Below are 121,896 nucleotides of genomic sequence, written 5' to 3'. Positions count from 1 at the left end.
GATATAAATATTAATATCTATATCCATGATTGAAATAACTGGACGGTAGTTATAAATATTCAGAATTAAAGCATATAATATAATAGGAAATTCAGTCAGGGCTGTTCGAAAGACAGCGACAATATTATTATCAACAAATTAATAATAGACAACTTTTAAATTAAGGTGGCCCCTTGGATGCAGATTTACTTAAGAATATAATTACGCATAGGTTTAAAATAAAAAAGTATATTTTAAGTATAATATCTTCCAAATAGACGACAATAAGGCTAGACACTGGCCACGAGATCGAACCGTATAAGTAGTGACTTGTTGGTGCGTGAAGCAATTTTTTAGATTGTCGCGGCATTTTAACAATAAGCAAACATTCATAGTGGTGATATTCGCAATGCATCGTGTATTGCTATCGTGTTATAGCCAGGGGTGTCATTTAGGGGGAGGCAGACTATGGCAAATGCCCCACTCTAAGAAATTTTAAAAAGTCGGCAATTCCTTGTACGACAAATCAATTCAAATGCTAAAATTGGTAAATAGTATATTTTTATTTACTATTTTGTACTCAGAAATTAAATAATATTCTTTTTTAAATACGGTTTATTAAAAGTTGAGAAACATTGGCTCCTCCCCGGTTTATGACAATCGTTACTAAGCGAATCTTATATTTTATATATAAGATATTTTATATATAAAATCTTTATTTTTGATATATTTCTATATATGTGATCTTTATAAAACAGTTTTCGTGAAAGCGATACTAATGTGTAATGTAATGTAATGTGTATCTCATATATTTGTATAATTGATTCCTTAAATATGTATTTAGGGAGGGCGACCGCCCCCTTCGCCCCTGCCTATAGGATAAGTAAATAAATTAATGACTTACTTTAATGTTATTATTTAATTAGGTAAATTGAAACTTTCATGTTCTTTGTTTATCATCATGACATCATTATTCATTACTAATCCTTGCGTGTTTTTTTCCGAAAAAATATTTTATTGATATTCTATCGTCCATAAATATTAAATATTTAAATATATAGGTTACCATAATTTTTTAAATATTATTAAGTCGGCAAATTTAATCAGGTATTCCACCCTTTCAAAAGTTGAAATGATGTTCCTGATTATAGCTCAATCTAATGTAAACGATCTAAGTGACGGACTAAGATTTCCTTGTTTGTCCATGAAAATAGCACCGTCCACTCTGGTGTGGCTCCGAAAGCGGGTGGGGGAAGATAGGTGCCCCTCTGGATTTTTAAAAATTTTAATTTTTTAGTACATTTTTGTCCTTGTGAACTGTAAACTCCCGATTATTTAATTAGATACTTACCTAAAAATTTTATTTTGCTTAAAAAACCATATTATGACATTAGTATGAGGTTTCATAATATATATGTATCATAATATAAGAACGAAGTCGGGCTCTGTAGCTCAGTACTAATCTGGGAAAACAACTATTATTAAGGCTGGAATTTGTAATATAAAATAATTTATTAAATAAAACCAAACATAATGTGTAAATACAAGACATTATTTATTAGCAAACTTGCATTCCAGGTTAGTATATTCTCTAAGCCCCCTCTGTAATTTAGCGATAGCTAAAAAAATGGCCCCCTCCCAACGGTAAGTCACTGAAGCCGCACTTGTGTCCACTGCATGTTACAATAGAACATTCTAACATCTAACATAAATCGACAAATTTGATAAAGATCAAAGTTGCTCAAAAAAAAAATAGAGCAAACCAAATCCAGTGTCAAAAATGATGGTTCCTATTTAAAAAATTTTTATTTTACTGCGCATGCACAAATAAAAAAAAAGTTAAAAATTAGAATTTATCAAAAACATATATATTTATAAGTCCTGTACCTTGTAAAAAAAACCCGAATTAAATTCAAGGTCTTGCGTTCGAAATATTTCCTGTTACCTTTAAAATTGAACACACAGTATAAATAAATTGTTATCACCAATACTGCTTAACAGTATTCAAACCGATGGGACGGTAAGTGGTAACACGTGTGCTATGGCAATCAAACAACAAAAAACTGTTTCCATTGGTCCATTCGTATTTTGAAAAATTATTATGTCGTTAGTATTTTAGAATGCCATTAGAATACTTTAACTTTTCACTTTAGTGCCGTCATTGTTTTTTGTTGCTTACCAGCTTTTACACTCTAAATGCATTATTAATTTATTTCATCGTCTGAAAAATCTACTTTGTTGTACGTTTTGCATTTTCTACTTGTTTTGAACTAATTGTGTCCTCCGTCGACTGTTTTTATTGTATTTCTAGTGACCATATTCAATTCTTTCGTTTGTGTAATGAAATACGCATAATATACAGAAAGTTGAAGCATAGAAAATGAGTTCTGTAAGTATTACTTTTTTATTCGTATTTTGTAGATATGTTGTATGAGCAAAATTAATTGATTACATAGGTATCTTCGAAAATTAATCAAATTATACAAGTTTTTTTTTTGTCTAAAAAACTAAAAAAACTAAACAGTTTTTATTAGATTATCACCATTAACAATACACTTTTATTACAAGGAATCTTCAAATTTTGCTAATGTCATTCTAGTTATGTCACCCTGTGGCATTCGGTACATTTACGTTTATTATTTGCAAAGGTTTTTTTAAACTAGATTACAATTGATGTATGTTATTATTTTGAAATTCTCAACATCTATTTTCCGATTAGAGATTTCCCCATTTCCTTTTTTATCCTGTGTTATAATCATCAAAATATTACAGTTATCTCAAATAATACAATTATAATATTACAATTATTTATTTTTAAATCTTCCAACATTCCCTACAATATTTTTCTCATTTTCCTTACTTACAATTCAACCTAGCATTATTATCATTATATTATCTTTTTCTCAAATAGACTTTATAACTATTATATTTTATGTGTAAATTAATTTTAATGTTTATTTCTCATTATTAATTGCAGCAGTTATCTGATTTGAATGTTCCATTTTTTCTTCTAGATTTTTACAGGATTTTAAGATCTATCACTGCAATTACACATTGTCTCCATATGTTTTATTTCTTTTTTCAAAAATAAAATACACTATTAATCTTATTATAGCTGATATAATCCATATTTTGTACTTCTGTATCTTGGATTTTTTATTGGTTGATTTACATATATTTCTAATTTTATTATAAATAATATTATTTGTTACAAGAGTAAAGTGTTATATTTAAGTTGTTTAATACAACTCATTATTTAATTATAATGTATGATTTCATAAAATATAAATATTTATTTATTATTGAATTTTCTTTTTCTATTTTTTTCACAAAAAGTAGATTAATATACACAATTTGTGCTGTGTTGCATAATAAGCAAAAAAAAAATTGTATACACAAGAATTAAAAAATTAAAAATACTTAAGGTGGAGACTTTCAGTCTTGTAACCCTCTAATTATGACCTATTTATGATAACAGTGTAATGTAAGTTTGTTGGTATGGAAGATAATTAACGGCTAAAAGCATTTAATTTTAATTTTAATTAATTAGTAATGGTAAGTAGGTATAATCCTTTTATAATCAAAATACATTTTATTTTGCAATACAATAGGTGTTAAGTGAACATAATATTAAGTACATTAACATATTAAAGGTTAATAAAAAAAAAAAAAAAAATGTTTTTATTTTATTTTAGAAAAAGAAAACCACTTTGGAAATACAATTAAAACATGAAGATGTATTTTGTATTGCATGCAGATGCATCTATATACAACCAGTAACAATGCCATGTAAGCACACACTTTGCTTGGAGTGTTTCAAGAATATGGTAAACATAACAGCCTATCAGTGTCCATTATGTCGTAAACGTATTAGTAATTGGCTTCGTAAGTATAAACATGATTGGAACTCAATGGTTAATGAAAGCTTATGGGAAGCTGTGCAACAACAGTATTCAATAGAAGTACAGAAAAAGTTAAATGGTGAAGAAGATGGACTTGATAAAAGTAATTAATAATATTATTATTTAAATGTATAGTGCGTATAAAGAATGTGAAAGCTCCTCTTACATTAATTATAAGTACAATGTACTTATTGTTCATAGTTCTTTCAAATATTTTATTTTTTTTATTCTAAATCATCAAAATTTGTTAGAAAATATTTGTAATTTAAAAGTATAAAAGTAAATGTTTTAAAACTATGTTTTATTTTTAAAACACTTAAATGCTGTAAAATTATTTCAGTTTTTATAGACTATACCAATATTTAATACTAGTAAAATTTCCCGGTAATATATGATTCACTTATTGACTTAAATTTTTGACATTTTTTTTATATTAATAATATTATATCATCTATTATTTAGAAATATAATGAAAGTTATTCAATACATAAATTAAGATACAATATGTATCTATTAATTTTTATACTATTTTGTTTTATTCCAATATATTTTTAGACTATAAAAAATTAAAATTAATTTAAAAAAAGAGTCTTTCATAGCAAATAATATTATTAAATTTTTTATTTTTAGTTATTTCTTGTCAAGGCTTCACCCGTGTTTTTAACCATGGAGAAGTAAAACAAGAATTCGACAGTTTTTTGTTGAAGTTTGATCAAGAACAACAGGAAGTAGAACTACAGAGTTTGAATGTTGCTACAGAATTACAAGTAACTTTAGCTAATAATTAAATTTTATTGACATATAGGTAAATACATACCTATTTTTATTACTGTAATAGAAAAAAGAAGAAGAAGCACAACAGACTCTAACAATGTTGAATAATGAATTAACGCAAAATGATGAAAGACTTGCAGTGTCTATTCAAAAAAAGGTGAGAATATAAACAGAAAGGTTGATTACATTTTTCCACTGTACAGAAAAATATTTAAGCATATATGTATTTTTTGGGGTTGCAAATTATTTTTATGATTAAAAAGCAAAGAAAAATGCATGGAAACAATTTTTGAAAAATCTTCGATAAATATCATGTATTATATTACTACTATATGTAATATTTGAAAGTCCCACGAGAAACTATGAAATAAGTATTAATTTTGTAGCTAAGGTAATTTTTTTCTGATATTTTGGTGGGTGAACCCCTACCCACAGCATTTGCGTCAGTTTCAATTTTTTCCATGCAGCCGAGATAATATAAAATAGCACTATATTTTTCTAAGTTTATTGATCAGAAACTGTTTTAATCTTCATGTTTGCAATAGATTTTTTAGTTTTTTTTAACATTTTAAGATAATAAAAAATTTCAAACTAATATTGTATATTAATAAATGTATCATTTATGGACTGATGTTGCTAAACCAATAAATAAAATAAAAATTTAAAAAATTGAATTCAGCCTAAAAACAACCATCTTAGTATAAAAATATTTTAATTTTTATAAATTGTATATTTCTTAGTTTGAGGAAGAATTTCAACAACAATATCATTTAAATTATGAATCAGATTTGCTCATGGCTCAACAATTACAAAATCAGGTAAAATTATTAGTTTAAAAAAATTATAATATATTTAAACATATGTCATTTGACTGTAATTTTTTCAGATATTGCCTAAAATTTCTTCTAAAGTAAGTGATTTTAAGTATTATTTTTATTTTTAATACTATTTAAATTTTACAATTAATTTTAGCAAATCCCATCAAAAAAAGGGCCTCTAGATAAAATGTTAAGTAAGTTTCTAAAATATGTAAATTATATAGTTTTAATGTAGTTATTTATGTTTAGTTAGAATGGGTGTCCAGGTACAATGCGATAACATAGAAAATAATAATTTGACTAATAATCTTCAATCTTCAACAACTTCATTTGCATCTCTTGATGATGTATCTTTAAGTACATCAACTTCATTATCGACTACAGATACATCTTCAGGTACTGTGCATTATTTTTTAATAGAAAATTTAATGTAATAGTAATATTTTATTTTTTTTCTAGGTATTTGTTCAGATTTATCTGTAACGTCTACTATTAGTTCATCTGAAATATTTAACAAAGAAAATTCAGATACTTGTACTTGTGGACGTTTACAAGATAATTTTAATAGTAGCATACCACCATGTAAATTCTGTACTGCTCAAATAATATTCTTAGATAATTTGACTAACCAAAAAAATGACTTTCTAATGGCCAAAGAATTAGAGAAAAAATTGAATTCTGAAAATTTTGATGAGTATAATTTAAGAAAAAGACCAAGCTCAACTCTATCTAGTGGATGCAAAAAAATCAGGAAATTGTCTAAAGGACAAAGGACATTACAGCAACTCTTACAAGAAAATGGTAGAAAGAAATGATTATATCCATATTTAACATATTTTTTCTACCATATATAAATTTTATCTATTTTTTTAATCTATAATTTTCTGATTGAATTTATGAAGAATATCTTAAAACATTAATTAATAATAATATATAGATATTAGTATTTTTGTTCTTCAAAAAAGATTCAACTTTAGTAAAAATTAAGATAGATCAAATTTTATTATTTATCAATATTTTTATATTGTTACACTAGTATTATATTAAGAATTAATTGTTTAATATTATTAAAACTTAGTTTTGGTTAAAATATAAAATTTCACTGTTTTATTTAACTTAAAATAAGTTTTATTTGTTTGTTTTTAAAATATTAGTACAGAAACAATCAAGATTCACTCAGTAATTATATTCACTCATTTAAATTAAAATATTAATACAAATATTAATAACAAAAATATAACTAAAGCCAAACTATTTTTATGACCATTTATGTATGGTTCGAAGTTTGTCCTAATCTATAAATATTTCAGAATCAGTATCCTGAAAGGAGTGAAGGAATAATAGATACATTACAAGATTATAGTATCAATTGAGTTTTTATACTATAAATGTACAAAATCTAAGTATTATAATTGATATTTTTTTTAACTCCATTACCAAATTTAAATAAAATATAACACATTTAATAAATTTAAATTTGAAAATGAAACACTTCACATTACACAATTATAATATTTAATAATAATAAAAACAATACTAAATTTGTATCTGATCAATTAAAAAAAAATATATATATATTTTTTTTTGTGATCAATAAATTTATACAATTGTGCATTTACAAAGTAAAAATACTTATCGCTCTTCCAGTATTAATGTTTCTTGTGGATAAAGATTTAGCTCTTTCATGGTTTGAGTAACTTCTAGTGTTGTTAACTAGAAAATACAATAATATGTACAAAAATATTAAACGTTGATAGATTATTATTTATACTTACATCTCTTCTTGGCCAACTAGAAATAACTTTGAATTCCTCTTGACTAAAACCATTGACATATAGATAGTCAAACAACACCTAGAATATTTAATACAATTAATATGTTTTCGTAAAAGCAATTGGGAAATAAAATTCCTTGAATTATAAAAATAGTTTTCTTAAGGATTTAGTCTGCTTATTTAGAAAATATGATTTGTTAAAAGTATATAAGTTTGAACCCATTAATTTTTGCAAATATCAGGTAGATTAGGCAAATTTTATTTTTCTCAAAACAATCAATTGCGGTCTGAAAAAAAGAATTTGGCTAGATTTGAACTGGGAATATACTTCTTCCCGAACGAATTTCGATTATATATATTTTGAGGTATTTTAATAAAAAAAATTAATTAACTGTAAACATATTTTATTTTATTTATTAAGCATTTTTAGATATAAAAAATGTATTACATTCAAAATTATATGAGCATATTACAATTGACCTTAAATAAAAGTCTAATTCCTCAAAAATGCAGCATAGAATATATTATGATTTATGGTCATTAAAAATAATTATTAATAATTTTTTAATTAACAATATATTACACTAAAATGTCTAGTTATATATGTTAGAATAGTGGGTATAAATAAGAAACAACAAAATGTCCTCTCTTCAAGGAGGTGATATTGGAAACTAATGAAATACTTAAATAAAAATAAATGGGTAACAAATAATATCAGTATTATTTATAATTAATATATTTATTATAAGATGAATACATATATCTGTAATAAAAAAGAAGATAATATTTAATTATTTGTTGTTTTCCAAATATCTCGGTAAGTTACAATATACTTTTATATGTATTTCATTCATATTTTATTTCACAAATATTTTCAATAGTATATATATCATATATTTATTGATGGTGGTTATTTATATTTTCCACTAATCTGAAGGTTATAATTTCAATTATGTTCATATATTTTTGTTGTAAAATTTATGTGTGTTCATTATAAGGAATGAGTCCAACTAATACATTTTTCACAATATATTGCTTAGAGCAGTGTTACCCAACCTATGGGTCGCAACTATCAACCAGCTCTATCAGGCAGTTCAGTACTATGATTAATAATAATACTATATTATCATATACATATATTTTTTTAACATTGGCGGGAATGGGTTGTATAATCAACAAGCAGTAAATTTGTGGGTTGCCATTACAAAAACGTTGAGAAACATTGGCTTAGAGTATACATTTTAGTACCTGTAGGCTGTCAGATGCCAAAAATCGTCTTTCTAAAAACTTCCCAAGTGGAAGTCTAAATCTGATTTTTGCAACTTGGTCTCCAGCTTCTGGTTCAGCAGGAAGCGATGCTACAATACGTTGTCGAGTTGCCTGTATGAATATTTCATATAAGTACAAGATTAAAATTATAAATATTTCTTTTTACTTCTTTTTCAGCTGCAACTTGTCTTTCATGACTTTCAATTTGAGATCGAATGGCTTTTTCTTCCATTTCTTGCACTTTTTTTGCTTCTTCTTTAGCTCTGAAAGATTATTTATTTTTATATTCATGAAACATGTGAGCGCAAACAAACATTAATGTTTACTAGAATAATCCTTAAAAGCATTTAAAAAAAAAAAAAATTTATATAATAAAAATGTACCGATCAATAGCTAATGATTGTTGATAAGCTTCATCTTGTTCTACTTTAATCATCTCTCTCATATTCCGTTCTCCTTCTTCTCTAATTTCTATTTGCTGTTGTATAGTGAACATTTCTTGAGCATTTATTAAGCTCGATAGTAATTCGCTGATATTGCAATCCCCTAAAACATAGAAACAAACTATTAAGTATATTATGTATTATGAATTTATAAACTATACAATTTAAAATGTAAAATAATACCATTTATAACTGATAAGATTTCTGTATTAGATCGATTTCGTGTAAATAATACTAGAGCAGGTAATCTATTTATGTCAATAGCTCTTAAAGTAACTTCAGCCATTTGACCCAATGATTGTGAAGCTGAATATAATATTCTAAAAATTAAAATTTAGACTGTCAAAATATTTAATAGTTTTAATTATCAAGATCATAATAATTCTAAATGGTTTATTTAAAACCAAATATATATTTTTGACATAATATCTTAACCTCCAATATTTTTTAGAAACTAACGTAAACTGAAATCTGATCTAATGAATTTGTTAGAAATACAATTAGAACAGTTTAAATAAAAAAATTACCTATGTTTTTACAAGATTTAAAAACATTTACCTATTCCTATTGGCTGGATGTGTCATATCCCAACCCCATACTAAGAAATTAGTATTAAGGTACTGCACAACTGATTCAAAACATAGTAATTGTGTACAAAATACGTTTGACAAAACACTGCGATCGTGGTGTAGGTAAACAGCTAAAAGACGTTTCTAAAATAAACAAAATATAGAATATATTAATTAGTTTTTAACTACCTTACACAGATATAAAATAATGATAAGGTCATATTTAGAAATATTAAGTATATTGGATGGATTAAAACATGAAGTAGTCATACAACATTTCTTACTTCTTTAGCTGGTTTAAAACAAGCAATTTTAATAGCTTGATCTAATGTTCCCAAAAAGAATTGAGGTCTCATATCACCATAACGATTTTGAAATTCATCAATAAATTGAATGCACCCAGCAAGTTCATCAATAGTATCTTCAGCAACTAAACAATTTTAAAACGGATTAGTAATAATATAATCCATAATATAAAATCCAATGATATAAAACATGTAGCAACATTAAATTTCACAAGAATTAAACCTGCATAACCTGTATAATCCTGAAACCCAAGTGTGGGAGAGAAGGTCAAATGAACAGATAAAGCAACTATATGGGAAAGGAAGTATAACACAATTTGTAAAAGGTACAAGATTGGAGTGGGCAGGCCATGTCTGGAGAGCCGACAACAGTATTGTCAAGACGGTACTTGTAAATAATATAAACAGAAAAAGACCGCGTGGTAGACCAAAGCAACGTTGGTTATATACAGACAAAGAGATATGAAGGAGCTGAGACCAGATTGGAATGAAGACATGAACCATGCATATAATAGAGAATAATGGAAGAATTTAGTATTGACAGCAAAGGGCCTAAATGGCCTGTAATGCTACTTTAAAAAAAAAGAATTAAACCTACGATTCACAATTTTAAACACCTAAATATGTTATTTATTATTTACAAAAAAATATTTGGTAAACAAAATGTGAAACTTATTTATTTTATAAGATATAAAATTAAATAAATCTCAATTAATATTGATGACTCACATGTAATTTAAGAAAAAATTGATTTTGTACCATTTAAGATGTAATCAGGGATTTTGAACTAAAAAATAGAATATTTTCATATCGAAAGTTGAAATCTATTATCACTTACTTAAGGGACGGATTCTAGTAGGTGTCTCAGTGTCCATGAACATAGCATCTTCATCATCATCTATACCACTTAATGATTCAGCTGCGTCTTCAAATGGATCCTCTTCTGAAGATGATGTTGAAGTGGATGATGATGAGGTAGATGATGAAGGCATAGGAGAATCACTTGTTTCCATATCAACAGACTGTTATGAAAATAAAAATTAATTTAATATTTGTTATTAAATATAACGGAAGAAATGATATGCAATTAATAATAATATATTAAGTTGCATAAATGTATCTAACAAGATAAATTAATGTTAAAGATTTAACAATTAAAAATAAAAATATCTAACCTAAATATAATTCACTAGGTTCATAAATAAATTTTATTATTGAGAAATATAAGCACAATTATAATTAAAAAGAAAAACGAAATAAATCACAATATGTAATATTTGGTAATATTAAATATTATAAATTTATTTACCATGAACTTATACAATAAGGTTTAACTATAATCAAAACAAACTAATTATCTAGAAATGTATTTGAAATTTAATTAGCAACATTAATTATTAGTTTAAACAATTTACATGATGGTAAAATATTAATTAGTGATATAATTTTTCACTCAATTGTGTGCTAAACTTAATTTATTTTCAAAAAGAATAAAGGAGATAGAAAAAGGTTATTATTAGATATTAATTTATTGTTAAAATATTTATACTTATAGTACAAATACTAGTTAAGAAAAAAAAATTAACTTGTACAAAACAATTTTGAATTTTAATTTATGCAAAATACAATGTACTCTTAACAAATAAGAATATCAATGCTTACATTCAATCTAGTGTTATATGTTTTCCTGGTATGTTTGAGTACTGAATTGGATGGTTTCAATTTAAAATCATGTACTGGATAATTAATATGAGATTCATCTAAAGTTGTAGAAGGAGTAACAAAATGTGGCCATCCTAACCATTGTTGATTATTAATAGGTATGGAAGTTAGTCCAGCTACAAATTCCTTCACTCGTGCAACAGTCTCATAAGATGGGAATGTCAATTTGTAAACTTTATATTGACTTGAATTTGTAGCTTCTAATGTGAGATTGAGAGTGAATACCCTAGGAGATCTAGGAAAAAAAAAAGAATATAAAACATACTATTATCATAATAATTTTTAATATTTATACCTTCCACGCCAATCATTATTTATAACTGTGTTATCAACAGTAAGAGTTAATTTAAATTTCTCTGGAAGAGTAAGTTTGCAAATTAATTCTTTGGCAGAAGGGAATTGATTATTGGGCCAACCACTGAGGATCTGTTGACAACATGGTATGCCACATTTAGCGTAGATCAATGTTTTTATATCATCTAAAACAATAAAAAATTAATAAGTTATCATCATATATAAAAGTTTTGTTTTAAAATTAATAAATCATCATATGAAAATTAAATTTGATTAAAGCATGTTGCATTTAATATTGTAATGAGAACATTTAAAGTCTTATGTAAAGTACTTAATATTAATTATCATTTGATAATAAAATAATATCTAAATATTAAGTTTATCTTTAAATTTAAAAAATAAATATGGGTTTATTAGTATGGGTTAAAGTAAATTTACAAATAGTAACAAAGTTATGACATGCAACAGTTATTTCAGTAAATTTTGAATTCTATACCATTAATAATAATGTTAAAAAAGCAGACTATTATCAAACTAAACCATAACTATTCTGTATTATAATTAATTCTATAAACAGAATTTATTATAACATAAATGCATTTAATTAGCTGATGTCAAGGATTTATAACAATAGGCTGTACCAAAGAAATATAATTCAATATAAAATTTGAAAAACAAATACCTATTGTTGTTCTAGAATCCGGATTGAATGATATTACAGTAATAACATGGCCATTCTGTTCAATCTCGATGGTCAACAAACGAGATTCCTGTGATGTAGATGGAGCCATGTCAACAAAATCATCTGCTATCATTACAGACCGATCCATTCTACGAACTTCAGATGGCAAGTGTTGTGTGTGCTGCGGTGTAACGTGTTGCACAGCAGCCTAAAAGAAAACAATTAACATAGAAGTTATAGTGAAACCGTTATTTGGTAAAACAATAACAAAGAAAAATGTACCAGTAAGTCCCAGTTATGGTTGGATAAATGCATCAACGCTTCGCCAGCGTTGTCAATACCAGTGATGGCCTGGATAACAAATGAGAAAAAAAAAAAAATTAATAAAACGATTATAGGAGGTGGTGGTGTTGGTGATAGTTGGTGCCAACCAAAGGGTGATCTGCGGAACAACTAATTCTGTGAGACGGACACGAAAAACGTTACCTGGAAGTCGGCCACCATTCCGTTTTTGTCCTTATTATCGTCCATAACGGCGATTTGGTATGCGCGAGACAAGGCGAGAAAAGCTCAAGAGATTCGATCAGCCCGACATGACGACAAACATACACGTAAATGTATGTAGGTAAAGTTAATATCTAATATAAATATATATATATATATATATATAACGTATGATATATATGTACTTGACGTGATGTGTTACGCACTTCGGGCGGTGGTGATGGGTTGCGAGATATTGATGAGGTATTCGCGTCCGCAACAAAACGACGATGACGACGACAGGACGGGACAATGGGAAAAAAGGGAATAAAAATAAAATAAAGAAACCCGACTACGGAATAGTGGTACCGTTCTCCTACGCGTGTACGGTGTACGTGGTCGAGTGGAGAACAAAAATAATCATTAGACACTGCTACGACGATTCATTGAACGCACGCACGCGCACACACTCAGAGTGGACGGACGGACGCACGCACACCCGCCGTTACACGGTCGGACGGGAAAGGAACAACGACGCGGAACAGCTGTTTCTAGGAGGGGCCGCCGCTGCGCGATCCGTATTACGGATTACTGTTACCGCCACGGCTGGCTCGTAGAACCGCGGCGGACCAAGCACAATGACAATAATTGTCGGCGGGAGGGAAGTGTACGTCGGATAGACGGTTTGCAGTATGTGTCCGTTGGGTAGGTGGGTACCGCGGTGTGTTGCGTCAAAAAGTTTCCACTTTTCCAGCGTCCGATCGTCGGCGATAAACGTTCGAGACCGCCACCACCACTCAGCTGCTGCGGACCGTGCTCGGTGATTATATTGTTTGGCAGTGCAGCCGTCGGACGGTAGCGAAGGCAAATACGATCTCAGCCGCCTATGCGTCAAACCTATTCTGTGGCAATACTACTTAGTTATCTTTATTCGCGGGCATATTTCTTTGTTATCAACAACACAAGAAAAGACGGTTACGGGAATCGAAGTTGTTATTCCACTTAACTTTTTGTTTTCCGACGATTTCATTCACCACACGTTTAACCACGGTTTTTCGCTGCTCATTGTTGTTTGGTAATTATTTTACATTTAATTATATTATTTTTTTTTTTACCATTAAATTATAAATCGGTGATGAAAACGGATAATTTTTCCCATAGAATTATAATCGATTATTTATAATATAGTCTTGTTCAAAAAGTTGGTCCATTTAAATATTCAAATATTGTTTAACAATGAAATATCTAGTTTTATTTAATCTATTTTAGAAAATATGTTTGTTTTTAATTTTAAATACCCTACGTATTACTTACTGCGCTTTAAAGCAAAACGTTTTAGTTAGAGAACCCAAGTTAGTACAGAATTCAATTTTTAATTTATAGTCTAGACTTCATATTGTCCTGATTTATAATTATTTTCGAAATATTTTGTGCTTCAATTAATAATTTGGTTTAATACTATTGTAGAAATGATTATTATTTATACTAATTATTCAACAAATAAAATAATTCTTTTGAGTAAATAAATACTTGAGTAAGAACAGTTCATATTTCTGTTAAATTATAAATACCTTAATAATAATTACTATATACTATAATACTAATTAATAATACTTAATTAATACAAAATAATTATATACATTATTCTAAGGCTTATATGGTTATGTTATTGTATAGTTTGAGAGTTATTATTCATTATCTCTAATAATAATATTCCTCGTGTTTTTCTAAAAATTTGAATCGCAACACATTAAAAATATGGTTTAAATGTCATTCTATTGTAAATTCTCTGAATAGATTAAATTTAGATAGTATTTTACATTATTGTCTGGTCAATGGTCAAATATCATCAGACTAAAATCCTATTGATAATAAGTTTAATTTAGTAATACATAATGAGTTGACAAATGTTGCTCGTTTTCCCAATCTCATATGAAAATTGTCTGATCTTATAATATGCAATATTCTTACAACTAGATATCAAATTTATAAATTTTAAATTGTTATTAACATTATGCAGTTACCAATTTTGTAAACAAATTTACTGTTCTTGAGATTTATTTAATTACTGGGCTGTCTTAATCACCTACTATTGTACATTTCTACATTACTTTTTATTCTTACCTGTTTTTGTTCTGATATTTTCGACAATTTCTTATTATTTTCAAATTGATAGAATAAAATAAGGTAATGATTGTCTGCTTAAAACTTTACTTTTCTTAACAACAAATAAAAATGATCTTGATCAAAAATATTTGTTGACCTTTTATGGTTTCTTGTTTCTAGCCAACAATTAGTGTTTTATTATAATTTATACTAATATTGTTTTTATTTTTTAATAAATGTTGAGTCAATTAAAATTGAAAAATACTGATATGAAATTATGAGTATTTGTATTTTGTCAGTGGTCATTAGTACATGGATGACCTAATTAAGAAGATTATTTTATAATTGATTGTGATTTATATGAAATTTTAATGTTCTATAAAATTGGGTAACCTTCTATCATTTTTCATTTTGTAGTTGGTTAATTTAAGATCTTATATCTTGACTTACTATTTAATTCATAATTATTTTAAATATAATATTTCCTCATAATTGTAGTCCTTTCTAGAGTATATTGAATCATAGATAATATTAAGTTTTAAGTATGTTTTTTAAAAACAATATGTATATAATTTATATCTATAGTTAATCCAAATAAAAATAGTTTATCAGCGCATATTATTTACACTTGTGCGTTTTTCATATTTTTGAAAATCTATGATATGAATAAAAATATATTTATACCGTTTTATTTATTTGCCTAGGGTAATAATAAATATGACGAAAACTGCTATGCGTGGTGCATTAATTGTTTTGGAAGGCTGCGATAGATCTGGGAAGACAACTCAAAGTTCAAAATTAGTCGAAGCTTTAAATAACTTGAAAATACCAGCAAAAAAAAATATCATTTCCTGATCGATCTACTCCTATTGGTTCAATTATCAATGATTATTTATCTAAAAAAATAGATTTGCCAGATAAATCTGTTCATTTATTATTTAGTGCTAATCGTTGGGAACTAGAGCCTGAAATTCGTAAACAAATAGAAGCTGGTGTAACTTTAATAGTTGATCGATACTCATATTCTGGTGTGGTATTTACTAGTGCAAAACAGTCCATAGACTTTGAATGGTGTTGTGGTCCAGAAAATGGCCTACCGAAACCAGATTTAGTAATGTTTTTAAAATTACCAATCAGTGACATTATTAAACGATCTGGTTTTGGTGATGAGCGATATGAAAATATTGAATTTCAAAATAAAGTTGATAAAAATTATGAAAAATTTAAAACTGATAACTTTATTGAAGTTGATGCAGCTCAAGATATTTCAGTCTTAACAAAAAATCTATTAGAACAAGTTGTAAAAACTATTGATAGTGTCAAAAACCAAAAATTAGATAAATTAGTTTTATAATAAAGTTAATGTTAGTTATAATAAATTATTAAGTTTATTTTTAAAACATTTATTACCAATTATTTATATAAATGTTTATTTTAAGTTATCCATTTTTTTATAGGTTAATTTACTAAAAATTAAAATATATTTATGTGTAAATTAAAAAGTTTAAAATTCAAACTATGTATATGGGTACATATTGGTTGATGTTTCTCAAATCCTATCTTAAATTATATATTGTTTAGTAAATAAATATATTATAAATTATGGATATCAATTTAAAGGCTAAGTATATGTAAATATTAAATAGATAATATATAAATATATTTAATAATTTTTCATAAATTTTATTATTTTATTTTTCAAGTTAATTTGCTGTATTTGTATAAAATAAATTTTAAGGAAGTAAAGATGTTAAAATTTAATTTATTGGTTTTATTAAAAAAACAGATTCCTAGTGATAAATTTATTTTAAAATCACTAGTCTTAATTTATTTTTTTTGTATATGCAATGTATATTATACGTATATATAAGGTTCTAAAGTAGTGGTTTTCAACCTATGTGCCGTGAAAATTTTTTTGATATTTGAAAATACCAATTGATGAAACTATGACAGCTAAATGTCAATTAATTGTGCATATAAGATAGGGTGACCATATGTCCCGTTTAAAACGGGATTCTATCTTTTTTTATCATTATGTCCCATTGTCCCGACAAACTTTGTACGGAACGATTTTTGTCCCGTTTTTAGAATAGGGTCCCGTTTTAATCACGTTACTTCTATAAAAATTATAAACTGAGAGCAAAAGAAAAAAAAATAAGTCATGTCATATAGTATATTTTTATGTACTACGAACTCATGTAAGAGACTTCTAAACAAATCGATATTAAATACGAATAGTTTACCAATGTACAGTACTATTTATAATCAGCGATATTCGGTATATTAGGTATATTAATCGAAAAATTGAACATTGTTGTGAGTCGTTAGTGTTATCACTTGTATTGTTTTTTTTAAATGCCTAAAAAGAAATATACGTTTACTGTACCTTTGCAGATTAACTTATGCAATAATAGAAATAATATTATCAATCACAAATATTATATGGACAGACGAAAAAAATAGTTTTCTCGTACTAATTGTCAAAGCAATAATAATTCTTAAAAATAATTTTAAAAAATATTCTTGTAATGATTTTTATGATTTTTTGTTAATACAACCAAAACTATTAAATGCAATCAGTTCATCAAAAAAATATAATGTCAAAGAATGTAATTAAGAAAATTACGAACAATGGACTCAAATAATTCTAAATAATCAACTCAATAAAAATAAAGAATATTTTAAGTAATTTTTTTTCAATCTCACAGCAAAAACAGAATGCAAATCAATTTTTAATTAAAATACCAAACTAATTAAAAATTATTTTTATTGCATATAATATTGAAGTTAAAAAAAATGTCTTTTTTTGAGAACATATTTGTCCCGTTTTTTTCTTTCATAAATATGGTCACCCTAATATAAGACGATACATATTTAGGTAAATTGTACGGTTCTAACCTAACTGGATATCTTAGTGCGTAGCCAAAGTATTTGTTGTTGCCAAGTGCATGAGTGTGCCACGAAAACGTGATATATAATGGTGTGCAGTGAATAAACAAAAGGTTGAGAACCATTATTCTAAAGAGTAACAAAAGAGCAGTTAAAATTAAATAAATGTTATTTCTGTTCATGAATTAATTTTATATTATTTATTAGTATGTCTTCATCAACTGCGACACCATTGATTAAATATACATAGATAGCCCATAGCTATACACAATATGGAAACACGTAAATTAGTACGGATTATGTGACATTAGATAGCATTGGTAAATACTAAATTGTACACAATACACAAACCGGTAGAAGAAAAATAAACTGCGATAAGAAGAATTCTAATATAAATTAAATTGAATATTGTTATTTACTGAATCCATTAATTAAATATACATATATATTTAATCAATGCTAAATCTGAATGGCTAATCATATAATGTTATTTTATTTTCGAATATTATGTTTTCTCATGTTACGTACTACTCTGATAATTGCTGAATAAAGTTAAGTATAAAATGTTAATTTTAAGTAAAATAATTATTATTTTTAAATAATAATTTTTCAGAAGCAACTCAAGCACACTAAGGAACATTATTGAAATTTTTATTTAAAAATTTTTTAATTATTATTTTAATTACGATTATTTAAAAATATTTTAAATATTTTTATTTTAAACAAAACAACTTAAAAACTTACATATTCATCTAAAATTATTGATAATAAATTTTAAAAAGGCTGTGGTTTTACACTTTTACAAATTAACCAACACATAGATACATTATTTTATAATCAAAAATTAAAACAAAAGTAAACACAGGTTGGAACAGATCTAAAATCATAATAATAAATCATAAATTTAAGACAATAACAATTTTAAATAAAAGTATAGTATAGATAATGTAAATATAATTATTACATTTTACGTAATTAAGAGCGACGTTTTACACGTATTGATCAGTATTACAAAATAAAACATTTTAAATGTTTGTTTTGTTAAAAATAAATAGTATATTTGAAAACTATTTATATACTGTGATAACGAGTTAATACCCAATTATAATACATATACAGCACATAATATTCATAAATAGTAATATCATCGTTTTAATAGACTGAATATGAATTAACCAATGGCAATATTAAAAATCAATATATCATGAATAACACCTTGTTCATATTTTTATACACTATATTTATAAATTGTACACTTATATTATCATACTTAATTCACTCATTGCGTTAAATTTACATATTTGCAATTTTGAATTATATCGTTAATACGACATATAACCTTTTTTTCGAAAATTGTCTAGTAATTATGTTATAGGTAACAACTAAAATGATCATATATTAATTAAAAAAAGGCTCAGCCATGTTTAATTTATTTCAATATGAATAAATTCTTAAGATATACTTAGTCAATAGTCGTATTGTTAAGATAAATAAAAGAAAAAAAATCTGTTGTACTTTACAGGATCGAAATCGGAACCTCTGGGTTCAAAGCCGTATAATATGACTACTGAATAACAAAAATAGCGCATTCTGATGTCTAGCTCCCATACTACTAGATTTCTGGCTCCCCCGGTCGGTTATTGGGAGCTTCCATACATTATCATTGTATGGGCTATCTATGTATATTTAATCCATGGTGACACTATATTATTATGTTCTGTAAATCCTTACACAGATAACATTTGTTACAATTCTATGATGGCGTTAATACGGTTTGAAATTATAACCACAGAATAAATGAAATCTGAATGGTCACTGATAAGATTTTACACAGGGAACATAAGGGAGTTCAAAAATTATTCGGCCATTGCTTTGGAGTCCCACCAGTGTAACCACCTAACACATAGACTGTTCATTTAGTTAATTACAACTGCTGGTGTATTGTAGCATTTACATAAAATTAATGAAATTTAATTTTATATTTCAATTCATTAAATACATGCCAGTTTGCCACTAGTAACATTGTAAAACGAAATAATTTTAATTTATTCTGTAATAGAACTATGCCAATAATAAAATTACGAAATTGTTAAAAGTATCGCAGCATAAAATGTATACTACTTTTTAATTAAATTTAATACTCTTTGGATTTTTCTTATGTAACACTTCAGTATAACTATTTAGAAATTAACAATGTTTAATACATAATATTCATTGAGTCAATATAATGAACTATGAAGCACGTGCACTTCAATGTTTTCAAAACAATTACAGAATAAATTATATCACTCTTAGTGTGATAAGAAATTAGTACTCCAAAAAAATTGTAACTGAATTTTATTTACATTTAGAAGTGACCATTCTGATTTCATTTATTCTATGTTATGACCCATTAATATAAAGTAAATATTTAAAAATGATTAAAAAATGTAAACAGGTTTATCAAATGTACATATAAACACGGTAGATATTGATTTGCATTAATTTTTCCATGTTATCAATCAGGCGCGGATCCAGAAAATTTTGACAGGGGGTGCTCAAAAAAAAAAAGATTGTTACACCTTTCTATTTATTTAAATTAATATTTTCTATTTGATTTATTGGTGCTAACTTTTTTTCATACATCAGTATTTATTAAATATAAACTTAAAAATAACAATAATTTCTTACATATATTGTAACTGTAATTTTCTTGGGTGTTTTTTATTGAATTCTTCAATAACTTCCTCTGGAGTAATTTTAATATCCCTATGAATATTAAGAAGCATAAGTCCATTTAATCTATCCTCTCCTATTGTTGATCTTAAATATGTTTTTGTTTGTCGAAGTGAGGAAAATATTCTTTCTGCGGTGCAAGTGGTAACTGGTATAACGCAAATAATTTTTAGCAATTCCTTTATATTAGGATAAAATTCAGATGCATAAGTCAAAGCTTCTATAGCAGTTTTAGGTTTATCTAATTGGGATTTCCAAAATTGTTTCCACAAAGTAACTTCACCTCTAACCTCTTTTATCGAGCCAATTAGATCATCGATATAAAATTTGGCCGATTTAATAATTTTTTCGATATCTGTATCTTCAAGTAGGAAAAATGGTATTAAATATTGTAAATACATAATCGTTTCGTGTCCGTAACCTAAAAATCTATTTTTGATATCTGATATTAAATTATTTAAATTCCGATAACGGAATAACCGATATTATTTATTATTATTATTTTTATTTTGAAAAATAAGAAATAACATAATTTATAATATAAATTTATTTTGTTGGTGGCCAAGGCGACAGGGGGTGCCCGAGCACCCATAGCCCCCCCCCTGAATCCGCGCCTGTTATCAATGATAATAGTGTATCAATTATACACCGTGTATTTATATGTATTTGCATATTTATTCTTGTTGGTCGTATGGTATGCTAATTTAGCACAATATTTGTTTAATACAACGATTTTAACAATTACATTTTTTTTAGAGGATATTTTTGCATATTTAGATATTTATCCATTTATTTTTATTTTTAGGGCTTATTTCCGTTTTGAATTGCTCAGTTTATCTTTTAGTGCATAATTCGAAGTCTTATTGTGTTATTTTTTTTTAAATATTTTTTAAATATTTACTGGGTATTGTACTATAAGAGGTAAATTTGTTTATGAAAAATGTAGAAAAGTATTATTAAAAAATGAAGATTACGACAAACTAAAATATTAAAAATTTTAAATGGCGAAAGTGAATCAATTCAAACTGACGAAGATTTGTCTTCAAATTGAATGACATATTTTTTAAATATGCACCTATTAATTTTGTAAACGTAGAAATATAATTTTCAAGGTATAAAAGTTTATTGATTGACAAACGCCAATCATTTGTTTTTGAAAACAAAACTAAAATTATTGTCATACATTGCATTAATGTGCATTTAGAAAAATGTGAAAATATAATTCAGGATATATTTTTGACAAATTGATTTTTTTTTCTTATATATGAAAACTATCTACAAAATCATTTTCATTCGTAAATCCCTTTAAAAATAAAAAGAATAAATATTTACAGTAAGGTTACATAATTTTAAATGTAACTTTATTTTTATTTTATTTTAATTAAATATTTTTATTCATTTTTTTGCTACATTTTGAGTGCATATATATTTTTTTAAATGCAATTTCAACACACTAGTGTATATACTTGTGCTTGTTAATGCTTTTTTAGCGCATATTTGGTTGGTTTTTAATGCATTTAGTTATAGTTATCAATTTTATAGCTATAGTTATCAAAATATGAACGAACTTTAAGAACTTTAATGTTATAAAAAAATTAAAAAATATGACTTAATGCCTTAAAAAAATGCTTTAATATCATCAAAAAAATGCCTTAAAAACTTTAAAAGTTTTAAAAACAATATTTTGAACAAATTTGAGTATGTATAATACAATAATATTGTTATTATAACTTAAAACTTATAAAAAATATATCATTATTAAAAATTTCATTTTAATTATTATTTAGTTTTGTATTAATTATTTGTCGTTATCACGTATCGAACTGATATCGAGGTCGTTTCACGATACCAACGGGAATTTTTAAATGTTGAGAATTACGTTTAGGTAGGTACAATCAGTTAATCTTCGTAAAAATAACTAATTTACAAAACAAAACGAAAAATCTTAAACATTTCATATTTTATGCAACAAATAATACATTTATAATCATACATACAGTAATCCCTCGTTATCCGCGGATTTTTAATCCGCGGTTTCGATTATCCACGGTTGGGTCGGCGATAACATTTTATTTATACATACGATGAAATTTTATCTTTATTATACCCATACTATTATAACAGATAAGCTACATAATGTACATACCTTAATATGTACGGTTAATTTGTTATATCTTAAAATTGTTCAGTTGTTGGTTGATATTAGTGCGTGACACGTGTACGGTTGTATGTAAATATTACTACATTTAATTTAATTTATATTTGTAATTAATTCAGTACCATACATACTTCATTTTAAATGGCTTCTCAACCTAAAATTTCAATGAAAAGGAGAAGAAAAGTTTTGACACTTGTGCAAAAAACTGAAATTTTGGATAAAATAAAAAGTGGTGATACCGTAGCGTCACTTGCTAGGAAGTACGAAATGAACGAGTCTAGTGTTCGAGAAATAAGAAAAAATGAAGTGGCAATACGACGCAGTGTTATGGAAAGTGCCCCTATTTCCAGTAAAACGTGTTTTATCACGCGTGATGTTATGGTAGAGAAGACCGAAAAAGCCTTAAATATTTGGATTGAAGACCAGACCCAAAAAAAAGTTCCTCTCAGTTCTATAATTATACGAGAAAAGGCTAAACAACTTCATCAACATTTTACAAGTTCATCAAAGGGGGATAGCGAAAATTCGTCGTTCCTCGCAAGCAAAGGCTGGTTTGAAAAATTCAAAAATCGGTGTAACCTTCACAACGTCAAACTAGTTGGCGAGTCTGCCTCGGCAGACCATTTAGCAGCTAAAAATTTTCCTATAGAGTTAAAAAATGTCATTGAACAGGGTGGTTACACCCCCGAACAGGTATTCAATGCAGACGAAACAGGTCTTTTTTGGAAAAGAATGCCATCAAGAACTTTTTTATCAAAAAATGAAAAAACAGCACCGGGATTCAAGGCAGCTAAAGACAGACTCACCTTATTGCTTTGTGCTAATGCTTGTGGTTTCATGATAAAGTCAATGGTCGTTTATAAATCACTTAAACCACGAGCCTTCAAATCTAAAGACATGAATCACTTGCCAGTGTTTTGGAGAGCAAATAATAAAGCTTGGGTCACTGCACAAATTTTTAGTGATTGGTTTACAAACTGTTTTATTCCTCAAGTGGAGATGTACCTAAAATTAAAAAATCTCCCTTTTAAAGCTTTATTGCTAATTGACAATGCCCCTGGCCATCCCCCCTCATTAAAATTTCAACATTCTGACATTGAAGTCATGTTTATGCCTCCAAACACTACCTCACTTTTTCAACCATTAGACCAAGGGGTGATTGCAGCGTTTAAGGCCTATTACGTACGAAGAACTTTTCAACGTCTATTAAAAAAACTTAGAAGAAGATCCAGAACTTACAGTTACACAAGGATGGAAAAATTATGACATCGCTAAATGTCTCGTCAATATCAAAGAATCACTGGATGAAGTTCAGCCCTCGACTATAAATGCTTGTTGGCGAAAATTATGGCCAGAAGTTGTGTTGAAAAGCGATAAAATTGACAATCTGAACACCACGGTGAATCAAATCGTAGAAATTGCTCGGAACGTAAAAGGTTTTGATGAGGTAAATAGAGACGACATAGAAGAAATGATGTTTAACTATGATCAGGAACTTACATTGGAGGATCTAGAAGAAATTACCGAAACCCCGAACGAACCAAAACAATCGGAGGATGATGAAGAGGAAGAAGAACCTGTGAAGCCGGATTTCTCCTCTAAATCAATCAAAGAGATTTTTTCATTAGCAAACCAACTAACTGAACAAGTTCTTATGACGGATCCACTCACTGAAAGAGCATTAAAGTTCAAAAGAGGAATCCAAGAATTGCTGGTGCCTTACGAAGAAGTTCGCAAAGACATAGAAAACAAAAGGAAACAAACATCAATTACAAATTTTTTTCATCCTTCCTAATATATTATGTATGTATGTATAAATAATTAATAAATTATATTAAAAAAATAAATACATAATATGTAATTGTAAAACATATTAACCTTTTTGTGTAATAAAAATAAAAATAAATAAAAATGTCTAATAAAAATTAAAAATTGTATGTAAATAAAACCTAACTTCCCGTTTTACATTGCTTTATGGTCTCGTTATCCGCGGTTTCGATATCCGCGCAACTTTCCTGGAACCTAACCTCCGCGGATAACGAGGGATTACTGTATAGGTATGTCATATATACATGGGTGTAGCGAGGGTGGGGCAGAGGGGGGCTTTTGCCCACCCCTGCGCCTCAAAATGAATTATATTTGTTTATACCAAACGAGTAAGTTTTACATTAAAATCAAAAATTAAATAAGATATAATTCTAAAAATAGTTTAGTGGGACCGAGTGATATCTACACGTGTAATCGTTTTGTCGTTTTATCCAATGGTCTATCTGTAGATTCTTTGAATTACGAGTTTAATGTTAATCATTTTATGTTTTGCCCCTCCCTGATTCAAATTTTAGCTACGCCCATGCATATATATACATATATAAATTACAAAAACATATAGTGCTCGAATAATGTCAAAAAAGAATTCAGTCCTGTTCGGAAAGGATAGCAGTTCTGAGAATCAACACAACCCACTAAACACCTTGACGGAATAAACGACCAAACACCAGGTAATATGATAAAGGTATTATTAAGTAATCTTAATGCCATGTGTGGGAAAGAATTATTCTGTGGTAATATTATATTAGCACAGAAAGCATTTAATTGTAGGTAGATAAATAGTGATAATTATGAGATTTGAGTTCAAATTTAATTTCAGTACAATAAGAAAGTTTGTATCGTTTTGAAATATAAATACATTCATTGCCGGATTAAACATTTGTGGGCTCCTTGGCAATTAAAATGTTGGGCCCTACAAAATAATTTTTTACATTCATTTTTAACATTAATATCCAATAATTAAAACAAATAACTTTAATAATAACGAACTATTATTTAAAAACAAAATCGTGTTTATTGAATTTTTTTATTTGCAAGAAAAATCAATAAATAATTGTATTATTATTACTGGCTATAACACCCACAACTTAATATATATATTATATTTCATAATGACTGGCCCGTAAATTCGTAAATAAAATACATGTATTATTAAATAAAAAAATATAGTTTTCCGTTTTTACAGGGCCCCTTAAATGAGTGAAGCCCTAAGGCAGGCGCCTACTCCACCTAATGGGTAATCGGGCACTGAATACAATTATTTATTTTTTTAATGTGTATCAAATTTATGTATGAAGGTGGGTATAAGTATTGGTTATAAATACTAATATTTGTAAAATCAGGTAGTCCAATTGGGACGTTATCGCTATCGAGAAATAAAAATTATCAGCAGGAGCCTACCCAGGAATTTTTTATGGGGGGGGGGGGGTCCAAAATTTTTATTTTATGCTCTCTTATTATAATTATAGTTTAACTCAATACCAATAAATTACTGTTAATATACTATAGTATGGTTTATACATTATAGATATATTATATAATCTATAAGCTTAGTTTATTGAAGATAGTGGGAAATTAAAATACACTAAATACTATTATTATACTATTTACTATTAAAGCGTTGAGTATGTAAAAATTTCAATGGGGGAGGTTCGGACCCGTAACCCCCTCTCCCTTGGCAGTCAGATCGATTGGCTTTACACACATTGTGTCGATCGTTGTACCAGCGCATAAATTATATGAAAACTAATCAAGTTGTGTATAATTAGTTTAGTAAGGTGTTAACGCGGAAATACTAGTGCTCGCCATTACACGTGTAAATAAAATACACGTGTATTTGTAAATACCCGTTCACCCGCATTATCCGTGTAGTTAAATACCCGTCATTATCCGTGTATCTAAATACCCGACATTACCCGTGTATTTTATTCTCCATGTTTATGTATTGTAATAATTGAGATTTCTCTTTTATTAAATATTAAATTTCTGGATAACATGAATAATATGAACAAAATTAATTTCCAACAATAAATTATAAAGGCGCGTTCAGACGGAGCAGCTTTTGCCGGTATTTACAGATAAGATATCGATGATAATCGAGATTATTTACGAGTTTATCACTAAACAATATTCACAGTTGCTGAAAAACCCATGGCGCCAGAAACCGCGGATGCAACTCGGATGTGTCGTTTATAAAACCACGGACGCAACTCGGACAAAATATCATTTAGGGACACATTTCGTATGCGGTGGAGCGATGGCATATATAGAAAACATTTTTTATAAATTATGATAGAATAAGTCAAAATATTAATTAATTATAAGTAGGTATAAGTATTAAAGTTAAAATTATTTTTGTAAGAGTGAAATAGCTACTTAGGTTTAAAAAAAATTGCCAATTTCTGTGAAAATCAAACAAGATTCATACCAATATTTGAATAATTATATAATATACCTTTAATTACCCTGAATTAATAACTAAACGGGTGTCTGATATTTACTTATCGGATAATTAAATACAACCTTGTATAGGGTATACGTATACTCGTGTATGATTACGACCCCTAGTAAATACGCATATGGCTATACTCGGCCTATCAAGTTGCAAGCCACGATGGATCGCATTATTTATTTTAACCGATATCGATTGTTATTGTTGTTATTTTCGTCGTGTCCATTCAGAGCGTTCACGAGCATAACTTACATTGAAAAGTAACGTTAATAATTAAAACGATGATGATAATAATAATAATGATAATAATAACAAAAATAATAATGACTTTTTGGGGGGGGGGAGGATGTATGAGGACAGCTGTCTCTACTATAGACATAGTGTTGTTTGCAACTGTACTGCACCTCCTGAATACAGTGTTATTGAACATAATTACATGTTATTCAGGGCTTACACGGCAGTACAGTACGACGCATTCGACGTTCACCACCGTGCTGAACCGTATTCGTTATCACATTGTGTAACGGCCGAAGGAGGCGGGGCAGAAAGAAAATACATGATAGTTCTGAATTGGTATCACATTCACAACAATCCCGATCCCCGTGTTGCGGTCGTTGAGGCGGACGACCGCTAGTGCCTGTGCAGTGCTAGTGATAATTGATGTTCGCGGATCGTCGATAATAACTAATAACGTTGCACGCGTTAATTATTTTCTCGAAATCTTCCAAGTGTACCGGGCTTTTCGACCGCTGACCCTTCGGGTCTTGTGCTCTAGGTCACGTCTGTTCGGCACACGTCCCTATCGCGACTATTCGCGCCACAATGCCGGACAGCAACCCTGTGAACGATCAACGGATCTCCTTGTTCTTGAGAAAACTCTGGGCGATGGTCAACAGCCCCGAGACTGACAACGTAATCGCATGGGGAGAGGTGAGTGTTGTCCGCTTGTACTCAAACGGAACGCATAACTCGTGGTAGACTATCCGATCAACCGACTATTGCCGATACTACTGTGGTCTATACAACTTTTGTTGTATTATTTAACACTTTTTTTTTCGTTTCACAGGATGGTGACAGTTTCATCATTAATGATCCAGTAGAATTCTGTGATGTTCTGCCAATGTATTTTAAGCACAAAAACTTCATGAGCTTTGTGCGGCAGTTACACTTATGTGAGAGCACTATAATTTTAATAAATTATTATCATTAGTCGTTACCAATGCTTTTTAATTAAATTAACCTGTTATGCAATTATTCTGCTAATATCATTGGTTCAATTATTTATATATATATACATATATATTTGGGCTGAATAAATTCAAAACAAAATCATTCAGTTTTAATGTAATAAAATGTTTTAATCTACATCAAACTTTCAAGTTATTAAGTTTTCAGAAATTATTTATTTTACTTTTATTATATATTGCTCTATACAGCAATGTTTTAATTCATATAATTAAATTTTATGTGTATAATAAACAATGGTATTGGGGTTAGGGGTCTTGGGGCTTCAAACCATCATCCCCCATTGCCAAAACCATAGTTAGTAAATAAATAGGTAGTTATAAAAATAATCATTACCTAAACTTATCAACCTCCTCCTTCCATAAATAATCTTTACCTTTCACCCTTGATAATAAACACTTACCTATCAAACCAATATAGGATTTTATAAATAGTGAAATGTGTGGTTTATAATTTATTATATAAAATATTGTAATAAATTTAATGTAGTCTATATTTTTTAGTTGATTATTTCATGATTATAAGGCCACAGAAGTTGTTACATTTGAAACTTTTTTTTTTATTGTTCGGATTTATTGCTAAGTAGGTTATACACTTCTTCCATACAAGTACGAATTAAAATCTAAAAAAATTTAGTCTAACAAATTGCAGTTTTTGGCATTATTTCAATTTGACAGTAAATTTGTTATATCTCCTCATTTATAATACATTATTAGATACTTTTAAATATTCACATGATTTAATTTTTTTTTTACGTAAGAAATAAAATATTAATAACGATAATAACAGGCCATTTTAGATATTGATAGATATTGAAATAATATAATAACATTAAATAATAATTGTTGGTTATTTTGGGCTTTGTCGATTGTGATGGAAATATTATTTGATTATATAATGCTTGAATTGTGAAATTTGCTGTCTCAAATCGGAAGTCTTTTGAATTTGAGAAATTTAAGAAATCAATTATCGTGCAATACAATGACTTGTAGAAAACTGAACTAAAATCACTATTCCAGTATTAATATAATTAATAATAATTAATATAATAATATTAATAAAATTTTTGAATACTTTGTAAAATAACTCAAATGTGTAATATGATAGTCTAAATATAAAATACTAATGCATTTTTTTTTTTTTTAATTATTTTGGTATTTTTTCTGCTATATTACAATCAATTTTAATGTTTTTTAGTGCAATAACTTTTGAGCCATAATAAATATAAGACAAATGAGATTAATTTTATTTTATAATTTTTATGTAGTATTTTAACATTTTCTGTCTTAGAAATATTTGTTTTTGGTAAATTTCAAAATTTCCTTTTTAAAATAATATAAATTTGCAATCAAAATGGTAATTAAACAAAGATTTCAAAGCAATATTTCTATTTTATAACGCAATGACTTATTTATAATAAAAAAAATTTAATCCTTGTTATGTTTTAAATATAATTCAAAGCTTGTGGTTATGTACCTAATTTTTATTTTTTATTTTAGATGGTTTTAGTAAAAGAATATCTGATGCTGATCATACATCTAATCACGGAACATCTTGTGAATATGCCCATCCATATTTCATGAAGGAACACCCATATTTATTATTATCGATCAAACAAAAGAGAGGAGAAAAAGTGGTATGTTTATTTGGTAAAAATTAGAAATTTTGTTAACTATTTTGTTTAATTAATTTTCATTTGTTCTATATTGTTATTGAAATTTCTTTATTTTGTTTAACACATTTTTTTTAACATACATCATTTAAATCTGCTTCCATCTGTCATAGATTTCTGCTAGTATCCATGATTCTGTATTTGGTTTAAAAATCATCATACTATTTTTTAACCCTGATAATGTGTAAATGTCAAAACAAAACAAATGAAAAATACAGTAAAATTAAAATTAAAAGTGGTTAATGAGAGTTAATTTTAGAGTTCTCAAGAATAATTTTAAAAGAAAAATTTTTCTTGAAAAATTGACTTTAATTATTCAATTAAAAAAAAAAAAAAGAAGTTACATATTTAAAGTTATACATGTCATTGAAAAATATAATATATTTTTATACTAAAGGCTAATTTAATAAAATAAATATATTTTCTTAATTAAATTTAACCATTCTTAAAAAAATCACAGAACTTTTATTATATTTATTTATTTATTATTTATATTTTTTTTAACAGCAACAACACATAAAAACTGATATTGATTCTATTGAAACAATAAGTAAACTGTTACAAGAAGTAAATTCGGTGAAAGATAAAAATAAAATGCTTGATTCTAAATTTGTGGCTATGAAACATGAAAATGAGTGTTTATGGCGTGAATTGGCAGTTATTCGACAGAAGCATATGAAACAACAGAGAATACTGAACCAGGTATGAATAAGTCTTATAATTATTATTAATTGCATATGAAACTTTAATTTTCAACAATAAAATAATAAAAATTAAATTAAAATTAAAAATGACTAAATGGTTATAACTCATAAACTAATATATGAATAAATAAACAAAAAGTTATTGTATAAAAATAAGTAAATATAAATTATTATATTTGTAAAGTACGACCAATTTCAAATTAAAAATGTAGCATTAGGTATATACAAAATCAATAAAATTTCAATGAATTTTAAATTTGAATCTAGTCATAATTTATAAATATAATACTCCAGTCTAAGCTTTTATTTATTTATTTCTATGTAATAAATTATTTGTTTATTTATTTATATTTAAATTTTCAGTTAAACTTAAACACTGAGTTCTTAGCCTCGGTAGTATGACACTATAAAGTACATATTTTTAACATTTAAAGTTTTTTTTTAGTTAATATAAGGTTATTGTGTACATATAAACTTTTAAAATGAAGTATATTGTACACATTGATTTTCTTGAGTGTTTCACTTAAATTTAAATTTTGATTTTAATTTGCTGTAGAAATTTACAAAATTTTATTATAAAGATAATTTTATTGTAACTATGTTAATACATATTATCAAATGTTCATTAAAATGAATAAAATGTAATGACATACAAATGCTTTAGTTTCTATATTTTATTTCTACAATTTTTTCTTGTTTAATAACTAATATTTTTTTTTTAATTGCAGTTAATCCAATTTCTAGTTACTTTAAGACAACCTGGTTCCAATAATACTCTGTGCAGGGAAGTAAAAAATAATGTCAGATATGTTCTTCCTATTATGCATCATAAGCCATCAGAAAAAACAAATTCAAGTGAATCATTTACTGTAAGCCAGTGTGATATTTTGCTATTCAAATTTTAATTTTATAAATTATATTCAATTCACTATTTATATAATGTTATATTTTAAATTAGAATCCAAAATATAAACCATCTACTTCATTTGGACCTGTGATTCATGAACTAGATGCTGCTGATATTCTGGATTCAAATGATATTGATCAAAATCATGGATCAATTTTAAAGTATAGTTTTTTATAGTCTGTCTGTTAATTAATAATTAACATAAACATTATAATGGAATATCAGATTAATTATTATTTTATTTCTTTTAGAGAGGATATTGAATCAGAAGGTGTTGTTCTTAGTCCTAGCAGTGTTTCTCAAATGTTAAAAAGTCCAGATGATTCAACAGTTGAAGAGGTTTTTGCACCAAATGAAATCATAATGAATTCACCATTTGAAGAATTGATAAGAGAAGTTTCAATATCTCCAACTGAAGAATTATTAAAACCTAATTTAACAACTGATTCTTCAAAAGATCAAAAATTGAAAATAACTAAACAGACTAATTATGCACCTAAAAAGAGAACAAGGAAAGATAATTATCCAAAGAAAAAACAAAAGTTTACACTGGTTGATAATGGTGATAATTTAAAACCTATTAATTCTCCTCTTTCATATATTAAAATTGAGCCACAAGAAAAAGATCTGCCTGTTATTTCTATTCCAGACATGGATATAATTGAGCCTGAAGTGTTAGTATATAATTTTTAATACATTTAATATAAACAATTTTGTAATATGATCTAATGTATGATTATTTAGTGTATTGTAACTTCATTTTTTTATTTTTCAATTAAATTATAAATTTAATTATTTTATCACAAGATTTTCAATATAATCATTATTAGTTAAAGCAAATTAATTTTCAATTAATTAGAAAAATTAATGGTTGCCTAAAATATTTAAATATTCAAATTATACATGTTGGAATTAATAGAAACTTTTTTTGTTTCAGCTGTATTTTAAACAATGATAGTTTATTGAATAATGAAACAACTTCAAGTTCCGATAATATGCAGCTTGCTAATCCAGAACCCAGGCAAGTTCTTAAATGTGCTGAAAGCAGTTTCATGCAACCTAATTTATCACCACCACCCAGCTTATTAAGTGGAATCGAATATAATAAAGATTTAGAAAAGTATGCTATTGTCTTATTATTTTCTTTTCTTGAAAATGAAAATAAGCATATATATAGCAATAGTTTACTTCTTACTTTTATATCTTTATTTATTTTCAATTTTTAATACATTTATTTTAAATGTTCAATTAAAATTAAAATGCCATATTTGACAGTAATTTTTGAATCCTCTATGAACTGTTTTTTAATATCCCATTTTTCATACTTTTTATGTTTAAATACAAAACTTATTAAAATAACCACTTAATAATTTTTGATCCTCTGAAACAGATACATTTCATGATTTATGAAATATGTAATTATTTTCTTAAAAATGTACTATATTAAATCAAAATATTTTTAAAATCAAATTAAAAGTCTGTTATGATTAATTTTTTTTTTCATTTTTTCAATATAGTTTATTTTGAAATTGTATCAATGATGATACTTTTATAACGTTTGAATCACAAGTTATAATCTTATAAATAATAATTTAATATCCATTGAGATTTTTTCAAATTAGAAAAAATGTATGGTAGTTAAAGTTTGAAAGTTTGAAAAGCCATAAGAATTTAAGTTATTAATAAAAATTATTTAAATTTATTATTTTTTTTTTTTTTTTATATTTTTTAGAGATTCTGTAGTTAAGCAAATTGATACAATTCAAGGAGATTTGGACAATTTGTTGAAAGGATTGAATGATAAATACACATTTGATGCTAACATGTTTCTTAATGTAAGTTGATAATGTGAAAAATGGCTAGTAAAATTTTTACTACATTTTATTTTATGAGTGAAGGATTTTAAATTATAATTTTTTTCTCATTATTTTATAGTTCATAAATGACGATCCAACAAATTTAAATCTTCCAATGACATCAGAAGAACAGGTTCTAAATGATGGTAAGATATTTTGATCTCCACAAGTTATTTTTGGAGAAAATAGTTAAACATATTATTTCATAGTAACGGGTGTTTCATAGTAAACGGACGATTTAAAAAATTAATAACTCATAAAAATATCACTAAAAAATGTCCAAATTTTAACCCAAAGTACAACATTTATTCAATTTTTTTTATGAAATACAACATCGTTTAAATGTTTGCTGTTAGAGGCGACGCAGCACTCGAGACGTTTAACCCAATTTTTCACTACTTTCTTCGTGGTTGCCGCGGTAATTCAGGACATTTCATCACGAATTCGAGTTTTAATTGTTCCAAATCACTCGGACGATCCGTATACACTCTCGCTTTCAAATATCCCCATAAAAAAAAGTCAGGAGCCGTTAAATCCGGTGAACGAGGCGGCCATTCGAAATCTGCGCGTTTGGAGATTATGCGGTTGCCAATTGCTTTTCGGAGAATTGTCATCGTTTCATTTGATGTATGGCACGTCGCACCGTCTTGTTGAAACCAAGTCGAGTTGTGACGCCATCTACGTCAAAGAGTGGGAATCAGAAACGTGTTAAACATTTCAGCATACCGCACAGTGTTGACATTTCCATCGAAAAAAAACGGACCGACAACACCCCAAGATGCAACACCTACCCAGACGGTAACTCGGTCGTGTAACGGCTTCTCTTCGATCTCCTGTGGATTATAGCCCGTTGGAGCCCAGTAACTATAATTTTGTTTATTCACGGCACCAGTTAAATGAAAGTGGGCTTCATCGGTGAATAAAATTTTATCAGCATCAATCTCGTTGTTTTCAAGTTTATCGAGCATTTTTTCAGCAAATCATTTTCTCTTTGGATAATTGTCTGGATTTAACTGTTGTGTTACAGCCAATTTATAGGGATGATAATTGAGATCATATCGAATAATGCGTCGAGTAGTCGACAATGAAAGTTTTACAGCTTGAGCGCGTTTTCTCAATGAACGACGAGGACTAATCTGTAAACTTTTACGCACCCGTTCGATGTTCTCAGGAGTTCGTGACGATTTCTTACGGCCAGGACGCTTTTTATTCGACGCTGTGGCTGTCTCTCGAAAGTTTTTTACCCATCTCAAGATTGATGAATGAGAAGGAATGAGATATCACGGTTGAATGTTGAAATGTTCACGAAAATCACGTTGCACTTGAATTACAGATTCGCCGACGCGAAAATAGCGCTCGACAGAAAACGCGCGTTGTTGCTTAGTCCAGTACGTCATGATGACTGCCGACTGTTGGACATTAAAATAGATACTTCCCTGCATTTATATAGGGCATATAGATCGTCTCTCTAGCTCATTTCTAATTCGAGTTATAATTTTTTGAAATTGTCCGTTTATTATGAAACCCTCTGTATTATTAAATTAGCTATTGGTATACATAAATGTTACTATTGTAAATATTTTTGAAAAATATTGACTCAACTTTTTTTTTTCTTAATTTTATGTAAAATTATTGTAGCTTCTAAGAGTTTAATATTTAGAAATTTTTTACCTTAAAAACTGTTAAAATCAATTTAATTATTAAAATAACAGCATATTTATTTTTTTAATTATTTTCTAAAGTTAAATTTTTATACAAAAATATGTTTTTTCCTCCTCCCACAACTCTTTACCCCCTCCCCCCTCAAAAATAACAAGTCTTGGAAGTTGCCCAAAGTTTAAGAAGCACTGCTCTAAAATATTCCATTATTTTAAAGTACACCTCCAGATATTATCACTGTTCTGTTTATTATTATAGTTTTTTTTTTTTAGATTTATTTATATTTGCATACATCTATGCATACCATATTATTGATTATTTTTTAGAATTATGATAAATTTTTTATTTCAGTTGGTTTATTGATAGATGGTTTGAATAGTTAACTAGTTATTAAAAATAAAATATGTCTTATATTGATGGTATTATATAAATTTCATATAACTGATACCATTGATTAAATATACAATATTAAATTTATGATCAATGCTGATACTACCTAATTGGTTCTAATTTATTACGCATTTATTAATAATATTTTATGTTTTAATCATATTTCAGCCAAAAATGGACTAAATGTTACACCAGATAATCAGATTGTGTCATGTTTATCACCAAATAGTTATGATCTAAATGATTTGATGACAGCTTCAGCTGACTGGACAATACCAAACACGCCAATATCTTTTGATGCTATAAATGAAAACGACGTTTTGAATACTCCTGTTAATGATTCTTTATTAGATTCTGAATCAATTTTTCCTAATTCATCACCTAATAGTGAAAAAAAATAGTTTTAATTTATACAACTTAATGTATATAAAATGTTTTTGTTTTTGTTTTGTATGACATAATGAAGATTTTGGAGTTGTTAAAACAATAAATATTAATAATAAGTTATTATTACAATTGTTAATGTTAATTACATATAAAAATATAATTTTGAACTTTCATTTAAATAATTTATTTATGTAATATTTATTTTTTATTTTTGTGATTGATAGTTAATTCAATTAATAAACCTTATATTTTCTCATTTATTTATAATATGTTGACTTAAATGACCAATGGTTTGCTAGAAAGTAATCTTCCAAATGCAAATTTGAAGCCTGTAGGTGTAAAAGCAGTTTAGATTTGCATGAATTTCTTTTTATTGATTTATATTAAATTGTATATTAACGACCTTGTCTGATGCAAAATTTCTGGTGACTATTTTATCCACTTAAATATGTAATTTTCGAAGTATATGTTATAATACATTTTGCAGACTCTCATTTTTGTCATAACAAATGATATATATTTTTTTTTATTAATATTATTAATTATTGATCTAAGACGATCATAAGTATTAATAAGTTGTTAAATTATTAAAAAAGTTTTAAGTATTTTTTTGTAAAAATAACATCAATATAGATAATATTGAAAACTGTTAAAATTATTAATCATTGTTATTATTTAAATTTTATCCATATTACATAAATAATTATAATAATCTGACTAGGTTATAAGATGATTTATTTAAATTCTTCAACACATTAATATATAATTAATTTAATATTTAATTAATAAATACAGTTAATACATAATATAATTATTAATGCAATTCAAATTGAAATGGTTTATTATTACATTATTAACAAGTAAGAGATGTTAACAAATGTTTAAATTAAGTGGATGGATTTATTTAGTATTTTGAACAATAATAAATGTATCTCTTGTAAAAAACAAACATTTCCTTAGTATTACATAATTTTATGGTTTTAAAGTACTATTCTATGTATTGTATATAATTTAAAAATAATCAGTTGGTATTACATTACTTTATAAAAATTACATGTTGATTGATTATACAAATGCCTGTTTTTTGAACTTAAGTGATTTTTTTTTCCAATGGAAAAAAAAATTACATTAATCATTAACAACATTATTATGTTATAGGTATTTGTTCAAGATTGAATAAGAAGTAAATACATTAATACTGGTCATTTTACAACAATTTGAGTCATTAGTTTTTATGATAATTTTTAATACAAATCAATAATTTGAGAAAAGAAATGTTACTTTTTACCATGTTCAAAAGACTGAATATACATGTATAGTTTTCAAAACTTTCTTACTTATATTATGATTTATGAATATATAAAAAAGCAGGCATACTTATACATGAGCTGGCTTTTGGTTAAAATCATCTGAGGAATAAGTTACAATTTAAATACCAATACAGATCCAAATTATTTTAGTTTTTTGAAAAATCAACTGTAAATTACTTATAAATTGTGAAATTTCAATGTTACATATGAATTTGTTATTGATACTTCACATCACTTTAATTACAACATAGTTTTAGTTTATATAATATAGTATCGAAAATATAACAAATAATTTATAATTAAAAATAAGTTTGATCGTTTATTCTGCATTTTGCAAATTGATTTATTTTAATTAATTTAAAAACATTATTTAACTAATTTGTCACAAATAATAAAATTATCGAATAATTTTTCTACCTAAAAAATTCAAAATTGGTAAAAAACGAGTTATGCTAAATGTTACGGAAAACATTATTTTCTAAAATATCTTTGTTCGATGAATTTTGTACAGGATTTTAAATTCTTATTAGTTATCATTATATCTATGTAACTTTAAATAAAACTTATTGTAAAATCATAAATATATTGTATTCTGTTATACCCAAAGTTTTAAAATTGTTGAATATTACTAGTTAATTGTTGGGGGGGGGGAATAGTTGTATATATTACAGTGAACGTTGTCCACTATGTCTTTATACAAAAATTCTTAGAAATTTGGTTTGCTGAATCATATTGCATCATCGTTTTTAATCGACATGCTATAATTTTAATGAACAAATATTTGTTTGAAAATGTAAACATAAAAGACCCTGCGAAAAATTTTCAAAATTTATTTAAAACATACTAGGTAAAATTGTAACTATTATAATTATTATAATAATGATTCGTTGTATGTTTATCAATCTACATTACAACGATCTTTAACAATTAAATATAAATATAAAAATTAATGGAACAATCTTAATGTTTAAGTAATAATATTATATTTTATTATCTATAGGTTCATTCTAATATATGAAATTTTTCACTTGGTTTATTGTAGATATCGGGTACAAATATATTTTGAAATAATTATGGTAAATCAATTTTTTTGTTTCACGTTAACGTTAAATAAATTTTCTTTTGCCAAAAAAAAAAATATGGTGGAATTCGTTTTAGCAATTTATACAACGTATATACAACGTGACTCATGAGTATTTCTACCAATTATACAGGTGACAGTGGCACAGTCCGAGGAAGGGGGGATTAAATTGGCAGCAATTACTTATTTAAATCTGAAATGGGACATTGAAATTGGTAAAATTATTATTCCATAAAATTACCCTGTAAAATATGTTTTATTATCAACTTTCAGCTAATAATTATAAATATCTATATTTTACATTGAAGCTAAGTTTAAGATATCATCTGTATTTGTTTTTTTAATTTAAAAATGAAAGAAAATTGATCATAAAAACGTGTATATTAGATACCTAAGTATTTAGCTCCTATACTTGTTTCGAAGATTCCATTCCACCATTTAAAATGTTCGTAAGGGTGCCCAAAAATCATTAATAATTAGGAAAATTATAGTTAGCAAATTTAATTTCCTTTAATTTTATCTGTAGACCAAAGATATTTGTTTGGATTTTAAATTAAAAACTAAAAACTTATATTCCGGTGTTCTGGATGATATTGGTGTTGTAAAATTAATAAATATTGGAAATGCTAACGATGAGGCGACGGGAGTGATTGAAAGAATTAAAAAAAAATTAGCCACTCGATAACCGAGCTACTGTGTTTGATTACTCACTATAATCAGCCAAAGAGCACCTGTCCCACCATTAATCATGATTGCGCCACTGTTATAATATATCAAATTATGTACATATGCAGGTTCAAATTGACTACCTTGTTTTCGGTTGTTTAATTCTATAGTTGATGGGAGTGTTTATTTCGAAAACGATAATAATAGTAATATATATATTATAACATAATTACATATTACATATACGATTAGGGTTAGTATTGGGCATGTTATGTGTTTACATTTGGACTACTATATTTGCATATGGATAAGTAGCATAAAATATGAGTATTTAAGTTAAAATAGTAAATTGTATAAACCTATATTAAGTATTTTTGAGTATTATACAAACAATTTACCTAACTTAAAAATTGAATAAAATTTTAGAGCCGTATATATATTTATTTTAATTAATATGACATTATGACATTAATGACTGTTTCTCTCTTCTTCTCTCTCACTCTCATAGGTACCCCATTTAAATACTTGCAAGTCTTTATACTCAAAGATTAGAAGAGTCAATTTCATTTACTGAAGTTATTGATACATAAATATACATAGTATTTACTATACTTATTTTTTTATTGATACGATCTGTAACGGTATGTTTTATTTCATCCCTGTAACTACAATTAGGTAATATGCATTTTGGCACGTTGAGAATATTTATAATTAAATATGAATAGAATTCTGTGTATCCACTGCAGCCATCGGCCAAACCACAATTGCGTCATTATTTTCTATGTTCTCCTCAACTTGGTCGGGAGACGATGGAGTAGGTGATGTCTGTGTGCGACGAGACCTTACGCTTTTACTGGAAAAAACAAAACAATCAACACAGGTACATGCGATGCAACACATTATACAATATATATTGTCTTATATAATGATCTCAATTTACTTTTAATATTTAAAGATTTCTATTATTTATATGTACCTATTGTTAATTGTTACACCTACTATTATTGTTTTTGTATTATATTAAGTTGAAAGTCTACATATAGCCGTCAGTCATCGACGATTGCTGAAGTTTATTAAAATATGCTTCAAAAACTAACAAGTTATTAAATATTACGTGAAAATAAATTCGTTATGATCCATTCAAAATTTATAATGTAATTCGGAGACTAAAATATCTTAAATATAAAATATTTTAACATATAGTTTTTATATAAAAGTTCTATTTACAACTCAAAATCAGGAAAACTATTAACATTTTTAAACTATTATAATAAATTAAAACAAAAGTTGACTGAATTGATGTATTAATTTAACTTGATTCAAAATAACGATAATTTAGTAACTGTTTTTGACTAAATTATTAACAAAAATGTTATAGTTTGATAGTGTTTTTTTACAGTTTTTGTTATAGGACAGAGAGCAATTATTTTAAAATAATAAAATATATTGGGTAAATGTATCGCATTGTCAATGGAAAAATACACCAAATAAAAATAAAAAATAAATCGACAAAAATTAATTCAATTTTTATTATCATGTAACATGTATTTTCAATAAATAATTGTTGTTATTTTATATGAAGAAATTGAAAAAGTAATTAGTTGTATTATTTACACACTTTGATAAGACAATTAAATGTTTTAGTCTTTAATATTACTAATTTTATAATAGGTTTCATCACAATAAATAACAAAAAACAATTTTGTTTAAAATTGGTTTACATCATAGTTTATATTTGGATAAGCGAAGTTCAAATAAAAAAATACACTTCGACCTCAGAAATCTATTTTTGAAAAAATTGCTTGTATAAAATACTTATATGACCAATTTCTATTCCATATCGATACGGGTAAATATAATACCGGCGGGAGACTGGGCATTTGCTTTGAAGGTTGTTGGCAATTTAAAATAAAATAATAGTAATGTTTATTGTATTATTTTTTCGTTTTCCTGTTTTTGATTTTATTTTTTATCAAGTATCAAATATAAATAGGTATATATAGTCAGTTTACCTGCAAAATATGAATCCATAGTATTAAGTTCTAGTGCATAATTAATATATATTGCACTAAGAAAAACAATTTTTTACTATTTGAACACGTAACCAATAAATTTGTTTATTATTGTTTTAATTAATTTTACGTAATCTTCATAATCAATGAAATCTAGTCAGTATAATGGCAAATAATTATTAGTTTATATTAACTTATTTCATTTTAGTTGCATTTTTAAAATTTTAATTTTGGATAAATGTTTTAAATGTAAAAAGGTATGCTACATTTATTTTTAGAAAATAAATCAGTATTCAAAAGTTTAAATATTGGGAAATACATCACGACTCATAAATATTTTTCTAGTATAAAAATATTTGAAGCATTCATTAAGTGTTATTTTTAGCAGGGTAGATAGGGTTTTAGCTACTTGGGTTATTATACTCATGGTTAAAAATTTGAAGATAATTTGAAGGACTACAAAATATTCACAAGTGATATTTTGGTATTTCAATATTTTAAGCTTTCATACTTAAATACATTTATTGAGTTAATCAGATAGTTTATATATATATATATCGAATATATAAATTAATCTTATAAAATATAATATTAAAGAAAAACAACTTTTTAAATTATTTTATTGGTCGAGGTAACTACTAATATGACGATAAAATTGACATAAAAAAAATTAAATAGTCTTAAATTTATTTTCGTCCATTATTTATCAAATGTTCATTTTATAATCGGTAAATTATAAGTATAAATATAATTTTCGTGTCATTTTTGACGTATTTTCATGTTTGTGTATTATATATATATATATTTATTAAATCAATTAATATAATAATATATATACTCGTATATAAATAATAACTACCGCAATTACATAGTAAAAATACCTTTGAGTAATGCATTTAAAATGCAAAAATAAAACGTATCGTATAAAAGTCTAAAAGTTATATTTAAATTTTAAAATCACTTATCAACTTACGGTTGAGGCTAATATTTTAAGGGGGTTAAATTCCACCTAGCGCTTTTATTACTTTTATATATCTTAAGTAGGAAGGGGGATGAAAAATAGTAACCTATTGCCTTCTATGGTTTTAAATAATTTATGAAAATGTAAAGTATTCATAACCTAGCCATACTATAATATGTACACTGTGATAAGTAACTTACTGATTGTTTTCGGATTGATGAGCGTATAAGTCTTCCTGGTCTTGAGCAATATACGAGCACCGGCAGCACATCCTTTTGCTGTGAACTTTGAATACGTGAGTGGCTAACCGTTCGGCTCTGGCCGCTTTGTATTCACAGAACACGCATTCATATGGCTTCATGTGAGTATTTAAGTGTCGTTTCAGACACCAGTTGTCGACACCCGACCACGGACAAAATGTGCAGCAGTATCGTTTCTCGAAGTTCTTCCGACTGCCTTTGCCTTTTGGTTTTGTTGTCATCGACGTAGTGCTTGCTGGCATAATCGAGTCTACCGCCAAAATGGTATCTGGCGCAAACATCACCTAATGCACGCACGTTTATTTAAAATGATTGTGTATATAGAGTACAAAAAATAAGTAATTTAATCCTAATCTGAAATAACAAAAAAAAAAAGGAGATAAAAATTAAGGAGGCTGGATTTTTTTCTATTAGGATTCACATTTTTAAACCAGAAGAAAATAGAAAAACAACTTTTTCCAATTAATCCAAGTTTCATATCTGCCGAGTAAAGTGTTACCATATAGTCTTAACGAATATTTTAAAATAATTGGAAACTAAGTATGAAAAAAAGAATGGGTGACAAGGATTGCGCGTTGAGAAAAAGAATGTTGGGTTAAAGCTATATAGTGGGTCTTACATCTCATTACACATGAGATGTGCTTGCGAGATTAAGAGATCAGAGAAATTTAAATTCATTTTAAAATGGCCTTAGCATTTTAATATTCTGATGATTAGTAGTAAACTTAGAGGTCTCAAAAACCTGGGTTTTCACAGGCCATTAGCCGTCACCGAATTATACTGATGTTAATGATTTTTGGTATTTATGATTCTATAACAGTAATAACCGACTATAATTATTTTCTTAAAAATAAAGAAGTTCAAACTTTAATTTTGCATAAGGTATTAAATTTTGCATACTTGTTATGAATAGGTTATTTTTGTTTCGTAGGAATTATTCTAAAGATAGTTCCGCTTCCGGAATTACACTCTAGACCGGCCTCTACTGAAGATTGATAGATAAACGGATAATCACCACGCACTCACATCATACGCAAGTCCGGGTAAGTAATTTCTGTGTAGGGTTTTTTGGAAGTTGCTTTTTTATAATTTTATGTTGTCTCTGAAAAAATGTTGCATAGCTTATATAATATAATCAATACCAATGATAATGAAAATGTTTATAGTCTCGCCAAACGAATATTTGATTATATTATTGTTTGCAATCGCGTGACTATAATAATATGTTAAAATGAGCAACCGTGGAAATCGTGACTATTAAACGAATGACGTGCGTTTCCTGTGCCACTAAAATGTATATACAATCACAGAATATCTAAAAAAATCTACGTATAACAGCCATTTAGATCAGACGTTTTGTATAAATTGTACATATATTGATTTTCCATAAGAGTATTGGGCCTCATTGAGACCACGCAATATATATAAATATATAATACGTGGTATAGCTGTGTACGTTTAGTGTTACTATTACGATTAAGTTATTGTATTATGGATGTACATGAGAAATACATGATTAGGGTTATTATAAATGAGTTTTTACGACGTAGCCGCATAAAATCTAGGCATTGTTTTGCGTTTTATAATTTTTACACTTTAGTTAAGCCAAGTAATGTCCGAATAGATGGGAAAGGTAAAAAAAGAAAAGTGAAAGTTAAATTGTACAGGAGTGTAGTAAGACCAATTTTGCTATATGGTTCAGAGTGTTGAATGGTCGACAGGATAATAGAACAGAATATGAATGTTGCAGGAATGAGAATAATTCAGTGGAAGAGTGGAGTGACAAGAAAAGATAGAATAAGAAACGTAATATACGTGAGAGGTAGTATTGGTGTAGTATCTATAGTGGATAATATGAGAGAAAATATTCTGAGAGGGTTTTGGAATGTGATGAGACGAGAGGAAATAAATGCAGTAAGAGTTGTAATGAAGATTAACGTTGAAGGGGAAAAAAGAAGCCCAAAAAAGAGATGGTTGGATATGATTGGTATTAAAATGAGGGCTGTTGGTGGCAAGTGGAGGTTTAGGTCAAGGATGTCCGACTCTAAATAGTTGGGCGAAAGGCAAAGGAGGAGAAAAATTATGTCTAAATAGGTGGGTGTATAATCGAGTGAAATAAAATCAAGCGTCACAGCACGTTAGGATATTCAGGTGTTTAGTGCAAAATAATTGAAATGCTGACAGAAGTGGTGTACAATAATTCGAAATTCACATAACAGGTACACGTAGGTAGATGCTCTGAGAGCAGAGACGATTGGACGAGAAAATGCGCTATCCGTCAGACTAGGGATTATTGATAAACGTTTGTGAAAGAATGATGGATGATCATTCGAAGAATACCATCGTCCTCGTGAGTTGTGGTTTTAAGGTGATAACATGGTGGTGGATCGAGGAAACTGGGAAGGACGGGCAACGTGCTAGAAATATATATCGTATTTGGACCATACCTACGAATACCGTTAGGTATAACCGGTCATTGTTCGTATTCCATTGGGCTTACCGGTTTTATCTGGCTGGCGGGTATTGGTATTTGAATCGTATGAGTGCCGGTCTGCTCGTTGAAATTAACCACGGCGATGTTGACGACCGTCTGCTGCTGCTGCTGTTGCTGCTGCTGCTGCTGCTGCTGTTGGTCGTCCAACATGAGCGGAGCAGTGGTGATAATCGGCGTGGACGGCAGCGTTTGTGCGTCGATCGTCTGCGACACGATGATCTGCGTTTCGGGCTCAAGCGGTGGCGGGTCGCCGGAGTACAGCGTCACCCTTTGCTGCTGCTGTTGGGCCGCGATCGACTTGCCGAACGGGTCGCGCTTCACCCTGCTCAGGCAGTACTCGTGTTCCCGGTGCATGCGCGTGTAGTGCTTCTTCACGTGGTCCGCCCTGTTGAACTGCTTCTGACATATGTCACACTGGAACGGTTTGTCCTCTTTGTGTATGTTCTCGTGCCTGGTGTACAAGTCGCGCCTGTCCGTCGCGTACGGGCAGTGGCTGCAGTTGAATCGCTTCTGCGCGGTCTGCGTTTCCGTGTCGGCCGCGGCCAGTTGCAGGTCGTCCTCCGCGGCAACGGAAAAGTCTTCCGACTCGGCTGCGATGGCCACCGCCGTGGCCGCGGCGACCGCAGCCGCTGTGTTGTCTACAGCCTTGTCTGCGGCCGCTTTCAACCGGCCCAAGTAGCCGGTGACCTCGTCCAGCACCGGGCTCTCTTTCCACGGCTTCTGGTCCAGCCCATGGTCAGCCAACACGTTGTGATGCCGGGACAAGTGCAAGCGGATGCACTTTGTATACGCACTCGCGTACGGACACTGCGGGCACTGGAACACTTTAACATCGGCGTGCGTACCCAGCCAGTGTTCCGCAACGCTGGACAGTAGGCCCACCGAATTGCATTCCTGGCACTTGAACAGCTTTTTTTCCACGTTATAGCTGCCGATTTTCGACGTGGTCCAAGCTATCGTCTCGTCGCTAGTTACCCACGGGTCGTCCTCGGGTTGCGACTGTTCGCTAAAAGACTCCGCTGCAGCCGCGTCATCATTTTCGATCATGTTTAGGCCCTCCTCGACCATTTTGTAGGCGTCCTGACCCGCGAACTGCCTGTCCTCGGACGAAGATGTATCTTGTCCGTATATTTTTTTCGTAATCTCTTTAAACATATCCTCGTAAATTTCCATCTGCACGTCTGCCATCGCTTGACTATCATCTAATTCCACCGTGTTCGTTATATGCTGCACGCGTCGCCCTGTATATTTTCCATGCAACATACACACAACATACGTTTGTTATTTACGAGTGGATGTACAAATAGTTATTCAGCATTATACAGTTAATTATTTTTATTTCCGTGCATTTTATTCAAACTATGCGATGTACGGGAAAGATTTCTCCCGTTTTCATCAAATAACTATTCGAATGTTAATTTAAAAATTTATTTCCAAGAAAAACCAAAATCTCTACAGAATCTATTACTCATATCACTTTGTATCGTAATTATGTTGCTGCATAATAGTATACAATATATTTGTATCTTTTTAAAATAGACGAATAAATGATTTTCACAATTATGTTTTGTCCTACAGTTTTTTGAAATAATCAAATACGCTTACAAAAATGTATTTGTTGTAGTTTCTTATGTTTTTCTATAACATGTAATAAATATAGCTTATAATATTTTTATAAGTTTGACGTATTAATAACAAAGTTAAATTTTCCTGTTATTATTTATAATATGTGAATTGATACGCTCTTATGTCATGTAATATCAGTCGGAAAGAGAGAGTGTATTTAGAGAATTCGATGACGATTTTTATCGAAAAAAGTAGTACTTTAAACATGTTATTAAAATATCGTAGCTTTCTAATTTTATTGATATTAATATTTGCAAATGATAACGATGACACGCGTAATACTTACTAAAAATTACGTGATAGTTATAGTGTATTTGTTTTATGTTATAAATGTGTATTCGGGATATGGGTTTATTTTATAAAAAAAAAAAAGTGAACGTGACAACAATGACATGTATAATGTAAATATTACATAAAATCGATATTTTAACTTCCGTAGTATTGTGTAATATTATTTGAATTCGTAGGAATACATGCGGAATGGACAGAGTACAGTCGTATACATTTTGTTAAAGATAAGGAATCGTGAGATAATGCGCGTTCTGATAAAAATCGATATGCGACTTAGGGAACACTGAAAGCGTACCTTCAGGTTAGAAGAAAGTGGGCATATCGGTACAGTCGTATTATTATTATTATTATTATTATTATTACTAAAGCAATTACATATAGCAATATAATGTGATGCTTTTCATCCATCTCCTATTGTGGTTTGTTATTGTATTGACACAGTCACATAACAATATTGTATAGTTTTCCGTCCGACCGCCTATGCAGTGGTGTAGCCGAATTGCCTAGTCGAACGCCGTGCAACGCGTTCGTCGACGGTGGGACGGAACGGTGGACGAACGGAATAATAATAGTAGCGGTTGTTTGAACGAAATAATAAAAATGAAAAACGACTGTACATTATCATCGCTGCCGTGTTGAACATAGGTACGGATATCCATGGGGTCGAATAATATGAAAATATGACGTTTACGAGCATATATGGGGGTAGTTGTAACGCCGCACACTTGTTGTGTGATAACAGCGGTGGTGAACGCAGCGGCGTCGCCGGCGGCGGCATTTATATACCATTAATAACGTACTATCGACTGTCTGTTCGTGAAGCGTACGGTGTAGTTAAACGGTCTCGCGATGAAATACTATAGCCGCTGCGATAACAACAACAACAACAACAACAACAACAACAACAACAACGACAATGACAACTGTTCGCAGCCATATGGCGTTCACGTAAAGCGAACGGCTATTTTCGGGACACGGTGAATCGATTAACCGGTACCAAATGGAAATAAAATCGACTAACGTAATATAATATGCGTATAACAATAATACGGACAATATTGTCTCGTATCTTACGTACGGTAATTATTGTTGTCGAGCCGCGGCTTCGGTGGTGGCGGTGACAGCGACTCGGCTGCGCCCGATCAATTGCTGCCTTCGCTCTAGCAGTCACCGGTGGCTGGGTGCACGCGGTACGGGAAAACGGCCCGACGAATGTGGCCGTGAGTCCTGGTATATGATGATAAACAACAAACGTTTGTGATGATCGACTCGGAGAAATGCATTCCGTCGACGTGTGTGCGGAGTTATCGTCGACCGTAGCTCCCTCTGCCGGATGAACGTCTTTCAATAAGCATAATAATAATAATAATAATAATAGTAGTAGTGGTGGAAATCTGTCGCTTGAAAACAGTTGACGTTTTACTAGTCGCACAGGGAAAAATATTGGAGGAAAAAAGTGTAAAATGAGTAATCTTTTTTTCCCCCTGGTTTATTATAATCTTCATTTCTCTGCTCGGACGGCGGACCTGCGGTTGTCCGGGGGCAGAAGGCGGCTGCGCGTTTCTCGCGCGGAGGGAGTAAAGCGTAAAGCGCAAGGGCGTGGCACCGGGAAATCGTTCGATCGGCTACAGCTTTTGACGGTTGCTAACGGCGACCACCGCTCGATGTCAGATTCCGCTGCCAGATAGCGTGAATCCGACGTGTTGGTCGTCGCTCCACGAACTTTTTCCAATAAATCCTCACCGAACATGCGCCGAGTAGTGGGGCCCACGGAATCGCGGGTTTTCAACAAAATTGTTTCGCGTTTCTGTGCGCGGCGAGCGTTGCAATCATTGTCCGTACGCCGCGGCCTCGAAACCGCGACACCCGTTCCCGGAGCACCCTAGCTAACAACTCCTTTAATCGTACGCGGTACTCTGCGTACATTGTATGTCTTCGAGCGAAGCGATTGAACGCGTTCCCGCGATTCCGCTACGCGTAAATCGGTGTGATTGCTAAACACAACAGTTGAAAACAAAAGTCTGCAACTGTGAAAACGTGACGTAAGACGATGCAAATAAATACATGTGCACGTCAGTCTACTCCTCGGCCTATATCTGTTTTTGTACGAGTCTTGTAATCATTCGCCAATAATGTATATAAAAATATCGAAAAATATAAAAAATATGCTATTCCAATGAAGAATTCGTTCTTTATTTATACACACACACACACATATTTACAAGTATAAATTTATAATAAACGGAACACGGTCGCCAAATGATATGAAATAATACAATATAGGTTTAACACTGCAGGCAGTGACGTGGTGAAAGGGGTTTTGACATGGCCTCTCAATTTTTGTCAATGGATGGATAGGTGGACTCATGTGGATCTATAACACAAACATAACATTAAATTTACAATATACGTGGAACATACATAAACTATAATAATGAACGTTAATTATTCAGGTAGGTACGTATGTTCAAATCGGGTGTACGATACTTGTTCAGCGGGTACAATGATTCTTTAAATATTTATAAACCCCCTCCGCCTAACGCTGGCCCTGGTGGTGGTTAATTATCTCAGTTTGGGTCGGCGTCAAAGGTATAGAAAAATTATCACGCCACTGGATGCAGACGACGTGTGTCCAAATCGAATAGATTATTTTATTTTAACGCGCGCTGAACGTAGAACTGCGCGTGGACACGGTAAAACGCCTAATTCTGGGTTAAATCGATCTCTTCTCGGAAAAAGTGGCGGCAATTTCGAATAGGATATACGACCCGCGCCCGAAACGCGTACACACGTGCGCGTAGGTGGTACATCATTACACCAGTACACGTATTGCACCGCACATACAATAATATCTGTACGCGGAAAAGTTCGCGGTGGTTAAAATATGCGCGTGCGGTGTACGCGCGAAACCATATTATTATTATTATTATTATTATTATTATTATTATTATCATCATCATCATCGCGACGGCGTCGATTTCCGCCAGAGCGAATTACGCGTACGGCGAACAAACGAACAGAAAAAGAAATAAAACGGCGAACAGGGTCCGCGCATAGGCGGGGTGGCACACGTTCAATCGCACGCGTATACGTACATTAATTCGTGCACGTGTGCGTCTATTATAATACCTGTATAAGACCACCGTTTTACAGTCGGTACGGCGGAATGATAATTGTGGGTCATAAAATGTCGTAGCCCCGTACAAATGTAAATGTTTACAGGTGTTTGGAACGGTAATGGGTCCGCGCCGCTTTGGCCGCACTGATTGGTGAATTACGGATGACCCGGTTTCCACAAGTCTCTTTGTACGCGCGCGCGTAACCGTCTGCGCGTAATGTACATGTACAACCGTGTCGGGAGTGCGCGTGCGCTTCGTCCGACTGCTCGCGCGCGTATGCGCGTTCGCGCGTGTACTTGCGCGTAAAACAACGCGTTGGTATGCGTGTACGTGCGTGTGTGCGCGTGTGTCTTGCGCGAGACGGTCGCGCGCGCGTGTGCGTTGCCGTTATTGCGCAGGGTGCGGGAGGGTCGCTCTAGTCGGGCTAATCCGCCGTCCGTGTGTGTGCGTGTGCACGCGACGTCAGGTCAACTGGAGTAGTGCCGCACTCCTGTAAGCCCTCCGCGTCGTCAGTTTTTAAGTGTCTCGGTTCGTGCGGTGGATCTACCTCGCGCGCGTTGGCGAGGCTCGTCGTCTCTGCCCGTTGTGCGTTCCGTCGTCGTCGTCGTCGTCGTCGTGTGCACGTACACTAAAACAATAATACATTTTTGTTGTTATTATTATTATTATTATCATCATTGTAATTATTACTTTCGTCTTGGCGCGATAGTTTTTATATATTATACGCGCGAGCGCACGCACACACGCACGCACACACGCGCACGCGCGCGCAAATTATTCATGTTCCGCGGTGATAATAGTACTACACACAACAGAATATTGTACTGCCATAATTCGGGCAATAATAGTGTACCGTTGTAGTTCGCAATACGCGCGCACACGACATGACGAATCGATGTTTTCGTGCACGCGCGTTGTCGCCGTGCTGCTATTTTTAACGATAACATAATATCGTACTGTTGTTAACCGCCGTACGCGCACGTCGCGCACCGTCGAGGTATTACGTTCGCCTCGTTTGGTTTCTCCCCCTCCCCCCACCGCACTACGGTTTACCGCGTTGTCGTCGGCGTTACTATGCGGCCGGCAGGTGATTTGTGCGGTCGACCGTCGTCGTAGCGCAGGTGGTGGACGGAACGCGATGCGCGGATAGCTCGTGACCAGACGAAGATCGGCGTACCCTGCGGGCCCCGGGAACCAGCCGAATGGCACCGTCGCCGGTAGGGGCAGTATCAGCAACAGGACGAAACAGAAGAAAGAACCATCGGACGAGATAGGAAAAAAAGTCTTCTTCTGTTGTCCGGGTGCAGGGTCCTCGCCGCGACCGCCGACGATGCCATTCGGCTGGTTGCCGGGCAGCAACAGCATTAGCAGCACTCGGAATCGCACCAGCGTCAGCGTCACCGGCCGTAACGTCAGCGTCTGTGGCGAATGGAGTGCGATCGGACAGCGCGACGGCATCACGTACGGACCGTGTGTACTACGTACGCGGCACGTTATGTACCTGAAATCAGTTGACAATCCTATCTGAATGATCCAGTGCAGCGGTGTCTCAAAAGGTATGCGTATACGGCCTCTCTTATGTGTATGCATCTACCTACCCGTATCGTGTTCACCCAGCCATTCCGCGTCACCTATCGGATACGTCTCCTCACGGCCACCCCCTACGCCAATCGTCATTTATTACTCTTTACCACGTACCGCGGCCCTGCCCTATACACTGCCAACACCACCCCTGCTCGCTAGCCAGTTCGTTATAATTTCCCCTCCTTTACTCTCTCCTTCGTGCTCCTTTACACTGCTATGTTCACAATGTTTGTAAAAGTTTATCCTCTACCGATAGCACCTTGGACTATGGGTAGAACATCGCATCTATTGTGTATATGTTAAATAATCGAATAACATAATATACATATTAAACGTATGTACTGCAAAACCAATTATAATAAATTAATAGAAATCCTTACAGTTTTATGGAGTATATAATTTTGAATTCATATCTCTATTAGGTCATAAGTTAAATACATCCGATTACATTTAATCAATTCGTTTGAACACAAAAATGAATTGTCTCTTTGAATAGTATTTTTAATTAAAATTTATGAAAACTACAGAAATACTGATCAAAATGCAGTTGTCTGTCCTCTAAGATGAAATATTATAAAACCAATTAGTTTATTTCATTTTTATTATTCATTTATTAGCAAACACTATGTAATAATTACCGTGGATTTATACATAAACCGATTATGATTTAATTTGTAATTCTAATAAAAATAAATCATTATCTGATGACCAAAAAATTTCATAGAATATATATATATATGTAACACGAAATCTGAATAGTACGAGAACATATCTTAAATGGGTAGCTTATTTGTTTTTAAGTTTTTAACTCCTCTAATTAAATTGTAAATATTGAAATAGAATAGTTAGAAATTTGTCCAAAACGAAATATTTTTATATGGTCTCAAATAATTCCCTTTTAAACAGTTATCAACCTTAAGTTGAATGTGGAAAGTATGGTATAAGTATTAATTTTGCTGTAAATAAATTGTGTAGAATATGATGAATTTTTCAAAGATAAAAATTAGCAAATAAAAACAAGAGGTATAAATTGTTTTCAAATATACTTTTTTTACTTAATATTAATTCGAAAAAATTATTGATTAACAAAGATAATCGGTTTAAAATTAAAAGATAATCGATATCATATTTTTAATTATTTTTCTTTGGACTAATTATGAGAAAAGGTCAGAAAATAATAATATGTACCAATGGAATTCTGTGTATTTAAAAAGCGCATATAATCGTTAATATTATATAAAAAAAATAAATTGTTTTCACAACAATTTATTTAATATTTATACAATGCTGTGGAAAATAGTTGCATGGGATTCCAAGTAGGTTATGGTATATCTTAGGCCCACACGAACATTTGAAACGTCGACGATGTCATGGAATAAATATGCAACTTGCTGCCAAACAGGATTATTGTATTAAATACCCAATTATATAATTCAAAAGACATAATATTATTGATACACGCTATGAACGTGGCCGATAACAGTCTAAATTCAGAATTTATCTAGGTTTTCACTTATTTTTAAATTTTAACTTTTATGTCATTGCAGTAATAATGTGTTTCATAACTTTTAAAATATCGCGTGAGCTATAAAAATAATACTAACATTAAAAGTTAATATGAAAGAAACGTTCATCATTTTAATGGACAACAGTTCTAGGGGGCTTAGCTTTCCCAAGCATTCTTGAGTTTCGAATACGCCTATGCGATAAGTTGTTCTCTACCGTCGCTGTGACGACTCCAGCGCAGCTATACAATAGTGGGGGACATCAACAGCTGTGCACTGTATAAAGTACACGTTGCTCTGTCGGGAATATTATAAACTATCGTTCTAATCGACTACTGTTTTAATAATTCTTTTCAACTTTTCAAATAGTCATCGTATAAATACTTATAATCGTATATATACATAATTACTACTTTATTATAAAAAAAATATTAAATAAATTAATCAGTTTAATATAAATTCAAATACAGGTGATTTTAGAAATCAATGTATATCTTAATATTATAAAAGATAATACAGATAACAATTAGTAATACAACTCATTAGTCAGAAAATTACTATAATGTGGACATGGTGCTTATGTAGTGAAATTGTGGTGGCTTATTGAGAAGTATGAAAAAAATATACATATAATCTGTATTAAGATATTATTACAATGCGTGTTAAAGAAAAGAACAAAAAATGAATAAAAAAAGACCAACCGTTTATAAAAAAATTGCTTTAAAGAAAAAACTTGAATAAAGAGACAATTAAAAAACTGCTGCCGTGGCACTTGAAAATGTTTTCCTCTTAATTATTCACTTTCGTAAAACACAAAGTATAACCTTTTATAGACATTTTTTTTTTGAAAGTGAAATATACCTAGTCGATAATAAACAATATTTTGTTTAGTTTAATTTGAATTATTAATATTTTGTCAAATTATTATATAGAAAATAATGTATTTTCATATCCTGGATATATAGAATAAGATTTAAATAATCCGACTGAAAATTTGTATTTATTACACATATTACACATAATTTATTAGTTTAAAATGTTGTACATAGTTAAATTGTATTTCAATATTTATACAAAACTGTTAAATATGTCATAAACACAAAATTTAAATACTATGAAATCAATTTTTTTTTTTGCAAATATTAAGTACCAAACTATGGTGTATATACAGTACTTTAGATGTCTCCTAAATAAATAATAGGGGTAGGACAATTTTATATTTTAAAATATTACATTTATATCAAATATGTTTACATCAACAATATAAATAGAAAATCGAATAATATAAAATAATCTGATGAATTAATGTATTGAGCATTTATATATATATTTAACTTAGTTTTGTATAAATTATTTCGTGATATGTATTTTGAATACATATTTTTTTTTAGGGATTTCGAAGATATGAGTTTGAGCTAAATTTTCATAAATTCCTGTCATGCTTTGGCAGTGTATTTTATTAAATTTTATAAAAATTAATAAATACTAGCCTAGATCATAAAAGTTATAATAATTTCAAACTTCTATATAAGTAGTAAATTTAATGGTAAATTTATATCCAATTACTATAAATATTTTAGGGAAATTAAAATATTATCAATATATACAGTTTAATTTAAGACTTTTGACTTTATTAACAAAAGTTAATAAACATTTTATATATAATAATAATCATTGTTCATATATAAATTCACGATTTAGGTATATTCAACAATATTTCAATAGATTAAATATAATCAATATTGTATCTATGTTAACTGTACTGTATTATTACTGTATTCGATTTTTTTTTACAGCATTACAATTTAATCTAATTATTAACATAAATAAAATATAGTTAAAAAACTATCCTCTAATACAGAGGTTCTTAACCTTTTTAGTAGTGCAGACCACCAATTTCGTAGAACATTTTTGAGGACCACCAATAGTTATAAATGTATAAAATACACATACGTCAGTTATTACAGTTTATTAAAAAACAATTGTTTATCAAAAAAAAAAAAAAAAATTCATTGAACCAGATTATTCAAGAATTAAATAATTTAATGTGATTTTTCGTTCAGAGAGACCAGACACACAGATTGTTGAAATATAGCCCATCAAGATTCTAAGTGCAATTTTAGAAATTGCTAGAAATTCTTGCTAAATATTTAACTATTTTACGATTTTAGAGTCTGATCACATGAAAGTTCAATCAACGAATCTTCTTCACTTTAATACTTTAAAAATATATGTAAGTAATGTTAATATAATATGGTTCACAGCCCAGTACCACCCTGCATGAGGCCTATTCGTGGGCCGCGGCCCTTGGCTTGGGAACCGCTGCTCTAATAGTATGATATTAGATAAATAAATTGGTAATTTTCATATTTTCAGCATAACTTAATCTTAAGTTGTAAAACTTTTTAACATAGAACTATTATGATAGTAAACATAACCTTTATTATTAAAAATTAATAATTACAATTTTATACTTTTTTGATTTATTAATTTGAAATAGAGCCCCCTATTTCAAGTGTTCACGTGAAATTAAAATTTAATTTATATGCCTCGCTGCTTAAAATTGTGCGAGTATTTATAATTTTACTCTCGCCAATCTGTAAATATTATATTCACCTAACTTCATGAATTTGTTTAATCACGTGAATTCGTGAATTTATATAACCATGTGAATCCGTGAATTTATCTGGTCGCTGACTACCTGCTGTATGTCTGTCAAATACACAAATAAATATATTATTCAGTTTCTTTACTTAGGTCTATAACCACGAGAGTCGTTTACACTATGAAAATTAATTAAACGAATTAGTTTTTTTTTTTATTATACATATAGAAAATTAAATAAAAAATAGTAATTGAACTAAAAAAAAAACCCAGGATTTTGGAAAAAATTACGTAATAGAAAATGTGAATACATTTAAATTACGTGTAATAAATTAAACAGAGAATAATAAATCCATGATTATTATTGGTATTTATTAAATTAACATTAAATTTCATTGAAGTTTTACGCACTTCATAGTTACTAATACTAACACATAGACAGTAATAAATATATTTAGATTTTGTCATACTAAACTCAAATATGGCTTTAGGTTAGAATAACCTAATAATCAATAAAACTTAGTATAACTATTGAAATATGCTCAGTAAATAATAATACTTAATGTTTTATATATGACGTCAATAATTTAATGTTTATTGATACATGCAGAACTACATGAAACAAATTGAAGCAAATAGATGATATATATAATAATGAATAATCTATAGATAAATAATATCCAAGAAATTATAATAAATGTATTATCAAAATAATGAACAAAAAAAGATATCTGATTGATAATTGATAATTATTTTTTCATAATTTAATATTGAGCTTGCATCCATGTAAGATAGCATCTAACCTTACTGAGGCTCATCTAAAAAAAAAAAAATATTTAGTGCAAAAATTTTGGATTTTGGTTTAAAAATATCAATATGTTTATATTTATAGTCAGTATTTGATAGCTATTGACGATTGTATGTCACTAGTAACGTTCAGTCAAAATTATATTATTAGTTTGTGAATTTTGGTCATTAGTGTGTGTACTATATTCACTTGAATATAATTTAGATACATGTTCACGTGATTAAGCTTTTTTTTCATTGGTGTATATTAACAATACGTGATTTATTTTGTTGCATTCACGTGACCACGTATACTTATATTCACAGACAAAAACGAGATTCCTAATTTGAAATAATCCTTCAAAAAGTGTTAAATATATGGGGATAACGTTTTACTTTTTTTGACCAAATTAATTTAAAGAATAAATTAAAAAAGAACAATGATAAAGCTTACAGTCAAGAAAAACTCAATTATTATCATATACTATGCTAAATATAATTCTCGAATTTTAATGGAACACAGTATAACATGTCACTAGCCAATTCACTTTTAAAACAAATGTATCATAGTGTAAAACATTACAATTTTTATGGAACGAATATAAATTAAGTTTAATACAGTTTTTTTTTTAATACGTATGGCAAAGCAATAAAAATAATTATTTATTTTGCTTAAAAAAAAAAAAATATAATAAAATATAAATAGTTAAATATTAGTATATTTTAATATATCATAAATATTTCTACTTAAACATATCTTATTACTATTAATGTTCATATCACATTTATTTTTAGATTCTTAGTTATTTAAAATGTTTAGGTATTTGAAAAAATTTAAATCATAGTATCTTAGTCCTTTTTTTATAGATTGGATATTGAATCTTAACCCGTAATTGGTATTTTTATTTGTACCTACGTAAGTGTTGATATTATCGGGCCATACACGATCCAATATTTAAACCGGTTATAATTTTTCGAATATTTTTTTCAATATATTTTTTTTAAATTATATTTTAATTATTCAAATTATCATTTCCTATCTAATGATACAGGTTTTTACAGTGAAAAAAGTAAAATCTACAGAAAAAAAGTGGAAAACAAAATGGCATGGGTCTTTTTTGATCCGACAATATCAGTTAAGGGTTAAGTTTCACATTTAACTTGTTTATAGATTATACATAAACGTCAATTGAGTAATTTGATAGTGAGGTTCCTTTCACCTAGTAAAATTTTTCTTTTAAATTAAAAGGGATAGAGTTTGAAATCAGAACGACCGATTATTTAAAGGGTTTAATAGAAATGCTTGTAACAAAAGTTTTTGGACGCCATAAATGACTACAAAACTAAAAAACATACATTGAATATATATGTAGAATATACGAGTACATGCACAGCTCATGCTTTTTAGTTTCGCGTCTCTAAAAGGATATCGATCATATATCGTTCACTGTTGTTTTTTCACACGATTAACCCTTCCATCATTATTTTTATTAAATGCTACTCTTATAACACTAAATTTTTTCCATTATGATTTTTGATAATTTTTGTATTAAAAATATTGTGTTTATAAGTATAATGTTATCTTCAATAGTTCTAAAAACATTAAAAACCAGTATTATATTTTGTTTTAGCTTATAAAAATAAATATATTTTTATGATGTAAATCTGAAAAAATTCATTCCTAAATTAAATCAAACCTGTTATTGCTTTTTAGTATTGATGATAATATTAACTACAGTTTTCGATTAAATTTAATGAATATGATAATAGTACAACCAAGGAAAATAATTTTACGTACAAATAGGTTTTATTGTATTTTCATAGTTTATGTTTATAATTAAAATTTTTCTTTTTTACTTAATGTTTAATACTGTAGTACTTCAAAAGTTAATTTTAGTTTTTGATAATTACTAATTTTTCAATCTTTTCATTTTGGCAATCTTCAGAGTTGCTGGCGTATAGATATAATGGGTGATTTATTAACAGTATTTGATTTTAATGCTGGATAGTAGAATTTTTATTACTACATGCTATAAAAAATATCAGATAAATCTAATAAATCACTTTATATGGGTATAAGTATAACATAAAAAATAGTCTAACAAAGAATTTTAAAAACAATACTGATTAATATTTATGAACATAGTAGAAATTGACAATACATCAAGTATATTTACTTATTTAGAAAGAAATTGTTAGATGTTTATTTAATATATAAATATTAAATACTATAAGATCAATGATTTTAAATAATTAAATATATTACAAGTGGGTGGTATGGCCTATTTAGATTTATATTAGCTTATTTTAAATTACTGTACATCCATTATAATATTCATACTTAGTTATTTTTAATGTTGAGTTATAAACATATTACATTTTAGATATAATTTTTCCAATGTTTCTAAGTATTTCGATTCAAACAAATTATAATTTACAATAAAACAATTAAAATACCAATATCTAGGATGTATTTATCGTTATTATATATTTGGAATAGGTATTTTAATGGGCAATACTATATTTATAACAGAAGGTTCTATTAATAATGAGTAGGAAAAATAAGTTAAAAACAAAGTGGTAAGATACCTGATCAGAGAAAACGTTTTTTTAATGTTAGTTATATATATATATATATTAATGTAAAGATAAATTATTAAATTTAAGGAACAATCCTGAAGGAAATCGGCGTAAAATATATAAGTATTATGAGTATATAGATTATTTATGTACATTATTGCAATATTTTGGCTTTAAAATTTTCTAAAAAATTATAGCCAAAGATTTGAACTGTTTTGTATTTAATTTTTAAATCATATAATTTTTTTATTTTACTTAATGTGGTAAGGCATGTGGTGTTCTACATTAAATTATAATGATAAAATACTATAAAAGGAACTCTTTTAGTAAAAAATATTCTTATATTTTTAAATTTATAAAATTGTATACATTTTTTTTACACCTCGCAAATATGCTCTTCGAAGATTATTATTGGGTTGTATAAAATAGTAATTAATTAATTACAACTATTGTGTAAATTCACGCATTACAATTATTTATTACGCACAAATACTATAAGAGTAGAGAAATATATATATACATATTTGATTTTATATTACAATGACGTATTCCTCGAATATATATTCATTATTTTAAGTTATATCATAATGAAACTTTTGTTTTCAAATAATATTGCTTTGCTCTTTTGTAGTAAATAACATAGTAAATACACGAGTGTTTTCGATTGTATTTGTTTAAAATATCTTGTCCGTTCGATTTCGAAAAGAAACACAAGTTTGCACACACAACACTTTTGTAATTCCATATTGTATACACACAGTATTAACACGCGACAGGTTTACTATTATAATCAGTACTCTGATGTAAACATATACAAGTACGTGTTTTTCGTGGATTCACTTTAGAAAATCGAAAACAATTCATATAGAGTATAGGTATATCTGATAATAATAAAAATAAAAATGTTTTACATTTTGTTCTAGTGAGTATACATAATGCACATCAGTTTTTGTAAAAAAGTGTCAGAGTGGTGTGACGTCCTTGTATAAAAATAAAAACAAGAAGAAGAAAAGAGACTTATACATATCAAGAGACAGCAGTCGTTATTTGAGTGTGCAGTACAAAATCCCAAATTTTCAGTACCAAAAAAAATGTGTGATAGATGTCCAGTATTAATTAAGTGCCATAAATATTAAGCACATATAAAAAAAAAGAATACTAAAAATGTCCATTTTTTCAAAACTTTATTCAAATTTAAATTTTGACAGTCGTTCTTATTAATATTCTATTTTATATCAAACACTATCATGATTTACAAAGTTTATCGATTTAAGTTATCTACGATCCATAAAATGATTTAAAAACACTAATATTGTGATTATTTTCGAAATAAATAAATATAAAATATTACTGGATTAATTTTTATTTATGCATTAGACTCTAATGATTAAAGAGTATAAAATAAATAGTTTTATTTATTTTGGAACATTAAATTATTTTATTTTACTCTGTTATCATATTCAATTACTCAAGAATCTTTTGAATAAAGTTAAAGTAATAAGTACGTGACTCAGCAAAAAAAGTAGATACCCATTATTTGAAAGTCTTGAGATAAAAAAAAAAAAAAGTGTGCCGTAGTTGGAACAAAAAAACAGAAAAAGAAGGATTGCAAGAGAGATGGATGGATAGATAAAAAATGAATAGATAGATAGATAAAGAGATATATGTATTACAGCAGTATTGATGTGTGAGTCATTTGGTTAAAGATGATTTAAAGTAAGTAAAAAGGAATTCTTAATATATCAGTGAAGTCCAATGACCAATACATGCACGCTGTATACACCATTACACATAAGTACATTACACACACATATGCACGTATACATATGCGAAGTTTTGTCATTGGAACTGATCGGAAGTGTTTTGGGAACCCCCGCAGAAGTACGCCGGCTATATAGGTTGATATAGTAAATAACCAGGTTATGTTGTGGGCAGGTACGCCCGGGGCGGGACTGGGTTCCCGGCATATTGATTGGGGGCCCGTCGGGTGCGCGCGCCGATCACTGTTGTTCGGTCATTCACTAAACGTCGGCCGAGCATCCACCGCCGCTGCCGTCCTAACGTCGACGACGACGATGGCGTTCGTCGTCATTGCCCTCAAAACGTCGAGGCATACCCGACCACTTGAACTGATGAATATATACACTATACGTATCAAGTCTTCAGTAGTTCACAGTAACAAAATAAACTTTGCATGGTCCAAGAGTTGATCCAAGGGGTAAGAGGACTAAATGATACCTCCTGGAAGATAATGTTTCGTTAAACAATCACACCGTTTATTATTACCATGTTTTTTGAATTACATAAGACTTTCTATGTTTGTCCCCTAGCTTCTAATGTAAAATATTTCTGAACATTTCAGACGAAGAACCTGTTTAATCCTCCGATATCAGTTGCATCAGTCCGTAATCACAGTATCCATTACCGCTGTCATTAATAAGACATACAGGATCATTCTTTGAATACTTCTTCCGCGGCAGTGTGCATAGGCAATTTCGGTACGCGTGTGTGTATGAACTCGGTCTTTGGGTGAAACGTAGACCGCGCGGAGGTTAGGTTAGATGTAGTATTGTAGACAACAATAATATAATCAGTCCGAATCGTTTGTTACGGATAAAGGCGATACGCAAAACTCGCTTCTGCGCGTCTAGATACAGCGAAAAACAATATTCGTTTTACACATTGTTGGTGAATATATTTTGTTATAACATGATTTTTCTCACTCAATGTCTTTTTACGTCGTACACCTATAGTGTATTCGCATCGAGTTCAGTCATCATTATTAAGGCTAACATTTTTTTCATAATTATTACTACTGCAACAGTGTGCGAAACGAAAAACAACGGACTTTTGATCTTCCAAGTTAAGTAGTCACATATTTTGTAATTTGTTGAGTCTTAAAAGAGAGCGATAGGAATATGATATAATTGCAGTTGTCGATACCACATATTTATTTATAATTTAACGGGCTATGCCATTTTTATAAGATTTTAATAACTGTTGTAATAACATGTGTGTAAAAGATAAGGAGGTATATAAACTTATTAATTAATTTTATCACAATCACAAAAACTAATCTATAATAATCTTATTAATTCTAAAGCCTTAATTTTAAATATAATATGAGAAAATATAAAAAAATCTAATTTGGTTGATATCTAATTGACCAAAACAAGAACTCTTGAAAAAAATGTACTATTTTCACTATTGGTATAATACTTTGGAACTATGAAAAGATCCAAGTTCTTTGTGCTAATACAAGGGAAGCGAAACTCAATTTTGGACAGTAGGTCAGGACAGTCAATGAGGTTGTACAAGATATCATAATACTAAATATTATAACTAGCATAATTTCTGCTATTTGACGCTTTATATTAAGTTAGTCTAGGCTCAAGAAGTTTTAAATAATATTAACGATGTATCTAGTAATGTGTAAATCAGTAATATAAGAAATTTTTAAATCTTTTTGAATATTTATATTGGACATTATCAAATTCATTTATATATTTTAAGTAATTAGAATACTAAATAAGTGAACCAAATTCGAGGTTAGATCTAACTAATGACATATATAGGGTTTTTAAACAATTATGGTTTTTGAATTCTTTCGTATGTCTATTTATAAAACCAAGTTCAAATGCCTATGGAATAATTGATAATTTGAATATAGGTCTAAAGTTTATAACATTAGTTTTATCGCGAGGTAGGTGTATATATAATTTTTTTTAAAAATAAGGAAACACCCTGATAGAGCCATCCGGTCCCGCCCCTATCGATTCACTTAATAAGTCAAATGTATCTAATATTACTGTCATACATTAAATTTATTTATTTTTTTTTAACATATAATTTATAAGTTATTTCATGAAAAACAGAAACAACAACTTCAAATTAATATTTTGATGAATATTTTTAAGAGCCTTAAAGCTACGCATTTAAATATTAAAATTGCATTGTAATATTTTATACTTTATTAACTTTCTTTAAGATTATCTTTAGAAATACTACAGATTTTAATGATTAAAACTATATTCAATTAATAAAATAATAAAAATAAATTAAAATTAATAATGATTAAACGGTTAATATCCGTAAATTAATATATAATTTAATAAACAAATTTTTTTGTCATAATGAGTTATAATTTTATTGACTTTATATATATATATGTGATGACGAATTTTTAATGCGAAACTGGTCGTAATTTAAAATTATATATGTATCCTTCAGGCTAAAAATGTATTAATTTAGTTATTTCTATATAATATATAATATATATAATAATATATAATAATAATATAATATATATATATATATATATATATATATAATAAATATATAATAGTTTGTATTATATACTATTTATTTATATGTTTATATATGAAAATTAAATTCATATTATAATATAATTTAGTATTTATACAAATTATATATATGCATAGTCTTTTTTATAACCATTATTTTTGAATATTATATATACCTAATCATTAAAAGAATAAAATTCAGGAAATAAAGTGTTTGAATTCTAATAATAAAAGATTTTAAAATTGTGACCTATTTTTTAGATCATTAATGATATGAAATATTCAACCCATTTTTGAAAAGGCTTAACATTTTTAGGTGATTAAGCGCTCTAATTCTGATTTATTAATTAAAGAAGTTAAAGTAATTATAGCTGTAATAATATTAGTTACTTACACGTTTTATACAAATATATTATTTATACTATAATCGTTTTAAAATCGAATTAAAAATATTTTCATAATTAACTATTACTTATAAAACAAACATGCTATATTTCACTACATTCAGTGTTAAATATTAATGAAGTATAACTTATAAAATAAGCAATTTGGCTAAGTATTACATCTGATTTAAAATGTAATACTTATGAATCATAAACAAGTACATAATAGAAAATTTATGTTTATCCAGATGAAATTAATTCTGTATATACTTATAATATTTAAATATTGTAAAAGCTTGGAGTCTAAGCTCCAAAATTTATAAGTGAAACAAATGATTTGTTTATAAGGGTGTTATTACGTTTATTGTTTTCATTAAACACGAGATATTATATTTATAAAAGTAGAAGTAAAAGGCCCTTTTTTGTATTAATATTTAAATGAGGCATAATTTATATTGTATGATATTTACTATATATCGTATATAATATAAAATACTATTACACCATTTTATGGTTTTTATCATAGAAATTGTTTTAGATTTTGAACATAACTGTCTAGATATATATATATATATATATATATAAATATAGATCTAGATGGTCATTTATTTAATAACGATGTGTGTTTTTTTTATCTATGATTACATTTTTGATTTGAAGTTTTCCGAAAGTTTCATATAGTATTTCTATCGATTGAAAGTTTAATAGCATAGATACTGTATTTTAGTGAGGCTATTTTTTTAAACGCTCTTATATTTTCGAAGCATTTCAGAAAAACAATCAACAAAAATAATAAATTTATTGCAGAAAATCTATTTTTGTGATCTTTATATATTTCTAAAAATAATAAGCTCAGAAATTAAAAATATTAACAGTTCTTTTTTTTTAATATTTGAATTTCAGTACATTCAATTTTACGTTTTCAAAATATGTTCTTTTTATTTGTAATTTATATTTCAAATATTAAAAAATGTAATATAATGTTCACTTAACATTGTTCAGTTTACATTTCTTAGACATGTCAAATGACGAAAACTTAGCTACGAATAATAAATTATGATAAGGCATTATCTTTTACTAATTGGAGCGAAGTGAGAGAATTGTCTGCTACCTTACCATAATGTATTCGGTCATTTTAAACTCACTTTTTAATATTATATTTTATCAGCATTTTAAATTTAATATTTGCCTAAAACATAATAGTTACATATTTTTTAATATAACTCTATTAAATTCATATTAATTTCTAAAAAATCATTTAATGCAATCAAAATATTTTTAGACTTTTAGACTTTAAGATACATTATAAAATATTTAATTATAAATTAAACCGTACAATAAATATGAGAAATTAAGATTAAATTATTTAAAATTTAAAAAATGCGTGATTATTGAATATAATGAACTGATTATTTACACTTTTATGTATTAATATAAATTATATATAATTGTAATATATTTACTAAAATATAAACGCTGAAATATTACTACAAATATAGAAGTAAAGAACTTTAATGTATAAATTGTATAAAAGTTATCATTAATCTTTATGGGTATATTTATAATTGTTGTCCAGCTATTAAAAAAAAAAAAAATAACTTTAGATCATTATTTACACTATATCTTCGTATTGAATAAAATCATTAAACTAGTCAAAGGTGACTAGAAAGTGGTAGAAAGGTTTGGTTAAAGTGTTGGCGTTACGTGACCAAACAATCAATCAAGATCCATTAGCTTAGCTTGTAGTTATGTATTCTACCCTTGAGGAAAAAACTACAATGCTTTTATTTTAGCATTATAGCGAAAAAAGGAAACTGGAGTTATTAGTCACGTATACTGCAAAGGGTAACTTAATTGAATAATCAATTCCATTATTAAAACATTGTGTGGCTATGACCACGCATTGTATATTTTAAGGTCATTAAAATATATTTACGGTAGTTTAAACTATTCATACGTTTGAAAATGGTTATATAAACTGAAATATCAAATATAAATTAAAACCTGTACCAAATGCTTTTTAGTAGAGGAAGTATTAATAATGAAAAATTATTAAATAAATCATTAACACGTATATATGTCATTCTTGCTCATTGTATATTATTATAATATGAGCACAAATTTGTCTTTCTTAATTTTCTTTATTTCTACTTAAATTTATTTGCAAGCAATTTTACAACAATTATTGGTTATAGCTCATTTATTCACTATTCATTGTTTTTTTATTTTTTCTTGTATGCTAAAATTCAATAATCTTTTGAGCTACCTTTAAAAATGTGTTAAAGTTAGCATAATTTTGTAACGCTAGGGAATTTTAACCATTAAAAATAGTATTTATAATCGTGTCTTATCCATGCGGATCTATATGTAGTTTTAACGGAATACATGGTTTTAAAGTTTTAAAATATGACATTTTTGGCTTTGTAGATGAGTGTGCTTGTGCCGATTGAAAGGGGCGATCCAGTTGGATCACAGGGCGGGTCACCACCGTGCACGGCTAGGCACAGGTTCACTCCCCCTGGAAATCCCAGCACACCGATAGACCCACTGCCCGTGCCTCCGGATGTTGGGGAACCGAATGCGGTCATCGAAACACAATTGCCGGCCGCTCACAAACATCCATGCATATCTTGCTGGTGTTGCTGTTGCGGATGCTCTTGGTAAGAATGAAGTAACATATTTCATTTTTTAAAAATTTTTAAATTAATGATCATTTCTAATTGTAAATGTATAAATCTATTATGGGATAATTTATTAAAAAATAAATTATGTTTTATATTATCTTCTTATTCAATAAATTATTATATAGATTACTAATTAAGTGTTATGAACAAATTATGTCTATGAAATAATATGTGATATTACATTAAATTCTTTAAATTGAATTCAAATGGCAGATAAAGAAAAGTTAATTATAAGAGAAGAATTTATTTTATAAATAATGTAAAATTATGAAATCATATTATTGAAAGCCTTAATAGTTCTTATTTTCTTTTATTAAATTATTCATAAGTTAAATTTTAACGATCGATGAATAATCTACAAGATTAGGTTATTAGTTTAATTATAATAAACCTTTTATTGGAAATAATATAAACATATTGGCACAAAGTATTAATATATAATTATATGAAATTAGGCTAATTATGTAGAATATTTTTATTTTTTAATATAATTATCTTGATATATCTGTAAATATTTGAATTTAACGTTTGCTTAATTTTCACGTTTAGATTAAAGTTGAATAATTTATTAAATTTATTTACATTTAATTCTTAATAGAAAATATATTTAATAGCTTATATCATAACAGATTTTTAAACTAAATTTTAATTTAAAATGGTTTTTCTTGTGTGATTGAATAAGTAGACTGATATATTAGAATTTTTAGAATATTTTTGTTTTTTTATTTAATAATTATTTTAATTGATTTCTTTGTGTACAATCAGTGTTTATTTGCATGCGTACAGGAGTAGGATATGCAAACTGTGGTAAGTTAAAAAAATTTAATTATTAATTATATAAACAATTCGCTTTTTGATAATTAAATACTCTTAAATGTTTTTTTGCATTTAAATTTCAATAGTTTTGAATTAATTCTTAATATTTTTATGAATATATGTTATATATGTTAATTTTTTCTAAATGTAAATTCAAATTTTTTTTATACTTATTACGAGTGTTTCCAAAAGTTCAGTGTGATTAAAATAATGGGTACATTTATTTCTTCATTATGTATTTGATTATAATGATGTATTAAACTTAATAAACAATGAATAAGCAGTTATGGTTCTTTTTGAAGCATAATTATTCAATAAATATTTCATTCTTGATATTGTCTATAGTATAAACTTGATACGTAACTTGAATTTTTCTATAAATATGAGGGGCCATTTATGACAGAACCTAGAATATAAACAATTCACAACCAATAAATAAAGTATGTTTAAATAATTTAATTACACATATTTTTGGAATTATTCAATTTTATATTCATATCAAAAAAGCTATGATTTTGATAATTGAGATATTTTGAACGCAACTGATATAATTTATGCGAATTTAGGTAAGGTATAATAACTTGTAATTAGTAAGTTCGTTTAATATTGCACTTATTTTAATAAACTTAAACAAAATAGCTTCACAAAATTAAACAATTCTAGGTTTTATTATATATTTTGGTTTAAAATATAAGTAAAGTTAAAAATTTAATCTGAGAAAATTTCTAACAATCGGAAACTACAAAATGTAATGAATTGTCTTTTAATATCAAGCACATATTGTAAATAATACAGTATTTTTGTTTATAAACAATGTTGATGAGATTTAATTTAATAAATATAAATAATATAATTTATTTAGTGATTATATTTATTTTTAACAGTTATCCATGAATAAAGAAATCTTAAATAAATTATAAATATTCTTTAACCAAAAATTTAATAAAAAGTATAAATTATAAAGAGGATTTTATCATAATATTGAATTAAATATGACAAATTATAAATTAATAATAAAAAAATTATATTTTAATCAATGATTTATGTTATATAATTATAACTAATTTAACTATACATTTAAATAAAAATAGTTTTAATAGCAATATTTTACATGAAATAACTATATTCAATATATATGATACAATTAAAAGTTTTTTTTTATAATAATTCCTATACATTAACTATAAGAACTAATAATTAATTAATTGATAATAAATAATTTTATCAAATACTTATTTGGAATTTAGATTAGAATAGTTTTAGTTTTTAGGGATATAGTAATTAAATAAATGTTGTACTTATCTCTAACATTCAATTTGTTACTTTTTATTCCGCATTTTCACGCTAACAGGGATCGTTTTTGGTAAGTATTTTTCAAGCTAAAAAAATATTTTCATAAAACAAATAAAAATGTATGTATGAAATAATTTTATTATTACTTATTATTGACTTATTTATAAATATTTATTAATAAACTTAAATAATTTATAAAAATACTATTCAATATATAACTTAATATGAAATGGATATAAAAGACAATAAAACAATATTTGATAATACTATATTATTTATCTAGAGCACTATAAATATACAATTAGGTAATGAAAATAATACATTTTTCAACATAAAAATGTAAATTTATAATTATTAACTATTATTTCTTTCAGTTTCCCATTAAAAGGCCACCCTCCGAAAACGAACAACGGAAATGGGTCTAGTGGTGGCATAGTTGAAAATCCTGTAGAGTTAAGGTAAATATATTCATGCTGTAATATTTATAATTATATTTTATAAACTCAACAATTAATACTTTTGTTTTTATAAATAACTATTTATAGCTATGTAATATTTTTGATGTGATTTTTTAAAATTATAATGTTATATTAAGTATAATAATTTAAAATTTGAAAAAGAGCTACTGGTTAAGTTCACTGTATATTTGCGTAAAAAAATATAGTTGTCATTTTTTATTAATTTGTTTTAGCGGTAGTTACAAAAATATTGGCTATTTGTCAAAGTATAAACCAGCTGTTGAAATTAATATTTTTAATTTAAAATAAATTATGTAAACGGTTGTTAATCATAGTTGAGAAATAAATGAATTAAATAATTTCAAGTTACACGTATTTATTCTCTAACTGTCTATTAAACTACTTTTATTTCTTATAAATATAATGAAATTAAAATTATTTAAAACATATCCATTTAAATAATTAAAAATAATATAATTATCAACATTATTAAATAATAAATATATGGGTGTACATATGAATAGTTTTATACTTTGAATTAGTGTTAATTTTTAAATGTTTGTTTGAAATATTTTTAAAAATAAAATAATAAAGATTTCTATTTACAGGCCTCCATTGGAAGAAGTCCGAAGTTGGAGTAAATCATTTGACCGACTTCTAAAGTGCCCTGGTAATTAATTTTAGAAGTATTATATTTTACGTTGTATTCCTGGGTTATACCTAATAGTCGAAATCATCAACGGATTTTGATTAAATAATAAAGCTTTAAAATTTAAAATTATGTTATTAATTGTCTATAATAGTATAATATTATATTACATATTATAATATTAATATCCAAATCGCCAAAAAATTAAAAACTAAATTATAATTTAAAAATTCTCTTAGATTTAAGCTTAGTAAAAATTAGTTTTAGTAATTAAAACTATAAAATATTTTAATTTTATTTAGTTATTTGCAAAAGGGGTTAAAAATGAGTTTATTTTTTATTTTAAATCGTAAATGTATGAATAATTAAAATTAAAATCATGGTTTTGTATGATATCTATTCCGTTCGATTAAAAACTGCGAAATTATACCAACCAATATTTGCATTATATTTTTAGAATACTATGAAAGTATAGAAAATTTGTTGTTTATGTAATAATCTTTTAATCTTCATATACGTATATTATATAATTCATAAAATGGTAAAAAATTTTATAATTTTATTAGAGTTATATTAATTATTATAGAAAAAAACAAAATTCACAATAAATAATATCCTTGAGTCTCCAAATACCATGAAAAAAAAAAAAAAACGAAGAATGGACATTCTTAATTAAAATATATTGTATTTATTTTTAATAAAGAAACCTTAAATATGTTCAAATACGCTAAGATGTTTAATAGGTTTAAAAAGTTATGAATATTTTAATCTATTATATTAATATGGCATGTAAAAATAAATGAGATTTTTAGAACATTAAGAAATATAAATAAGAATTATTTACACATTTATTCATTGTACATTGTAAATATATGCATTAAAACACAACATAATAATAAGCTTGAAGTAAAACGTAGCTGTCGTGAAATTACATTTTTAATTTAAGTTAAAACACTTGTAATAAACCTTTTTTAAATCAAAATATATGTATTTATCTAGTATATATACATAATTATATTTCTTCGATATTTGGTTATTTAGTTAAAACAGAATGCAATTATAATAATATTCTTTGTTTTTATGTTAATATTGCAGCAGGAAAAAAAGTATTTCGTGATTTCTTACGATGTGAATATAGTGAAGAAAACATATTATTCTGGATGGCAGTAGAGGAGTTGAAAAAAGAATCAAATCCTGATGTAATCGAGGAAAAAGCTCGGTTCATTTACGAAGATTACATTTCTATTCTATCTCCTAAAGAAGTAAGCAAAATATTTTCTCGGTATATCATAGAACAGTATTTTGACGACAATTATTTAATTTAAAAATACTTTAGTTAAAGTAATTGGAATTTATAGTTGATAATCACTTGAAATTATAGGTTAGAATCAATTAATTCAACGAATATAATATTATATTTATTTTAATTAGGTGAGTTTAGACTCTCGTGTTCGTGATATCGTCAATAAGAACATCAATCAACCCTCAGCTCATATGTTCGATGAAGCTCAGCTACAAATTTACACGCTTATGCATAGGGATTCTTATCCAAGATTTATAAACTCGACGCAGTACAAAAAATTAGCCAAACTCGAAAATGGAGCTACCGGTAATGCTCCAAACAGTGGCCAACAAACCCCAACCAAACGCAAACAGAGCAATATATGAAAACAAAACCTGGAAAACTTTCCAGGTAATTATTATTTTATAAATACATTAAATAAAATATTGATGGAAAACATTTATATTTGTTAGTCAATTTTGGTGTTGGTTTTAATATTGATTTTCTTAGAGTACCATGAGTAATATAATAATAATAAATTATTTTATTTTATAAATCTTCGGAAAAATGTATTTGTAGGTTTTTCTTTATACTAGTTCGTGCGTTAATTTACGTATTTGAGTAGATTAAATATATTATGTATATTATATATAGTTTACAACGTAAACTTTACAACATGGTCATATTAAAACTAATAAAATCTTTAGGGTTTTAAATTTTAAGTACACAATTTTTATTTTATTTATTTAAGCCTTTATAAAGTTAAATCATGATAGCACAGAAATATATAAATTTAACAGCTAATTTATATATTTGGGAAAAATTCAATACAATATTTAAATATACGTTGATTACTGAATCCAACTCTGAATAATTCATGGTCGATGATACGAATATTTTTTAACATTATCATGTATCTATTATAGTATATATATATATATATATATATATATTATGTATATATTATGCAATATAATATTAGGTAAAAATTTAAAATTACCATTTGTTTATAACTTGTGTGAATTGATAATGATGCTGTCTATAATTTATGTTTTTAAAAAACATTTATTATTCACACCGATATTATTTACAATTCCACAATGATTAAGCTTCAATATTTGCATATTGTTTTATCAATCAAGATCAGTATATTTTAACTTAAGTCTAGTAATAATTATATGAAAATAACATTTTGATTTTTCATATTTTTCAGCTATAATAATTCGTATTTGGTGTTCAAGCCTGCGTTTGGACCCATGTATTTGGGACCAGAATTGATAATTGTTCGTAGATTTATATATTATACAGGTAGTATAAGGAAAATTTGTATTTAAAACTGCGGATGTAAAGATAAATAAAATATTATAGGTTTAATTAATAAGGGAATAAATGTTTTATACGTTACAATTAACAATTTTATTTCATTTGCAACAGTATACATTTTTTTCTTTTATATCTTACATATAGTAGCGATCATTTTTTTTTTTATCATCACTGTTTTATGTTTTTTATGTCAGTACTTTTATTGAAATACCTTATTGTTTTTATATTAAACTTACACAACACAAATTCTTTTTCTCTTAAAATATGCAATATTTATTAAATTATTATGTAAATATAAAACAATAATGACATACGAGTACATTATAAATAAGTTTATATTACAATGAAATTGTGTTACCTACTAAAAATTAATGATATATAATTGCATATAATAATTATTTAAGACTTATATAATGCCATATTTGGTATTAAATATTATTCAATTCAATACACTGGTGGTATTTAACTAAATTTAAATGTTTAAATAGAATTGTTAATTTTTGTATTTGTCATATTTCCGTTCTATGGTTTCGTACAAATATTGTAATAGTACAATATTATTTACTACATAATAATTTCTAGTCTAAAAAAAGACTGTATAATTTTAGTTCATAAATATGATTACCTCTATCTTTCTTGTATATTTATTTATTTTTATTTTTTTATTTTTATGTCATATAAGGAAGCTTTTAATTGTGCCAATTTAATCATATGAGTTTTATTATTCCTTGTTTTTATTTATTTTTATTTTTAAATATAGATTTGTAAATGTGACATTTAAATTATATTTCAAATGTACCATATTACAAAATACACAATTTGCTAGACTTGAATAAAATTAAGGTGCACAAATTTCGCACAAATTCTGTTGAACAAATTTAGTATGTTTTTAAAATATAGTGTAACACATATTTATATTATTTAATTCAAATTAATAATTATTTTGGATAAAAATGATATGTATGACCTGTAAACATTAACATAACAGGGTACAACATTTTCCTTGTTTCATAAAATATTGTACTCCCCAAAATTGTCTTGAATGACTAGTCATCAATAAACTCTAATGAGGACTGCCGCTTTCAATCAAGTTCGAGAGTAGACTTAAATAAGCATTATTAAATAATATTCATACTAATAATACTATAATATTTAATATTTTTGAGTCATTTTACTTGGGTAGAACAATTATTATATTAACACAACATATAATTGTTGTGAATTTATATCAACCAATGGCTGCAATATTAATATTATTTTTTTCCTTTTTGATTTTTGTTATTTTTTATTGTAATAATTATTATTATTATTATTATTATTATTATTATAATTTTGTTATCCTTTTAGAATAACACCTTGATATTATATTAAGCACAACTTAATAATTATAAAACAAATAATAATGTATATAATTTTTGAATTGTCGAATCATTTGTAGAAATAAATGTGAATATTATGATCGGTTTGGGTACTCAGCTAATGTATAGTTGAAACAGAAATGGAGGCACGATTGATATTTTGTTTTTGTATTATACTTATACGAGTAATATTGCCTATATAAATTATCTCGTTTAGATCATGGTAATAGTAATAATTGTTATAGTATAACGAATTATATTGAGTTATCAATATAAATGTTCAATTTTAAAACAATAATAATTATTATTAATACTCATTAAATTTATTACTATCATTTTTAAACATTATTTTAGTGCGTTATAATGTTATTATTACATTATAAGGATAATGATTTGATGACGGTCTGTGCATTTTTTTTAACACTCGTAAGATTTTATAGAATACGAAAAGATTAATCTTAATTAAAATGACTGCTTTTATTTCAAATTAAAATACAAAATGTATGTTAATTGAGTATATATATGTTATATATATTATTCTTCATTTTTATGTTTTAGACGAATAAAAAATAAATATAACACAATAAAAAAATTTAAGCAAAATAGCAAAATATTTTATTTTTCCAACGCGTAAGAAACACATACAAGTTTTCAAGAACTCATCAATATATTAGTCATTTTAGTGATTTTTGTGTATATTTGGTGAATAATGGATTGTATTCTGCATTCTAATATATTGATGAATCTAATATATTATTAACTATAGGTACTAGATTAATTTGCTTGATTAAAACTTGATAAAACCACTTTTCATTTTCAGAAGTGTTTGAATTTTCTAGAAATATTATCATTTAGCATCCAATTTATTAAGAATTTGTTACCATTTTATAATATCTATGGAGTCGTTTCACTATGTTTAGAGTGTTATTTTTAAATTCATTGTTGCATTTTGAACATTGAACTTTCAAAACATCTAAATCATTGGTTCTCAACCTGTGGGACGCACTCCCCAAGGAAAGTGAGATAACATTTTAGAGGAGGCATGAAAATGTTTAAAAAGCAACGAAATATGAAAGCCTTATTTTTGATTATTTATATTTAATCGATACATTATTAAGCGAAACTAAGCAGTGTCAACCCTTTCATTAATTTGTATCTATTTCACAATAATACATTTAAAATTTATTATTTATGAAAGTGAATATAATATAATATAATTTGTTTTAATAATTTTAAATAATAATAATATATTTTCCTAAAAAAATAAGTTCATTAAGTATTCAAAACAACTTTATTGATTTTTATATTATTATATTTATCCAATAATCAACAATGAAGGTATAATTTTAATTGCTAAAAAATAGACGCGAGGAAACGCTTCATAAAATGATATATATGAAATGTGGTCCTATTGAATTGCAAAACCTAGATACTAAATAAGGCACAACTACTGATCCTGGAAAAATTTGAAGGTTGGTGTTGGAGAAGAATGCTACGAATGAGTTGGATAGTGCCAACGAAAGCATAATTAGTGAAATAAATTAACACAGTGAATGAACTTAAAACCATCAGACCATGATTGGTCACATATTGAGGAACAAACACGAACTGGCTTATAAAATAATTAAAGGGAAAATTGAAAGTAAAAGAGACCAAGGATTTCTGAGAACTTAATTTGTCAAGCTGTCTTGAAATGTCTTCGAAGCTGAACTGTCAAGCTACATGGAACTTAAAAGGTTAGCTCGAAACAAGGAAAAGTAGAGCGAGTGTATGACTATGAAATCAACCATAGGGTTGAATATAAGAAAAGAAGATATATATAATATTGAAAAAAATTAAATCTCATTATGGTGAAGGGCACGTGACAGTAGTGCTCGACTTGAGGGGGGACGCAGGAGGACGGCGTACCCTTTCTAATTTTTAGAAATTTGAGCGTCCCCCTACTATTATGATGTTATAATTATAATAAGTTTTGGGGACGCAATTTTTTTTAAGCAGAGTCCCTCTTCTTTAATTTTGCCAAGTTGAGCATTGCGCGACAGCATAAATTAGCATGAAAGGAAGCAATTACCTCAAAAATTAAAAGAGAACCTTTGATCTAAATAAAATATTTTTATTAATAATCAATGCAATTTTCACTATATAATATTTAATACTATATTTTTTTTTTTTTAATAAAAGAAAAGTTAAAAAAAAAACATTTACATATTTTTATAGAAGTTCTGTGACATTACAAATCGATAAAGATAAATCAATGTAATAATAAAATAAATATACTTCATAAATATGTTGATGTAAAAGTGATTGAATATTCTTTTTAATATTTGAGGCATTTTAATTTAAGATTTTAAGAAAATAAGTATAAAATGTCCCTTTTAATATTTTAGATACTCTTCAAAAAGACTGGACAAGTTAACGATTTTTTTTTAACTCATTAAGTTAAGTTATTTCAAAATAATAAAGTTAATTTAAATTAAAAGTTACTTGTATTTTTTCTTTAATCCTAATTTAAAAGTTAACTTCAAAAATAGTAACTTAACTTAATTTAAAATTAAGTTACTTTTTTACTTTTTACTTAAATTAAAGTTAAAATTTTCTAATTTGCAAAAAAAAAAATTGCAAACATAATATTAGTTTTTATATGATGTTGATAGTTGTTCGAATTAAGTTTTTAAATAAGGTCACTTCAAATAGTCTTCAGACATTGTAGTTAAAAAAAATAAAATAGTATAATTTATAAGTTAGTATTTATAATATATTATAAATTCTGTTACTTAAAATAATAAAAAAATAAAAAAAAAATTCTAACGTGATATGAACAAAACACATGCTAGTTAAATAATTAAATAATATTGGAAATTATACCATAGTTGTTTTGTGATTAATCCCCCATCGACACTCGCTCTCATGGTATTTACTATTTTTACAGAAAATTCTTAGGATTTCCATGGGTTTATAGTGTTTATACAATAACAATGTTATAAAAATATAATGATAAAATATAGCCCATGACAATTAAAGTTATTTTTCATATTATTTTCGTCTAGAGGAAATTTATATTAAAATAGTAAATTATAATTATACTAAAAATCTCATTTAACCAGTTACTGATTGCGCTGGATGAATAATCTTCCAGTCTATTAATAAATATGTTTATCCACTTCATTATCTGCAAAACGGATTTGTAATTCTTAGTAGCTCATCAAAATCACACCATTATTCGATAATGACATTTATTTCATTGAAAACTAGTTTAGTTCTTTGTATACACCCGTGTAAAGAAAAATTACATCTGTTTGGAGAATATTTACCCTGCGCGACTGAAAGTTTATTTCAAATGACCAAATGTAGAAAAAAACGCGACCAGCGACGGGTTAATAATTTGCATTATTCTTTGCAATAAAATTAACTTAATTTAGATACTTTTAAATAAAATTAACTTAAAGTTAACACGTTAATTTTAAAAAAAAGTAACTTACCAAGTTAAAAGAATTTGTAAAAAAAGTAATGAGTTAATTAACTTAATTAAAATTAACTTAACGTTATAACTTAATTTTAACTTTTAACTCGTTAATGCCCAGCCTTGCTCTTTAATATATCTATGTATGTATTATATAATCAGGTACATTTAAATATAAAAATATCGTCAGATACATAAAACTTTAAAAAAATTTTGAAAGCCCGTTAATTATAACTAAAATAATATCTGTATATTTTATAATATAAATTAATCCTTTCTTAAAATACTGATTGACGTATTTTATATATAGGCTATGTATATTTAAAAATTAATTCAAACATTTTTTTCAGTCACAGGTTACAAATTAATATTTGATTGTACTAAACATGTTTTGATAATTATAAGATTTGTTTTGGATAATGGCCGCAAGACAAGACAAGACAAGAAATGTTGTATTATTGTATTGTCTTGATATTAAGTCAATATCTAATGATAATTTTGTTTTGAATAATATTGAGTTTTTTTTAAATATCTTGTCTTGTCTTGAATTACCATTAAATTCAAACATTTTTATATCAGCGTCCGCCATCTAATATGCTGGTAGTCCAACAAGTACAGCGTATAAATCTTCTCTGAACTGTTATATTTCTCCACCTTTTTGTTTTCCATGAATGCTAGTGCATAGTGCAATAGCTTTGCTCTGTTAGAAATCTGTACACTGCACTCAACGGGTGTTGTACGATTGAAAATGTTTTACGTTTTTAATAACACGATTGTCGGCATATCAAAGAAACAATTTGTACTTTATAATCAAACGATTGAGAATGATTGAGATTTTTTGATCAACGCTGTCATTTATCTTAATGTTTATTAATACAAATAATAAATACGATATCGCGAATTCCTTATCGGATATTAGAGTGTAAATAATTGTTAGCATTGGCTATAGTTTATAATCGGTAACAAAGTATTAAGTATAGTGTTTATCATGAGGATAAAACAGAAAATATGAAAAATAATGTAAACACAAACTGTGATAATAATGAAATCGATTGAAAATAATTCTACTAAAACTATGGTCAGCAAAGACTTTGATTGCATTATTTCAACAATTAATTTCTACAAAGAGTTTGAATGTCATGAGGTATCTAAATTTATCTGAAAATAGTACTCCAGAAAAAAAATTGTTTAACTGTATTTATTATTTTATTGATTTATAAAACTGATTAATAAAAACTGATTTATATGTGTTAATGTATTAGATTACAATTATTTTAAAATTTAATATCAGGTATACTATTTTGTATTTTTAATCAACGTGGCAACGTTGCATAAATTTGACAGCTGTAAACGTTCTCAATCATGTTATTAAAGAAGTTATGACCAATAAGGACCGTTCTAAATTATGTTCTAACCTTACTCGTCGTGTGCGTAGTCGATGTCTGTATTATCCAGTGAATTTATCAAGTGAAAGGTGAAAAAAGGTTAGAAAAAAATTACTATAAATAATATTATAATTACTATAAAGCCAATTATGAAGAAATTATAAATTTGCCACTTGATTTAAACACTAGTTGGAATAGTTCATATGACTTGATTAACCTAACCTTGATAACAACAGGGTTGAAAATAAAAAAGTTTCTTTCAGAATTAGATGAAGAAAATTTGAAATTTTTAATTTAACATTTAATCATCGGTAAAGATAAATGTTCTGTTTTTGTTCTGACACACAGTTATTTGAAAGGTTTTAAAAAACAATTTAAAATGTTTATGATGAGCAATATTCAACTACTCCAACTTTTGGGGTTGGAGTTAATATAACAAATTATTGTATTGAACCTTTATATTTCATGTGCAACAACAAAACTGATTAAAATGCAACTGATAGACTTCTCATGCAAGCTTTTCAAGGTGTGCATATTGCAATTATTAAGTGTTAGAACAAAATCAATCGAGCTTATTGCTTATTGTATTATAAATCTCGATCTTCATTACAAATTGGAATTTCTTAAAAAGGATTAAATAGGAAATATATCGAAAAGATCAATCATTTAAAAAGTTTGTAGCTTATTATTATGCCGTTGCAACTTAGGAAACGTTAGAAAGTGAAGAAATGTCATGAAATGATGATTCATATGATGATTTTATGACAGGAATAAAAACTTTATACAGTCCGAAAAAGAGAGATTGGAAGGCTTAATTTGATCAGTATCTGTGATAAAAACAAGATCATGGTAAAACTGACCTTTTAAATTGGCGGAAGAATCATTAAAATGTTTGGAAAAAATTAAATGTGACTCATAAAAATTGAAATCAGTGCTCTAATGTTCAAATATAATTTTGTGTTTAATTTTTTAATTTTTCAACAATTTAAAATACTGCAATATCATTTATGAAATATGCTTTTCAAAAAAATATATTCATATATGATTGTATCATTTAATAAAACATTTACAATTAAAATTATGTAGTTTAGATAAAGTTGTTTAAGGTATTATTAAGATCAAGATTTAATGACAGTCTCAGAATATTTTTTAACACTTGTAAGATTTTATAGAATACGAAAAGATAAATTTTTATTTAATAGAATGTGTATATTTCAATTTGAAGTACATAATTGTTTGATTATTAAATAATTATATTATTATTTTTGATTCTTAAATCTTAGATGATTACAAAATAAATATAACACTATAAATAAAAAGGAAAAAAGCAAATTTTTTATTATTTCCTTTTTTTTAATAAATACAATATACAAACAAGTGTACTAAAAACTTCTTTAAAAAAAGTTAGGTATTTTAATTATTGTTTAATTTTGGTGAATAGTGAAAATTTATCTAATTATAAGGTATTAATTATAAATCAAATGAATTATTAACTATAGATACAGAAATGATCCTTTTATTTAGAACTTGACGAAACCTTTTTTCTTTTCCTCTGCCAAAAATGTTTGGAATTTCTGGAAGTATTCTCGTTTAGGATCCCATTTGTCGAGAAGTAGTTTCCATTCTGTGGCATAATCTCTTTGAAGATGTTCCACAACTTTTAGAGCAGTGTTTTTTTGGTAGCTGTTGCATTTTACACATTGCGTTTTCAAAGCATCAGGCAAAATTTCTAAAAAAAAATTTAATTAATTATCTTTACAATATTTATTAAATTTCATATATGATTAATATTGTGAAATTATTTGCTGAAAAATTTAAATTTTTGAATTAGTAAAATAATTTAATTTCAGAAATATATTTATGTTAGTATTTTATTTATTAATTAACCGTTTTATAATATATTCGAAGAATTTAAATTGATATTGTTCAGGAACATTGAAATTTTTCATTAAGATTTAAAACAATTATTCGATCTATATTCATAATACATTTTAAAATGTAAAATATTATACTTTGATACATGATAGTACTGTAAAATAATTCTTATATATTTTTCAATTAGATTTCCTTACATAATTTTAAATCAGATGAATAATATCTGGAAAAATTGAACCTTTTTTAAAAAATAAAATTATGAATCATTAATGAAATATATTAAAAGTCTTAAATAAATAGTTTAACTTCTTAATATTTTAAAAAAATATATACTATTCTGGTCTTTCTAAATTTTTTTAATCTAAACCATTGATTACATTCATATTCAAGATTAAATAAGTTTTTAAATTTTTAAATATTTTGTATAAAAATTGTATTGAATTAAATTTATATTAGTTATATAAAATCAAATAAAAACTATAGCCATATTTAATGAAAAATTTCCAAAGGAAATAAAATAATATCTGTATATTTTGTGATAGTTATAATTTTATTCATGCTTATTAAACCAATTAAGTACATTAATACATAGTATATATATCCAAATAATGTTTTTAAAGTCGCAAGGTACGTTAAATAAAATATATATTAAGTAATACAATTTTTTTTTACTGAAAAAGTGTTGGATTTATTTCACATAAATTATACCCTATTTTTTTATGTTTATCTATATGTTTATTTTTTTAATGTTTTTTTTATAAATGGTTGTGATTAAAACTATCACACGTTGATTGATACTATAATAATATAATAACATTCTATTAGCTCGGTATATAAGGTTGAACATATAAAAGTTGAATGTGAATAAATGATTTTGTTAATTCAAGCAAATAGTAATGAATAGTAACTATTATTATTATTAGTAATGATCATGTAAAATTATTGTAATTAATACGTACTTTTAAGTTCTGCGCCTTCTGGTGTGCAAGGTTTCTTGTCCAATAGACATTGCACATAACTATTTACCAATCTTTTCGAACGTAGAATTTGGTCCACATCAATGTTATCGTATTTAGTTGTGTAAGCTGATCCGTTGGCAACTGCCGTGTCTTTTTGTGGTGCGCCGGCCGTCTGGTACACCGTGAACACTGTAAAGATAATACAGATTACTGCAATTCGTGAATCCATGGCTTACGGTTGTATCACAGAATAAGATACTGTATACTGAAGATATGATGTTTTGAACAGTCTTTTATAAGTAATAATTATTGGAGTCGATCAAGTGTGCGGTTTTTTTTTTTTTTTTTTGTTCGTTATGCTAACTAAAACTGAGACAAAGTGCGGTAGTAACGTAATAATTTATACCAAATGACCTTCTAGTGACGCGTGATTGTCGTCACAATTTATAATTCTTACCTCTCAAAACTTATTTCCCCGTCGCCCCACCAGTGATGATTTTACTCGTTTCCTTAATTACTTGGTGTGCATGACTATTATTATAGATGGTATCGATACTAGCCAGTGACTCATGTTTACGTAAAGTACTAATGGTCCAGGGGGCTGTGACCATAATGAGTTGGAAGTGGTTTTTCTCGGAAGAACTAGTTTATTATCCGTAGAAAATTAACATTGGAACGTAAATGTATATTATAATGATGCTATTTTCGTCAGTTCAACGTCATCACATCAGATCTAGCTGTTTTGAACATTTCATATGACGTCAACTTGTATAGACATATATATAGATGTATACATCCACTTAAATTCATAACAAATATTTTACAGTACTGGATTAAATGCATATATTTAAAAAAAACCAATACAGATAATTAATCATAAATGATAATATTCATGCAATTTTGTTTAAATTATTGCTTAAAGATTAATTATACTTATATGTTGGTAACTATAATGGACATGAAATATTTCAAATCAATCAAACAGAAAACCAATTAATATTTGTGTTTGACAATTACCGAATCATACATATAAAAAAATAAATTATAAATAACATTCTCTTTTGTATCAAACATTTTTAGATATGCAGATATGCAGCATGAATTAATAACCTTAGAAACTAGATAACGAAATATTATCGGCTATTTGATATATAAAAACACCGTGAGTTAGAGTGGTTGTTCAATCAACCCATGTCTATCAGAGATCACGGTGACAGCCACAATATATATGTCCTGCCATTTTTTAAAAATGAAAATATATTATGTATAATATATATATATATATATATATGTGAGTTATATCATGTTAAACTCATATTAATAATATAAACAATAATAATAAAAAAAAAAAAAAACAATTATTCAAAATATTTTATGAAAAATACAGGTGTATAGGCTATTGAAATAATATAAAATATAATATTTATATAGTATAAATAATATAAAAATATATTAGGGTAAATGAAAATAGCTACAGCACAATTGGGCATTTTATCTCAAATTGCGATACGTTTGGGTACTCTATGTCCTTAAAAAGATACCACGTTTTGGCACTAACATGTAAAATGTTTAAAAAGTTTCTAAAATATGTACATACATGTATAATATATATATATCAAAATCATATAGGTAACATATATAGGTAAGTATATACCTCTAATCCAGTGCGATGGTAGTGGCGTAAAGCTAAATAAAAAAAAAAGTGGAGCGGTCACTATGTGTAGTACATTATACAAGCACGATAATAATAACCGCATTCGGGATTTCCTACGATAATAAATATTATAGTAGAAAACGATAAAATGTATTTTATAACACTTTATAGCTAATTTATTATTTATTTTATTTATACTTATACTATTTTGATTATTTTGAAAAATAAAAAGTAACTTACACTTTATAAAACTTGTTACCTATATTATTTTGATATATGTATATTATGCATGTATGTACATATTTTATATACTTTTTAAACAAAGGTACATACATACATTTTACATTTAAGTTCCCAAACGTGTAGATTTTGAATACTAAATAGGTAAAAATGCCCAAACGTATTGCACGGATAAAAATAACTTCAGACTGTCAACGCGTATTTAAGAAAATATGAGATCTTGAGTATTTTATAAACGAAAACATTTTGATTTATAATAACACAATTCTTTAATATTTTTCTGAAATTAATATGTACTTGTAATGGCCATTAATAGATTATTATAAGCTCAAATTGTCTAATGATTTTATTAAATACTTTAAAGCTTAAGGTATACATCTTATTGGAGTGATGTAGAAGACAGTGTTGATTTTGTAAGTGATGGGATATAAGAGGGAGAATCAGTGCCGTAACTAAAATTCTCGAGGCTTGTATGCAAATAAAATCTAGAGGCCCTTTATCATTACAAATTTTTCAATAGCAACTATAAAAATTAATTTTTTAAAAGGTGAGAGATTTTTTAAATTTAAAAGTTTGAATAAAATAGAATACTAAATACCTAAGCAAATATGATTGTTTATTATTGAAATAAATAATTTTCTTTAAACTATTATATAAAAGGAGTATTAAAAAAATTAATATACTTATACACTACTTTAGTAGTTCTCAAACAGTGAGGCACGGCATCCTCGAGAGGCGCAAGGCAAATTTTTATATTCTATATTGTACTACTATATATTTATTTTTCAATCGACAATAATTTACTTATATTTATATAATAAAAAACGTTTTTTTGGAAGGCGAGATTAATTTTTTTTTTTTTTCTAGGGATACGTGACCCAAAAAAGTTTGGGAATCGCATATAATGTATAATACTTAGAGTATGTTATTTTTCAAAAAATACTAATTTACTAGAATATATAATCATTAAAAATATGTTATACAAAATAAAATAAATAAATATTATACTTATTTTTAAAACTACTAGTACACATAATTTTCATATTATTTTTTTTTTTTATAACATTTACATGATTTAAACATGAGAATATAATGCAGTAACCTAGAAAAATTCGGGGAAAAGGGTATTGATTGGTATCATCATTTGCTGAGCCAAGTCTAAACTAAAATTTTTTGTTGAGTATGTTAAAGCTAAGTTAGCACAGATAATCAGAAATACTAGAAATCAAAAACGTAATTTCCAAAATTATCCAAACAACTAAAAGTGGATGTTAGAAGACCATTACGGTCAAGGATAATATCATAGTACATAGAATATGGCCATACATTAGTGTATTATTAAAAGATTTGGTCCTCAAAGGATCAAGTCCACTGGTTAATCTATTCATATGTGGTGATCAAAGCATGAATCAAACGATTTCATGATATTTTTCCAGCTTTTCTTTTCTATATTCAAACGATCGTTATTTTTTTTTTAAGAAATTAAGATAAAATTTTTCATCATCAACAAGTAAGAAATTTATAAGAGATTTTGAATGTAAATTTCATAATATTTTCCAAAATAATTTTTTTTTTGATATTTTACGAAAAAAATCCATAAAAACATGAAACTTTCTATTATTTAAAAAACAATTCAAAAGTCAAATACTTTTGAAAATCATATTATCTGTAGCGAACGGTGATATAAAAATTCAGCGAATGTTTCAAGTCTATGTCTCTAAAATTTAAATTTTTTGAGCTGTAATAAAAAATAAAATCGATTTTGTCGAAAATCGTTGTGCGGTAAATTTTGTCGTTTTTTCTTTATTTTTCATGAATTTTTTGTAATTTTTAAGAAAATTATCAGAAATGTCTCACCATTACTCATAATGATTATTAAATATAACCTGTTAATCTAGAACGTCTGTACAGACATAATAAATAAAAAAAAACCACGTATTCTGGTAAAACAAGTACATTCCTTGTTTACTTAGAATCTGAAATTTCAGGTAAATCTATTATACTTCATTTCCTATGAGTAATATTTTAGAAATGTTTGCCTTATTAAAATATATATTAAAATTGGGTTTATTCTAAACGTACCATCACGTATAGGCAATTTTTTTTATTTAAATACATATAATCAACTGTGTCTTATTTTCAAAATGTGAATGTGGTAATTTTATTTCATTATTAAAATTATTTAAAAAAATATAGTAATTTTATAACTTCTCTTCAATCAAATATTAGTATTTTTATCTTAATTTATAATCACCAATATCGTTTTAAAATGTTATTAATTTTTAAATTTGAAATTGTAATGTAATAATGATAAACTATAAATATATTAAATTTATGAAGTGTTCAAATAAACATTTTGATTTTCAAAAATAATATTTTAATATCAAACAGTTCAAACTCATTATTAGTTTTTAAAACAAGATGGTGAAAAAGAAGCTGAAAAACAAGTAACAAGTATTAAATACGGTTACATTTCAAAGGTGACCTTGTCTTAAAAATATATGTGTATAAGTAGGTACCGGTTTATGTCTTGTAGCAGAAATATGATTTTCTAGACCTTGAAATAATAATTAAAATTATAGTATTCTTCGTGTAATTACTACAATACAGAAATATAGCCCAAATATCTAATTATTTAAAACAAAATACTAATATTATTATATTTGTCTATTATTGATAAGTTGCAATACAATTAAATTTTTTTTTACGACATTTTATAATAAATTCTTATATTTTGCGATTATATGGTTATGCATTTGTATATATATATATATATTCAAAATTGTCCTTATTGATTAACGATCGTAAGTTCATGTACAATATGTTTTCCCATAGAAAATTTAATAATTTATAAGTTATTAGTTATACTTCTGATATGTCACTTAAAAATCACTTGAATAGATCATAGATAATTTATTGGTACCTTCATTAATATAATCACTGACACAATTTGTGTGTTTTACATACTATATTAAAAATAATAATGATTCCCCTTATTGCAAATAATTGTTATTTATAAGCAGTGGTGTTTCCATAGGGTACACTACATATACGCCGTATACTTTCAACATTATTTTGAAAATTCACGGGTATATTGCATATACTTTCAGATCTCAAGCATTTCCCGAAGAAGTATTAAATGTTATTAGTTTTTTCAAGTTTTAATTTTGGCCTTATTTTATAATAGATATTCAGTTTTCCCTCAGACGAATAATATATTACTATGAAGTCATTATTGACGGCATACAATGTATTTACAATGGTATCAATTTATTTAAATAATTTTAATTTATATTTCTGTGAAAAATAAGAATCTCAAGTTTTTGTTAATATTTACAACCCTATTTCCACAATCACCATCACTAAAAAATATTCATATTCAAACATTCGTTGGAATAGTATACTCTCAACAAAATTGATAGGAACATCACTGTTTATAAGCTGAAATAGCATTATGGAAAAAAATTACAGTAAAATATTATGTTTATACAATTGAAATATTATTTTCTTGTTATAATTAATTATTAATAATATGAAGGAAACATTGACTAACATTATAAATTATAATAAAACACTATAATTTAATATTAAATTAGTGTTTAATAGACTTATGAGAACTCATCATATACTAACGCAATGAAAATATAATTTTACCTATTTTCAGATTTTCAGAAATAATTTAATTAATAACTGTTTAATGACTGTAGAGTCGTACGAGGTATACATACAATGCATATCATATGCATTGTAACAGAATAATTAAATTTTTTTTTTTTGGTTTATTATAAAATACATTATTTTATAATATTATCAAAACTTACCAAAAGAATATTACTACATTGTATTATTGATTTCTTAAATTTAATATGGTAATTTAAAAAAAATTAATTATTCAATTATTTTTATCGTTCATTTATAATTCAGATATATTGGCGAATAAGAGTTTTCAAAAAAATCTATTCAGAATTCATTACTTAATATATTAACTGTTCCAATTATTTTAGATTTTTTAGATGTATCAGTATAGTCGAAAATATTACCATCCTAAAATAATACAAACACATTACATTGACATTACACTAACTAAAAAAAAATTTGCTATCAGAAGCAAAAAAAAGCGTTAGTGGTCGGAGCAATATTTCTGGTCGAAAATCTTGTTAACAGGTATAAAAAATAAAAAAAAATAAGGAAAAAATACATTATATAAAACCAATATTCACCTCACTCCAATTATAAAGTAATTAATGGGTGTACTAATTAAAATTATAATAAGTAGTTATTAACCAATTTTACGCGTGATAATAGTATTTTAAAAATACGCACCAATTTTTTGATATAATAGATATTATGTCAGTTGTTAATATATCTTAGTAAAAAAAAATTCTTCTTGTTTTATCACCTTATATTTAATTGATGCCATTGTTACAATTATTGAACTTGCACGTTTCCTCCTATTTATTCCATTCAAATTATCTGTTAATTTAATACCAAATTTATTTTGGTATCATTAAAATACAAAGGAATTAAAATGGATGAAAAAAAAATATTTGTAGTACAACCATTCAAGGTAATAATAATAAGAATAATTACATTATATAATATCTCTTCCATGTACATTTATATACCAGTTTCACAAGGTAAATGATAATTTTCTTTGTCATTTGTATTTTCTGAAATAAGAAAAAGTCTAATATTTTAATATTTTTAATCACCGAACACTTGCTATTAAAATGTGATCTAATGGTGCCTGTATTATATATTCCATCGTAAAGGATGAACAAATGATGGATTACCTCCATAAATCTAATCGATAATTTTATCGTTTCTCCTTAATCTTATCAATAACTATTAATTTATTAATTTGTATCTAAATCAGTGGCGTACGCAGGAGGGATGATCAGGGATATATCCTCCCCATGTGCTTTTTTTTTTTTTTTTTAGTTTCAAACGTTTAAAAACGTATTTAAGAAATGCAGTCACGGTTAAATGAATTGCGTTAATGAATATACAGAACAAATTATTGATCAATTTAGTGTAAAAGCCAGAAGGATGAATTTACACCTTGATTGAATTTTGTTTGTAAAATAATAAAGAAAAAAAATTGAAAATAATTCATTTTTATGTATGAAATCCCCCCCCCTTAACCAAATTCATGCGCACGCCACTGTTCAAATTTTTTAGTTCTTAACAAAAACCCATTTTCAATTAATCATATGAAATTGTCTCATGTCATATTTATAATTGATTTGAGAGAGAATATAGGAAATATAAGATTTGCTAATTTATTTATTTGTTAATAATTTAACCAATATCTTACCAATTTTTCCTACTTATTTGAAAAAAAAAAATCGAGAATATTGTTTTATGATTATAGTACATAACAAAAAAGTACAAATAATAAAAAAAAAAAAAAAAAAAAAAAAAAAAAAAAAAAAAAAAAAAAAAAATAAAAGAAATAATAAATATAAAAATAAAGTATAAAATTTCTAAGTATTTTATGTATTAGAAAAACTTGGTGTAAATTGAGTAAAAACGAGTGTTTCTTGGATCATCAACACAGTTGGACATATAAAACTAATTGGATCTTTTTAATAATAATATTAAGAAGACTAATTTCATATAACTACGGTAGTAACGATTAATTTTTAAAATCTGAGAAATATAAGCAACGCTTTAATTATTAATCGTACTACCTCCTTAATCGTATTAATCATTTCATATTAGTAAAAATAAATCAACACTATCCTATGAAATCTATGAAATATGCATAAATATGCACATTCACAATTTACATTTAAAATCAAGATATTGATAAATGAATATATTTTGTACACTACTATATTTTACAATAAATAACAATAGTATGCAAATGCTATAAATCTCGAACTCTACAATGAAACAATACAATAAAATATAATACAACATAACATTAATTAATCACATCTAACAAATTACATTATTGTATATATATTCCATATTATGAATTTCATATTTTCATGTGTTTTTTCTATTTATTATATCACTGTAGTAACTGCTCTCATCTGATTTTGGCTATTAATTTGTCCCATGGATACAATTTTTAATAAAAAATACACATAGTTTTCTAAGTAGTAAACACCTTCAAGAAATCTCCTGTATACTTTAAAAAATGTATTGATAGATTTATCTTTTAGTTATTTTAAGCCAATTGTAAATGCCTTTTGTTGGACTAAGTAAAATACACGCATTTGCAAATCATTTTATCTGAATACATTTAATATACCTACGAATTTTAATGAAACTCATTAATTTTAAATGTTGTTAAATTTTTTTTAATCAGAAACCATTGGTAATTTATTTGAAGTAGGTAATTAAAATACAAGTTTAAAAATTATTCATATTACAAACACGATAAAATTAAATTACAAATTTTATTAATACACCAAATCTCTAATTCTCATAGACAAAAATATATTCTTGAAAATATGTATACATTATTCAGTACTATATTTCAAAATAATTTGTTTTATTGATTATGCTTAAATATTATGAATGATCACTTAAAAAATATTAAACTAATTTTATATTTTTCTTAATCTAAATAAATAACCTTTATTATTTCTTTTACTTAAATAGTAAAGTGCTATAATTTGATATATTTATATTCATTTTTAATTTTTTTTTTATTTTAACTTCTATAAAAAATTACTACTTTGATAATTACCCAAAAAAAAAAAAAAAAAATGTTTGGTTTTCAAATTATGATTTAAGTAATTTAAAAAACTATATCATCAAATTAATATTGTTTAAAAGATTTTTGTAAAAAATTAACGAATTTAAAAGATTAATTTGTTGTGGAAGTGTTTTTATTTCGTACTTTTCCAATATATGTCAAAGTTATTCGAGAAAGGTTAGGTACTAACTACTCGTATATACAGTTATAAATAATTTATCAAATTATTTATGAGTAAATAAGTGTAGGAAATGGGGATGATTCTGGTTAAATTTTAATCGGATCTATATGAATAATTCTTATTAGGTGTAAAAACTCAACTTTTGTTTGCGAGTTGTATTCGATTATTTATTTTTATATAAATATTTTTTTAAAATTACAAAAATATTGATATTAATCACTTCACTTTTACATTGATCTCTGACAGTACTCCGTTCAGGCAAGATTAAGTAGAGGAACTCAATATAATTTAAAAATTGCATTTCAAAAGCAAAACAACCCCTCACCTACAAAGCTATACTGGCCTATGTTGTAAGTACGAAATTTCACATTGATCTTAATCGTATAGGCCTTCTCTAAATATCAAAAATGTTTAAAATGAAGGTCTTTTAAAATAAAGTGTATGATAGACCTATTCGAGCCAGTCTGATACTGCAGTCATCTCCATATAACCTGAATTTTGAATATTTCAGTTGTATATATTTATAGTATCCATATAGACCTTATACTTATATAAATAAATTCTAAGGAAAATCATACAAATTTAAAAAAAAAATTTTAAATCGTAAAATAAGACATAAACAATCATAAAAAATAATAAAAAAAATAGTAAAATTCATTATATAGTTGATATCGATTTAACTTCGTCTTAAAACAAAAATATTTTCGGGCATTAGTTCGTAGCGACCCCCGTCAAAGTAAAAATAATATGGTTGAGATACGCTATAAAAAAATAGTAAGGGAATTTTTTTTTTCATTTTGTGGAAAAAGTTTATAATCAACTCTGAATTTTTCTCGTTTCTTAATTATTAGATTCCAAAGAATTTTTATAAATAACTCGTTTGTAATCAAAATTGTGAATATTATACCAAGCCATACACTAAAATATAAGTTACAATGTCACAAAAAACTAATGTTGTAAAAAATTTACTTAATATTTATTTATTCTAAAATTCTTCTCACTCAAAGAGTTATTTAATACAACATTAATCATAATATATTTAAAAATATTCTTATTAAAGATTAATGACGGGCTTTATGCATGTATATTATTAAATCTACAGTAAATATAAATATTAAACCTTAATCAATGAATAAAAACTAAAAACAGAAGTAAATTATGATTGTATTAATTTATTTAATAAAATGAAAAATGAAAAATATGAATTACCCAAAATAAGAAATAACTTACAAGTAAATCAAAAAATGTTAGGTATCGAAAATAAATTATTCATGATAAGTAGGTACATAAAAAAAAATAACAAAAACAATTAGGTACACACATTTTTAAAATATCTAAAATCAAGCTATGTTTTAAGTACATTTTCGATTACTATAAAAAACTTAAAATAGGCGTATTAAAAATATGGACCAATAAAATCAAATTAAAAAAATTTATTTTTTTCTCATAGCTGTTCCGTTGATTTGCTTCTGTAAAGATGCTTTATCATTTTCATCATCCTCAGTCATATATTTTTTCAAATGTACATTATTTGGATCGAACTTTTGCACAAGCATCTTCCAATATTCTGGTTTGTACTGTAGTAAATGAGCCAATACTTTGCCTGCTTGTTTTCTTTGTTGTTCGCTACATTTAGCACATTCTGTTTGTATAGCATCCGGAACAATTCCTAAAAATGTTACCAAAGTAATATATAAATGTATTATATGTATATATATATATGTTACGGGTAATGTTAACATTTGGATAATGTTGACATTATGCGGCTAATATCAACATTAGCCATCTGTTATGGCTAATGTGTAATTTTTTGTTTATAAGCAGGAATTATTAACATTATCCGGATAATATTAACCTTAAACAGTCAATATTGGATAATGTTAAAAGTTGTATATTAAATAGACTATAGAGTTTTTATTAGCATTCTATACAATAATAAAGCGTCGGACTTTCAGAGTATAATATTTTATCTTGACTTGTAACCGAGTTAGTCAGTTATCTTACCGATAAAGTGAACAATATATCGGTATATCGATGTATAAATGCAAATCATCTAGCATTTTGTGTAATTCAAAATGTCACGGAAGCATGCATATAATAATAAAGGTTAAAAACATTAGCATTTTAATTCTATAGGTACTTAAAATAATATTTTAAGAAATAATTTATAATATAAAATTTAATTCAATATTGTATCATTAGTAGGTTAGATTATTAAAAATATAAAGTAAAGTCATATTAATAATATTATGTATTTTATGGTAATTACTAATTTATTAAATATATTTAACATTGTTAATGATTTACAATAATTTTATTTCATGTACGTTAAATTTTTATGGTTGTTAAGAAATTATCCAAAAATTTTTGGCTAATATCATATTATCCGGTTGATGTTAACATTAGCCAAGATTTAATAATATTCATGGCGGGTATTGATAACAGTTGGCTAATGTTGACTTTAGCCGGATAATGTCGAGATTATCCAAATGTTAACCTTACTCGTAACATATATATATATATATATTAATTATATTAATAAACAACAATTGATTGTGTTAACAAATTTAAAAAAAAATATTTTGTAAACATAACAAATAAATATATTTTCAGGTTAGTAAATAAGATTATCACGTTCAATTTAGTAGTGATTATTACTGTATTTTAACATTTCGTTGAGGAATTACAAGTTAAAAATTATTAGTATTTTATTTGAATGATGTTTTATTAGAATGGTAAGCAAATCAATAATTAAAAATTAAGAAATTACCAAAAAAATGCTCGACTGACGTTTAAAAAATTGTATTATTGTATAATTAATATTGTTGAGTTTTTTAAAACTGTTTAAATAAATCATACCAAATCTCAATTCTGGCTATTTAAAAGTATAATTTAATTTCTAACTAAAACATTATATAATTTATCAAATTATGGAAAATTTTTTACTTAAAAATATTTTATCATGACGTTTTAAACATCACAAATCAAAAATTTCAAAATATTATAAATCTGTCTGATTTGTTAAATATATCATAATTTAATTTTCTTTTTAAATAATTTATTTTATTCATATTTTCATTGATAATTTAACAATCTTACGGCACATTGATTAACTAAAATATATGTAGCCGATTCTGCATAAATTTAAATGATTACTAGATTTAATGATATTATTTACGTAACTATTATACAATGAAAATGTGTTTATTTATTAAAGTATATGGTACTTATATTATTAATTATTTAAAATATATTTTATTCTTTTTTAAAAAACAATATTTTATTTATTATAATGTAATTAATTATAATACATAAGTGCATGATTGATAGTTGTACTTAAATTAAATTATTTTTTCATTCAAGATCATTTATTGAAATTATGTTTAAAATGTAGGCTATACTCGAGGCACCAAAAATATTAATAAAAATCGTGTTATAATTTAAAACATTTCAAGAACTAAAGAAGTCTTATAAAGATATCTGTTTTAAAAATGAATATTAAATACATAATGTAATGTTATTTAATTCTTTGATTTCAATTATGTTTTCTTTAATTTTAAATTTATTTTAATCATATGATTGTATTTCATATTCGTTAATTATATTATAATTTCATTAATATACATTTATAAATACTTTGGCAACAAAAATGTTAAAGCAGTAACCATAAGTTGTGATTTTATGTATAAATTTGACATAAACTAGTATTAAAAATAAATTATCATACCGAAAACATAATAGTCAACTTAAGTTAAATTACGTTATCATGAAATTAAATAAAAATACATTTCTCTATATAGTTGAACATAAATATACTAAATGTAGAATGATTTTAATTTTATAATTTATGGTGTACTTATTACATGAAAATATACTATTACGTATTAAAATTATAATTTATGAATGTATTTAATCTATAAGTGAAAAATATTATTGCCTAAAATTAAATCTATATTATATTCTTCAAAATTGTTTATTTAATTAATTCTATTAAAAATTAAAAATACCCATACTTATTTTGAATCAATGTAATTGAACATTTAATAATTTGTAGCCAGTAAAGCACATATCAACTGTAAGCTCAATTACTTCCATTACTTAAGTTTACAAAGACAAAAAAAAATATAATATACTTTATTTTTTGCAAATTGTCAACCATTAAATGTCTATAAATAATTTTTTATAGTTAAAATAACTGCATGTACCACGTATGATTTTTTTTTAGTAAGTAGGTACATGGATATATAATAAGATCTTAGAAATATATGCTGAGAAATTATGTATTTTTAATAATCTATGTAAAAATAAAAAAACAAAAAGTAAAATTAATTAGGAAAACAGGTATTTGCTATTTGATTATTTAGTTTACTATGTATAAAGCGAGATATTCAATATACTTATTTACTGTATAAATCTTCTCATCAAATTGTTTTTCTTTTAAATTTGTATGCAACTTTAATTTACAAGTACCTACCTTATTATTAGGGATGGGTCGGTTACAGATCTTGTAAAACCCATTATTAATTGTTCCTATGGTATAACTAATCATCAATACCGATTATTATTTTATAAATATTTATCAGTACCAATTCTTCAAGTATAAATATTTGGGAGTAGATACCAATTCTTTTTATGCAATTGTTTTTGGTTGTTGGGTTCACATTGATATTTTTTTTACTTTAATTAAATATTTCAATTCGAAATCCATTATTATTATAATTATCCTAAAATATATGCAATATTTTATTCTTTCTGGATTTAACTGTTAGTAGTTTCTGTTTTATGAACCAAAAAAAGTTTAAAATCTAATATTTATAACCAAATCATACCGAAACCTATTTTGAAATACTATCTAAATCAAGAAAAATTAATAAATATATATACCATATTTCAATAGCTATTAATGCTTAGATCATAAACTAAATTAAACTGGAAACTATAACAGATTGTTTTTGTTATATTTAATTATAGAGTTGAATGCTTAGTTTATGAAAGTTAATAGTAAATTTTTATAGGATGAAAATAAAATATAATGAATTTTAAGAAAAATTACAATTAATACATACTAAGCCACATCTCACAATCGCTACACGTTTTCTGGTTTTATATAATTATAAAAAATAATCTGTCGTTTCGAAGAAGAGAGGCTAAGTCCCTAGCAGTTCTCCATTATGACACTGTGTATTAATATGGAAATCAAAATATAATTGAATGAGATAATATTTAATTACCTAATATTACTTATTAATTATTATAATAATAATTTTAACTTGGTAGTGCAATTAAAATGTAACTTTTACATATCATTTTCCGTAATTGCATGGCTATAATGTTTTTAACAATATAAAAATAAAAATAAAAATACATATAATTGCAATAACTTGTTTTTAATAATTAAAATAACTTTAAACAATAAGTACAAAACTACAACTATGAGCTATGTAACTAAAGTAAATGTATTTTTAATTTTGACATATTTTGTGGTTTAACGAAGCTAATTTGAAAACTTAAATGAGTGTTGACACAGACATATTTTCCAAATAAATATCTAAAATGTATTGAAGTAGATAATTAAGACGAAAAGTAACTATAACTCTGAGTCATTATATTATTATAACTTGTATTAAATATTTTTCGAGGTAGAACCTAACTAATTTGGCAACTACCTAGTTGCTTTTAGAATGGAATTTTAATAATATTCAAATAAATAACATTTTAAATATTAACACCGGAAATTAAATTATTAAATTTATAATTAATCTAATTGATTTAAGAAATCATTTACTCATAATTTTTAAATTTTCTTATAGTTATACTTATAGTTTTTTTAAACTTATTCACATAACACCAGCAATTGTCTTATGAGTATTTTAGGGACATGTTAGTCTTAATCAATATTTATTTTCTTAATTACTAATTTCTTAATATTTAATATTTATTTAATTATATCATTATATATATACATTACTTTTATTTTGTTAACATAAAATTAAACCGCCTAGAATGATTTCATAAATTATAGGATTAGTCATAGGTTATCATAGTTCGTAATAACTAACTAATCCTGCAAGTATTTGTTTGCACGTGGCAATTAGATATATTTACCGTTGACCATTTTTGTAGTTAAAAATTGAACATTGTGAAATTTATTAGCCAATTCAACTATTTCAAATATTAGTTTTTGTATGGTCTTATGAACTTATAGATTACTAGTTAAAACCAGGAAGTCGACAATTATTATTTGCGAAATGTTATTGTGTTTGAATAGCTTTGATTTTCCTTATTTGTTTGATAACCCTAATATAAAAACAATTAGATATTATATTATTAAAAATTATATTTATGATATATAAACATGTGTCAGCTTTTTTTTAAATTATAATATTTTAAGATTTAGAATTGGTACGACCTTTTCAAACGTGTTAGAAACGTGTTTGTATTTACTACTTATTCAGGTGACCTTCCAAAAAATGACCTACCTTACTAATAAGCATCCGCCTATAATCATCATGTAAAGAATGCCTATTTTTATAATCGTATTGAGAACATGTACCTTAAATTTATATATTTCTTAAAAATACACCAATTAAACAAACAATATATTCTTTGTATCCTAAAAACGTATAATAAGCGTTTTATAAATCAATAAATTAAAAAATAGTTCTTACAATCAATTTAAAATCAAAGATATAAAATATACCTACTTCATTTATGACTTACAAGTATTTAGGCATTTAACTTTTCAAATCGCTCATTTCAGTATGATCTATTATTATATTGTATTATTATGGATTAAAATAAACAATAATAAATTATCTCACTCAAAAACAACTTTGAATTGGTATTAGGATTATTATATTATTTATTTTATAAGATGTTTTTAAACTTATATTTCTTCTATAGTGAACTAATTATATCTTGGATAATAATAATGTACATGATTTAGGACTCAAATTTTCGAAATTTAAATTTAAAATATTTTAAAAACAAAAAAAGAAATACTTTTTTTTTTTCAATTTTCAGCATGTTTCTTATAACACAAATCATAATATATATTAAGTGTAATTTGAATATATATTTTAATAATATACTTGGAAGAAATATTATATATATATATCTTAGTAAGCACTTAGTGCGTTTGATAAGTACAGATTAAAATATATTAAAAACGATTTCAAACATATATTATCACTTGCTGACTTAGGACAATTATTAGAGATGGGTTATTTAATAAATCGACATCAGTTTTATGAATAAATTCGCAGTTCTTTGATCGTGGACCATTTGGTTTGGTAATTAATCCAGTGTTATTTTTTTTGTTAAATACTTAGATGGTTAAGTATTGTTCAACATTAATAGAACAAATACAATTAACAAATATTTAATAGTCTTCAATATGAAATAATACCTTATATTTTATATATTAATCATAAAAAATGTATTCAAATATTTCTCAAATATGTATTATATATATAAATATAAGATAACTAACAACCTTCAATCTATATTAAGCAAAATAAAAAAATACATTATTCAATAATCTATGTAATCTATGTCTCGGCTCAATGAGTAATAATTATTAGCTGTGTCACTTTTGTAACTGTAAATAAATACAAAATATTCAAAGTATCAAATGAAGAATTTCTAGAATACAAACCCCTAGTCGATGATAAACAGTGTAACTAGAAAATAGCTATAGATGGTAGCAATATCATGTGGAATAGTATTAAAGTAATAACTGTGACTTTTGAAAATCCTTTGAACTCAACATCAAATATGATTTAAGTGTTTCATGTATTATCAAAATAAATTCAAAATACAAGAAAAAGTAAAGAGGAAGAAATCAGCCACGTATACAACCAATAAAAGTTTATAATGGAAAATTATAGAAAAATCTAAATTTGCGGGTTTATTATCGCTATGCTCAATGGGGCTCATTTTATCAACATATCATGACTTCTAAAAATCTCTGGAATCAAAGAAATATTATTTTTTTGATGATTTACTGTTTTATTTATATAGGATTACTTTTTTTAACTATTTTTTATTAATCTATTAAAAGTTATGTCCTATTATTTTTATTAATCTACTTTAAATATATTAAATTATAAGTTGAATTTATTAGTTTATGTTATTAATCTACTAAAGGACATAACCTTGTAATTTTATTATTATTGTTACATTAATTTTTATTTTGTTATTAGAATTGTTTTTAAATTAATATATGTCAAAAAGTATTAAGTAAAAAGATTACAAGTGAAGTATTAAGTTTATTAAAAAGTATACACGAATTTTATTTATTTTATTGTTTTCATTATTCCCGACAAAAATAGTTTTAACAAACAAGTTACTATAGTATTTATTTAAGGCAGCAACTATCGATCAAAATCATATGTATAGATACTATTATTTTAGCTATAGCTACCTACGAAAATGATCGTATGTACTTTTTTTTTCAAGGTAGTTCTCTTAATAACCTGTACGTAATGATTTTTATTAAAATTAAACTTTAATATGAAAAATGGGTTACTTCGTCTTATAAATGACCATATTTACGGAAATGTATGTTAAAAAATAGGATAAGAGTATAAACTTAAATGTTTATTTGATTCATCCTGAAAAGTTGAAAAAATGAGATACTACCTTTTTTGTTGGGACAGTCGATTTAAACTATTTATACTGGTTAAGCTAAATGTTTAATAATTAATAAAAAAAAATAAACAATAAAAAACGAATGTTTTATTAAAAAGACCATATGTGATTTTAAAAAGACTTAATAATAAACTTGAAATAAATAATAATTTGACCACTTTGATAATTTTAAGGACTGTTTATATACTCCTTGTAAATAAGTTGTTTTTTTGTAATTTATCATGGTGGTTTATTCATTGTAAAAAAGTCTCTTATCTTTAATCACTAACCTAAGTAAAGAATTTTTAATTACAATTAACGTTTCAAATATATGAATTAATTTGTTTATAGTGCAATTTAAAATCATCCAAAGGGTTTATTTCCATATTTTTTTAGCTATAAATATATATTTTAAATACTAGGATAACTTGTAAAATATAATTGAATATTTTTAATTACTGTTTCCCCATCATAATGTGTTCGAATCCAAAACCTACTCTGAAAATACCATTTATTTTTGAATATAGGTACTCATTCTAAAGGCTAAAAAAATTTTTTAACGTCAGCATGATTATTGTTATTGTTATTTTAGGTATTGGAAGGTATAAAGAAATACGTATAGTCACGGTCATTTATTATATTCTTACTTTTGAGTTCCAATCCTTCTCTGGTACATGGTCCTCGGTTCATCACACAGTTGAAGAGAACTTTGATTATCCTTTCATTACTCATAACAGCATCCACGTCTATATAATCATACCGAGTTGGGTATGTCGATGTTTCCCTAATGGATTTACGTCCATCGTTGGTAACAGACTTATTTTGGTTCGCATTGGACAGTCTTTGTGCGTTCACAGTCGGTAGCACAGCCGGAGTGTCACACATTACAGTAACATAACAGAAAATGGTAAACAAATTCATGTGTACTATACGAACATTAAAATTGTCTGCGTCAAAACCAAATGGAAATAGCCAAAAAAAACAAAAAAAAAAAAACTACAACAATTATAATTACTAATATTTATCGTCGGATTGCTATTTTTTCCTGATGGAAATAACTCCGTACACTTAACTAGTGTACTGACGTACAACTGCTTAAGGTGGAATTTAACACAGAAATAACGGATTCGACCGGCGTGGAACAGTTGAACTGATTAACACTTAAGGACGTCTGTTGTCGGCAGAACGCGAGACGGAAACGTAAAAACGCAAAATAAAAAAACGTGCTCATCTCAAGGGCAACGTCATTCTGCACAAACACGCACACTGCGGATTGCTATCGATTTGCTATTTTTAATTTCACCCGTTCATCTCCCGTAATAATTATTTCAATTTCTACGTTTTGTGTCTCATCGATTGCAAACCATATGCAAAAAAAAAAACACAAAAATAAGCTGTATATTTCAAAAGGGCAATGTCAATATAGTGATAGAAAAATATGAAATTCCGTAAAAGTGAATATTATAATATATATGTTACGTTATTGGAAACCTTGAAGCACAACCCATACGGCAGTTAACCTAGGTTTCTGTTTGGTTGATTTCTATACTCATCTTACGTAATAGTTTTATTTATTTTTGCATGTATAATTTACAAGATACTTATTAGGGACATTTGATTATACTACATTGTACATCCAGTATTTAAAATAAATTTAATTTATAAATTTTTTTTATTTTAGTTTACTCCAACGATTTAAATGTTATAACAACAGAATTTTTACTATAAATCGCTTATTTTTCCAAACTTAACAAAATTATAGAATATAGTACATTGAGTTTGAACTGATAATTGGTTGAATACCATTTTTTTTTTTTTAAACAAGTGAATACATTTTGTAGTATCAAAAGTCCTAAAATTTAAAATTGTTTGTATAAATTAATAAAAAATATAAAATTTTAAACTGTATAAATGCTAATAATTATATTCATAGTAATAACACTTATATTGTTTTAATCTATTCTTATGTACAGTATTAAAAATCGAATAAAATTGATAAAATTCTCAACAAATGAAGAATACACGTTAAGTATCTAAACGAGTTAAGAGTTAACAAATAAGTACTTTATGAATATAAAAATGTTAAATTTAAATAATTTGTATAGTATTTTACCTGTTTAATTTATTATTCTCCATCGCTATTTTCATTAACACTTGGACAACTAGTTTTATTCAATTTATTCCTTAGTCTTCCTTGATGTATCCAATATCTCAAATTACCTGCTAATATCCTTGTTTTATTTTATACCTAAAGTATTTGAATCAATGTTTGCGAATAAAGTTGTATCTAATTTAAATAATATGATCGTTGAAGATGAGCATGGTTTTCGACGAAATAAAGAACGATCAGTAATTTATTTAACTTTTAAAATATTGTATCTGACACCTTTTTGCGATCAACATTCGATCAATGTTGATGTCATATACACCATTTTAGTGAGACATCCGATAAAAAATCATGGATGCAACTTTGATATGATGTGCAAAAATCGCAACTCAGATATCACAATATATATTTTCGTATTTTGGGACGCAATTTGTATGCAGTCAAATAAATGTATAAGAATATAGAAAAAATATAGTTATTAAGTTAAACGGAGTTTATAAAATATAAAGTGTTATTATGACTACCCTACCAGTAATATCTGCGTACGCTTATGAATATATATATCATTCGATAAAAAATATTGATATTGGTAACTCTTTTATATCCTGGGTTATCTCTTTTACTGAAGATCATTATAAAATTGTAGCTTAAAAGAAAATTGGTTCTTTTCATTACAAGTTACACTAAGAGTTCCTCGAAGATACCATTTAGTTATTTTATAGTTATTAATTCTTATTTTTATTAATGACATCAATTTTTAAAAATGCAGTAAATTTATGTTTGCAGATGATATAATAATATTGCGTACAATTAATAATTGACTGATAATCAAGTTGAAGTAAATTTACTTCAATTTGATTTAAATATTCATTATGAATGGTGTTTTAACAATAATTTCACTCCTAATATTAATAAATGGCAGATAATTACTTTTTCCAAAACTTTTATATATGTATATATTCGTGACGGTCCAAAGTCCAATGTAATGACACCTCCTCTCCGTCGTTGCCGATGTTGTCGTAGTGTGACGGCGGCGACACTCATCAGTAGTAAATGTAGCCGAAAATAATCATATAATAATACGTTTTTGATTCGTAATTTTTGATTTCTCAATTTTGGTAATATAAGTTCTTCTGGTCACACGAACAACATCTAGACGATAGTCAATCTCATTCCATACTTCTTATAGCATATCTTTTGTAATAGATTCCAAGAAATGCACGGATACACGAAGTCGGCCAGTGCTTTTTCTTTTGTCCAAACACCCTGTTTCTTCAAACTATTTATACCATCGATGTATATTCTGAGAAGTCGGTGCATCGATCCCCTGACGACGGCGAAAATCATATTGCACGGTTATTACCGATTTACATTTAGAAAATCGCAACACATAAAACGCTTTTTGTTGTTCGGTCGACATATTTGCATAAAATAACTTATCGCTTAAAAGCAATAATTGTAAAACAAACAATTAATGATATTGTAAAACTTGAGAACTTGGGTATACCCTCTATTAATTGGTATATAATATGATAAAATACAATTTATAATTACCATTTCATAGCTATTTGAAATCGGATGAATCAATTTGATTAACCCTGTACATTATAATTACTAATATTTAATTTAACTATGATTGTTTCTTGACTTTTCCATGTTTTTACATGAATGATGATCTGAGTAAATAAATTATATTTATAAAGTTGTTATTAATTTTATTCACTTTGAAATCCATATCACTTTTAATAGGGAAACAAATAAATCTAAGAATTTAACAACTAATCCAAATGCTTCAGATTTTAAAATAGAATTTAATCAATAAAAATGATTATGTTTGATAATAACTATAGTGACTACCTTAACTAGACTTTTAATTATAAAAAAATGTATATAAATATAAAATTCAGTATTTATTTTCCATTACAATAAAATAAAGGATATGTAAATATATTTTGACCAGATTATAATAAAAAATATTTACCCACATTTTTGGTAGGTTAATATACTTATGAGTAAATACCCGGTAAATACTCAAAATATTTACCTACCCGTTGGCAAATCACTAGTCTCACCGTTCTCACTACGAATTTTAATTTCGAAACTGCCTTCTTTTTATTTGTCCAGATATATTTACAGCGTTTTCATATGTGAAATCTGCAAACCCTTGATCAGTTATTTTTTTTATTAAGAATTTAATTTATGATAAATTTTTTTCTCAAAACTTGATGTATTTTATATATTTTTATTTATCCATGTGTTAAAATATTTGTTAAAATAATATACCCACTAAACATATTTTTGTTAACGAAAAATATTAATAATTTATTAATCAATCTAATTGTACAATTTATTTTTAATATTTATTAAAATAAATATAAATGCAACGTAATCATAAAGTAACTAATTAAATTGTTAAATGCAACTAATTGACTTTCAATAAAAAAAAATAAATAAAAAAATGCCACTGATTTATACAATAAATCCATTAAATTAAAAAATAGAAATAGGTAAATATATAAAATGCAAAGAACTCAAATAAAATATGTTACGCTCTTTTAATCGACTTTATTTGAAAATATATAGATTTTTTTTAATTTTATTTGCTATTATCAGGGACATTACTGCAATACAATTAAGTGGTAATAGATGATAATTTATAAAACATACGTTTATATTAATCAAATTGAGAAGCCAGCGGAAACGATAAAAGTAATGATGAAGTTGATGATATGAGTAGAACGAGAGTTAAGGATAAGATTTGAATCGGAAATGAGATAGCCTAGTATGGATAGGAATGAAAAAAGGAGATGTCTACTAGGAGAAAGAGATGGCAATGGAAAAAGATATGGTTAAAGTCGCAGACTGTTTCTACGTGGTGTAGGGTGCATATAGTTATATGTGTTTATAGAGAGTTTAAAGGAATGATGAGGTAGTTAGACTGTGGCCAATTTAAAGGAGAGTAAATAAGACGATCAAGTGTCTAGAGATCTTTAAATCTTTAAACCAATGAGATTTTGAGACAGTGGGACCATAATGGTTAATATCTATGCCATGCGGCATAATTAGGAGGTAAAGAGTACCATTTAGATTGCTAAGCGTTTCGTAGTCGTTTGCAATGAATAGGGAGAAGGTCGGAGTCAATATATAGATAATTCGATGAAATAAAATGTGTGAGCTCTATAGTCATTAAATTTTCATTTTTTTTTTTTTTTTGTATATCACAATAATTTGTTTTTAATTAAGATATAAACCAGGCATGATTACATTAATTAAATCATTTTAACATTCGTTCATAAATAAAGAATGGACCATCACGGAACGCTTGGTAAATGTGAAACGTCGAAACTATTTAATATAAAAAATATGCATGAAAGAATGATTTTTAAAGGAAATAAATATGGAAAAATCAAAACTGTGGCATAAATGAAAATAAAATATTTACATTTTTTTCTGAAAAATTATTTCTTATTCACAAAATATGAATTAATTTAAAGAACGTTTATAGGTAAAATTAATTAAACTTGACATATTTCTCTTTTATTTAATGTATAATTTATTGTTCTAAGACATAAAACTAAAATTATCCAAGCATTTTAAATCAGATGAATCATTTTGAATAACCTTGAATACTACATAATACACAAAAATAATAATTATATTTTTATTAGAATCAATGATTCTGAGTTCCAAAAGCTATTGGTGATGATGTCACTACCGTTGTTTTCAATTGTTGTTCATGATGATACTGTTGTTGATGTTGTTGTTGATGTTGGTTTTGGTGTTGATACTGATGACCCTGGTTTTGCTCACATGTTTCACAATCATTTTGTTGTGGTTTATATTGGTATTGAGGTTGTTGTGGTGAATGTTGATTTGATTGTTGTTGATGTTGTTGTGGGTGTTGGGACTGATTTGGTGAGTGTTGAGGCTGTTGTGGGTTTTGATGGTGTTGTGGAGGGTTTTGAGGTTGTTGTGGTGAGTGTTGAGGCTGTTGTGGGTTTTGATGGTGTTGCGGAGGGTTTTGAGGTTGTTGTGGTGAGTGTTGAGGCTGTTGTGGGTTTTGATGGTGTTGCGGAGGGTTTTGAGGTTTTTGTGGTGAGTGTTGAGGCTGATGAGGCTGATAAGTTTGATCACATGTTTCACATTCATTTCCATGTTGAGGACGTTGGTTTTGTGGTGGTTGCTGAGGCTGCTGTGGTGAGTGTTGATGCTGTTGTGGTGGGTTTTGTGGTGGTTGCTGAGGCTGCTGTGGTGAGTGTTGATGCTGTTGTGGTGGATGTTGAGCCTGTGGTGGGTGTTGAGGCTGTTGTGGGTTTTGATGGTGTTGTTGAGAGTTTTGAGGTTGTTGTGGTTGATGTAATTGTGGTCTTAAAGACGGTTGATTTTGATTCTTTTCTAATGTATTAATATATTGCTTCATATATTCTCCATTTGGATCAAATTTAGCAGCTACTTTTTTTAATATTTCTGGTTGATGATTATTCAGGTAGCACATCATTTTTTCAATCACTTTTTTTTGTAATTCTGTACAATGTTCGCATTCTTTTTGTATCGCTTCAGGAATCATCCCTGCTACGACAAAATATGAATTTAATACAAATAACCACGAACTGAAATTATCTAAACTTAATCCGAAGAAACTTTTATTACATATGAAAAAACTATTCATATACGTTTTTAAGCGTATTATTACAATATAACTGAAATAATTTAAATTATATGATTTAGTAATTCAATTATACAATAATTTATGAATTTATCTCTACATGTTATATTACAATATCAGCTTATATAATTATTAATTATTATTTACTATTTGGTATTCTAAGGTTTTAAAATTTAAAAATTCATACAATTTCCTACAAACTTATTTATAATACTTATAACAAATACCGATTATTATTAAAATTGTATATTACTTCATATACAGGTAATTAAATGACTTTTTAATCGTTATAAAACTAAAAATTACTTGGTATTTTTATTTATTAAAAAAATATTATTGAACTGTAGAGCAGAGGTACCGAACCCTATGGTTATGTCAGGCAGCGGCCTGGCCACAACTTTTCAAATGAGGCCGGGGATCAAAGGGATCTATGGTTTGCAATATTCTGATCTCGATATTATTCTCGCGAAGTCAGTTAGACTTTGTCGGATCGGTACGTGTATGAACGAAACGGAAACGTTCAAATGTGAATTACCTAAATTAAAACACATCTAATATTTTGCGGAACGGTACAGTACGGTGTCTATCGGTACGTGTCTGACTAGTATGAATCATGCTTAAATACTTGTAATTCGCGATCGTAAATGATTTTTCTATGTAAAGTAAAAATAAAGGCTTGTGGCCGTTGGAGTGCTTGAGGCCATTATATTTTCATTTTGCCTGAGTAAAATTGTAAAAGTTCAGCGCCACTGTTGCAGAGTTAATGCTGAGTTAATGAATTTTTATTCTTAAGTTGTATTTATGGTATTGATATCAAACAATAATTCTAAATAACTTTTTCAAATTATTATTATTACATACGTACTAATAATATTAGTCTTATATCTAGGCCCTGATTTACGCAAGTGCAGATGGAGTACTTGCACTTGTCCCCCAATTTCTGGGGCCCTCTGGTCTCCGTAAGTTGTAAAAAATTTTATTTTTAAATTAATTCTACAAACATTTATTTTGTAAACAGTTTTTTGACTTAGGAAATCCCCCGAAAAAAATTGTGCACTTGGCCCTAATATTATTAAATCAGGTCCTGCTTATACCTCTATCATAATAACATTTATATAATTCTTATGTTACATAAGTTTTTTATGTATAATTTTTGTATAAATAAAGATTGGATTTTATAAGTATTTATTGGTTATTTTTCCTATTAACGTAGTGCGAAGCTCAAATATAATACAATCATATTAAATATTTATATTAATTATAATATACAATTAAATATAATATAATTTTTACCATATAGAACAATTATAGACGATTTTATTTTATCGGAGCAATTTTTAATTTCATAATGCTATTTTTAAGATGTATGTAAATTATTTTTATTTAATTTATTTTTTTTTAATATTTTTTTTGACTTGAATTATGCAGGTATAAATTAAAAAAAAAACTATTTAATTACATATCATTAAAATGTGATGACTTAAATTGGTTTCTATAATCATGTTTTATTTAATGACTAGTTTTGTTATTCTTGTACTCGGTACTACGTAGTTCTTAGTCTGAAATAGAACTTTATGATATTTATTTAAATTTATATGCGTCATGCAACAATTTAGAAAATAAACTACTAATAAAAATTACATATTTAAATGTGAAAACAATTTTAATACCTATTTTATTCGATTATTTCATAGATATTATACTATTTAAAGATATTTACTTAATATATTTAAATTTTTACTATTTACTATTTACGATATTCAGTGATTTTTAAACGGAGGGGGGAGGGTTTTGAGGTAAATCTCCCGGAAGGACTAAAACCAAAAATCCATTTTTGAAATTGTTATTATGAAAAATATGCACATCATTAATTTTATTACCATGTGTATAAAACGTAGTATTTTTCAATTATGATAATGGAATCACAACAATTTTAATTTTTCTTCCTAGGAGGTATAAAAATAGACGTTAGATATTGGCATAAAAACATGTTTACAATGTATTCTTCCTTTTCCATAAGAAAATTGTAGTACACCCTAACAATATTATACAATTATTTTTCTCTCCTATACAATTCTCAAGATTTAATAAATGTAGGTGTTTCTATACAAATGCAATCGATATTATACTTTTTTATAGAATGTTGGATATTATGTTTGTATTCATGAACTTAGTTATATTGTTTAATGAGCTAAAACTATCCAAACAGAAATATTATAATGTATAAATTAAATGTACATTAATGATTTTAGAATAATATTTACTGATTTTGTTTATAGTAGTATCTGTGCTTTATGAAATCTATATGTATAGTGATGCCCTTCTATAATTATTATTTAATTGTTTCAATTTTAATTAAATGTATCCTTTTCATAAGTAATATACTTACGTTTAATATTACTGGCTTCAGGACTACAGGGCCCGCTGTCTAAAAAACAATCGAGATAGTTTTCGCGAATTCTCCGATTTCCTACCAGTTTAGTACTGAAGCGGTCGATCGCGCGTTCGTTTTGGATTTTCTCATCGTCGTCGTCGAACCACAGCGGCCGTGGCATAGGACCGCACATCACTGTTGATACGACGTACATGAGAACCACGATGAAGTGCAGTCCTAACATGACCGATTAGAACTACAGCCGCGAAAATTCAATAAAAATCGCAATGAAGGTTGGTTATACCTCGTGTTCAGAAATTAAAATGTGGCTCTTAAACGGAATCGGTTTACTTTTAAACAATGCTAATCCGCCCGGAACTCGGAAGTGACCTCTTAGTTTTACATAGTTCATTGAGGATTTACAATAGGACAGTTTGTCAGCGCGGAACTGATGAACCGAAACTCAACTGGTTTATATAAAGTTTATATAAATATATTATAGCATACACCTATCCGTAGAATTTGAATAAATATCGAAAACAATAACGAATATGTCACAAATGTTGACAAATCATAATTCTTAAGGCATTATAGTGCATTAAATCTAACGGACCGATTAACTGTTTCAGACATCTAGTTTATACGTGATATACAAAACAATTGAAAATTGAATTCAACTAAAAACCTTGAAGTGTTCACATGGCGTATCTAAAACGAATTTTCCGTAAGATTCCTTGACCGAATTTACACTCTTTTTTGACATTTAAATTTATAGATATTTTGTGTTAATCGTTATATTCAGTACGTTGTTGTACACGATTCAGGTGAGTACTTTTTCTACACCAAAATATAATGATCATTAAATGTTTCAATTCTATATTCTTATTGCATTTAAATGTAAAAGGTAAAAATTCTTTGCAGCTATATTTTTACCTTGAGTAATTTGATAAAGCTACTTTTATGTAAGTGAATATTTTATAATTAAGGATATTACAAAAGCCTACAGTAATTATCTTATAATCAGATGGTAAATTATATATTATGTGTAGCTACATACTAGATATTATCACGATATTTTAATTAATTATCTTATAAGATTATTAATAACAATGTCAATTGAACCTTATAGACATTAAATCACGTATCTAATTTTATAATTATACTTACTTTATAATATTATTTCACTATTAGGAGCTTTATGTATGTAATATTATTATTGCCGTTTATGGTCATTAAACAAGTAAGACAAGTTGTATAGCTTAAGTTATGTTTTACATTACAATTCCAAAAAACAAAAATCCAAAAAATAATTATTAATTCAAGAATTAAAAATATATTATATTTAATTATTTTTCAACAATATTTTTTACATAGCAGTCATTTATTGAATAAATGTAAAATAACATTGCATTTTTGAGATTTTATTGAAATACATTTATTTTAAAGACTTACTTTATTACTACACATTAATATTTTTTTAGAAATAAAACCTATTTTTTTTTTTTTTATGTGATTTAAACATAAAATTATATTATTTTTTAAAAATATCTGTAAATTAAAATATGCTTATGAAAACCATTATATTCGTACCTTATAATTTTTAAACTACAATATTGTGATTTGTCAGTTTCAAACAATAAACCCACCTCAAATTAATTTTATCAAACTTCAATAGTAAGTACGCCGTGCGAACTGTTAGTATTTTGTACATTTCCAATTATAAAAAATAATATAAATATGATTTAGTAAATGACATAAAAATTACATAAAATACATTAATCGAACTATTGATATATGCAATATAGTATATGAATAATGGATATTATAATGCATGAATTAACTTATCAAAACAGGTATAATTATAATACTTTTAACATAAAATCAATTTAATCAATCAATAATACACAAGAAAATGCGATGAGTAAGTCAAGTATTTAGAAATTAGTGTAACGTGTTTCCAACAATTCTTTTCTTATATTGTTTAATTCGTTTTATCAGACTGATAATATTAATAATAATATTAATTGGTTTATTAGCTAGTAAATTACAATGAAACTTGAAAATCTTTACATATATAGTAATGGTTAATGATTGCATTTTGACAACGGAACGGCGAAAGAATAGTTTTTCTGTTATTGTTCATTAATCTATGCGTAAATAGTTTTTGGTACAACTCTTCTCATGGAGAACAATTATTTTCTATAAAAATTAAATTATATTTTTGAAAACTAGAGCTACATCAATAATTATAATTAGATAATTAAAATAATAGAACAGTACTGTAATATATAAGAACGTTCATGTATAAAGTTATAATATAGATAATATAATTATTCAATATAGTAATAATATATATATATATATATTTTTCAATCTATAACTTTATTTTTTTGTTATGATTTACATCGATAAGTCGATCTTTTAAGCGGCCTCCTACGATCAATATTACTGTCAGTATTTTGGACACTGACAGTAATATTAATAAGAATATTGATGTATTGTTGACATAGAAAAACTATACTGATGACTGATGGAAAAATCGGACATCGAGTCGTCAATAATTATTTATTGATAATAATATTGATCGTGTATGGTGGATAATAACAGCTTTTCAGTATTAATAGCACAGCGATGGATGATGCACGTGATAAATGTCCAAGCGTGTACGACGTAGTAATCAATGGTTCTACCATGCTTAATAGTTTATTATAGATGTTAATATTCATTGGAAAATAATTCTGGTAGTCTTTGAGACCTGAAAGCTGGATTTATTTTAAAAGGTTTAAATAATTCTTCCTATAAGTAATCCGTTTATTTAGAATAGAAAATGCTAAAATAATTACTACGCACGCTTTTCGTTTTTTGTCCATTATAAATAATATTTTTTATACATAAATTAGTGGTGGGCATATCCGGATTTCAAAAATCCGAATTATTCAGACTTAGTAAATCCGGATTTCACGGATTATTATTATATTATTATTATATCCGGATTATTCAACTCGATTTTGCTGTTCAATGACTCATTTTTATATACTAATAATATTTTAATAATATAACATTTTGTTAAATTTTCATTATAATAAAATAATTTATTTTACCATACATTTAAAATATTTGTAAGTCTGAAGTCACATAAAAATCAAATCCATAAATCCGGATAATCCGGGAAATCTTGATAAGAATTTGATTCAAATCCGGATATTCGGATAATTCAGATATTCGGATTTCATGCCCATCCCTAATATAAATAAATGGTCATCTTATTCAATAAATCATATCATTATCGGTATTAGTCATATTAGTATATTAGTATTGACAATTGTATGTTGTATATAATTCTAACAGAGTAATAGATACACAGAACCTTATTTGTTCATTTAATTAAATTAAGAAGCATACACACTCGTATTCTAATCTAATAATTGTAATACAGAAGAACTACTAGATTTCTATAAAAATGTCAATTAATTTTGATTATCTGTAAATTATGATCCTTACTCAATTATAGGAAATATAATATATTATTAAATTTAGTGCAAAAATATTATAGTACTTACAAGATTTTTATTCACTCTTAAATCTATTATGCACTTGAAAAAGACTATTTAATGGCTAATTTTCTGTGAACTATTAATAGGTAAAATATGTAATGAAATAGGGAATTATAAACTGGGGTGTTCCCTTACATTTTTCTGAGAGAATACTATGCCATTATGTACCAAAACACGAACTTTTAATACAATACAAATAATTATTTTTTGGTGTATTAAGGACGTGTAAAAATAAAAATAAATAAATTGAAATCAAATTGGCTTAAATATTTTCTTATTTTTTATTTTATAAGTTATAAGTTATATATATATATATATAAAAGTGATCTTTTAAATATACCTTTATGTATGCAAACAATAGGTCGGTATTTAGAAGTGACTACTCTAGTTCTCTAGTTCTAAATCCCGGTGAAATGTTTAGTTCCAGTCTACCCTTGATTACTGAAGCCAAATAGTATATAATATTTCGGTTATCGATATCATAAATAATTATTGACTTACCTTATCACGGGAAATATGATTTCAAAAATAAACTACATTTACTTTCGAGGCATTATCTGAGTAACCAAAGTTGTATCCTTTGTTGTGGTTTGAGAATACACACGTATACCCGTAATTTTGTAATAATTTCTTGAGAGTATACGGCGTATATCTAGTATACCCTATGGGAACACCCCTGATTATAAGATGTAATGTTTTCAATTAATTTTATTTTCATTCATCAACACTTGCAATGAAAAATATCGTATATCACTGTTTCTAACTTTTTAGAGTAATTAAATTTTATATTCATAAACTATTTTTCAATAAAAATGTTTGAAAAATTAATGGTGTGGTAAACTTTTAATTTAATTGAAGTAAAATCTAATATTTTTTCGTTATTTCAACCTTTTTTCACGAGTCAAGTATAATTGACGAAAATGACATATTACGACTTGTTTCATTGCTTATGTCCATATATACCAACAATTATATAATTATTTATATTTATTTATTTTTATTTTTTTATTAATTATAGACCCGCGGCGGCTGTGGCCATTGGTCTGATATTATGGTACATTAAATATATTGCTTAACCTAGAGCTTAAAATTAAACATTCATATTTTATTATACAAATTGGAATTTTTTTAAGAACTTTAAAAACTTTTGTGTTAAGTTTGATTCCGAAAAAAGGATTTCATATAGATGTATAAAGCGTATTATGTCTTTGCGGTCACTCTGGAAATTGCGACATTCGGTGAGGATGTGATTGACTGTAATTTAAACACCACGAGTGGGACATTTGAGAGACGCTTCTTTATTCATTAGGTGTTGATGGGTCATTATTGTATGTACTATTCTGAGGGGATTTAATATGGTTTCTTATCTTCTGGAACTATCTAAGGGAGGAAACTATGGTAGAATTGACTGTTTAATTTCATTAAGTTAAGTAGTCCGTGTTTACCAATAATGTTGCCACACTTTAGAGGTGTGGTTTTTAATATATTTTTTTGCATCGGCATAGGAGAAGCCTAGTATAGTGAGATTTGTATACATGTTATGTGAGAGCCTGGCAGCTTCGTTAGCTTTTACATTGCCCAGGTATATATATCCAGGTATCCCCATAAATGATATGTGTTTACCAACGGATTTTGCAATGTGACAGGAGTTTGAAATGTTCCTTGCTATGTTTTGTCAACTTGACAGTGCGTTTATGGAATCGGATAGTATGATACAACGTTTGTCATCACCTGATTGAATAATATATTTGATTGCTTCAAGTATGGCCTTCGATTCGGCTTTATATATTGAACATTTATCTGATAGTTTAAGTTGAATTACTATGTCGCCACATATAATAGCTACTTCTACTTTTTGGTTAATTATTGATGCTTCGGTGTAAATCTGTGTATGTGGTTGAGATTGGGCATTATTTCGTTGAAATCATAGTTGTAAATGTTGGGTTTCGTATCTTTTTTTGGGAGATAGTAAAATTTGAGTTAATATCTAGAGAGATAGACCATGGTGTTTGAATACTAAATGCTAAAGATATGATCTGGTCTAGTTCGAATATATCTTATTTGTTTTGAAAGATTGTTTTGAGGGAACAGGAGATTCCCTAAGGGGTTCTATAGATTTTGGCTGTCAGGAGTGATTTCCGTTCTACCTATCTAATGTAAGAGAGAGTTCGCAAGCAATGTTACATATGCTGTCAGGCGCATGTAAATTCCACCGATCGCTACCTTTTTAGACCTTTTTTCATGTAAATTCCACCTGTATGTTTTTTTTTTTACCCGAAAAAAAATGTAAATTCCACCAGTAAGTTTTTTTTTACCTGAAATAAAAGTAATATTATTTAGGTAAAATTTTAATCCAAATCCAATCTGATTAATTAAGATTATATAATTTATGTGGGTATAGATTAATTATAATATATTTAGTGTTTTTAGATACAATAATTTAAATTTAAAATGTTTAGATGCAGCTTTGACGAATTGCATAATGGTAATATTGTTTTCTTTGAATAACGAAATTATGGTGTTTAAATATTTTAGGCGTGATTTTGATTGTGAATTTCTAAGGTTATTAGGTTCATTAATATTGTTTAATTTAATGTAAGTGAATGATTGAATATCTAATAGAACTTTTTTAAAGTGATGTATATTTGAATGTATGTTCTCAAAGGAGTTTATGTGTTTTCAGGTCAAAAATAAGTACCGGTGGAATTTACATTTTTTTTCAGGTAAAAAAAAAGTATCGGTGGAATTTACATGTTATAAATCCAACCTTAAAATCGACTATCTGTGAATTGGTGGAATTTACAATCGCCCATGCTGTCTATGGAGCTGGATCGAAAGATCCCTATTGATAGTCGCAAGCATGAGTTGTGGATAGTTTCATGTTTTTTTAGGTGATGTTGGTTAACCATAGAAAATATGGATGACCCATATATATATATATATATAATATTTTAAACACTACAACATTTTGGATATTGTTTATTTTCCCAAAATTCCAAAGGAGTAAAATATAATATTTCAGTGGATAGTACCTACATAGCACTACACTAAACACATACTACATTTTAAAAACCATATTAAACAATTATTATAATCGATATGTATCTTCAAAATAATAAAAAATATTTTTTTTGCCTGTGGTATAACGTTAGGAAATTAATTATCATTCAAATAATAATAGTTGAACACCAATTAAGTATCAAAAAATTGATTATAAGCTCATATATATTAAAAATCAAAATAATAATTAGACATTAAATTATGCAAAATTAAAAATTTGATTATAATCTCATATTTAATATAATAAAAAATTAAGTTAAATATAGAAGTATGCAATAGTAAAAGTTATAGAAATAGTTATTAGTTATATACAAAGTATGAAATATATAGTAAGAATATAACAAGAATAAAATAGAATATTTATATGTATACAAATGAACTATTTGAAATATTAAATTATTCTTAGTTGACATTTATTTATACTTTAATGTTCAATCTTTTCGCATCTTCAGCATAACGTTGTTTGTACGTTCCTTGAGGATCGTATTTTGCTTCAAGCTCCTTCCACATATCATTCTTGTTTTCGTACAAATATTTGATAACTTTTTCGGAAGCCAGTTTTTGTTTTTCCGAACAGTCTGCGCATTTATTTTCTATTGCATCTGGTATCAAACCTGTTTGAACAGTTATACAAAACGAGTAATAAATATTTGAAGAAATAACAATATAATAACACATTTATTTAGCTTTTATATAAACCTTTATTGTTCCGTCATGTTTCTATTGTAACAAATTAGAAACAAATAATATCATATCTCGATATATATCAATGTATTACGTAAAATAATAAATCAAATTGAAGCATTATACGATGTTTTATTAACTAGTGGAAATATAATGTAAAAGGTACAACATTAACTGAAACCAAAACAATCAGATAACTGTTATTGTGTGTGTGTGTGAATGACAATTAAAGACATTTTTTCAGTTTTTTTGGGATAATTTTTCGGCTTCTGTCTGATACGCTTGATTGATGGCCCCATGCATTTCATTGATAGTGCCCATTAACTCAGGTGGCATATATTGAAAAGTGTTAGCAAATGCAGCGTTCAGAACGTTTACTCCTACGTCTGTAAATATAACTTATCTGGTCACAAATAGTATACGAAACAATTTAGAAACTACAGGGCTTAGATAATATATATATATCGCTCTTTGAGAAAATACATAAATAAAAACCTATTCATTTTAAGTATTTAACTGAATTTGTGTTAAAATGTTATATAGGTAACATTTGTAACGGTTAATAGTTGAGTGTTTTTCTTTCTAAATAAACTATAACGAAAAAAATAAATATCAATGAGACTTTTGTATATAAAATATTTAAAAATTTTATGAGTATTACATGTTATATTATTATCATGTTAATATTAAAATACGAATTCAATATTTTAATACATATTTAAAAAAAAAAAATAATATCAAATATGATAAAATATCAATAAATATCAATATTTATTCTTTACGTGTCTAATTTATGGCATAATGTCTTTAGATGATGATAAATAAATAATGACTTCAACGACCATCGTGGGATCCTATAAAACTCATAAGAATATCTGATAATTTTGCTTATGTTTTCGATAAAGGCTTTTGTCTAAAACATAATTTGAAATATTATATTTTGGATTTACAAAACATATGCAATTTCATATGCATGCAAAACATAAGTGGAGTACATAGTAAAAATGTGTTCAACGTTCTCTAAAGCACGATATTGTTATGTAATAGTATTACAATTGTTACATTGTAATACATTGATGGATATCGTTAGTTTCGAATAATCGATTGAATGATATATGATCGGTTTAACGTAAGGAAATTGAAAAACACTCACGTTTAATTTCCTCGCCTTCCGGTGTACATTTACCCATGTCCATAAGACATTTGAAGTAACTGGTAACCAGACGATCGTTGCCTAGAATTTCATCGATGTTCACATTATCGTACTTGGTAGTATACTTTTCCGGTGCTGCCTGGGTCATAACGATGGCCGCGAAAATGCAATAGAAGACTGCTAGTGACTTGATCATTTTTATTCTGCGTTTAATACTTGTCTGCTTCTAACTCGAAGACGAAATATAACTTCTTGTGCATTGACGTTTGGCGATGAACTACAGGTTGGAGTAAAACGGTTCTCCGTTATATATACACAGGTGGGTCCCACGAGTTGGTGGAAAAAAACCTAATATTGTTTTACCGTGACGTCACATGACAAGGGCTCATTATTAGCGTGCCAATCTAACCGAATCGAATAATTTTTGGAATTCCCCTCTACGTAGTAATGCGTGAACTATTATACAAGTACAAGACATTGACTGGACATACACCCAACTGTGGTAATTTTTTGTTTCCAAGTCAGTGCAGAGGCAAACAATATTTCTACCTTGTAAAATGCCTTTGTTTGGTGGTCACACATGGTCGAACCAAACGTCGAACAAACGTAAGCGCACTCGTGTATCGCACGATGTTTATAATGTACTCGGTTAGTGTACCGTTAAATTATATTTAGAAAAAAAAAATAACAATTGATAGAAAAAATGTTTTGTACTTGAACGTTATTTAAATAAATTTACTTAAAATAATCCACTAGCAGTAGACGTGTAAATCATTGTAATAAAAATTAATAGGTAATCAAATATTCTGCTCAATTCGAGTACCGGTGATGTAGGTACTTATTTATTCATATATTGATGACTATAATAACTTTGAAAACCGAATATAGGAATATCTTACATGGTGATAGAGAAATTTAAATATTTTGAAAAAATATATGGCTATAAATATTATTATTAAATATTTTTTTGAAACGATAAAAACCACTATCCCCCTTCTATGGTACGCTATTGGGGCTGATATTTAGGTATTGATGTTTTTATAAATATTTTTCATTCGACTAAATGTATATGGTTTCGAATCCATTACTAGTGTTAGGATTTGAAGGCTGAAAAATTTTAAATTTTTATAATTTTAAAAAAATTATAGAAATATAATTTTATTATCAAAATGTGTTTCATCGAATTTTCAAACAAAATAATAAATATTACTTTTCACTGTTTCATATTATTTTACTATTATTATACTTTCAAACTATTCACAAAATAATATAAATGTATTTTTTGAAAAGTGTTTTGTTTACAGTAATTATATTCACTTATTAATGTATATTTTTTATTTTATAAACGATCAGGCAGTTAAAAATGTAAAACAAATACTAATTAGCGTATAAAATACTACAAAATATTATGAAACACTGATACATCTTTTATTTTGAAGGTTTGATGAGCCTCGTTAATTATAAATAGCAAGGAATTTATGCGATGGTAGAATTTTGTTTGTACAATTCAATTACATCATCGTTGTCGGTGGTTTTTCTCTTTCCATGTAGTCTATTATAGAGCAAGATACTAGTACACTTTTTTATAAGAAATTATTTTAACTTCATTGTTATGCATAATTGTTATACAATAACCGACAGATTATTTTTATTATTTCAGTATTATACAAAAATGTATATAGGTACCTACTGAGCAAGAAATGTAAAAAGAAATCTAATTGTTATAACATTTCAATATTTTAAAATTGAAAAAATTACCAAAATCTGGAAAATATGCTTAATTATTATTATTGAATTACAGAGGACTCAAATACATTTTTGCAATTATAGTGACGATTAGTTTTCAGTTTATCAAATCGTATGTTATAATGTACCATGTCAAAACTACTTCAAAATACTGAGAAAATTGAATATAAACTCGTATTCGTATTACAAATTGTACTGCAAAATACGAATGTTAACTTGTGGTAGATGAACAGCCGACCTATGTGGTAAGTAATTCGGGAAAGTTGAATAGCTAAACCATTATATTTTGAGAGCTATCTACTACCTATGTGTGCTCGGTAAACACAAGAGTAGACAGCGCAATGTAACGAACAAACATTGAAAAAATAAATAATTAATTTTGAAGGGGCTAGAGCCGATAATGCTTATATACACACTATGCGATTAGTCCTCTTTAGGTTTATAATGTCCGCAGGAACGACAGTCAGATCTAGGGTAGAGCAACTAAGAAGATATTTGTTCCGGGCTTTACGCTTCAACTTCTAAAATTACAAGCCATTTTAAAATGCCGTAAATTACTATTGTGAACTTACACAGATATATTATGCATAATATACATTTTCTATCGATGATTTTATTTTTTTTCTTTAAATCTAAGTCAATGACTAAAATAAAAGTCATCACCAACCAAAAATTGATCCTTATTTGTACCGATTATTCTATGTAAAATCTAGTCCCCGCAAATCTGGTTTATGTGTTTTATTACATAATAATTAGACTAGTGAATACAATATCATGGATATTTACTAAATAATAATAAAGAAAAAAATTAAGATTGATGGTAACACAGTTTTAATAATCTATTTATTTGTATTTTATTATAAGATAATTGTATAGATTTCTGTTTGATTAATTAAAAAAAATGTGATTTTGATTTCAAAGTATATTTTTTTATCTAATTTTAAATTAAATTGTAATTATCTATGTTATTTCATAATTATATAAGGCTTACATTTTTTAAAAAATACGTGGTCATAGGTGGTAAATTGATACTGATGATATTATAATAATATAATGTATTAACTATAAGTTTAATATAGATACAGAATTATTTTTTTTCACGATTTTGGTAAATGTATGTGTTTCTAAAAAAATATTTTCATATTTTATATTTTATATTATATATATTCATATTTTTTTATTATAAGTTATTACTGCGCAACATTTATACAAATATTTATATGGATTTTATAGTTATTTTAAATTGTGAAGCAGAATATTTTTTTTGAAAAAGTAATACAATATAGAATCGAACATGGAAACAATAATAATTAATTAACTATGAATATTATAGATATACAAAGTGTGCAATGCTGTAATAATACGGGGTCACCACGCAAAATGTTGGTGTGCAAGAGTTAAAGATTATTTTAGACTAAAGATTCATTTTAAATTTAAAAAAAAAAACTTTATTTATTTAATTGCTGGCCTGGTATTTAATTTGTGTATTTAAATTTTAAGGAAAATATTTCGAAATCAAGGATATAACTTGTAGCAATTTATTTAATCACGTTCTCATGTTTCAGACACATTTCGTATTTTACCCATAAAATATTATATTTTAATAAACACTGAGATTCACAGGCGTAAATAAATAACATATAAAAACAATATAGCTTTAAATTTGTGCAGATACATATTTTCATCCTAACATGGTTAAAATTACGATCATACAAAAAGTTTCAACAAAACATTACCTGCTACAAAACAAATAAAATTTAGGTTCTTCATTCAGAATTTCCATAAGTTGTACACGATTTAATAATTTGTATATTTTTAAATTCAGTAAAATATCGTTATAAAAATAAAACATATTTATTCAGATATATGAATATATTCAGATATGAAGCAAAACCTTGATTTTACGCTTTCTTTTAGTATTAACTGGTTCGAGTACAACTATAAACATGCATTATTTCTACACAAGTATGTAATACTATGCAGTGAACCAATAAAATATCATTCAAGCCCGATTATAATGCTCAATGCGAATCACATAAGTACAATAAAACAATGTAATCAATTGTTAGGTGTTTTATTGTTCGTATAATAGAAATTAGAATCAATATTGCAGTTTCGCTAAATTGTATGTTTAACCGTGATAAAAAAAAATACTAAAAATATATTAGCATATATAATAAATAAAAACGTTGAAAACAGTAGTATTACATCAATGTATGAAATATGAATATTATGTATATCAATGGTTATTATAAACGATCGTAGGAGAATAATTATTTTTTTACACTTTATTTTTCTTTTTATGAAATCTATGAATGAAACTATACCACATTTATGAAGCACCTTAAGTATCTGTAAAAAATATTAAAATCTAATTAAATAATTAATACAATTTAGCTTGCATATTTTGTAATAATTTTTATTTTCTTGGAAAATTTTGACATCTACATTTTTTTTTCAATAATTTGCTAGGTACCTACTAACAGGACCGGCGATAACGCCATAAGAGTGGGCGACCTGGGTCTACACGCAAGGCGCTTGTTGAAAGGGAAATGCCTCAATAATACAATGTTAAAACTGAAAAATTACAGGAATATAATTATAATATTCTATCCATTCTATAAACTATTATTTATTATGATAGGTATATAATTTAGTCCATAGATAATAAATTATTATTATTGTCAGTCGTCGTTCGCTATTTATTTAGAATTTATATATTAATAGCATCAGATTTAAAATAAAATAACTACTAATTATATGGGGAAGGGCACATATTTGTTTTTTCACCCAGACCGCCAATGACTCTAATACCGGCACTGTTTACAATTCTGTTGTGTTTAGTTTTTTTCTTGTGCTAAAAAAAAAAAAAATTAGCAAATCTTCAAAGTCCTTTTTTTCGTCCTGAAAAGAATATAGGATACTTCGGTAATAGTTGAACAGGGTAACAAATTGGATCACGATTCCAAATTTGCGTAGGTTATTATTTTCATGTCCGAAAATATATAATTTTATTAATTACATAAATTTGAAAACAACGATGAATCATTGCAATGGAAAATTTATCCATTTTAAATGAAGGTCAGAGTATTATAAATAATGCAAACATTAATAATGAAATCACAACATTAAGTTGTTTTTCTAGAGTTTCATGCGTAATAAAGGAAATTCATACACTAGAATTATAATCATTTTTTAATCAAAATAAATATAAACGTACAAACACTTGTATAATACATTGTACTTGCAATTTAAGTAATTTCGATTATCTTTGGAGAAACTACTGAAAAAAAAAAAATATGTATTTTTAAAGTATCCATTACAATGATTTTATACTTTATAATTATAATCAAGGAAGTTATTTGAAGGAGGGTTAGGGTGTGTAGTTCCACCCCTCACTTTAAAAATAGTCCCAATGGGCCTGCTAAAATAATGTACCATGTATTTATACAATTAAAATTGTAAAAAAGTAACAAAGTCAAATAATTGTGTTCAAAATATAAAAACTGATGTAATTTACAATATCATAGACAGATGAATATTAATCTGTTAATATAATTTTTTTTTGTATTTTTTTGACTCATTTATATTTTATATTACCGTATTGTATGATAAAATTCCACGTTTCCTGTAGCAAAGCGTAAAAATATTAATGCTTTTTGGATTTCATTATATTTATGCTATTTTTTTAATTATTGTAAGTTTTTTTGTTTGTATTCATTTTCAGATTTATTATACAACTCATTGACCGATTTTCGGAACAAACCAATAACTTATTTAAGTTGCTTGAAATTTTTGACCATTCTAGTCCAAATTTTTTTAATCCTGATAGTCATTATTTAAAATATTTTATGAATCATCTGAGTTTCCATCAGCAAAAGCACTGTTTGAGGATAAAAATTATGTCAATTTAGATGCTATAGCAATAAGCTTGAAATATTTTCTTATCGCTTTCACTGAAACATTAAAAATGATTTCATTGGTAAAAACTTTATTAATTACAACAGCATCAAATGAATGGTCTTTTTCATCGCACAAAAATCTT

The 121,896-nt window shown here is 26.7% G+C and overlaps 9 protein-coding genes across 14 annotated transcripts; 4 read left to right on the top strand and 5 right to left on the bottom strand.

The window, feature by feature from the left end:
* Positions 1–2,032: 2,032 nt before the first annotated feature.
* LOC112681960 (E3 ubiquitin-protein ligase rnf168-like) lies at positions 2,033–6,395 on the top strand. Its single transcript, XM_025552348.1, has 9 exons — positions 2,033–2,368; positions 3,675–3,984; positions 4,512–4,648; positions 4,720–4,812; positions 5,396–5,473; positions 5,542–5,565; positions 5,628–5,667; positions 5,723–5,869; positions 5,933–6,395. The coding sequence occupies exons 1-9, from the start codon at positions 2,360–2,362 to the stop codon at positions 6,286–6,288; spliced, it is 1,194 nt and encodes a 397-aa protein (XP_025408133.1). The 5' UTR covers positions 2,033–2,359; the 3' UTR covers positions 6,289–6,395.
* A 700-nt stretch (positions 6,396–7,095) lies between these two features.
* Positions 7,096–13,429, bottom strand: LOC112681958 (FAS-associated factor 1). Its single transcript, XM_025552345.1, has 15 exons — positions 13,242–13,429; positions 13,018–13,169; positions 12,814–12,882; positions 12,532–12,739; positions 11,851–12,034; positions 11,496–11,790; positions 10,672–10,855; positions 9,813–9,958; positions 9,518–9,672; positions 9,143–9,279; positions 8,900–9,062; positions 8,683–8,779; positions 8,496–8,627; positions 7,249–7,326; positions 7,096–7,186 (listed from the first exon to the last, which is right to left on the bottom strand). The coding sequence occupies exons 2-15, from the start codon at positions 13,060–13,062 to the stop codon at positions 7,106–7,108; spliced, it is 1,974 nt and encodes a 657-aa protein (XP_025408130.1). The 5' UTR covers positions 13,063–13,169; positions 13,242–13,429; the 3' UTR covers positions 7,096–7,105.
* Positions 13,430–13,624: 195 nt separating this feature from the next.
* Positions 13,625–16,474, top strand: LOC112681959 (thymidylate kinase). Its single transcript, XM_025552347.1, is given in 3 exon segments — positions 13,625–14,089; positions 15,825–15,954; positions 15,956–16,474. Coding segments are annotated over 2 exon segments (636 nt in total). The 5' UTR covers positions 13,625–14,089; positions 15,825–15,837.
* An 11,259-nt stretch (positions 16,475–27,733) lies between these two features.
* Positions 27,734–36,085, top strand: LOC112682079 (heat shock factor protein). Of its 2 annotated transcripts, XM_025552546.1 has the most exons (11): positions 27,734–28,091; positions 28,228–28,333; positions 29,906–30,042; positions 30,586–30,780; positions 31,511–31,651; positions 31,741–31,850; positions 31,941–32,363; positions 32,627–32,809; positions 33,422–33,524; positions 33,625–33,691; positions 35,763–36,085. In XM_025552546.1, the coding sequence occupies exons 1-11, from the start codon at positions 27,984–27,986 to the stop codon at positions 35,993–35,995; spliced, it is 1,806 nt and encodes a 601-aa protein (XP_025408331.1). In that variant the 5' UTR covers positions 27,734–27,983; the 3' UTR covers positions 35,996–36,085. The 2 variants fall into 2 exon arrangements, with proteins under 2 accessions (XP_025408331.1, XP_025408332.1); XM_025552547.1 differs by lacking the exon at positions 28,228–28,333 and having other exon boundaries at positions 27,998–28,091.
* A 1,806-nt stretch (positions 36,086–37,891) lies between these two features.
* On the bottom strand, positions 37,892–48,228 carry LOC112681930 (protein charlatan). The gene is made up of 4 exons (XM_025552300.1): positions 47,761–48,228; positions 44,772–46,006; positions 42,212–42,555; positions 37,892–39,891 (listed from the first exon to the last, which is right to left on the bottom strand). Exons 2-4 carry the CDS (start codon positions 45,951–45,953, stop codon positions 39,750–39,752), a joined length of 1,668 nt encoding a protein of 555 aa, XP_025408085.1. The 5' UTR covers positions 45,954–46,006; positions 47,761–48,228; the 3' UTR covers positions 37,892–39,749.
* Positions 48,229–51,267: 3,039 nt separating this feature from the next.
* LOC112681928 (regulator of G-protein signaling 17) lies at positions 51,268–72,095 on the top strand. Of its 4 annotated transcripts, none has more exons than XM_025552298.1 (9): positions 51,268–51,357; positions 65,975–66,207; positions 67,018–67,038; positions 68,399–68,410; positions 68,715–68,798; positions 69,407–69,468; positions 70,543–70,709; positions 70,879–71,140; positions 71,943–72,095. In XM_025552298.1, exons 2-8 carry the CDS (start codon positions 65,975–65,977, stop codon positions 71,113–71,115), a joined length of 816 nt encoding a protein of 271 aa, XP_025408083.1. In that variant the 5' UTR covers positions 51,268–51,357; the 3' UTR covers positions 71,116–71,140; positions 71,943–72,095. The 4 variants fall into 4 exon arrangements, with proteins under 4 accessions (XP_025408083.1, XP_025408080.1, XP_025408084.1 ...); XM_025552295.1 differs by having other exon boundaries at positions 66,997–67,038; XM_025552299.1 differs by lacking the exon at positions 68,399–68,410.
* Positions 72,096–79,602: 7,507 nt separating this feature from the next.
* LOC112682097 (ejaculatory bulb-specific protein 3-like) lies at positions 79,603–81,461 on the bottom strand. Its single transcript, XM_025552576.1, has 2 exons — positions 81,090–81,461; positions 79,603–79,984 (listed from the first exon to the last, which is right to left on the bottom strand). Exons 1-2 carry the CDS (start codon positions 81,316–81,318, stop codon positions 79,776–79,778), a joined length of 438 nt encoding a protein of 145 aa, XP_025408361.1. The 5' UTR covers positions 81,319–81,461; the 3' UTR covers positions 79,603–79,775.
* Positions 81,462–91,248: 9,787 nt separating this feature from the next.
* On the bottom strand, positions 91,249–99,689 carry LOC112682003 (ejaculatory bulb-specific protein 3-like). 2 transcript variants are annotated; one of them, XM_025552431.1, is made up of 3 exons: positions 99,523–99,689; positions 99,155–99,433; positions 91,249–91,545 (listed from the first exon to the last, which is right to left on the bottom strand). In XM_025552431.1, the coding sequence occupies exons 2-3, from the start codon at positions 99,426–99,428 to the stop codon at positions 91,310–91,312; spliced, it is 510 nt and encodes a 169-aa protein (XP_025408216.1). In that variant the 5' UTR covers positions 99,429–99,433; positions 99,523–99,689; the 3' UTR covers positions 91,249–91,309. The 2 variants fall into 2 exon arrangements, with proteins under 2 accessions (XP_025408216.1, XP_025408215.1); XM_025552430.1 differs by having other exon boundaries at positions 99,155–99,688.
* Positions 99,690–104,269: 4,580 nt separating this feature from the next.
* On the bottom strand, positions 104,270–116,414 carry LOC112682169 (putative mediator of RNA polymerase II transcription subunit 26). Its single transcript, XM_025552689.1, has 5 exons — positions 116,106–116,414; positions 114,692–114,882; positions 108,006–108,102; positions 107,670–107,891; positions 104,270–105,186 (listed from the first exon to the last, which is right to left on the bottom strand). Exons 1-5 carry the CDS (start codon positions 116,299–116,301, stop codon positions 104,285–104,287), a joined length of 1,608 nt encoding a protein of 535 aa, XP_025408474.1. The 5' UTR covers positions 116,302–116,414; the 3' UTR covers positions 104,270–104,284.
* Between the last annotated feature and the right edge of the window lie 5,482 nt (positions 116,415–121,896).

The sequence above is a fragment of the Sipha flava genome, unplaced genomic scaffold (genome assembly GCF_003268045.1).
Source record: "Sipha flava isolate LNK unplaced genomic scaffold, YSA_version1 1_pilon_pilon, whole genome shotgun sequence".
NCBI lineage: Eukaryota > Metazoa > Arthropoda > Insecta > Hemiptera > Aphididae > Sipha > Sipha flava.
The sequence above is the reverse complement of the archived record's forward strand: the minus strand, read 5'-3'. Positions and strand labels throughout refer to the sequence as shown.

What these genes read in the sequence shown, in the direction of transcription:
- LOC112682097 (XM_025552576.1), bottom strand. Translation starts at nt 81,318, where the DNA reads ATGGATTCACGAATTGCAGTAATCTGTATTATCTTTACAGTGTTCACG. An exon ending in AGAAGGCGCAGAACTTAAAA is followed by an intron (nt 79,985 to 81,089) that starts GTACGTATTAAT and finishes ATTTTTTTTTAG; the next exon opens with AAATTTTGCCTGATGCTTTG.
- LOC112681958 (XM_025552345.1), bottom strand. Translation starts at nt 13,062, where the DNA reads ATGGACGATAATAAGGACAAAAACGGAATGGTGGCCGACTTCCAG. An exon ending in TACTAGAATCCGTCCCTTAA is followed by an intron (nt 9,959 to 10,671) that starts GTAAGTGATAAT and finishes AAAATTGTTTAG; the next exon opens with TTGCTGAAGATACTATTGAT. An exon ending in AATCTTATCAGTTATAAATG is followed by an intron (nt 9,063 to 9,142) that starts GTATTATTTTAC and finishes TCTATGTTTTAG; the next exon opens with GGGATTGCAATATCAGCGAA.
- LOC112682079 (XM_025552546.1), top strand. Translation starts at nt 27,984, where the DNA reads ATGCCGGACAGCAACCCTGTGAACGATCAACGGATCTCCTTGTTCTTG. An exon ending in TGTGCGGCAGTTACACTTAT is followed by an intron (nt 28,334 to 29,905) that starts GTGAGAGCACTA and finishes TTTTTATTTTAG; the next exon opens with ATGGTTTTAGTAAAAGAATA. An exon ending in AATCATGGATCAATTTTAAA is followed by an intron (nt 31,851 to 31,940) that starts GTATAGTTTTTT and finishes TATTTCTTTTAG; the next exon opens with AGAGGATATTGAATCAGAAG.
- LOC112682169 (XM_025552689.1), bottom strand. Translation starts at nt 116,301, where the DNA reads ATGATCAAGTCACTAGCAGTCTTCTATTGCATTTTCGCGGCCATCGTT. An exon ending in CGAAAAGATTGAACATTAAA is followed by an intron (nt 108,103 to 114,691) that starts GTATAAATAAAT and finishes TCGGTTCATCAG; the next exon opens with TTCCGCGCTGACAAACTGTC. An exon ending in TGAAGCCAGTAATATTAAAC is followed by an intron (nt 105,187 to 107,669) that starts GTAAGTATATTA and finishes ATTTTGTCGTAG; the next exon opens with CAGGGATGATTCCTGAAGCG.
- LOC112681928 (XM_025552295.1), top strand. Translation starts at nt 65,975, where the DNA reads ATGAGTGTGCTTGTGCCGATTGAAAGGGGCGATCCAGTTGGATCACAG. An exon ending in TGCTGTTGCGGATGCTCTTG is followed by an intron (nt 66,208 to 66,996) that starts GTAAGAATGAAG and finishes GTGTACAATCAG; the next exon opens with TGTTTATTTGCATGCGTACA. An exon ending in GAAAATCCTGTAGAGTTAAG is followed by an intron (nt 68,799 to 69,406) that starts GTAAATATATTC and finishes TTCTATTTACAG; the next exon opens with GCCTCCATTGGAAGAAGTCC.
- LOC112681930 (XM_025552300.1), bottom strand. Translation starts at nt 45,953, where the DNA reads ATGGCAGACGTGCAGATGGAAATTTACGAGGATATGTTTAAAGAGATT. An exon ending in CCGCCAGCCAGATAAAACCG is followed by an intron (nt 42,556 to 44,771) that starts GTAAGCCCAATG and finishes TGCGTGCATTAG; the next exon opens with GTGATGTTTGCGCCAGATAC. An exon ending in CATCAATCCGAAAACAATCA is followed by an intron (nt 39,892 to 42,211) that starts GTAAGTTACTTA and finishes TGTTTTTTCCAG; the next exon opens with TAAAAGCGTAAGGTCTCGTC.
- LOC112681960 (XM_025552348.1), top strand. An exon ending in ATGTTGCTACAGAATTACAA is followed by an intron (nt 4,649 to 4,719) that starts GTAACTTTAGCT and finishes TTACTGTAATAG; the next exon opens with AAAAAAGAAGAAGAAGCACA. An exon ending in CTCAACAATTACAAAATCAG is followed by an intron (nt 5,474 to 5,541) that starts GTAAAATTATTA and finishes TAATTTTTTCAG; the next exon opens with ATATTGCCTAAAATTTCTTC.
- LOC112682003 (XM_025552431.1), bottom strand. Translation starts at nt 99,428, where the DNA reads ATGAATTTGTTTACCATTTTCTGTTATGTTACTGTAATGTGTGACACT. An exon ending in AGAAGGATTGGAACTCAAAA is followed by an intron (nt 91,546 to 99,154) that starts GTAAGAATATAA and finishes TAACATTTTTAG; the next exon opens with GAATTGTTCCGGATGCTATA.